This window comes from Equus caballus, chromosome 8 (genome assembly GCF_041296265.1).
Source record: "Equus caballus isolate H_3958 breed thoroughbred chromosome 8, TB-T2T, whole genome shotgun sequence".
NCBI classification, from domain to species: domain Eukaryota; kingdom Metazoa; phylum Chordata; class Mammalia; order Perissodactyla; family Equidae; genus Equus; species Equus caballus.
In genome coordinates, this window is record NC_091691.1 from 61,118,357 (window position 1) to 61,256,132 (window position 137,776).

General features: G+C 36.4%; 1 protein-coding gene and 1 long non-coding RNA gene across 7 annotated transcripts; both read right to left on the minus strand.

Moving 5' to 3' along the window:
* Positions 1 to 1,535: 1,535 nt before the first annotated feature.
* TRAPPC8 (trafficking protein particle complex subunit 8) lies at positions 1,536 to 84,447 on the minus strand. Of its 6 annotated transcripts, none has more exons than XM_023647612.2 (30): positions 83,687 to 84,359; positions 77,374 to 77,568; positions 67,816 to 67,905; positions 66,337 to 66,511; positions 64,122 to 64,275; positions 61,388 to 61,481; positions 60,485 to 60,741; positions 60,026 to 60,141; positions 59,176 to 59,326; positions 54,869 to 54,969; positions 51,762 to 51,867; positions 45,427 to 45,447; positions 44,407 to 44,538; positions 40,372 to 40,596; positions 39,311 to 39,419; positions 37,051 to 37,245; positions 36,498 to 36,628; positions 34,240 to 34,314; positions 33,622 to 33,748; positions 31,428 to 31,582; positions 25,368 to 25,810; positions 23,593 to 23,740; positions 22,310 to 22,406; positions 19,851 to 19,919; positions 19,702 to 19,760; positions 17,631 to 17,804; positions 14,398 to 14,499; positions 10,643 to 10,788; positions 3,512 to 3,601; positions 1,536 to 2,583 (listed from the first exon to the last, which is right to left on the minus strand). In XM_023647612.2, exons 1-30 carry the CDS (start codon positions 83,841 to 83,843, stop codon positions 2,349 to 2,351), a joined length of 4,329 nt encoding a protein of 1,442 aa, XP_023503380.2. In that variant the 5' UTR covers positions 83,844 to 84,359; the 3' UTR covers positions 1,536 to 2,348. The 6 variants fall into 6 exon arrangements, with proteins under 6 accessions (XP_023503380.2, XP_023503381.2, XP_023503379.2 ...); XM_023647613.2 differs by having other exon boundaries at positions 45,427 to 45,444; positions 60,485 to 60,744; positions 83,687 to 84,354; XM_023647611.2 differs by having other exon boundaries at positions 60,485 to 60,744; positions 83,687 to 84,354.
* A 15,915-nt stretch (positions 84,448 to 100,362) lies between these two features.
* LOC138925389 (uncharacterized) lies at positions 100,363 to 108,580 on the minus strand. The gene is made up of 3 exons (XR_011441469.1): positions 108,364 to 108,580; positions 106,319 to 106,455; positions 100,363 to 101,449 (listed from the first exon to the last, which is right to left on the minus strand). It is a non-coding gene; the product is annotated as an uncharacterized lncRNA (long non-coding RNA).
* Between the last annotated feature and the right edge of the window lie 29,196 nt (positions 108,581 to 137,776).

Below are 137,776 nucleotides of genomic sequence, written 5' to 3' on the forward strand. Positions count from 1 at the left end.
CTTTCTGGATTCCTGTCTTCCCATCTCCACTCTCTTACAAAGGCTCGCAGTAGATGCTTGAGATAGCTTGTTGGAATTTAGTGCTAAACTTGCCATTTACAGATAATTTGAAGTTAGTCGTATTCTCTGTCTTGTTACGCTAAAAATATGAGTTAGGTGTGGTTTCACTTGCTCTTCTTGTTGATTCATATACTTATTCGGAAAATGAACGGAAAGGTTTAGATTTAGGAAGACACCATTGTCCCAAGGGCCACCTGGAAGTGAACTCTCTGGTTTTATTTGTCTGAAATATCTTTGTTTCATCTCCATTCTTGAAATGCATTCTTCTGAGTTTAGAATTCTGGCTTAGCAGTTAGTTTCTTTCAATCCTTTGAAGATACCTTCTGCTTCCATTATTTTTGTTGAGAAGTCTGCTATCAGTTAAATTATTGCTACTATTCCAGTAAGTTTTGTTTTCAAGATTGTTTCCTCCTCGGGACGGGCCCTGTAGCGTAGTGCTTAGGTTTGACATGCTCCACTTTGGCAGCCCAGGTTTGCACATTCGGATCCCACATGCAGACCTACGCCACTCACTGGCCATGCCATGGAGGCGACCCACATACAACATGGAGGAAGACTGGCACAGATGTTAGCTCAGGGCAAATCTTCCTCAGAAAAAAAAATTGCTTCCTCTTTCATCTTTATTTTCTGGAAGTTTCACTATGATGAATCTGGATATCCATTTCTTTTTATTTATGTTGTTTGGGATTTACTGAACTACTTGAATCTGTAACTTGATGTCCATCCTAGAAAATTCTCAGATTCTCTTCAAATACTGCTTCTGTCCTATTATCTCTCTCCTCTTTCTAGGACTCCAAATAATCATACTTTCTCACGGAATCCAGTAGGTCTCTTACAGTTTTGCCTATTTCCCACCCTTTTTCTCCCCTTGCTTCAGTTTAGATTATTTCTCCTGACCGACACTTCTTGTCTTAAAGTCTGTCAAAGGTGAGGCTCTGCCTCTTAGCTGCTTCTTCCTAAGTGGAGAAGTCTCCCAAGGCAAAGTAGCTCCAAATGATGGCCTCCTCTCCCTGGACTCTCTTCTCCTGGATTTTGGCCAACTAAAATTGACTATACTGGTAACACTTTGTTTTTAGTAAGATATTTTTCTATTTTGTTGAGACCTTTTGCTTTTCTTCAGCAGGAAGACTAAATTATCTAGTCTGCCAAAACCAGCATCAGAGTCTGCTATGTGGTTATTAACAACAGGTTCAATGAACATTTATCTTCCTTTCTTCCAGGATATAAAAGGAGTATCCAAATTTGTAACTGGGCATCAGACATGACACATTTAAAGATAAAACTCATTTGCTCATGTATAACAAGGCCACCAAGGACTGTAGGACAAAGACTGTACTTCACTTTGGGAAAGAAAGATGATAAAGCTTTCACAGGAAATTAATCTGGTACTTGCTATAATAATATGATTAGCATTCACTTTAAATTAAGAATATATTAAGTCCTCAAAATTAAAAAAACAGCATCCAATAAAGCTATACAGTGAATAGCATGTCTTTATTCTATTTACAGTACATTTGTTATAAATATAATACATTTTTGAAAAGCTTATTTTTAATTAACTTGAGTAGATTTATATTTTAAACAGATCAACTCAATTGTTAAAGTTACATAATAAAGAATATGATAATTTAAATGACAAAAATCTCATATTGTGAAATAGTGCACTCTATGCTGAGATGACTGAAGGGAAAAAAAGGTCAAACTCCTTTCAAAACTATATTCAAAGCATCAGAAAAAAATTTTTTCTTTTTACAAAGTTATATATAAGTAATAGGACATCAGATACTGAAGTATGAAGACTCTATAACCAAAGTTCAAAACTGATTTCAGAGAATTGTGTGGAGCAAGACAGAAAAGTTTGTATTTAACACTCTATAGAACTTCACAGTAAAGCTGGAATTTAGAGACTAATGGCTTAACAGGAGTATTGCCAGCAAGGCCTTTCCTTCCTCAGAATTATCTAATTTTCATATAGCATCAGTAAGCTGTAACAGCAGACTCAGACACTGGTTTTAAGGTGGGACTTAATAAGGTGCGTGGACATGTTGAAATTCTGTAGTATGACATGTAAATTATTACCAGGGTTTAAAGAAATACAAAAAAAGAACATAAGTATTCTCAGTCCAACATGCTTTGTTTGCATCATCAACAAACTGACCAGTCAAAAATATTTTGCAGTGATCCGACACCAACCTCCATAACAAGTTAGGTATTTCAAATACTGCTGTAAAACCCAATCCGCAAAATAAAACTGATTCCTGTGGATTTCAGTACAAATTTGCAAGTGGTCACACATTAGTGATGATGATCAGGGCAGGCATGGAGTTCTGCTGACTTGTTTCAAACACTGTAACTTGGTCCGATAACTTGGCAAATACTCTAGGAGTTCCAAGGTTATAAACACCTGTATGGACAAAGCATGCTTTGAGCTGCAAACTGTGAATCTCCTGGCTTTTAAGCTGCAGTTTATATTGTGTTTGTCCAAGCCATGTAAATGATCCATGGATTTCCAATGCTTCTGGACTAAGGGAGAAGAAAAATGGTAAGTTGGAGGGTTTTTTCTTTGTAATTTTTTTCCCCAAGGTCCCTTAACAACATATCCCTTTCATCTAGTAATTCTATTTCTAGAAATTATTTTATCAAGCTCACTGTTTACTACTACTAATAATAATGGCAATAACTATTATTACTACTGCTTTAATAGCTAACATTTATTAACAGTTACTATGTTCTAGGCACAATGCTATGAGTGAATTCTCTCCTTTAATGCTCACAACAGCAGTTAGTAAATGATGAAACCTGATTTCAAACCTGAGCTTTTAGCCACTTGGTTACCCATACATAAAAATAAATGTGGATACAAGAATGCTTATAATATTGAAACTGTTTATAAGATTAAGAAATGGAAAGCAACCCAGTATCTATCAGTGAGGCATTAGTTAGTTAATTTATGATACACACAATCAAACAGAATGTGTCTGGATTTCAGAGAGCTGCCCCAGATTCTGTGTGGGGTGTTATACAGTAATAATTAGTATACAGTTCATACTACTTTTCTAAAAATCCCAAAATTTCTGAATTCCAAAAAGCATTTGGCTCTTACAGTATCAGATATGGGAGTAGAGACCTGCATTTTTTTGGTAAAGTATTACTTTATAATCAGGAAAAAAACTTAAAAAAAATACTTCTATCACAAACTTTTATAAAACTTTTTGTCTCTCGTCAAAATAATTTGCTGCTTTTGGAAACTGCTTTCCATTTTGTCACTATTATAATGCTAAGACAATCCTTTGTAACTCTTAAATTTCTATAATACCAAACAAAAAATTAGGCGTGCCTGAGTAAATTTCCTCCATCCATGCTTGGTAATGATTTGCATTATTTCAAAATATTAATTGCTCTCAAATCAATCCTAAACTATGACATAATCTTGCACTAAATAAATCTTTACCTCGTTGTTTTATGCCGAAGATCAACTATTACATCAACATCAGCCTTAGAACAATTGGAAAGTAAAAGAGTGACTGGTACTAAACAAAGGCTATGGAAGAAAAACAAACAAAAGAGGTTAGCTGTGTGTTTAAAAAAAAATTGTTGAAAATAACACTTAAGAATACCTAACAGAGCACAGGCTCTTTAAAAACAATAGATTCAAGTAAGGAAAAAAAACTGAGTTCTAAAATCACTCAAGACAAATTATTTGTGTAAATAAGAAGTAAAACATATTAATACAATGCCTGAATACCAAATATCAGAATATACACACCCACAAAGCCATTTTATTTCCATTTATTATAACTAATCTTAAAAAATAACTAAAGTGTTTCCAGGTGGTTACTTTACAAAATGAAAAACAAAATAATCTCAACTAAGAAAGATCAATGGATAAAAAATCATGACTTATTTTTAACAACAATTAACCTTGTTCTCTGTATGTTACTTGAAAATTGTTTAATTTTGAGAACTTGGCCTAGATTGACATTTGCATTTCTATCAAATTTGCATAAAAGTCATCATGTTTTAGAGAATATGAGAATTATTTCTATACAAGAAGTGATGAGGAAAGCCCTTTCAAGTAGACACATTTGTTCAGGTAACCTAGTTGCTGATATCACTTTATAAGTAATAAATTACTAAAGCACAGGAGAAACAACAGGCAATGACAGAAGAGGACATACGAACAGACTGGTGCAGATTGCAAATCAAGAACATAATAAATAACCTATAGACAAATGAAGCCTCATTACCTACTTTATTTATATTTTGCTCCATAAACACAAAGAACAAAGAGAGTAAAAAAGGAAAAATAATAACTTGATAAGCTTACACAAAATAACTTTAAAATTCTGCTCAGATAATATATTTTATGCTTTCAGAAATTTTATATACTCTTACTGAGAAATACTTTCTAAACAATACTGCAAATAACAGATTTCCCTAAACAAAAACTAAGATAATTTCAAAAACATAACCTCAGATTTTGCTGGTGTAATGCCCTTACCTCCCCCACAAACTTCTCACAAGGAAAGGAGGGCAACAAAGACTACTGAGTGAGTTTCCACTCCGAAGCACCTCATTAAGTTACATTCTGTAACCCAAGGCAAAACCTCAGGAACTTTCGCTATTCTGTTCCCACTGGATCCTCAAATGTCAAATTCTCCACGCCTTATCTAAATGCTTCTAGTAAAAGAAGAAATGTGAACACCTGAATGTTTCCTAGCCCAAACCAAACTCATTATCTTCATTCCTTCTCTTCTTCCACTCACTGTTTCAGCGAATAGCACCCCATCACCCCCAGTACACCTTAGGCACCATACTCTGTGATTTTTAATTGGGAATAGAGGCTACTGTCTCACTAGCCCCCATTCCCAATTTTCCGTTATTCTTCACAAATTCCTGTCAATTCTTTCTCCCACACATCTCTGGAACCTGGTTACTTCCCTCAATCTTCATTTTCCTTCTGCGTTCAAGTCATCAGGTTTACTCTAATAGCCTCTGAATTTGTGCCCCGATGCAATCCATTCCTTACACTGGGTGTTTCTCAGACCTGATCTGTTTCTCACATTTAAGCATGCACTAGAATCACTCGGAGGGCTGGTTTAAAAGGACTGCTGGCCCCACCCCCAAAGTTTCTGATTCAGTAGGTCTGGGGTGTGGTCCAAGACTTCACATTTCTAACAAGTTCTCAGATGACGCCAATGCTTCTGGTCTGGGACCACATTTTGAAAACCACTGCTTTATACAACAGTCTTTCTAAAATGCTAATCTGATGAGCCACAAACAGCCTAAAGACCAAACTGCTGACAACTCTTCCCCTACAACCAAAATTTGGCATTATTAAAGGCATAGGTTCTAGAGTCAGGCTGCTAGGGTTCCAACATCAGCTTAACAACTCTGTGCCTCAGTTTTCTCAACCGTAAACCAGGAACAATAATTGTACCTACCTCGGGTTTGTTGTGGTGATTAGGTAAGATCAAATATTCTAAGTGCTGAGAATGATGCCCAGCACATGTTCAAAACCTCCATAAACATTATCTAATATGACTTCTCATTTTGAAAAGCTACGACAGCTAAACCCCATCTATTTCACATGTTTGTCATCTCTGGTCACATACTCTTTCTCATATTCTCATTCCTCTACTGCTCTGTGTTCCACTGCCGTGACCAAACCTCCTACTGTCCCACTCCCCCCCCCCCCCATTTCCACATTACATTAAGAACACTCTTCTAGATCCTCAGTGTCTTCTCTTTAGATTTCTACATCTTACTTTAACTGAAATTTGGCTGAGCATACAGCTTCCTCTATAGCCCTCTCAACAACAGATGCTGCTTTTCTTCCCACATCTTCCACATGTCGATCAGAATGTATCGTTAATGTAGTCCTCAGTGCCACTTCTTGATGATTTCTTCCTCCTACCTCTTCTGTAAAGACACCCGTTTTTGTCATAAACTACTCCAAAGATTTTAATCGTTTTTTCTGTCCCCATACTGACAAACTAAAACCAGTGACAATAACTCAGTATAGCAGAGATTCTTTGGGTGTGGGGAAGGGATGGGTAATTTGAATTCTCTGAGGTAAAGATGAGGGAAACATCTGTTTCACCTCCCACCCCGCATTCATCTAACACATCTGTCAAGCAGAGGCATACCAGCTAGATGAGAAACACTAGGCTTCTCTTCCATATCATCTATTGGCTTAATTTATTAAAAGCTTTAGCATGAGTTTGCTTTCTTCCTTTCAATCCCGAGCCTTGTCATCATTCTGGACAACTTCACTGTCTAGGTAGACGACTCACTCCATACCTCAAATTCTTGACCTATCACCTCCATAACCACCAGTACTACTCAAAACTCAGCCATCTAATTTCCATAACCATACCGTGAATTTTTTTTAGTCACCTAAAATAGCTGCCTCTGTAATAATACTCAGTTACTCCATTCTCTGACCACTATCTCCCATCTCTCCAGCTCTCTCATTCAATTACGCTTCTGTTCTTTAGTTTCACAAGGATGCCCAATCACCTCTATTTCAGTGATTCTCAATCTTGGTTACCGTGGTCACTGTAATTATTGTTTAGCAGTTATTCACTCCCTTACCTTCCCATTGTGAGATTATGGACTGCCTTTGTTGATTATGAAGGTGAGGCTATTTGGCTAAGAAATATTAATATCTTCAAAGCAAACAAACCCTTAAATGTGCTACTGCAATAAGGCTCACTTTTTGTATCCAGAGATCTGCCATGAGAAGAACACATTCCAAGTAGCTGCTGCCCATTTGGACTGAGCCCAAAATATATGTGGTGCAGACATGAACCCAACCAACCCACAGCCTGGAGCAGAGCTTCAGCCAGATCGTGGTTGACCTAGAGATTCAGGAGCGTGAGATTAAATGCCTTGTAAACTACTAAATTCTGGAGTGGTTTCTTATGAAGCATTATTGTGGCAACAATGACTGATACAAATACACTCTGGTCCTCACATGCACATCTGAGGACATTTAAAAAATACAGATGCTTGGGTCCTACTTCCAGAGATTCTGATTTAATTGGCCTGAGTATCAGACAGAGCAATTTTCAAATTTTCCCAGGTGATTCCGATGTGCAGCCACAGTTGGAAAAAAGTACCTCATTTTATCCTTATCTAACCTGCTTATTTTCACATACTTCCATGCACAGTTTTGATGTGGTGATGCTTTACTTTAACCCACTACTCTAACTTGAGTTTGATCAAACCTGTCCTGCTCCACATCCTTCCCTGCACTGCCTAGGTTCTATGATGCTTTTTAACTCCAAAAGAATCACATGGAGAACTCCTAAATATCCTAGCTTCTAAGTACAGCCAACGTTTTGCCTGCTAAGATTAAAAAGAAGCACCATGGAATGTAAGATATTCAGGAAGTACATGAAGCAGGACAGGTTTGATAAACAGAGACAAAGTAGACTGTGGGTTAAAATGAAACATTATGGAATCAAAACTATGTAAAGTATGCGAAGTCAAGACAGGTTCAGTAGGGATAAAACATAAATTTTTTTCTCTCAACTTCGGCTGCACATTAGAAGCACCCGGAGAACTTTAGGAACTCAGGATGTCCACCCCCTGCCAATCAAATCAAAATCTCTGGCAGAAGGACTAAAGCATCTATATTTCTTAAATTTCCCCAGGTGATCCCCCTGTGCCCCTGTGTCTTGATGCCAGTTAAAGGCACACAGAATGAGTACTGAGCAACATTAAGACCTAGGCAAAGATTTAAAAACAAAAGTATTTAAAAAATAACTTAAAGGCTAAAATTTTAAAAAATCCGAAAACAGTAAGTGTTGACAAAGGTATAGAGCACAGGGAACTCCCATATACTGCCAGTGGGATGTACAAATTGACAAAACTACTTTGGAATACACACACAAAAAAGGCAAGCACACACATACTGAGATATATATATATATATATATATATATATATGAATATTCACAGTAGAATTCCAAATAGTTCAAATATGAAAATAATCCAAAAGTCCATCAACAGTGGAGTAGATAACCTAATTCTGGTACGTTCAAACATACTCATATGGCAATGAAAATTAATTCTACAGCTTCATGAAATGGTTGATGATTACTAACATAATATTAAACAAAAGAAGCCGGACATAAGAATAATATACTCTGTATAATTCCACTTATATAAAAAAAGTTCAAAAAAACCTCACATGAAAATCAAAATAGAAAGATGTATACTTAGTTGGAAAAATAATAAAGAGAACCACAGAAGTGATTACCAATATTGGGGGTGGACAGGGTAGTGACTGGGAGGGAGTACACACAGAGCTTCTGAGATGCTAGCAATATTCTACTTCTTGAAGAGAGGTGATTATCTGGGTGTTAGCTTTGTGAAAAAAATCACTGTAACCATACATTTTTGTTTTTGAGCACTTTGTGTTCTATTTCACAATGAAAGGGTTTAAAAATGGTTGGCACCATTTAAGTTACCTTTTAAATATTTCTTTTATTTTCTTATTTTTTTTTTAAAGATTTTATTTTTTCCTTTTTCTCCCCAAAGCCCCCCAGTACATAGTTGTATATTCTTCATTGTGGGTCCTTCTAGTTGTGGCATGTGGGACGCTGCCTCAGCGTGGCTTGATGAGCAGTACCATGTCTGCACCCAGGATTCGAACCAATGAAACACTGGGCCACCTGCAGCGGAGCACGCGAACTTAACTACTCGGCCATGGGGCCAGCCCCACCTTTTAAATATTTCTGACGCTAAGTCTCTGGGAAGGTCTTAATTTTGCCCAGCACTCTTTCTGTGTCCTTAGCCAGCTTCTTCTCACTCCTCTCAGTAGTTACTCTCAGATTTCACTTTTAAAAAATCCTCTACCTTTTATTCTCTTATCTCCTAGATGACTTTGAGGAGCTATAGGTTAGCTCCTACAGAACTCCCTAAAATGGAGGCACCCCATTTTAATGTGTAAACTTGTTAAAATTTCTCCCTACTTTCTTCTCTTCCTGTTTCAATAGTGAGGAGGCCCCTTCTTCATTTCAAAGCTAATCCTGTCACTGTTTGGTCTGTGTATCTTTCCATCTATTAAGGATTCTGTTACTCTCTACCTGAAGATTTCCTTCAAGACCATAATCATATCTACATCTTACCTAGTAAGAAAACAATAATATCAAACAGATATTCCCTGATGCCTGTTCATAGCCCAGCTTCTTGAAAGTGAGTTCTACACTAGTTCTCTCTTTTTTGGTGAGGAAGATTGGCACTGAGCTAACATCTATTTTGTATGGGGGACACTGCCACTGCATGGCTTGATGAGCGGTGTATAGGTCAGCACCCAGGATCTGAACCTGTGAATCCCAGGCCACTGAAGCAGAGCATGTGAACTTAACCACTATGCCACCGGCCCAGCCCTTAAACTAGTATCTTTACTTTCTTGCCTCCCTCTCCTCAACCTACTATGTGATGCTTCCACCCCCACTATATAGTAACATTCTTCTCAAAAATCATGAATGGCCTCTTTATTATCAGATCCAATGAATGCCTTTTTGGTCCATTTATTATTTGACCTTTCTGCAGCATTTTAAACTGTCAACTACTTCTCTCTCCTTGTACTGTTCTCACTCAACCTTTGAGATACCACTTTCTCCTCATTGTTCTCTTCTCCCTAATTCTTTGATTGCTATTTCTCAACCAGTCTTCTTCATGGACTCCTTTTGCCTTAGCTCTCTCTCAGACACCACTGTTCTGCAGGTCATTGCTCTCTTTTTGTTCTATGCCCCTACCCAGGATGCCTTCACCAAAACTTGTACCTTCAATTATCACTTACAGACTAGTTCTAAGAGACTTCTCTCCATCTTTTTTCTTTTTTTTCTTCTTCTCCCCAAAGTCCCCCAGTACATACTTGTATATTCTACTTGTAGGTCCTTCCAGTTCTACTAGGTGGGACACCACCTCAGCAAAGCTTGATGAGCGGCACTAGGTCTGTGCCTAGAATGTGAACTGGCAAAACCCTGGGCCACCGAAGCAGAGCATGCGAAATTAACCACACAGCCACGGGGCCAGCCTCTCCATCTTTTCTTATATTTGCAACCAGCAACTTTTTGAAGTGTCATCTGATTTAAGACTTCTTATTTTTAGAACCATAAGTTTATACAATCAAGCTATTTACCAAAATTATAAATATATCATTCCCCAGGAATTTTATCACTTAATAAATATTAAGTAAATGGTGCCATCTAAATTTGAACTGTGTGATGAGTCTATGTTGTAGTCATGGCTTAGGTTTAATTTCTATGTCTAAAACAAAAACAAAATGATATAATATTTTTTCCTTGTTTTTGACTTGATGATAAACTTGCTCATCACAAGGAAACTTTTGGCAACTGAGGTGGCTGAGACAACATCCAACTCTGACCACAGCAGTAACACATAGTAATTGTAGTAAAGGGTAAATTACTTAAGAGCAAATCTATAGACTCAATATTATTCTAAAGTTCTTCTTCAACATTTGAGTTAATCCCATCAGCAAAATAAATAAATACGTAAGTGTGTGTGTTTGGTAGAAAAATTTTAACAAAAATAAACCTCAAACCTTTTTTGATGAAATGGATGATTAAATGATTCTGGATAGTGAAGACTCATTTTAATAAGATTAGAAAGCTGCTCTACTGATGGTCTTGAGGAAACTGTAGTGTTTTCTGGCCTGAAAAATTTTAATAGTTCCATTTCTGGTGGCTCCTGAGAAGAGAAAAGGAAAAATATATGACAATGAAAACCTGTCTTGTTAAAATAAAGTATAGCCTACACAAACAAAAGAAGTTAAAACCAGCAGAGATAAACTAAAGCATGAACAACAGTTTTTCTGCTCTTATTTTAAACTAACAGTTGGCATCATATGCAATACAATCTAGGATAAAGAAACTAGAATCTGGAATCATTTATTCATTCCCTATTTTTTATGTTCTGGGATTAGACTTGAATTCCAGCAACTTCACATATTAGCTCTGTGATCTTGGATAAGTTATTTAACACTTAATTTAAGACTTAATTTCCTCATTCGTAAAAGGGGTTTATATGATTCCAAAAGTTGTTGTGGTTCTCACCTAGTAAAACCGCTTAGTATATACAGACATTCAATGGTAGAGCATCTGTTTTAATAGTTGAAGAACTAAAATGGCCTTAAAGTTTCCTTTTGAAAATAGATTGCTGAGTTTTATAGATTACAGTCCTTCAACTATATTAACTGAAGGTTAACAAGTATGTAAAAGTCTTAATATAGCTTAGTGTCAGGCACACCGTAAACATTTCAATAAATATCATTATGATCTAAATAAAAACAAAGAATAATGTCCCATTTCTATTATTATCTTCTTTCAAAGTTATCTTTTCTCCATCTTCCTTCACTATCCAGGAAAATTTTGGTTTTCAATTTCCTGCTAGCCTAGCTGGATTCCAATCTATACCAGAAATTGGCAACCTACAACCCATGGACCGAATCCAGCCTGCCTCCTGTTTTTGTAAAGAAAGTTTTATTGAAACATAGCCACACCCATTTGTTTACATACTGTCTATGGCTGCTTTTGGACTCCAACAAGAGAGATGAGTAATTACGACAAAGACCTTCTGGCCAGCAAAGCCTAAAATATTCACTACCTGGCTTTTCTCAGAAAAAGTTTGTTGACCCCTGATTTTACAGCTGCGAAAGCAAAAACTAAATTTTTAGGTTTTGACTTACAAATCAGAGAAAAGTGTCTAGAGGTTTACCCTGGAGGAGGGAAGACTTATGACTGGAAGAGAACTTCTGGGGTGCTTATTATGTTCTATTTCTTCATCTGGGTCCTGGTCGTATTGGAGTGTTCTTCAATTTGTGAAATTCAATGAACTACTCACTATTCTGTATTTATGTGACAAATAATAAAAAGCTCAAAAAATGTATTATTGTTTAAAACAGTCATGCACCACATAACAATGTTTTAGTCAACGAGAGACCGCATATACAATGGTGGTCCCATAAGATTAGTATCATAGAGCTGAAGTATGTAGTAGGTTATACCATCTAGGGTTGTGTAAGTATACTCTATGATGCTTGCACAACGATGAAATCACCTATAGACGCAGTTATCAGAATGTATCCCCTTCGTTAAGCAATGCAAGACTGCATATTCTAATCATCAAAGAAAACAAGTTATTGTTTGAGACTTCTAAATTATACCAAATAAATTTCTATATACCACCTATCAAGAGGAAAACACATGAACAATGCCACAAAAAGGATACCAAAAACCTGAAGCTAATTTACTGAGAGAATATTTAGAAGAGATTCCCTCTCTCTCAGCTTGAGAGTAGCAACAAGTATTTTCACAATCAGTGCTAGACAATTTGTACAGTAGTTTCACAATAAGGATTTGACTGTATCTTATGACAGTTCTGCTACAAGAGAGGTGGAGAGAGTGTAAAGTACCATTATCCTTGTTTTATAAGTGAGTAGTAGTAAGCCAAGGTCTGTCGTTATGCAAGTAGTTTGCACTACATCATCAATTTGAAAGTCTTTGGGCTCCGAATACATTATTCACAGTATGATGAAATTGCCCTATCTCTCAAGTTCAGCTAATCATATAAAGAGAACATAAAATATTTCAAAGGTGAGTATAGAGAAATAAAAATGATATGCCATACACAGTATGTAAAAAAGGAATATAACAAGAGTAAATTTTATAGAAATCAGCTTCATTTCCTAACTGCTAATCTTGCCATTGTTTGAGATATCTCAAATGATCAAGTTTATGACATTTACAACTAAAACTTGGAATTATTGTATTAGTCAAAGGGAGAAAAACAATTTTCTTAAAATAAGAAATAGATTTGGAGTTAAATTTGATATCTTCATTAAACCTAACAAAATATTACCAGTAGTTATCATCAAAACAAAAATTGATTCAAGTTATAGAATCACCAATGGATGCTAAAACTTGTGGACCTAACTTTGATGAGAAATCAGAGATTTACATAGTCCCAAAATTCTCTCTCCAAAAATTGCTTATTATTGTAAAAGGAAAAATAGTAACTTTCCTATGGAGAAACATGGCAGACACCATCTTAATCAAATAATCCATCACTGGTAATAGGAGAAATTAACATCATGTGCCTTCTGATGTAATAGATGGATATACCATGACTTATGGAGTATTTCTGCCAAAAATGTATAACCTTAATTTAATCATGAGGAAACACAAGAAAAATCCAAAGAGGTATTATTCTACATTAAAATAACTCGTCCATACTCTTCAAAAAGGTTAATGTCATAATTGACAAATAAAGACTCAGAAACTATTCCAGATTAAAGGAGACTAAAGAGACATGACAAGTAAATCCAATGGATGATCCTGGACTGTATCTTAGGAAAAAACAGTCATAAGGACATAATTCAGACCTTGATGACATTTGAATATGGACTATATATAAGAGCACTGCATCAATGTTAAACTTCCTGAATTTATAATGGTTTCTGTGATTATTTAAGAGATTGTCTTTATTCTTAGGATACTAAATGAAGTAGAGGGGCAGGATATCTGCAATTTATTTTGGTGTAACTACTTGAGAATGATTAAGAAAAAAATCAGTATGTATGTAAATAGAGAACGAATGATAAAGCAAATAAGGTAAAATGTTAATCACTGGTGAACTTGAGTGAAAGAAATAAGAGTCCTTTATACTATGCCTGCAGCTTTTCTGTAAGTTTGAAAATTACCTTAAAATAAAAGTTGTCAAAAATAATGGGGAAAAGCTTGAAAATTAAGATCTACTATTTATAAACACAATACAGGGTCACTGAATTAGTGGACTAAATATGCTTAGATTTTGCTCATATACACTATGAGAACTTCCTGGTATGATAAATAGTATTTTAGGAAAAACAAGAAAACACATGAAACAGTATACCAGCTGCTGCACAACTCCAGAGGCCATCCTTTGCAGTTTATGACATGCCCCCTAGAGCTCTGCAATCGTGTGGGCCTATCACAACAAAGAAGAAAATAAAGAGAATATGGTTCCCTTCCCCTCAAACAAATCAATTCTTTTTGTAACTATGAATTCTAGATTTAATATAGAATCTATCTTAGGAAACTCCAAGATCACAAATGCATGTTAATACTCTTTTAATGTGCTAATGAATTTCAAAATCAATTTATGTTTATTTCTAATTTTAACGTCTTCTACCACCAACCCTTAACTCAAATCCCAATATGAAAGACTGCACAAACCAGACAGCATCAAAAACGCAAAAACTAACCAAACAAAAAACCCCAGCGGTTCACAGGAAAGCCCCAAACCAAATTAAGTCATTACCTGTTTCTGGGGATATGAAAAGGCTTCTTTTCCTATAGTGCGAAGAATAACATGATGCTGACCTTCCAAAATAAGCTGCTTACTATCTTCCACCACGTACGCCTAAGAAATACAAAGCACAAAAACGTTGCCCTGCTTGGAAGTAACCTCAAAAGTAACCAATGCAATATTTGATGGGAGGCATAAATGTTATGGCTAATATCTATAAATTATCAACACTCATGGCTGTGCCAACACTTCTATCTTTAATTATCCATTCAATCAATAAAGTATCTGTCAAAATCTGTTTTGCCTCAATATAACACAGTTGGCCTAGATATTTGAGAGAAACATCTTGAAATCTTTTCCAATTTTCTCTAGGGTTCTTAAGAAACTAGTGCAACAGGAAGAGTACCATAACACAAGATTTTTTCTTTACTGGACTGCCAATATATAGTCAAAGGCTTTTTCTTATATTCTTGCTTCTGAATGCCCCAGTGTTTATCACATAGTAGAGCAAAATCAGTGAGTACAATCATAAATCCTCTAAGTGGAAATGTCATGTCTTTGGAGATCTTAAAATATAAGTACCTATGGTTTTAAAACAAGACTTTTTTCTTCCTATACAGTGAACTGATTTCATCTATATCAAAAAACTTATTCCAACATATAACTCTTCTCCCTCTTGACTGCTTCTGTCCTGAAGAAAAGATAATCTGTAAATAGCTCTCATATACTACTATTGTCATATTATGCAAACACAAAGGCTTAAATTTTTTTTGACAAGCCCAATTTTTTTACTATTAGATTCAACAGACATAAAACTACTCAGTCAAAATGCTATGAAAGTTTTTAAATGTTTATTTTCAATTTCTATACTTATCATGACTACTGACAGTTTGCCATCCACAGATCACACTTGGAGTACCGCCTGCACTAGGCATAGGATAGCCCAGGACCTGCTCAGCATCCATCCATGCACCACCCAGAAACGCAGGAGGAGTTAAACTCCTGATGGGGTGACCTTGAATCAAGAGAGGACGCTAGCTGACAGATAAGGTCCTGAGACACGTCATACATCTTTTTCAATGGTCTCAAGGGATTGAGCAAAAGTCACCCATAGCCAGGCATAATTTTATAAAGCATTCTCCTACCTGCATATAGGCTTAACTTTTTAAAACGAATCTTTATTTTTGGTTAAAATTGGTTAGGAGTTGTACTATGTTCCTTTTTCAACTATTTTTTCATAAAAATATTGTCTGAGCTCTTAGTTTTCTCTGGAATCATGTTTTATTAGCATCCTATGCTTCCTGTGCATCCCACTCCACAACTTAAATGACTTTTCAAGTTTTCTTTCATTCAAGGGGTTCTTTTTGCGTTATCTAGAGCCCTCACTTAAAGAAAAGCTATCAGTCACCTTCTCAAATGAGTAAACGATAAACTTATCCCAGATATTCCCCACTACCAAACTTAATATCCCATTCTGTAATCTATTAGAACTTCTGTTTTCTAGCCAAGGAGGATCACAAGCTCGGACAGTTTTCCTCTTCTTCATGTAATCAGTAATACTAGTAGTGGGCTTTTTGATGAGGGTAATTTTTTAAAAGATATTACTTTCTCCCCCAATGAAGGTCACTGGGCTCAACAATGAGTACAGAATACAGAATACATTACTCAAAATGTTGTCTCAGAAATATTATAAATTGTTACAGGGCAGGAATCTATGGACTGAGAGCCACAAATGCCAAAGGTATATTATACATTTAATTAATGGACGGTTAGTTTACATTAAGAAGCAATGCTACTTAGCCTGAAAATAGGATCCTCTTTATTCTAAGCTTCAAGAACATCTGATTTCAAGCTAATAATGTGTAAGCGATCTTTTTAACATTAAACACCTTCTAGAATCAACAAAACTCTAAGTTTGCTTCAGCGGTTTTACTGGAACTCATGCAAACCCAACTTGGTTTCAAAAAAGTTTATTATAAAAATGCGTGGTTTAGTAAAAAGAACACTCTAGAACATCCGAATCAATTTAAAATATATGTACTGATCATCTACTATGGGCATGTCTCTATGTTAGCTCTTACATACGATAACACAAAATCAAACATTTTCACATAGTTCAGGTGAATATCCTTGGGCAAGATTCTAAATTTCACTGTAGAATCATGTTTTTAAAAAAATAAATGATAAATGCATAAACTATAAAAGGGTGTACTGTGAAAAATAAACCTCCTCTGTATTATAGTTCAGTTAACTTTAGGGAAGACTAAACAATCTCATTCTGGTCTGCCATGTGTGGATCTTATTTGCATCCGACTATAAAAAAATATTAAAATATTTTCAAATAGTCTGGAAAAGCTGAACACAGACCAACAATTAGATAATTATTAAGAATTATTGTTAGGGGCCAGCCCCATGGCCAAGTGGTTAAGTTCACGCGCTCTGCTTCAGCGGCCCACGGTTTCACCAGTTCAGATCCTGGGTGCAGACATGGCACCATTCATCAGGCCATGCTGAGGCAGCATCCCACATAGCACAACCAGAGGCACTCACAACTAGAATATACAACTATGTACTGGGGAGCTTTGGGGACAAGAAGAAAGAAAAAGAAAAAGAAGATTGGCGACAGATGTTAGCTCAGGTGCCAATCTTTAAAAAAAAGAATTATTGTTCATTTGACTGCATGGGATACTAATACTGTGGGGTTATATTAAAGAATATAATATAAATTTCTGCTAGAAGTACTTACAGAAGCATTTACAGAGAAATATTATGTCATTATTAAAAATATACTACAGCAAAAAATAAAGGAAGGTAAAAATAAAACAAAGGAGGGGGCAAATGGAATAAATGAAATATGAATAGAAACAAAATTGTGCCTGTAGGAGCCTGAGTAAAGGGTACCCAGAGGTTCATGGTGCAATTTTTCCTTTTTCAGTACTTGAAACCTCCATAATAAAGAGTTTAATGATAATACCTGCTTTCATGGAGCTTATCATATCTACAATATTCTCAGTACCACTTACAAGTAACAGTAACACAGAGGAAAGTCATCTAATTTGACTGAATTCTTTCTTTGAACAAACAAAAAAAGTCATTATAGAACTGTTTAAAAGGTTATAAAACAATTTGAGTATGGAAATTGGAAAACAAGCAGAAAAAATGTAAACAGCAGCTCACATTTGTTCTTCAGCTTAAGAATCAAGTATCTATAAGCAAGGCTTGCTGAAATAATTAATAACACATACCTTCCATAATACGACAATATTCAAATCCACCTCATTGCACTTCTGAATTAATCTCACGGCATCCTCTACTGACTGTTTTTCTGTATGCAGAGACAGCTGGGCTTGTGGTTTCTTCAATTCAGAGGATAAACTTCGATAAAAGAAGTCTGCACATGGGCTTGCTGAACTTACGATCTGTTAAAAGAAAATTACCTGTCTACATCAATGTTTTCAATTAAATATACCCTACCAAAATTTGTATTTCTATAACTTATATATACCTAAAAGGCTTATTCAATAACTGTGAATTTGGTTTCACACAGGGAGGCCACTCTAAGACTTGAACACCTAAAATATTTGGTACAAATTACCCTGAATCTTAAAGCTTAAAGTGCAAAATCATTAATCTACACTGCCATGACATTAGCTTTGACTTTCCAAGTATCCAGGGAGGATGAATGAGTATCTCTAAGAAAATGAATAAAAAATTACTTGTTGAAAAGAAAGGTTTTTTTTACTATTAAAATAACCTAAGTATTTCTCATTCAAATACTTAGAACACTAGGCAATATCCAATAAAAGACAATGCAAATGGATTTATCATCATTAACATGGCTTTTATATTTAAAAGGAGAGAACAGGAGGAAAGAATTTTAAACACTCAGAACAGTAAGATTCCCCCTTAACTAATGAAACATCGTGTTTCATAGTAAAATCTCCACATTTATGATTTCCTGCATTATAGGCTATATTATATAGATGTTAAGCTTCAAGTTAATTACCAAACATTAACAAATATACACATTTTCCCCCTGAGAAGTGAAGTTTTTCTGATAAACCACTGTCCACATAGTTTTCTCACTAATCTGTAATGCATGATAAGTTCTATTTACTCAACCAGATTCATCAAAAGGGCAAATGTCTGTTTCTGCCTTCTTCGGTGCTCCCATACAAAATTATTAACAAATACAATAAAAATTACAACCTTAATATAATTTAAGGGTCCTGATGATATTTCTAGGGATTTTAAATTTTAAAAAGATATAAACAAAACAAACAACTGAAGTCCTGAAAGCTAAATTAAACCATTTAGGAAGCACAGTGTCTCCAAAAGTCATAACTGTTTTATTATTGGGCTTTTGGCGCTCTGGGAATTTCTAAATAGCTGTTTTGTCAAACGGCCAAAAGACAGTCACAAAGAGTGGGTCTGATGAAGGCAAATGAGGAGAAATACAAAAGTATAAGGATGTTTGGAATTATCAAGAAGAGCACAAAGAAAAAAATAATACCAGTAACAGCATACAACTATATGCAACTGTACACTCTTGGTAAGTATTTTTCAAAGCAGGTCTCCAGATCACTTCTTCAATCACGTGCAGGGCTGGATGAAAACGCATATTCCCAAACTCCGCTCAAGGCTTAACAAACCAGAGCTTTAGAGGTGGGGAGGCAAAGCTTCATCTTTACAAAATTCTCTAGGTCGAAAATAGGATCTGCAGACTGATAGCCTCAAGATCACCTGGAGCTTCAGCAATTTAGAACCTCAGGTCCCACCCAGTCCTACTGATGGAGAATTTGCATTTTAACAAGCTCCCCAGGTATCTCATATGCACACTTTTTGAAAGTTTGAAAATCACTGCTTTAGGTGATTCTCAAGTATAATTAAGTTAGCAGTATCACTGCCTTAGAATACATTTAAAATCCACAAAAGAGCTTATTATTTGGGTCTCAGAACCATACAATATACCAAAATCCAGAGGATTATCATCTCCATGTTCCACTGTGACCATTTTCCTCAAGAAACAGGTCCCCTCATATAATCCTGCTTCTTTTTTAATCCCAAGGACTATACTTATTTCATGTGATACTCTCAAACGAAAGCTAACTTTAAATAACTAATTAAAATGGTATAGTCCAAATAGCATTTTTGGTTAGCTTTGGGGCATGAAGGGAAGTTGCAAAACCCAAAGAAGTTCACATGTTCATCCACCAAAGAATCTGAGGATTACTAAAGCAATAGTTTCATCAAAATAGTCAGATATTCCAGAATTGTGACTTTTAAAATAAAATGCTCTTGTGCTTATTTGCATACCTGTTCATTTCCAAAGATGATATCTGCAAAGGTATATTTTTCTGAGGACTGTGTGGCAACTAAAAAACAGGGCAAAACAAACTAATCATATCACTGGCATGAAATATAAAATGACCATTTAAGAAAGTAAGAAAGTAAAATGAATTTACCTTCTTTTTCCTTACATCGTATTGCCTTGAAGCAAAACTTTCCCTTCTCCCTACTAGCAAGTTTGGCATCTAGGAAGAAAATTTCAAAGATCTTTCTCAGCTTATGACATGGGAAAACCTAATTCATTATTCAGAATTCCTCAAACAGGAAAATAATTCATAATTATAAATAATGTTTAATGAAAAAATCTTTGCTTTCATCTCAATGAAGCAAATCTCACTCAGCTCTTAAAGAGGATGAAATTCAATTTTCTTGAAATAGATACACACATACATATGAAATTACACATAAAGTTTGAAAGATCAGAACTTGGGAGCCAGGGAGTCCACAAGGCAGCCATTCTATCATTTCTTCATTTCCTTTCAGTATTTTTTCATATGTATGATTATATCAATACTATTACATGCACATACCTTGCTATGAGGCATTTTCCCACAATTGCAGACACTTAATAAATGCTATGATATTTTAATGACCACAAAATAATCAAGTTGTAGCTTAATGTACATTAAAGTTACACTGAATTTTTCCCTATTAAATATAATCTTGCAATAAATTTCTCTGAATATATAGACTTTCCAATATTTTGAATTAATTTCTTTGTATAAATTCCAAAAATAAGGATTCTTGTGAGGCTAAGGTAAGGGTTTAAACACTTTCGTATCTTTTGAAATATACTGTACAATTCTATCCAGAAAGAGCAAATATCATTTTGCCAGCTTCACTCCAAACTTACAAGCACTAGGCACTCTCATATTACTGGCCAGATGATAAATGACAGAAATATTCTGAAAAACAATTTGTCAAAATGTATCACAAAGGTGCACATTCTTTTGTTTGAATTTTATATAGGTATGTAAATAAATGGAAACCAGCCAGTCAGAATGTAGGAATGATTATAAACAGAAAAACCAAAGGAAACAAAATGGCAAAGGAAACAGAGAAACTTCCATATTCTAGTCTGTATGCTGGTATACTGTTTGAAATTTCGAAAGTGATCACATATTCAGGTACAGATTTTACCGGTGAATAAAAAAAGAACAAGAAAATGCAAATAGAAAAGAGATGAACTACAAAAATGGGAAGCAATGGATTAAGATAGGTAATTTGATTTACAGTCACATAAACTAATGAAAGCACAATTTAATGCTTAAAAAGTTAATTATAAGAAAGGCACCAAATGCTGGGAAAACTGGACAGACACATGCAAAAGAATGAAACTAGACCATTATCTTTCCCCATACACAAAAACAGACTCAAAATGGACCAAAGACTTGAAAGTATGACCTGAAACCATGAAACTTCTGGAAGAGAATATAAGCAGTACACTCTTTGACATCAGACTTCTTTCAAGTACCATGTCTACTCAGACAAGGGAAACAAAAGAAAAAATAAACAAGTGGGAGTTCATCAGACTAAAGTGGTTCTGGAAGGCAAAGGAAACCAAGATCAAAATGAAAAAACAACCCACCAACTGGGAGAAAATTTGCAAATCATATACCCGATAAAGGGTTAGTCTCCAGAATACATAAAGAACTCACACAAATGAACTAGAAAAAAAAAAACAACCCAATCAAAAAGTGGGCAGAAGATATGAACACACATTTTGCCAAAGAAGATATACAGATGGCCAATAGGCACATGAAAAGATGCTCAACATCACTAATTATCAGAGAAATGCAAATCAAAACTACAATGAGATGTCACCTTACACCTGTTAGAATGGCTATAATCACCAAGACAAAAAACAACAAATGTTGGAGAGGTTGTAGAGAAAAGGGAACCCTCATCCACCACTGGTGGGAATGCAAACTGGTGCAGCCACTATGGAAAAGAGTATGGAGATTTCTCAAAAAATTAAAAATAGAAATACCATATGATCCAGCTATCCCATTACTGGGTATGTACCCAAAGAATTTGAAATCAAAAGTTCAAAGAGACTTATACATCCCTATGTTCACTGCAGCATTATTCACAATAGCCAAGACAAAGAAGCAACCCAAGTGCCCATCAACTGATGACTGGATAAAGAAGATGTGGTATATATATAATGGCTCAGCCATAAAAAAAGGACGAAATCGTCCCATTTGCAACCATACAGATGAACCTTGAAGGCATCATGTTAAGCAAAATAAGCAAGACAGAGAAAGACAAACACCATAAGATTTCACTCATGTGTGGAATATAAACAAACTTACGGACAAAGAGAACAAACTAGTGGCTACCCGAGGAAGGGGAGTGGAGGGTGAGCACAAGGGGTGAAGGGGCACACTTACACGGTGTCTCACAAATATTAATGTACAACTGAAATCTCACTATGTTATAAGCTATTATGACCACAATAAAAAAAAAAAGAAAGAAAGAAACCAATAATCTTATGATATTCTGGTACTAATCTGAAAAAAATCATGCAATGAAAATATCAGAATTTATTATCAAGAAGGAAAAAGGCACAAACCTTTGTTTTCAGAAAGATTTACAGATTTCTGTAACTTCCAGTGTTTGCTACTACTTGATACTTGTACTATGTGGAATTCCTTAACACCTGCTTCACTCTATCAAAAAGAAATAAAAGAGTCGTTCAGGATTTAGGAGCACTAACTTGGAATATTCTAATGCAAACAATATTCAGACATTGCTACCAGTCAATACTGATTAACATAAGATGAAATTTTTATTTTGAAATAAGTTAACAATATGCATCTCAGAAAGTTTAAGTTACTTAAATCTCTCTTTAAATATTCTTAAAACAGAGAAGTCAACATTATATCCAAGAATTACGTTTAACTATTATGCACTCCCAGTGGCAAATTTTAAAATACTGAAAGGCATTCAGTATTAGAATCTATCATAATGACCTATTAGTAGTATTTAATAGATCAAAAATTATTTGGTGACAATTTTTAATCAAAACTATAGTATTTTATTTCTTTTAATCTTTCTGAGATATCTCGTTCCCATTAAGGCAAAAAACAGAATTCCAATATACAAACCACACAAAGTTATTTAAATTGCATATAATTTTTTATTCTCCTGAATTAGAGCTAATTTGCAATTATTAAAATTTTCTTACTCTTACAAATATTTTTTTTGCAGAACACCAAAGTATCACTACACTGACCCTAAATATCCTAAAAAGAATTGGTTTTACAAATTTATGAAGCTAAAAGAAAAGGACATTACAGAATAAGTAACACTTCAAATAGGTATCTGAACTGAATAAACCTGAAGCTAAGATCCTACTTTAATTATGAGATCCCATTCCCTTCCTCAAGAATACTCACTTCGATATTTAAGAGCATACAAACACGAATGAGAAAACGTTTGAAATGTCTGTATAAAGGAAATGGTATTGTCAGAAACACAGAAGGGAAGGGTCATCAAGTTAATACTGAATGTGAAAGCCTAACAGAACTTCATAAATTTAATTACATCAATAGATTCTCAATGTTGAGACTGAAAGAACTTTATGAGATCCCTTTTGGGTTGAACTCATGGAGCTATGTATCATATTAATATGCACCATATTAATGCTGCTGGATCCTTTTATTTGACGAGGGACTGAGGGATAAAATTACAAAGCTAATGGAGAATTAAGATGTTTTCACAGTCTATTCTATACGAACATTCTTAAATTCCTAGTTTATGCTGTCTTGTGAAGGACAAAAAAATCCATTACTAAAAACAAAGATGACACTTCAAATATAATTAAAAACAAAATTTAGTTTTAAATCGACTTACAGTATTAGTATTTTCCACATCCACAAAGACTAGCATATTGCCTCCTCTGCCCTCTTCATCTTCAAGAGAATTACTTCTGCAGACAGTGGCTCGTACATTCAAAGATCGGCTGGTACAAATTACTGCAGTGTGTCTTAATATTCTGTGACTAAAGAAGCAAAAACACGCTAATTTAATCTGAGAACCTCTCCCTGTGTTATGACTCTCTAATTCCAAATAAAGCTTTCAAAATCAGATCATTCTCAGGACCACTTATACTCTAAAAAAACAAAGACAAACACAATAAAATAAAATTATCTAGTTAGCCTAACTTCAGTTCAGTTCTTTCTTCTCAATTTGGACGGAAACTGTTAGTCCCCCCGACTCTGGGCACTCTCCCTGCTCATCAAATTCACCTGCATAACACACAAAAATAATCTTCAGAGTCATGTCCTGATTACACCTCTTCTCTGACAGTAGATCCAAGTTACTGAACGCCTACTAAGTAAGCACCAAACTTCCACCTGGCAATTAAGGCTCTCCACAAAAGAGCTTTACAATTCACTGTTTATTCCCCTTTACTTCTTTTATGCATGTTTTACACTGCGGCCAAACTAACTATATTCAGTTTCTATTTCTTGACTTGTAAATCTTCATTCACATATACAGTTACTCCGTGGAATACCCACTACTCTCTTGCTTATCCCCCTTGATATCCAAATTCTGAAATCTTTGCTTTCCTTGGAAGTTCATTTCACCACTACTACATTCCACAAAGCCTTCCCTGATTGCCTCGGCCAGAGTACTCTCCATCATCTTCTTAAGGAGAATTAACACTTATTGAGGACCAAAAAAGATTATAGGTCCTGTGCTTAGAAATATTAAATCATTTTGTCCTCACACTAAGTCTGACAAGATATTTTAAATATTCCATCAAATTTTAAAATGTAGCACAAGCACTCCTAATTTTATAAAAATAACAATGGCATTATCACATAAAATATTCTGTCACATAATACATAGGCTACAGATCCTTGTGTGAGTCAGTTAGGACTGATTTCTTCAGTGATCCGCATTGTAACACCACCCTAATCATCTGTTCTGCAAATACATACATTTTGGGGGGACAGGGGAGGGCACCAGGGAAAAGGAAAAGTAAAACAAAATAATTTTCTTTAAAAAGGATGATTTAGGGCTGGTCTCGTGGTGGCTAAGTTTGCATGCCCAATTCGGTGGCCCAGGGTTCATGGGTTTGGATCTCAGGTGCAGACCTACAAACTACTCATCAAGCCACACTGTGGCAGCATCCCACATACAAAACAGAGGAAGACTGGCACAGATGTTAGCTCAGCAACAATCTTCCTCAAGCTAAAAGAGAAAGATTGGCAACAGATGTTAGCTCAGGGCCATTCTTCCTCACCAAAAAGAGAAAAAAAAGGGATGACTGTAGGCAAGCTGTCTTCATAAACAAATGACACCCTGTTTTAATACATAGTACCTGTGAATTTCATTATTATGTGATGCCTTTGGCCACAGTACTTAGTTGTATCAAAGAATCATGAAGTTTATAGATAGAAGCACTAAAAAGATTAATGTAGCTTAATTTTTTCCAGTTTCGGCTACTTAGAACTTAGATTAGGGTCAACCTCAGACATAAATATCATACATCATACATAATTTGGAAGGGGGTAATTTTTTAATAAACAATGACATATGTTAATATCAAAATGTTTATTTGAATTTGTGCACATATATTAAACACAGAAGTTAAATCAAAAAAGTTTTATTACACTTACCGTATTTTAGGCTGCTTCTTAACACTTTCATAGTAAAACAAAAAATTAATTTCATGGACACCTTCTTCATCTGGTCCACGTAACCACATTGGTAGCTGAACTGAAGCTCCAGGGAGAAGCACAGTGTCAGGAAGGGGAACAGGAATCACCTCTGGCTGACTTCCTATGCCAATGCCAAAGTCTACAGAAGAAGCTGATGATATGAGTGCTGTACATACAGAGGTAGAATCTGTCACAACAGTCTTGTAAGCACTACAGTTCTCAGATGCTGAGGGACTTAGTGGTGTTAGAACAGCCGTGTTACCACCAAAAGTAAAGAACTCTGGACGTTTAGAAACAACCTTCAATCCAGTAAGAGGACATTTGCTGACATTGACAAATTCTACATATGCTTTTCGGATTTCTCCACAGAGGAGCCCTGTAGGAAAATGTATAAAGAACACCTGCATTGGAGGGAAAAAATATTATTATATTGTCTGTTAAAAATGCTGAAGTTCTAATCAATAACACTTTAAGATGCTGTATTTCTTTACTACAGGTTTGTAAGTTATTTTATTAATTCTCTCTGATATTGCCCTGAGTATGTGGCAATCAACAACTCCATTTTAAAAAAGAGGGGCAGGCCCAGTGGCATAGTGGTTAAGTTCACGTGCTCTGCTTTGGTGGGCCGGGGTTCACATGTTTGGATCCTGGGCGTGGACCTAGCACTGCTCATCAAGTCACGCTGTGGCAGCATCCCACAGAAAACAGAGGAAGACTGGCACAGATGTTAGCTCAGTGACAATCTTCCTCAAGCAAAAGAGCAGATTGGCAAGACATGTTAGCTCAGGGCCAATCTTCCTCACAAAAAAAAAAAAGAGAGAGAGAATGAGACAGAAACCAACGTTATTCTAACAGATTACAGTCAAGAATTAAAGGTAAAATGTCAATAACAAGAAGGCGGGGGCTGGTCCAGTGGAAAAGTGGTTAAGTTCGCGCACACTGCTTTGGCGGCCCGTAGTTCACTGGTTCAGATCCTGGGTGTGGACTTAATGCAGCACTCATCGAGCCATGCTCTGGCAGCATCCCACAAAGAACCAAAAGCACTTACAAGTAGAATATACAGCTATGCAATGGGGCTTTGAGAAGAAGAAGAAGAAAAAAGAAACGAAGATGGGCAACACAAGTTAGCTGAGGCCCAGTTGTCCCCACCCCCCCAAAAAAAAGCATAAAAAAAAATAAATAGAGGCTGGCCCAGCGGCATAGAGGTTAAGTTCACAGACTCTGCTTCAGCAGCCTGGGGTTCGTGGGTTTGAATTCTGGGCGTGGACCTACACACCACCCATCAAGGCATGCTGTGGCAGCGTCCCATATACAAAGTAGAGGAAGACGGCACAAATGTTAGCTCAGGGGCCATCTTCCTCAAGCAAAAAGAGGAAGATTAGTAACAGATGTTAGCTCAGGGCCAATCTTCCTCACCAAAAAATAAATACACAAGTAAATAAATAACAAGAGGGCTATCGGCAAACTTTCACAACTGTGTAGATATGGACAAGAGAAATTACAAGTAATTTAACATGGCTCTATGAATTAAATGATTATCAACCAAAAAGCTCTTATTGTCAACTTAAAAAGTAGGTCAACTATTTATTTATACATTATTAAAACGAAAAGATATACCATAGGTCTTAAAAGGTAAGAACATAGAGATCCATGATTCCATATCCATAATTTTTTTTCATATCCATAATTTTAAAACCCCCAAAACTCTAAACATCCTCAGGCTTTTAGTAACAAACACAGGAGCAAAACCTGACTTGATTAATGGAGGCTTTTTATAAGCATTCGCATTTAGTGTGATATTCATATGGTTCACTCAAGCAATATTAATGTGTTTGATTATCAGGTGCTGCAAAACCCAACAGGAGGTACATAAACATTAGATACACACACATATATCTGCACAACCAATTTCTAAAAATTGACTTCCAACACACATCTGGCCTCAGGATTTCAGATAAGGGATTGTACTATGGGACCCACTACTTTAGTACAGTGGGACCTGTACTGCAGAAATATGGGCTAACAAAATCATCCAGTAACTTACTTGCATTTAAAAGATACTCAAGTGTAAATGTCAGAAGTACACTGACAGAATCTAAGAAAGGAGGACTATAAAGGTAACAAGAATGAGGAAAACTGTTCTAATAAAGTTACAGCTGGCAATCCCAAAGGAGTTATGAAAATCCAGTGGAAATACCTGTGTCTTTTAATCTAAGTTTGAATTGGACTTCAATATGGCCATGTTCTTAAGGAATCAGATAAAATTTGGGGACATCAGAAGCTTTAAAAATGGATATGAGAAAACAAGGGATTAATGTAGAAATCTCTTGTAATGTAGAAATAGATTAAGAAGATAGGAAAAAATAAACTAGGCATAGCATTCTACTATGCCCACCTTCTTCTTATCAAGAGTAACTATTTGCTCCCAAACTTGTTTAAATAAATTAAGTATTATATAAACTACTTCCATCTATACCTGAAAGTATAGCTTTCATATGTAAATACAATCTAGACCTATATTGTACTTAGACTACTTGACAATTTTCTTTAGATTCTCACTCAGAAGAAACCAAAACTGGAAACTTAAAATGAAAATTTATGTATGTGGTTGAATGCATGAAAGACATTATGAAACTCACATGAGAAAACCCATACCAACACAAAGAACTCACAGAAAAAGCCTCTGACCTAAATCATCCCCCTAAAATAGTGAATAAATGTACATTTGTATGTTTTAAACTAAAATTAAACTCAATTGTCTAGGGTATGGATCTATTGTGTTTTTTTGTTATTCACTTCACAAGCTTTTTTATCTAATCAACCAAATACCAGTTATTATTATTATGTAGAATAAGGTGTCTTCTGCTCTGAAATACTCTCTTCAAGGAGTACTACATCTATAATAATATAATTAAAAAAAACACTAAGCTATGCAAGAAGCAAAGTTAAGTACAGAACTAAGAATATCAAAACCAAGATGAACGTAAATTGAAGGACCGTTGAGTTAAATGAAATCTAAAGTCAAATATCATCTGGTTCAACTTTCCTCATTTTGTAAGTGAAGAAACTTTCCCAGGTCAGATAATTAGAGAGCGGTCTTAGACAGAAGCCTAAAAGTAAAGCTCTATCCCTAATGACTTGTGACTTGAGAAGCACTGCACTTGAAAACCACAGGGATACTTAGCAGTCTTAATAACTGAAGAACACTTACATGATGTGGTACAATGAAACTTATAAGCTAGCAGAATCTATAAAAACTGAGTATTTTGCTGTCCTCTGATTTATCTCAACAATTTTAACCAGAGGATCAGAATCTTTCCTTTTGCAAGTAAGTTCTAGCAAATTGTTACATATTTAATTCCAAGCAAAGTGTTTATTAGGTAGTGACTTCTAAACTACAATGGTAAATAGCCTTAAAGTAACATTTGGATCTCAACTCATTTCAATTCATCTTCAGACTTAGAACTCCTAGCTATAGGAACACAATCCTAATAAAAATCCAATGCATTATTGTGGGAACTTGCGAAATTTGGACAAAAAATGGTGTAAGTATAAGAAGGGAAAAAAAATTTAAAATTATGAGAACTTGGCTTGCCAGATAAAAAAAGATGATATAAAGCAAGAGCACAGTATTGGCACAGAAAGAGATGAGGAAATATTATCAAGCAGAATAAGTGTCACCCAGAAAACAAAACAGGGGTATGGGTACTTTCAGGATATGGGTCTATTAGAAAGATGGCATAATGAGTTGCCAATATTCAATTAACAGTGACTGGGACTAGAAACAAATAAGAGTTTGATCCCTATCCCTTGACATTCAGAAGAGCACACTCCCTTGGATTTACAAAAAAAAACAAGAGACAGTAAAAAATAAAACTATGGCAGCCAGGCCCATGGCCGAGTGGTTAAGTTCGCACGCTCCGCTTCAGCGGCCCCGGGTTTCGCCGGTTCAGATCCTGGTCGCGGACATGGCACCACTCGTCAGGCCATGCTGAGGCAGTGTCCCACATAGGACAACCAGAGGCACTCACAACTAGAATATGCAACTATGTACTGGGGGGCTTTGGGGAGAAGAAGAAAGGAAAAAAACAAAAGAAGACTGGCAACAGATGTTAGCTCAGGTGCCAATCTTTAAAAAAATAAAAAATAAAACTGAAAGTTTTAACTAGGGAAGTCTCTGTAAGTAAACATAAAACGTAGAAGCAACAAAGTAAAGGACTATCAGATATGACTTCATAAACGTTAGAAACCTTAACATGGTGAAAGACACCAAGTTGAAGTTAAAATATATGCAAAATACTTATCAAGCAGAAACTAGCACTGAAGTCAGTCTATGTCTAAGTCTTTTAATTGCCCCCCACAACCCTTTAAATGCAACATAATTAAGCAAGTGTAAAACTTGGACAGAACATATGCAGCTCAGCAATACCCTCCCCTTACACACACATCACTATTTTCATGAGCATGTTACCTACCCCACCACTATAGGATTAGTACCCATCAAAAGTATCCAATGAGAAAAGGCGAAATAACACCCCATTAAAAGTGTATCAATAGGCAATCATATGGACATATGCGGAAAAAAAATCACATGGACCAAAAAAAAATATGAAGACTGGCCAATCTTATCGATCATCAGAGAAATGTTATTTTTCACCAATCTCATTTGCAAAAGTTCAAAAAAAATAAAACCATATAATATCCAGTCTGGCACAGGTGTGAGGTAAGGGGCACATTCACTCTGAAAAAGAGTGCAACTACTACAGCCTTGCTGATGGTAATTCAGTAGTATATTGCAAAACTTTAAATTTATATATCCTTTGACCCAGCAATTCCATTTCTAAAATCTATTCTAAACTAGAACATGGATAAAATACACAAGGATATTTACTGCAGAACTGTCAGTAATGATGAAAAACTAGAACCACACTCTTCAATACATAAATAATTAAAATACATTACAGTCTATCTAAATAAAGAAATACCACATATAGCTGTTAAAAAAGAATTTTTACCAAATGAAAACAAAGACCAAGTTATGTTGTTAAAGACAAAAAGCAAGTCACAGTATAAAATGTGCAGTATGATCCCATTTATAATTACTAAAACTATACATAAGTATACAATGAAAGGTCTGAAAAGAGAAGCATCAATTTGGTATCACTGGCACTTTTTGAAGGTAAATGGTTAAGCTTATGTAACTCCTCTACGAGAGAAACTTGAGGATGCAGGAGAAAGGAACTCCTTCCAGTGTTCACGCTTATACTACATGACTCTGCCATTGGTCCGCCTCTCAGGTAGACACCTGATCCAAGGCAGGCCAGATGTCTCTCCCAGAAACTTAAAATTTGTACTCAAGTGACACAAAGAGTGGAAGTTGCTAGACTAAGATCATAGCAAAAACAATGCTTTCTAAAGGCTTATAAGCATTTGCTGCTAAATTCCCTGGAGTGCCAAGTCCTTATTCTTCTTTGACACTTACTACTCTATAAAATTTTAGTTTCCATAAGATATTCCAATATCCTTCAACTAATTTTCTCTTTTTTGACTCACACTACCTAGCATCAGTTTCTATCTTTTTCAACTAAAAGACATTTAACTCATATGGCATCAAAGTAGGATGGGGCGGGAAATAAAGAAGGTGAAGGGAGTATTGCTTTTTACTCATATACTTATCTATATTGCTTAAATTTTTCACAAGCATTAATTCTCCTATTATTTTTATATCTTACCAAAAAAGAGCCACTGATTTTAAGGATAACCAAAGTATTCTTTTAGAAGTGTTCTCCTAATTTCCATTAATATTTTGAGAGTTATATTTTCTAACATGGCTGTGACTTAATGCCAATTTGCATGATTACCTTATGTTTGTCAATTAGACCTACCTAATCCTAGCTTAATAATAATTTAAAAGTGTGGTTCAGTGTAGTATCAATAACCTCAAAGTCTAAAATTAACTTAAAATATCATCTGACCTTATAAATTATTACATCCATGAAATTTTAAAAAGTGAAATACCTCCAATAGTGGCATTTCCTCAGTGATTATGGGATCTAAACGTCGATCTGGACCATATTTAATAGATGTTTTCTCTTCTTTTGTGTTGTTAAGCCGAGGACCTTGAATTTCTAAATCCTGTCTCCCTCGGACTGACATACTCAAGAAATGTTTTCCTGGAATAAAAAACAATCAGTGCCCTAAAATAATTTGGTATGTTAATTGACATCAATTTAGCTTGAATATATGCACACTATACATTTCAGATTATTTCTAAAAAATTCTAGACTATTGATTAGCATGGGTAATCAAAGAATTAAGCATATTTTATTTTCATGTTTAACCACATCTGCTGTACGCTGCTTAATTTCTCATTTTATCAGGATTTACTTACTTTACAGAAAGACTACACATCACTAAATAGGAAGTTCTTTGAAACCTATATTTAAGCATAATGACTATTAACCAAAAAGATCTATCTGAGAGAACATCTATGTTGGGACCAACGATTTGATTCAGGCTACAAGAAAAGATCTACTTTCAAAGGAAAAAAAACAAAACATTGAACAGATCAATTTTTCATTTTTACTCATATTCAAATATATATACTAATTCGAATTATTTCTGGATTATAAATAACTACATCTTCTCAATAGATTGCACAAAGAAAAATATAGTATAGGCAGCTTTTCAAAATTAAACTCATTTAAAATTCATGTGAGATTTTTCCTAAAAGCTTCCATGCAGTGCATGTAGGTGTGAAAAAAGCTAGAGTACATAACTCTCTTTTCTGCAGGACTGCTTAGAATTTAATGTGCTGAAGTTAACTGTGATACTCCCAGACCAGAAATAGAACGTAGTAGTTCCCATACTTCGTTTGACCTAGATCCCTATTAGCATTTTACATAATAAACTACAGTAAAACTTGATGAAAATTCTGTTTACAAGATGCAATTTATTTTAGTAGTTAATTCAGAGTCTCCTCCTACTAACATCATAAAATAACATATAAATTATTATATTAATACATATATGTGGTACCTTAAATGAAGCAGTTAGCTATATTTTATTGACAACCATAACTTTGTGGTCCTAAGATTAAGATCCTAAGTATGTACAAGTGGAACAGGAAAGGCGCTTCAGAAAGTTTTTAAAGCCCAGTTAACTTACTTAAAATAAGCAATAAATTAGCAAGATTATTTATAAATGAACCTTGTCTGGTACTTGTCAACCAAGAATTACAAATATTGTACTAAAATGCAGAATATCATATTCAATTTCAGTATAAATTTTTCAGTTATAATTTTTGAATTCTTATGGATTCATCCTACTTCTATTTACTTTTAAAAAAAAATTTGTATTGAATCATGCTAGATACGCAGGCAACTACAAATATTCAACTGAAGGTTAAAAGGACCAAAAAACTTTCCAAGTGTTCCCAAAAGATTTCCCAATATTAATAATCAGCTTTTGTAAATGCTAAATTCAAGTGTGTCAATGACTATTAGTTAGAAAAATAAGACATCTACTAAAATGAACAGGTGGAAGCAAGAGAGTAAACTCTCTCCTTAGCAGCTTGTCAACTTAAATAACTACATATAACAATCACAAGATAATAGTAGATCTAGAAGGGTTCCATGAACTTAAAGAAAAAAAAAGTAAGCTATGTTAAACATATATCTTGTAGTTTTACTCTTCAAAAGTTTGTAAAATGTATCAAGTAGGGTACCAAGAAGAGCAGCTTCACACTAAAATCCTACTCTCTTTACAGAATACATGACAGAATTCAAGAGGCTTAATATCCAATGATGTGAAAACACTGGTCTTTAATTTCCTCTATGTCTATAAAAAGACAATAGTCAAAAAATAGAATAGCCTAAGATGGTTTCTGTACTGGCATCAGACATAATCACTGGTTAGAATATATTTGGTTAGAATTTAATAAATTTGAATCAATAAGAGTAAAGAAAAATACACAGGGTACAACCTAAGAATTATCAAAAGAAAACACATTAGAAGGGAACAAAGTTGTTTATTTTTGAAGGAATGGCAGAATTTAAAATAATCCAAATTATTCGTCCTTCCATCTGACTAAATGCCTTTACTAAAGATATATTAAACCTATTTTAAAAATACCTCATTTTCATTCATTTTATTCTACAGAGATTTAATTAAGTATTAGTTTTCTAACTGTTTATCAGTGCTATAGCTTTACCTGTGTGACATCCAGGAAGAGCACCAATGCCATCTACTGCCATGGAGCCCTGAATAGTGCCAAGATTATAAACAACTCCCAGAATATGCAGCTCCCCTATGTGATGGGGAAAGAGCTTTAGTCTTGCCTGTGGAGACATTTAAGTCACTCTTATTATCTGCTTTCACAGTATCTTAAATAGTGCAATACCTAAACTCTGTAATGTTGCAGATACATAAACTCATGACCTAAACTTTTTAATTGTTAATTAATTTCTCTTATTGGAAAGCATTTTCTTCAAAAGAAAATCTCTAAATTCAACAATTATAGGCCTGGGTCCTTACCAATAATTTTAATAAAAATAAAACTATTCTGGTCAACCAAATATAGTATGAAATTACCACACTGACTCCAAGAAAAAAGCAAAAACTTTTCACCAGGCTTCTTAGGAAATTAACAAACCAAACACCACTGCAAAACCTACTTTTCCCATCAATTTCCTCCTGTGCGATTCCAGTTTCCTAATCTTCCCAATCTTAATTTTTAAGAAAATTAGAATATAAAACAAATTGAATAAACTGATTTTCAAATTTGTTTTCATCTTACTTTTAGAAAGGCTTAAGACAGAAAAATAATTACCACTTTCGATTCTTCACTATTAATTACGAATTCTGAAATAACTTCAGTTCCAATCTTTTCTGGTTCATCTGTTACCTGAAAAATAAATTACTTTGTAAATTACAGATTCTAATAAATAATGTATCAGATTATTAATATTCTTATATATCAATACTTATGAACAATAACAATAATTATAGTTAGTACTTACACGGCTCTTACTATATGCTAAGCAATATGCAAAGTGTTTTATTTTCACCCCTGGAGTAGAGCCATGCAGTAGTAGGCACTTGATATATTTTCATTTCATTTAGTCTTAACTCAATTGAGGAGGATAAGTGACCTACTCAAAGTTGTAGCCACCAAAAGGATAAAACCTCAGGAAATAAAGTTTAGCTGCTGACTGTCAACAATGGCCAAAACGGGCCATCTAATTTAATCTTGCACTAAGAACAAATTTCTCCATCTTTTACTCTGACCAGCCTCTTTTCCCAAATTGGCTAATTACACATAGAAACAGTAATGGTAGCCTAAGAAGGATGCATAAAAGACTGGTGGACAAAGGCAGTGGGAGAGAGCAAAAAAGGCCTTCTTTCCTCCAAATCAACGCCATCTGTAAAAGACTACAGTCTTTGGTCATCAAAGCCAAGCTAACTGGCTCACACTGGGGGTAAACTTGATCCTCTAAACACTTTTTTACTTTTACCATAAAATTAGTTATTTGACACAAGAAATAAAAATTACATTTCCCTAAATTCCAGTTCAGCATCTTAGTCCATTACCAATAGAAGCTCATGAAGAAATCCAAAGAGTTTGAGATTTTTAGAAAAAATTTCATCATACACAATGAAAATTTTCACTTAACTTTAATAAACCTCCTTTAAAATCTAATATATTGAAGAAATATACTTAAAAAACTAGCAAATCTTTAAAAACTTTTCCAAAAGTGAATGATTCATATTCTTCTAATTTGTATTCCAGGCATCCAAAAATCATTGGAAAAATTACCAAGGTTGCTAAAACTCAAGTCAGAATAGAGCCTAGGGAATCTCAATCTTTCAAATTATTCACAATGAGTATAAATAATTACAAAATGTTCTCAATGGATTTAACCAGCAAGATTTTAAATAAGGCAATCTTTAAAAAATCAAAACACTTCAAGAGAAATAGTTTAAAGTTAGTACAACAGACATCTTTCAAGTTCACAGATCAGCACAAAAATATTGGGATAGTTCCCAGTTCAAAAATAATTTTTACCACATTATTAAAGTATACAGCAAGGTAGTATAAAGAACTAAAAGTTATATAATAGATATTGGTGAATAAACTAATAACTAACCAGGCAAAAAAATGTACTTGTCTAAGATATTTGTTACAATCAGCTGGGGAACAAAAATTAGTTGTTCAAGTCATTCCTGCTTCAAAAATAATAGTCTTAGATCTTACTATAGACATGGATAAGAAAAGAAAAAAAGTACGTATGAAGAATATGAACAGACAATTCACAAAAGAAATACAAATACAAGAACTTAAACTTCACTAGAAATCAATGAGATGGAAAAGAAAATGCATTTTTTTGAACCCATCAAATGAACAAGATTTTTTTAATAAATAAGAATGCTTAATCTTGCAAAGATGAGATACTCAACCCCATATGCTGCCAGGGAAAAGCTACTAGTATACACTTTTGGGAAACCAATAAAGTATTAAAATATTTATTCCCTAGAATGTTGTAACTTCATGCCTAGGAATCTTTCCTACAGAAATAATCAGAATAAAAAACTACACACCCAAATTTTCACCACTGACTTATCATGATAGTAAACAAATAGAAACTTCCAAAACAACTACCAATGGAAAGACAGTAGAATAGCTTATAGATCATCCATATGATGTAATATTATGCAAAAATGAAATATGAAGATACTTTAATATCAAAATACACATATAAACACAGAATAAAAAAAGCAAGATACACAATTGAGAGAATCCCATATATGAGGAAAAGCATACAAATGGAAATGACTGGAAAAACATACAGAAAGTGTTAAAGTGGTTATTTCTAAATACCGAGAAGACAGTTTTACTTTTATTCCTTATGTTCTTCTGTATTCTCAATTTTTCAACAATAAGTATGTATCATACTGTTTATAATTAGGGAAAATAAGCATAAAAAGAGTAAGGATAGCTCACTGAACAGAAGAAGTTGAAATGTTATTATAGCATCTGTTAGGCTATTACCGAAACATGCTTATTACAAATACCTTTTAATAACTTACTAGTTCTTTAACTTCTTCATTATCCTTTCCACTGAAATCTTTAGGTTGAAACTTCCAGAGCAATGACAAATCAGTCAACAAAAGTGGAACCTTCAAAGGGTTTCTAAAAGCCACTTCTACTGTTATGGGTTCTATAAAAGAAAGGCCTAAATTAGTAACTTTAATAAACCCTGAACATCATCCTACACTTCAATTCCTTGAACACACCTTGCTTTCATAGCTCTGCATTTCTGCCTAGACGATCTTTTACCACCTTGTAAATGTCCATTTATTCAGGATTCAGTTTTAAAATTAACTTCTCTAGAGATTTTCCCAATTTCTCTGTAGTAAAGAATGTCATTCTCTCTTCTATATTCTAAGAGCACATTGCATATACCTGTATTAGAGCCCCCATTGCTTGGTTTTATAAATGCAGCTCATTAAATTATGAGTTCCTAATTTACTTTTGTATCCTCAGCTTTCAGTGATTTCTGGCACACAGAAATTTATCTTGAATCTGCTGTAAGTAAAACAAATAAAAGAAAAAACATGAACAAAAAGTCAAGTATTTCACCTTCTACAACTGCAAGGGGAAATCTTGAATTATCTGAATAACTGTTCAAACAGTATTGCGTGGGATGGAAATTGGATGGAATTACTCCTTTGTTAACCACGGCTACAACTTGTTCCTCAAGTTCTCGCCACTGCTGAGAGGATTCAGAGTCATATTCTTGATCAAGACTTATATGAGTAGCTGCTTGCTTTTCACCTAAAAACAGGTGTCAAAATTAAATACACATTTATTAATACCTGACCTCAAATGAAACATATTTTAAATAAAAATCTAAAGTATCCAAATATATATACATATACACTTGCTCTTGCCTATTTCCAATTATATGAGAGAAAAAGATCATCTTATTAACCCTTGTCTAACTGGAAGTTGCTTATAATATTGATGCTCTTTTCCTCCTCATTCTGAAAGAATGTATTTTCCCCAGTCTTCCACAATTTTATATGAAATACTGCAAACATATGGAAAAAGCATGGAGAATAACAAATACTTGTGTATTTAAATTTAATGTTAACTTTTGCTAAATGATCCCAAATATTTTTTTTTAAAGATTTTATTTTTTTCCTTTTTCTCCCCAAAGCCCCCCGGTACACAGTTGTATATTCTTCGTTGTGGGTCCTTCTAGTTGTGGCATGTGGGACACTGCCTCAGCATGGTTTACATGAGCAGTGCCATGTCCACACCCAGGATTCGAACCAACGAAACACTGAGCCACCTGCACCGGAGTGCACAAACTTAACCACTCGGCCACGGGGCCAGCCCCCCAAATATTTTTTATAAAATAAATGTCACAGTTGGTATCCTCTATGTAACCCTCCCCAATCCTACTGCTCTCCTTCATCTCCACTGGCACCACTTCTCCCCAGAGCTATTCCGAAGTTAAAGTATAGTGTTCTCATCCGTATTTTTTTTACTTTACCACATAGGAATGTACACATACAATGCACAGAATTAGTTTGTATGTTTGAAATTTATATAAATGAAATTATATTTGACGTATCATTCTGTAACTTTCTTCATTCAACATTATGAGTATTATCCATAGTGAAACATGCAGAACTAGTTCACTCATGTCCTATAGCAGAAATCCATTACATGAATATACAAAAATTTATCAATTCATTCCCTCCTATGGTTTCACTTTTTTTGCTATTAAAAATAATACTGCTATAAACATTCTGATATTTTTTTTTTTTTTTGACTGAGGAAGATTCACCCTGAACTAACATCTGTGTCAATCTTCCTCTTTTTTGTATGTGGGTCACCACCACAGCATGGCCACCAAGTGGTGTAGGTCTGCACCTGGGAACTGAACCTGGGCTGCAGGAGCAGAGTGCGCCAAACTTAACCACTAGGCCACAGGGCCAGCCTTAAGTATTTTTAATAAAATACTAAATTAGATCTCAAGGAGAAACACATTAAGCTCAAATATAAAAGTGCTTAGAATTACAAAGTTTACTTTAACATGCATCAAGAGCCTTAAAATAGTTATACTTTTGGCCCAGTACTGTCATTCTAAGGCTCAATCCTAAGGAAATAATCCTTTTAAAAAGTCTTACAGTAAGAACAGTAGAATATTGGCAATACTTCTCTGCTTCTGTGTACATGTGAAATTTCAGTAATAAAAAGACAACAAATTTTATCCACAAAGACGTCCATCACAACATAATTTTATATAAGCAAAAAGATGGAAAACAGTCTAACTGTATAACCAGTTAATATTAAAATACTTTATATGCACTGAATGAAATATCTTACAGCCATTAAAAATGCTTAACAGGGGGGCCAGCCCCGTAGCCGAGTGGTTAAGTTCTCACACTCCGCTTTGGTAGCCCAGGGTTTCACTGGTTCGGATCCTGGGTGCAGACATGGCACCACTCATCAAGCCATGCTGAGGCAGTGTCCCACTTGCCACAACTAGAAGGACCCACAACTAAAAATATACAACTATGTACCAGGGGGCTTTGGAGAGAACAAGGGAAAATAAAATTTAAAAAAAAAAATGTTTATCAAGATTCTGTAATAACATGAACATTCTTTATATTATGAGAGAAAAGACATTATAATTACAGCTAGTTTGTTGTTATTGTTTTTGGTCTTTAAGGTTGGAAGGAAAAACACTGAAGTAGTGGTTATCTTCAGGTGACATGGTATAAAGTTGCTTATTTTCAAATTTTCTTTAATAACCAAACATTATTTTTTAAATGGAGAAAGAAAAACAAAGTAAAAAAAATAGTCACTAGGTAACAACTTTACTAACCATCTGCTGGTCGTCTGTCGTGGCCAAAGAAAACCCGTGTTGCTGAACTGTTAATATATGGTAAAGGAAGCTGCGGTAAAGGACCATCTGGTGATAGCTGACTTACATTCTAGGAGAAACACAGAAGTAAAAGAAGAATTTTTGAGAAAACTCCATTTTTTGCCTATTTGCTTCTTCATTTTTTAATACACAAGGTATCAAAAAACGTTAAGCTAGAATATTAAGATAAAGAATTACTAAGTTTTACTTAATACATCAGAGTATAAAATTTCACAACTGGGAAGAACTTTACATCTCCTTTATTCTGGCCCAAGAGAATCTTCCTAAGCATACTCTGCTACTTAGCTCTCTTTGAATGCTAAACTTCAAACATCACTTTGGAGTGCATTTTGCTTCCTGTGACTCACTACAGCACCTGATCTGCCAAAATTCTAACACATACGATTTCAAATCAATACAGTTATAAAAGGGTACTTATTTTCTGCATGACAGATACAATAGTCACTATTCATAGGCTTTGAGGAAAAAATGACTTTTCATTTTTCCATAAAACAATGCTTTTTATTTTCTATCCTCTTGATTAATGAAATATTTTTTCCTTCCATTAATTTTTCTGGGTTACACTAGAATAATCTGTCTATTTCCCCCAGATCTGTACCTCCTTACCTTTCAAAGGGAAAAGAGAGAATGTACTTTTTCCAAAGGATGGTAAAAGGACTCTATATGTTATAAAATCAGTTATGATTCAAAAAAAACATAATGAAGAAACAGTCCAGAAAGCTTGTGGCATCTTTTCTTTTTTTAAGATTCCAAGAACAAACCACAAACCAAGTATTTATTAGAATATTAAAATTCTCTTTTAAAGAACTGTGGAAGGGCAATGCAAATCAGATCAATGACCAAAAAGCCTAGCCGGCCACATTTTATTATGACAGATAATTACATATATTCCAACAAAACCATTTTATTAGACTCCTACTAGATAGTACTCAACATGCTTTTTGCTGAAAATGCTGATTTAAATATAATTTTAGTATCTACTCCTGAAAATAAGTATTTACCTTGTAAACATAAAGATATTCTCTGAGAAAGGCCCCTTGTTGAGCAGCAGATTGTTTACTTTCATTGATTAATATATGCCTAAAAGCAGACACAGCATTGTCCAGCTGCCTAAGAGTATAGGACTGGCGCCCAATAGTGAAGTTGATGTGATCCTCTGCAAGAGACCAGCCTTTTCCTTTGTAAACTTGCATGGCTTGACAATAGCAGCGTAAAGCATGCTTTTTCTGTAAGAAAATAAAACAGTATTACAATCCACATTTCTCTTGGACTGGAAAAAATAAATATACACACACACAAGTAACTTGTACCTAGTTTTTCCTCTAGCAGAAACTAGAATGATGAGGAAAATGAAATTAACGTTTACGAAAACTCCTTTGCAAGTATTACTAAAAATCAAGAAGTCCTAAAGAAAGGCAAGCAGCTGCTTTATAATAATGACTTCTCGAAAAACCATCTGGGAGATTCCAAAGCAGTAGTATACGGAGTCATGGACTACTCAGAGGCTTGGTTGTTACTTGTAACTAAGAGCTATCTTATGAAGTCTCAATTTTGTTGTGGTCATCCCTCTTTATATCACTGCATTAGGCTGAATGGAAATACTCTGTATGTGCTAAAACCGCATATGTGAGTGTACAGTGTATGTGTGTATATATATTTATATTATGTATACACATTTTTAAACTACTATTTTGTTCGGTAGTGACAGAGTTTGGAATTCTTTTCTTTTGCCCATTCCTGCATCCTGCCACACTCATGAGTCGACTTTTGGCATTAATTACATAACACTGCCACCCCCTGAACCCAGACAACCTCCATTTCAAAAATGGGATTTGGAGGGGCCAGCCCCATGGAGTAACAGTTAAGGTCACAAGCTCCACTTTGGCAGCCTCGGGTTTGCCGGTTCAGGTCCTGGGCATGGACCTATGCATCACTCATCAAGCCATGCTGTGGCAGGTGTCCTACATTTCAAGTAAAGGAAGACGAGCAAGGATGTTAACTCAGGGTCAATCTTCTTCAGCAAAAAGAGGAGGATTGGTGGTGGATGTTAGTTCAGGGCTATTCCTCCTCACCAAAAAAAAACAAAGGGCGGAGGAATTTGGTACCAAGGACGAGGCTTCTCTTCATTAAACCTTTTGCTTCAGAGTATACTCTTGTACCCCCTTCCCTCTCCAGGCCAGATTACACACTTTGTATCATGTATAGCCAAAATTGTTCGTTTTTTTAAGAAATGTTTTCTTAATAAAGATATAATGAAAGCAAATCAAAATCATGTGCCACCTGACAGCACGCAATAAGAACAACACACAGGTTCCCTTTTGTGATAATCCTACAAAGATACCTGATTTGAATCTCATCATGAGAAAACATCAGACAAACCTAAATTGAGGGACACTTTATAAAATAAAGGTCTGTAATCCTCAAAAGTGTCCAGGTCATAAAAGTGAAAGAATCCTTCTGAACAGATTCTTCTGCTATAAAGGACATTTATGGGACAACTGTCCAAACCTCAATGGGGTCTGAGGATTGGATAGTAGTACCGTATTAGTACTAAGTTCTTTATTCTCATTGTTGTATAATGGTTATACAGGAGAAAAGTTCTTGTTTCTATGAACTAGGAAATACGTCCTAGGTATTTGGGGGTAATGGGGCACGGGGTGACAAATTAACTCTCAAATAACTCAGGTAAGCAAAAGTTTCTGAACCGTACTTGTAACTTTTCTGTAAGTGTGAGATTGTTTTGAAATAATTTTTAAGTGATGTTCCTTTAAAAAAAAAACCCTAATCTTCATATTGCATTTAGTAAGGGAACATAGATACTGAGTTAAAAACTGAGAGATACAGAAAAACAAGTGAATGTGTCTAAGTATCGAGTTCAAGTGAATTTTTGAGCATTTCTTAGAAAAGCATCTAAAGAGATTTAAAAGGTAACAAAGATTTAAAGTTTGTCCTTTAAAGAAATAATAGAAAGACTATCCAGGATATACTGGACACAAACACATATACCTTCTCCAGCACTTCCTTAAATTTTTTTTTACTTATTTTAATCTTTTATAATGCTAGTTCTCTTTTTTAAATGCCTTTTACTTACTGATATTTTTAATGAAAAAAATTGAACTATAAAAATTTCTGGGGACTAGATAAGCAATTCAGCATGAATTCTCAATCAATGAGGACTGAGAAATGGCAGTACTATACATGTAATCTACTCTATTGTCCTCACTCATCCCTGCCAATACATGCACCTGGTTTTTAATGGAAATGTCATGAAAAGTTGGTGCTTCTCAGAAACAACTTGGCCTCAATCAGAATTGTGTGAGCTCCAAGTGCCCTACTCTTCCAAGGAAGATAGATATTCTTGACCAGCTTCAACAGGACATGTATTTGCTTTTCTAATCTGCATTTCTAGTCAAGTTTTCAGGATTCTACATACTGTCTGAGAAAGACTTCCTGAGCTCAGGGAATATAGAGAGTGTGCAAGAAATAGCAAAACCAGCTATACTGGAATCATTAACTCTATGAGATAACCACATTTAAAGGGATGATAATTAGGCCAGCTAGCAAATGTACCTCAACCTACCAGAAATGTAGCATTTTTAACTTGCTATGCATTTCCTAGAAGCAATATGCCCTATAATTTCAGAAGGTAAATACAAGCAGCTGTTTCCAGTTCCCATGACATCATCATTCTCACAAATGAAACCATTCACAAAAGTGGACAAAGCTGTGGGGAAAGGATGACATTTTTAATAAGAGACAATAGACCATTCCTAATGGGGTATATAATTTTCCTTCTAAGCAAAGGAAACCAAATGCTTAAAACATTTTGTAAATTTTTTAATAGAACACTTTTAAGCAAAGATAAAAATGGGACATGTTTCAGATGCATCTGCACTTACTATGAAGAAGGGCTGTGAAAAATGATGGCTACAGTTTTTAATTTTTTTCCCCACTTTAGAGCCTGCGAAATTCTAATTCATGGGTACATCAGTTATTATAAAAACATTTAATTTTATAAATATTTTTATAGCTTTATATTTAATATAAAGCAAGTTCACATATTTTGTAACTTGCCAGTTTCCAGAAACAGAGAGAGGAACTCAATCTTGAAATGTTAGTTTTTAAAATTATAGCATTTTTACATGAAATTGAGAGTAATTTTTGGACACTTTATTTCTTTGTACCTTTGAAATAACACATAATTTAAAACACTGGCAAGATTTGGTTAGCACAGACTTTGAGAAATTTAAATATGTTCATAAAAATTCATATTAACTGAATAAAAAAAATACTCCCCCTACTAGTAGACAAAAAGCTCCTTTAGAGATAGGACATGTTGGTTTTATGAGTGCATGCTCAGCTCCTAGCACAGCCCCTGGAATACAGAGATGACTGTTCAATCCACACTTCTGTGTGCACATAGAGTAAACCACCATCTCACTGCTGCTACCACTCTGCCTCCAGCAAAGCGCCAACTAACGTTTAAAGGGACAGCCAGGGCTGGAGAAATCTCTCTAAATTAATAAACATCTCTCAAACCAACTGATTCCAGGAACAAGAGACAGAAGACCTCTACTCATTAAATAATAAGTACATAGCATCATAAGACACTCTGAGAGACCAGAGAAGACCAGAGCTGAAAGAGCAAGAGTTCAACCACTGTCAAGAATAGTTAAAATTGCATTCAGTGTATCTGGCCTTTCATATATATGATTTGGTTTAACCTGACAAAAATTTGGGCAAAATTCCAAATTTTATAAATAAAAAAACTGAGGCTCAGAGAAGTAACCTGTCCAAAGTCAAGCTGTGGGTAAAAGATCAAGATTTGAACTCAGATTTGTCTAAATCCAAATCTCATGCCCTTACCAAAATAACACTTTATCTGGGAAGAAAATTTATTCCCATTTTTAGGATTAACTGTAAATCATAAAAAATTGACAAATGACATACATTTATAAAATAAATAAATTATAAGAAATAAAAATTAAATAATTTGTTATAACAAATTATTTTCTTTTTAAAGAAAATGCACTCACCTGCCCTGCTTTACTAAACCGATGGCCTGCCAGTATCATATGAAATGCATATTTTCTAACCATGGGACTCTTCATGTTTATAAAGCAATGTGCCGCCTGTTCCAAAAGAAGTGCACTTCGAAGATCAGAATCCTATTGAAGGTTTAAAAGAAAAGAAGGTTAGTTTCACAAAATTTAAAGTGAAAAGATAATTGGTGGAAAAACATCTACTTTCTTAAAATAATACATAATCATAGTCAAGGTTTAACTTAAGAGAATCTGAGGATAGAGATCAAGAGGCAAGCCAATCCTGATGATTCTTTCTTCCAATAAGAACAAATTTTTTTTAAATCCTTCAAAAAATTCTCTAGCATGAAATATTTACTTTTGCTTTTCATAAAGCCAAACATCTGCTTATGATACGCACCATGTAATAAATCTCTGAAGAAATGTAATCTGTTTTCAAATGGCAAAAAAGTACAAAAACTGGGAATTTAATACAGGTATACTTATTAAAGATAAACCAGAAAATAGAGCACCAAAAAAAAATAAGATTTACACCAATCTAATTGCTTCTGGAAATTGATCTGTGACATCCAATAACATATTTCCATCCATCCAAGACAAAAGGAAAGATAAAACAAACTGTGTAGAGTATGAAATAATCCAATCTACTACTTTATCCTCTATAAAGCTTTATTGTATTTAAAAAGAATTCTCAATTTTTGCTATAATTTAAGAGGGCCAAAATAACTGCTCTTCATTAACAAGTTCAGAAGGCTTCCCTTTCAAGGATTATAACCTGCTATTAGTAAATGGTAGAACTCAAATTAGTTTCCACTTCAACCAACTCTTACAACAGTGTCTACAAAAAACACATACTGCATTTACATCCTCATCCATAAGGACAACCTTTCAACTGAAAGAGCCACCATCATTTTACAAATAACTGAGAAAGTACTGAAGGTTGCTGATCAAGTATCAACAACATTTTCACCAAAACTTTCTCTAGGTTTTCAGCTATTCTCAAGCTGAACTTACCATGCCCTTCCATGTGTTCTGCTGCCATTATTTTCCCCACGGAAAGTTGAAAACAGAAAACATTGACTTTAAATGCAATAATTTCAACAAATTATAGTTACATCAAAAACCGTTCATAGACCACTGATTATTATAACTATCTCTACAGCAATCATAAAATTCTATTAGAGCGGAAAAGGATCTGACGAAACAATCTAGAAAGCATTCAGTAAATGGCAGGTATTATTACCTATTTCAACCCCCTCATGACAAAAACTAAATGATCAAATGATTTTCCTAGTAAGATCCAAAAGCTGGTTAGTGGAAAAATCAGGAACATATAATTGGCAAGTGGTTCTTAACCAAGGGTTTGTATAAGAATTACTTGGGAGAGTTAGGGAGCTTATTTTTTATTTTATAGAAAATGTTTTGTTTTTAAAAAATTACTAATATAGATTCTTTTCTTTTTCAAGAATAAATGCTTGAAGGAAAAAAGTGAACATCCGGCGCCAGCCGGGTGGCATAGTAAAGTTCACACACTCCACTTCGGCAGCGTGGGGTTCACAGGTTCGGATCCCAGGCACAGACCTACACATTACTTGTCAAGCCACACTGTGGCTGCATCCCACAAAAAATAGAGGAAGACTAGCACAGATGTTAGCTCACCAACAATCTTCCTCAGGAGGGGCCGGCCCGGTGGCGCAGCTGTTAAGTTCACATGTTCCACTTCTTGGCCGCCCGGGGTTTGCCAGTTCGGATCCTGGGTGCGGACATGGCACCGCTTGGTAAAAGCCATGCTGTGGTAGGCCTCCCACATATAAAGTAGAGGAAGACGGGCACGAATGTTAGCTCAGGGCCAGGCTTCCTCAGCAAAAAAGAGGAGGACTTGCAGTAGTTAGCTCAGGGCTAATTTTCCTCAAAAAAAAAAAAAAAAACCAATCTTCCTCAAGCAAAAAGAGGTACACTGGCAACAGATGTTAGCTCAGGGCCAATCTTCCTCACACAAAAAAACTGAACATCTTTCTTTCTCATTCCATGTCTCATATGATTTGCAAGAAGTAACTATTGTTACAAGCTTAGTATTAGTGTGTGTCATTTCTGTCTCTCCATATTTTATATATATGTCATATTTGTGCTTATATACTAAATACATTTTTAAAAAATACACATACTTTTTCATACACAAATTGTATCATATAGAGCATTCTTTACCTTGCTTTTTTAACTTAATATCATGGACATCTTTCCAAGGCATCTACATCTCTCATTTCTTTTGAAGCTACAGTGTATTCTTAATATAATTTATTAAGAGTCTCCAATTGATTAATTCTGCTTCATACTTTTGTGACTACAAAAAAAGTTTCAATAAACACCTTTGTAAAAACATTTTGAGTAATTATACAAAGATTTATATTAGACACATTTCTGGAAGTAGAATCACTTCTACTTCCAGAGTTAATGAAAGCTATGCATATACTTCAAATTCTAATCAATATAGCCAAACTACTACAAAAAAAGTAGTAGCAATACAAATTGTCATCAACAGGGAATGAAAGTGGATGTTTTCCACTTTACTCAGCCAAAAATCATTTTCAAGAATTTTTACCTCTTTAATGAAAAAAAAATGACATTTTGTTCCTCAACATACATTTCCTTAATAGTAAGGCTGTTAAACTTTCATACGTTTAAGGGTCTTTGTACTTTTTCTGTGAATTGCCTGTTTATATCCTTTTGTGAATGGGTTTTTGTGATTATCTGGTTTGTAAGAGCCCTTTGTACACTTAATCAATATTAGGCCTTTGTCATACATTTGCAAATAGTATTTCCCAGTTTTTGACATGAAAGAGTTTATTCTTTAGTCCTCAAGCATACCATCTTAGCCCTTATGGCTTCAAGATATTGCATCAAACTAAAAAAGGATGTTATCATTCCTAGATTTTAAAAAACCCTACATTTCTTCTAGGTTTTTTGGGGTTTGTTTTTTCATATTATAACTTAATCAAGCTATAATTATATTATCATGTAATGAATAAGATAAGGAATCCAACCCCAAACAACTAGTTAGATGTCACATATCATTCAGCAAATAACGTAACACTCCCCATGAATTTTAAAGGACATCTAATCATATGTAGTAGTTAAATTCTCATTCTATTTCACTAGTCTGTCTATTCTTATCACCGTAAACAGTTTTAATTTCTGTAGCCTTATGATACATTTCAATATCAAGAGCAGGTAATTATAATTACTTCTATTTTGGAATTTTATTTGGGCTTCTCAATAGAGTTTCAGTTTTTTTCTTTAAGTCCTATAAATTTCTTAAGTTTATTGCTAGCACACACATGCACATATATACAGTATAAAAACATATTTATTTCTTTAATTACCTATGAAACGTCATTAAACTGCAACACTTGGACAGGCATCAATCCTGGACATTCTCTCTCCCTCTCTCTCTCTTTTTTTTTTTTGGTGAGGAAGATTGGCCCTGGGCTAACATCTGTTGCCAATCCTCCTCTTTTTGCTTGAGGAAGATTGTCACTGAGGTAATATCTGTGCCAATCTTCCTATATTTTGTACGTGGGATGCCACCAGAGCATATCTTGATAAGCAGTGCAAAGGTCCACGCCCGGGATCTGAACCCGTGAACTCCACGTCACCAAAGTGGAGCACACGAACTTAACCAATATGCCACTGGGCCAGCCCCAATCCAGGACATTCTTATTAAGATAAGGAATATAGCCTGGATATCTTTGATGGTGCATAAATGATTCTAATGTACAATCCAGCTGAGAAGCAGCAGAGCAAACCCTCAGCATTCTCAAAGTTAACACTCAAGGACTGAATAATTCAGGAGAGATCTGGAAGTCCATGGCATATATTAATTTAGCTGAAGCAAAATTCGACTCTTGCATCCAGCTGTTTGAGAAAGCATCAATTTGCAGAGCTGAACACCCTACATTCATATCTCACTGCAACTTTGCTCTTCATTAGTCCCTGTCTCTTATAGTGACACCTAAAGTAGAAAAAGCATTGCTTTGAAACAAAAAAATGGCCCTGAAAAGAAGACTGACAACTCCCATCAGTGTTGATGGAAGAAAAATGAAAGAATTTCACAAAGTGATAGTTTTATCCAGAAAGCAGAGGCTTTGAATGAGTTGAAGAATAAAATTTTATTTTAGTGGTAGTTCATATCTATGATACGATAAGCCTATTATATATGCTCTGTATGGAACTAAGGAAAAAAACCTGTGATACCACTTCAACAAGAACTCTAGCCTATGAACTTTGCCCACAACCAAGATATAATTTTAACAAAAGCTGAAAAGGCAACATTAACTTAAAATATGAGGATAAAAATAGGGGGAAAAAATCATCTGAAGAAAGGGCTTCAATAAACACTCCCATAAAAACACAGTTGCACAAGCTTAACTGAATCAAAGCTCAAGGACAGCTCCAAGAGTTTTTCTTTGCATAATTGTGAAGTTAACAGGAAAGGTGCTATCAGCTGATCAATTTACCACAGAAACAGTTCCTCCCAAGCTGGAGAAACGTACAAAAACTGCTACTATTACTATCCTTGAGAAACTGATTTATTGTATTGAAATGCAGTAACAGACAAAATGGGCTACAAGACGAGAATAAATGTCCAACACAGAAACACAGACACAGGTACAGGAAAAGCATCATGTCTTAAGCACCAAAGGCAAACATACTATAATGTGGTGGGAAATGTGGCACGTTTTTTTTTTTTTTTTAAGATTTTATTTTTTCCCTTTTTCTCCCCAAAGCCCCCCAGTACATAGTTGTATATTCTTCGTTGTGGGTCCTTCTAGTTGTGGCATGTGGGACGCTGCCTCAGCATGGTTTGATGAGCAGTGCCATGTCCGCACCCAGGATTCAAACCAACGAAACACTGGGCCGCCTGAGCGGAGTGTGCGAACTTAACCACTCAGCCATGGGGCAAGCCCCCAATGTGGCATGTTTTATCGTTAAGCTAGGTTTGCTCTGTCATGTTGAGAACCCCAGGGGCTAACACAAGAATAAGATCCACTCGCTCATAAACTTGCAGTCCAAAAAATAAAGTCAAAGCACAACTCTATTTCCTCAGGCCTCACAGGTGTCTTTTGCTATGAGACAGGAAAACCTAGGAAAAACAATTCATGAATGCCAACAGTATGTAACTCAGTTCCCTATCCTCAAGATGAGTGCATTTTTCACAATATTACACAGCCTTTCTAGTTAACAAAATACATAAATATAATCATTCGTTAAAATTTAACATAGATTTATACACATTATGCCTAGTAGTCTTAGCTTTCACGTTATCTCAAAGAAATATCTGAAAGGTACAGCAGAAAAGGCCATTTCTTGGGAAATGTACCACCACTAGCCCCTGCCGTCTCACCCCAAAGCAACAAACGATAATAAGTTTCCTAGAATTTCATGATAAAATAAATCATCCAGGTTCGGGGGGAAAAAAGTGAAAACAAAGAGTTGTAATGAAAGAGAACAATGACAGAAAATAACAAGGTTACAATGCAGACAGAAGAATTTGCTCTAAAGAAATTCTATTCAAGCTCCTAAACCATAAATTCCTTTTATATTCACTGATAATCTCTAGGTGGAAAAACAGAGCAATATATTCAAACCCAAGTTAAGATTATTTATTATAATACAGAACATCAACATACTCAGGAGCCTATATTCATCTATACCAAATAGTTTATGTCTGGCAATTGCTCATACTGGTCAGTGTCGAGGCAGTATGCATTATAAAACATTTTTCAAACCATCCCTTAGCTTAGTTAACTATCTCCTACAGAAGCCTTTTTAGAATAATCAATGGTTCAGATCAAAAAACATTTATAAATCATATACCATGTGCCAAGCCTAGCATTAGGCTTGTTAAGACTTGTCACGTCTTACAGCATATAAGAGAGGGCAGGACAGAGACACTTAGGACAACCTAGGGTACTGCAGATGACTACCTGAAGGATATGACTGACACCAGGATCAGTAAATTAACTGAAGAAAGAGGAAAAAGGGCCACAGTCCAGGAAAAGAACATGAAAAACGTGAAGCAGGACAGAAGGAGGGGTTTAAAAAAAAAAAGAGAGAGATAAGTAAAAAGTTGGAGATATAAAAAGAAAACTGTTTAAGAAGTTAAAAAAAATCCCCCTACTTGTGTTACTGACCGGATAGGAAAATATGGGAGCATCTCAAGCAGTTTCTGCCTTGAGCAAATGAGCAGCTAGCTGATTACAACATAATTTAAGATCACATTCAGATCTCATAATGTAAGAAAGTTTGTTACTTGTTTTTTTCTTTCTTTCTCCCCAAAGGCCCCCAGTACATGGTTGTATACTCTAATTGTAGGTCCTTCTGGCTCTATGTGGGATGCCGCCTCAGCATGGCTTGATGAGCAGTGCTGGGTCCATGCCCGGGATCTGAATGGGCAAAACCCCAGGCTGCCCAAGTGCAGCAAGCAAACTTAACTAGCAGGCCACGCAGCCAGCCCCCATGTAAGTTAGCTATTGATATGTGGATTAAAGGTGCACTGGAAACACCGAAGTAGATAAATCTAAGACAGTTGGCTATACAAACCTAAAGCTCAGGAGAAGTTAAGGCTGGAGACAATTTGAGAGTGAAAATCATGACTGTGAACAGATGACCCAAAATAATGTGTACAGTAAAAAAGTACAGTGACCAAAGCATTAAAACCTTAGGGTACAGTAACATTTAAGGGGCAAACAAAGGAGACGTTTGATTTTGTTCTTTTGTTCTTGAGCATTCATCTAAAAAAATTTGTCTTTAACCATACTTACAAAATTACTACCATTCTTTACAAGTCTGAGTCAATGCAACTTAATAATGTCTGTTGTAAACCTTCAAGGGCAACTATAAGTGAATTACTTTTTCTCCCTTTTGAAATATTCATAATACAGATTTTTTAAATGCTTAAGATGATTTTTTTAATAAGTTCAAACTAGTGAAAATAAGATTAAAACTTCCTGAGTGATTACTCTTTAAGTATCAATTTTATATAAGGAATGATGCACATGCATGTTGCTTTAAATATTGTTATGCTTAAGTCAAAACCTAATTCACAGAAGATGCACAATACATGTTTGTGGTTAATAATAATATAGGCTTAAAATCTGTAAATAAAATAAATTCAGTTTATAAAATACTGCATTTAAAATTAATTCAACAAATTACTAAAATAGCCATGTTATAAATTTCCAAAGGGAAATTCTCCTCTAATTTTATGTTTTGAACACTCAAGAAAAAAGAAATTCTTAAAAAATTATGAAACAATACTAGTTAAGGCAAATACTACACAGTTTCAGTACCTCACTGGTCAACCGTATTAGGAGAGCTGCAGCCTCTGAGTATTTGCCTTGGCTTTTTAATATTTCAGCACTAAGCAATACACATCTTTCAGCCAATACCATATTCCTAAAGAAAAAAGAGTGTAATTAGCACTACAATAATATCTTAGTACGTCATAGTAACCATGCATTCAACCAAAGTTTCCAATTCTAGTTTTCGAGTAAAAAGAAATCCATGTCCTTATTTTCCACTTAATAAAAGGTTAAATAAAAAAACTCCAAAGAATTCTCATAACTCATCAAAACTTTTATCATAATTTTGCAGTAAGAATACAAAGCAAAGTTACATTTCCTGTATGTAAAAAGCTAGAACCTAACTGGTATCTCTAAACCAGCAGCTAGTTAACAAATAAAACTTGCTTTCAACAGGAAGGGATATAAACATTTCACCCATATTTCTTTCTCCTTCCTCACTACAAACTCTGTGTTTCATACTGGCTACTTTTAGAACTATTTGGGTGTTTTCCCTCTGGTACTATCACTGAGGTGTTTCAGCCGGATATGGCATGGGGCCAGTATTGCCGGATTCATTCCTGAGCAAAATCCTCTTTGTAAAAACACACAATTAGTTGATTTTTCTTTGTAGACTACTACCATCAATAATCTAGAATTGAATTATTCATTCTTAAAAATAATAAAAATAAATGAAAACATTCTTACTGTGAAATTACAAGCTGGAATCCTTTTTGGGAAATAGCAGCCAAGTTTTTCTTTTTACCGTGTATCCTTATATCAAAAAAATACCACTTGATTTTAAAATTACAACAAAAGACTACTAACTTGAAGGCCATTCTAAACAGTGCTATTTTTAAAATACAATTTACTACTTTCAAAAATTATTGCAGTAATCTGCCATAAACTTTCTATAAGTTACGATTGTTCTTAGAGGGTTAGTATTTACGAATTTCTAAGAATGTCTGATGAACACAAAAGATTAACTCCTAGTTGCCAGAACCTACTCACATATACTCAGTTCTTAAAGTTTTCTTTAGTAAACTTTATAAACTCTCTTAAATCTTAACACTATTGTTTTACTTATTTATGTTTGATTCCTTACCTATTTCCCCATGGGTCAGTCATTAAATCACAAGGCTACCAAGCCCAGGATGTTATTAACTTGTTTATTCAAGCAACATTTAAAAAACTCATTTGTGCCAGGCAGTGAAGTGCTAAGGATCCAAGTATTTCTATGACACAATCCCTACCTAAAAGGAGAAACTGATATGAAACAGAAAATGACCAGGGTATGACTGACCTTCACTATGATCTGGGGAGAGACAGGAGGGAAGGGATAGATTCATAAAAGAAAAGAAATTTAACAAAATCTTTTAAGGATAAATAGGATCCCCTCAGTTAAAAAGTGGAGCCTGGCATTCTAAGAGGGCATTGCAAAAGTAATATTTATTTCCTGTATTTTAAGAAAATTTATTTATATTTTAGTACTTCTGAGATCAGGGAGCTTCTTAAAATTGATATGGATAAGTAATGTTTCTACTTTATCCCAAAATATCTATTAAATTGATGGTACATCTTACCAACTTAGAATGAAGATTATAAGGTAAATGCATGACAGTAAGTGTGTATTTAGAAAAAGCACATAGTCTGTTTTGGACAGGAGGACAAAGACGGATTGCCAAGGCTTATTTGGCTACCTGGGTCACTAGGTGTCATCCCTTTTCTTTTGCATCATTCTATGTGCATCTCTCCCAAAACTCTTTGAGTTTCATGAAAACAAGGAAAATCTTCTCAAAGACAGAATGCTCAAACTTCTTAAAACTCCTTTACTACTCTGGCTTCCTTGATACCCCACGCACATAGTTTTTATAGTTTTTCCAGCTTTCAAATCTCTCCTTTTCAGAATCCTTCAAGGGTTCCTCTTTCACAGGAGGCTGTTATCTCCTGCCAGAATCTCCAAATACATTCTCAAGTAGATTATATAAAGTAGAAGAGGTAGGATTTGACACTGGCTCCCCCATTTATTAGCTGCATGCCTTTGGGCAAGTTAAACTCTGAAGTTTCCATCTCCTCATCTGTAAAATGGGGATAATAATAGTATCCACCATTTCATAGGCCTATGGTAAAGATTAAGTGAGTTTGTGAAATACTTTCGCACAGTCGTAAATGCTGAGCACTCAATAAATGTTAATTATTAACATCAGTGTTGTGTTGTAAACACATTGCTACGACTGCTATTTCTACTTCAAGAATACTATGAGACAAATTGCCTGTATATCTGTCTTCCAACCCATCCATTCTACACAGAAAAGTCAGATTAATCTTTCTGAAAAGTAACTTTCATTACGTCAAGGCTCTACTCAAATATTCAGTAACTCCCCATTTACCACTACATAAATCTTAACCACAAATTAAAAATACAGTAGTGAGAGTTAGGTTCCCCACACTGATTTTTCTCAAAACACCTTTCCATATACATAAACCCTCTAACCTAGCCAGGACTCTATTCCCTTTCACCAGTAATGCTACATCCAAAATATTATTCCTGCCAAATCATCATTCCCGAAACATTTTCACAGCTATGAAATTCCAGCCACCTTTCTTTCAAGGTCTGTCCTCAAACACTCCATGACGCCTGCTTGGACCGCTTCTGGACCAGACCACAGTCTCCTCACAGGTGCTGAGTTCTAACTCCCAGGAGTTCCACCAGAACTCACTGTGTGTACAAAAGACTTCTCCTTTGCTTCCCTGGACTACGATTTAGCCCCTTGTGTTTTGCCTATTTCACAAGGAAAGTTCAAAATTACTAACTCTTGGCTTAACAGTAGTTAAGGTTAGAGATGGCCCCAAAATAAAAACCACCCTCAATATAACATATAACCTCAACCTTACCTAAAACAAATTCCTAACCACAAACCCAAACACAATAGGAAAGGAAAGGAGGACATAAAAAGACTAATTTTGTAAGATCACCTCACCTTGTCTCTGACTATATTAACTTGATTTGCGAGCTTATCTAAAGTATGAAAAACATAGAACCATTTAATCTAATAACAATATGAATGTCAAAAGTACCTCTAAATGGACAGGACATAAATATTCTAGTCACCTACTTGCAGATATCCCTGTATGTCTGGATTGCTGTATCCATGTAATGTGCAGGATACGGCCTAGGTGCTCCTGGCTGAAGAAAAGCTGATACTGCTGCCATTTCCTAGAGGAAAAGACATTATTTATACGATTTCAAAAGGAGAAATATTCTTGTAGTTTAGCACTCAGAAGCCTAAAAACTGGAATGAAGTTTGCTGGGGTATTTTATATAAGCACATGTATAAAAATGCATGTATAGCCTAATGTGGACTTGAAACATACATTTACAGGCTTTTAGTTTTAAAATTCTCTAGTTAAATTCCAAAGTCCATCATTCAATATTTAAATGAGATTTTCAAGAAGACCTAGTAAACACTTTCAGTTACAGTATATAACTACCAAGTGAGCCTGGCTTAAGATTTCTGCTACCATCTCCTCCCTGTTCTTCCATATTCCTCAATGAGTAGAGAATAAAACAATGATAGGATCATACAGAGAGAGACAAAATAAAGTACATCTCTTTCCAATTTATTGGCTTCCAAATTTGAAAACAAAGGTCACAACAGCTTGCAGTATAAATATTTTCAGCTATTTACACACTCTACAGTTTATATCCTATATCATACAGAGGGCACAAAGACCATTTCTTAGATCTATATTACAGTCAATTTTCTAGGCCTTCTAATTTCATTTTAAAACCCATTCTATTGTTAATAATTCAAATAATATACAATGGTGTTAAAGGATTTAGAAATGAAGATGAAAATACAGGTTTTGGCTTCTTAGTAAAATATCCTATTATATCCATACTTGTAGTCTCACTTAGACAAAGTTTTAATAAAAATTTAACTAGAAATAGTTGAAACTTTCATAAATGGGGGTGGGGGAATTGTTAACGCCAATCCACTTTCAGGACGAATAAACATATTTCTCTGCAACATTTTTTAAAATAGAAAAAAAAAATACAGAAATAATTCTAATTATGTAAAAACTGGGATACTACCTGACAGACTAAAAGTTCCATGATAATATAAACCATATGTTTCAGAATACTTCTGCATCCTGAGTACTCAGCACAGTGTCTGCTCCAAAATTTATTGAATAAACTGAATGAAAATACATCATATTCACGTAATGAAATATTCTACAGCTCTGAAACATCATGTATTCTTAACTATTCATATTTTAAGTAATACACATAATGAATATATATAGGTTCTATATTGTACAAAAAGTATCTAATGTACATTGAATTACTGAATAATATTGTACAAAAAATACATTATATTTACTAAATGTATATACAATCAATAAAAGTGAACTAGGAAAAAATCCTGTAAGAAAAATATGCCCCAAATTCCAAGTTATTTTCCAATTTAACTCTACAAGAAATATCAATATACACATAAATTGACAATTTCTACAGATACAGTAAGAACGTTCAGAATGATCACCCCAAGTGACTGCACAATCTTCGGTAATCATTAAATCATTTCTTACAATCTACAATGGATTACTACATTTTACGAAGATTTTCATTAAGAACTGGAGTAATCTACCTAATCTTCAGTTAGTGTGCTGTTGAGTCTATTACAACTCCTAGCAACCTTGTGTACGGCAGAGAGGAATCCTTCTTAGTCTTTTTGTGCCATCCTCTCATCTTCCGGCACTCTATCAGACAATGGAAGTTCCACTGAAACCTGTCCACGATGGGTGACCCTGCTAGTATCTGAAATACTAGTGGCATAGCTTTCAGCATTATAGCAACATACACTCACCACAGTATGACAAGTGACAGACAGGTGGTGTGGTTCCCTGACTGGGAAACGAACCCCAGCTGCAGCTGCAGCAGTGAGAGCACCAAATCTTAACCGCTAGACCACCAGAGCAAATTAAACTACAAAAAAATTTGTATTTCTCCAAAAGTCCCTATTACTGGTTTTTCTATGACATATATTTTAACTTTCTAGTTATCAGAACTAAATATCTTCTATAATTTTCATCTAAAAAGGCAGACAATATAGTCTGTTCTACAACACATTTTGACCGTATTAATTAGCTAATATGTGAATGGTACATAGGAAAGTGGTATCAGTACAAATAAATCTGTATTCATTTATAAACAATTTTTCTTAGGCAAGGGCATCAAAAATAGCAGAAACAGAATTATAACCTTCAGCAGGAAAGGAAAAAGCCCTGAGCTTAGTCAGCTGTTGTACAAGCAGGAACTTTTTTCACCTGTATGTTAAGAAAATAAAAAATGAATGCCTACACTTTGGTGTGTGTAGACTCTCTCTCCAGAGAAGTGCACCTCCAGCCTTGCACAGCTCTTGGCTCAAGGCAGGTTGCACTTCCTTCCACACTCACCTCCATGGTAACTCCACTCGTTAAGAGCTCCTCCTGCCCATGCCTATCCCCAGCCAGTATTTACATACTGGCTTTATGTATTTTTTTATTCCTTGAGGTAAATACTAGTCATGCTGAGCTGCCTCACTAGACTATACAGATCATCTCCCAAGGTACAGAAACTTTTATGCTCTGGTTACAAAGATACATAGGTTTTAAGAGGACTATCCCAACTCTATTTTTCTCCAATGCCTATCATTTTTAGGGCTGCTTTTATAGACTACAAGGATTTTCAGGTATGCATATATTATGTTATAGTAGATAAGCCCTTCTTCTCAGTGCTAAACTACTTTCTCTCATATAGCTGCTACTAATGCCTCCACCTAAATGGTTTAAATGCAGTATTTATCAGACTGTATATAAAAATGAAAAAGCTTAAGTAACATAAAATCAGAAATGCTTTGCTATACATTTATAAGATTTCACCTATTTGCAAATTTTCAATTTGCAGGCACACTGTGTAATTTTTTTTTTTTTTTTAAAGACTGGCACCTAAGCTAACAACTGTCGTCAATCTTTTTTTTTTCTTCTTCTTCTTCTCCCCAAAGCCCCCCAGTACACAGTTGTATATTCTAGTTGTGAGTGCCTCTGGTTGTGCTATGTGGGACGCCACCTCAGCATGGCCCAATGAGCGGTGCCATATCCGCACCAGGGATCCGAACTGGCAAAATCCTGGGCAGCTGAAGCATAACACGTGAACTTAACCACCTGGCCACGGGGCCAGCCCCTATGTATAATTTTATAATTATAAATTTATACCTATGTTATAAGGTATTAATGAAATAACATTAAGCACTTGTAGTTTCACATTAACTTATATTAGATGACTATAATAAAAGACCAGAGAATGTCTAGCCAAGGACAATTCATATAATTTTTCAAACACTTCTACTCATGAAGATAACATATTTTCAGTTCCTGAACAAAGTTTTTTAAAAGTTAGCTGACTTTTTTCATTAAAAATATTATAGAAATAAAAAGGAACAGTAATATAATTTTCCTATTTTAGCTTTACATTTTTAAGTTAACTATTTTAGTTTTATATATACACACTATTAAAATAAATGAAAACAGATGAGTTTAAACAAGTGTCTACATGATAATTAGCAATAAAGTATCTAGAGTTCTTATATATTTTATTCTTTACACTTGTTTATATGCATACATGTTTTTAAAAGGACTAAGAAGAAAGTAACAGTGCTAGTTTTACTCTCTTCTAAGTAGAGACAGCACATTACAAATATATTTATGACAACTTTTCAAACACATTAAAAGGTTATAAGGCAGTAAAGTACAGAAAATCCTTCTGAAACACCTAGGTTTACCTATTAATTACAAAAACTAACATAGCCAATGCCTACCGATAGCGTACATACATATACAAGGCAGTGTGCTAGGCACTTTAAATGCCTATACCTTATACAATCCTACTGCCATTAGGATTCACATTTTACAGATAAGAAAACTGAGGACTAGAGATGTTCAATAACTTGCTGAAGACGACAGTCTGTCTCACACCAAAGTACATCTTCTTAACCAACAGACAGTCTTCCAACAGAAGAAACATTTCAAGCAACCTAAAATCATTTTTCAAGAGGTCTAAAAGCATCTTCTAAAGAAAAAAACTTTATACTGTGAATATAATAAAGAGTGAAATTCAAATTAAATTTTGAAAATGGACACAGAAATTAGAAGGTACTAATCAAAACTAAGAAATCAACCCTCATACATGACCATGTTTGAATGCACTAGTTTAAGAAAAATCCATCAGCTCAACATAAACTAATTCAAAACCTATAAAGCATTGTATGGTATTTGAGTACCACTTTATCCCTAAGTATTTTGTTCACCATTTCATAAACAGACATTTCTAAATCATTTACAGTAGCAAAAATAAGAAATTATAATAATGTAGAATACCAACCAAGGCACCAGCTGCATAAAGCATTGCTTGATCATTAAGAAAATCTTTCTTTGCAGTATGATAGCAACTGTAAGCCAAATCATAATGCTGCACCAAAAAACATAAGTCAGCCATTTTCCTGATTTGAAGCTCTGGTGCCTCTGGTGGATACCTGTAAATACAAAATAAGGAAGTAATTTATAACTTATAACCCCTAAACCATTAAATATTATGAAATGTCTAACAAGCTGTTCGGCTGTCCAGAACATGAGGAAAACTGATCCTGTTTTACAAGAATTCTACCTCCAAGGAGAGAGTATCATTTCTCAAAGATATCTGGGAACAGTTACATCTTATTTACATAATTTATAGCCCTGTACTGAGAACTTCTCAACAGTAGGCAAGCATTTTCTCCATGGTCAAATTATGAAGGAAATAGTTAATTCCAGGTGACTCACTTTTATATACAACCAGGAAAAAAAAATCCAAAATGAATTTTATTTTCCCTTAAAATAGGATTTTATATTAAACAAAATTTTCTAAACATATGCCATGTCTTAGAATCACTAGACCACACTATTTTAATGGAGAAGAGTTATTAACAAATACTTAATCTAACTCTTATCTTTTGACAAACAGACTCAAAGTAAAGTGATTTTCCCACTTATCTTGCTCATTTTTAGATATCCAATTACTTACAGGGTTTTTTAATTTAATATAATTTGCTTACAGTCATTGTTTTTATCTACCTGAGTTTTGACCAATATAAAATTAAGAAACTAAAGAAATAGTCATTTTCTGCAGAACATCATAGGGTCAAACACTAATCAGAGTTAAACACAGAAAAAAAAAACGAAAATATTTTACTCACAACAATCCAGATGTATTTTTCAGCTCATTAATGCTCTTTTCTGGAACTTTACTGCCACTAAACCATTTTTTAGTTGCAGAAAATAGAGATCGACTCAAACCTTTTCTTGATATTAGCTACGAAAAAAGATTAAATATGTGGACAAATATGAGAATATTTTTTTCTTACATAAAAAAAATTCTAAACAGCTAAAAAGCTTTAAGAGTGAGCAAATGTTCATGTTAACAACATTGATTTAAAGAAAACTGTCCAATACACTGACAAAATCTCTAGTGAAAATATAAGCCTCTTCTAGCATTTAGCAGAATTTCATCACTGAGAGTAGTGTCAATAAATCCTAATATTGGTCTATTATAAAAAGAAAAACTCCAAATACTTTAAATAACTTATACTACTATACTCTCAAGTTTACTATTTATTGAAATTTTAAAAATAGTAATCCAAAAGATTAAATCTTACCTGATCATTTAATTGCCGAATTGTTTTCTCTATATGTGGTAAAAGGCCTCGAAATGTGAACTCTTGTATAAACTGTCGAATTCTATCATGATCAGTAAGGGTTAAACATGCACCATGAATAATTCCAGTATTTGCTTTCTTTGTTTCATGTAACGATGAAGCAGATTTTACATGATCTGGGCCATCAATGCTGTTAGAAGGGTCACCGGATGGGTCCAATTGAAGTGGGTGAGCTCTAAAGTTATTTGGTAAGCCATCTACTGAAAAACAGATCTTTCTTTTACTCTCAGAATGCAACAGAAAATTGTGATATTACTACCATACTGCTAAAGAAAAAGGGAAGAAATATTGGAACCTTTAACTTTCTGTGTATCCTAGAAGTATAAGATATAATAACACTAACAGCTTCCCCCCGAAAATCACAGGGCTTGGGTTAATACTTGTTACACATAACAGAAATTTATAAATTCATGTAAACAAATGAAGAAAAATACAGTGTTAAAATAATATAAAGAATTACTTTTAAATAGCACAACTAAGCAACAAGAAAAATTACAACAAAAAAATTTTAGAGCTATCACTACCAAAACTATAATTTAAAATACAGAAATAAAGCTCTCAAAAGCATGTGAATTTGGGGAATAATTAATGTGGCACATCATATCTTCCCTTGCTTTCCACAAAAATTTAAGGAAATCTGATTTATTACTCATAAATTTTTAAATGTCAAAAAACATCAGACTCAAATGACTCAAATAAAATCTTCAGAGGAAAAGCTAACCTGCCCACTATCTTTTTTCATTATGAAAATTTCCCCCATCTTTTATCTATAAAGATTAGCATGCTTTCACAACAGTGCACATTTCCAATCAAAAGAGAAACTTAGAGAAAATATATCAAGACCTTTGACTTCGTTATCTAATCCATCCAATGAAAGCAAGTTACTATCAGAATTCTTATTTGAAGTTATCGTACAATGGCCATCTTCATATGATTCCTATCAAAATAAAATAAAAGAGCATTAACAGTTATATTTAATCATGTTTAAGACACCACCAAATCCATCAACAACTATGGTTGCTCTGCTAACTGTAAGCCTCATTTATTTGCTACGACTCCTCTCTCCCATTTCTCCAAATTCTTAAATTCTTCCATGTACCTTTTCTATCACTCCAATCCACACCTATTATATTCTTAAATCCCCTTTCACATTCAATCTACTATCCTAATTCTTCTGAATTCAAATGATCTCTTTTACAGTTTATCTGTTTATATGTGATCTGTATATGTCTATGTGAATACTTGTATATGCACCTAAGAAAGGAATAATAGCAAGAGAGATGGACTATTAGACTCAAGCAGGGGAAAACGAGGGATGGTATGGAATCTCCTGGGTCATGGACACAGTGTTAATAGGCTGGAGTCATTCTGAATACATAAAAGTGTTTTGGAAAAATATCCAATGCAATGTTTATTTGTACAAAAGTACTGGTTTCTCAGCCAACAAGAAAAACTTAAAATAAAAATACTCAGACTAATATCGGTAAACATGAGGTATTATTTGGAGAGCCATACTTTGAGAGAAATACATAAACTAGAACTTAATAAGAGGAAAGCAATCAGGACAAGAAACAGTCTGAAACCACCATTTAAGGAAAAGTTGATGGGACCAGCCTGGTGGCGCAGCGGTTAAGTGCACACATTCCACTTCTCAGTGGCCCGGGGTTCGCTGGTTCGGATCCGAGGTGCAGACATGGCACCACTTGGCAAAAACCCATGCTGTGGTAGGCGTCCCACATATAAAATAGAGGAAGATGGGCAAGGATGTTAGCTTAGAGGCCAGTCTTCCTCAGCAAAAAGAGGAGGATTGGCAGTAGTTAGCTCAGGGCTAATCTTCCCCCCCCCCAAAAAAAAAAAAGAAAAGAAAAAATTGGAAAAACTGAGTATATTTAGCCTGGAAAAACATCAAAGGGGACACGGGAGCTAACCTTCTGTATTTTGAAAGCTATCTTAAATGGAAAACTGATATGATCCCCACAGGACTGATCAACTTGGGTTGTTCAGACATGGAATGGGTCACCTGAGAAAATAGTGAGCACTGTCACTAGATGAGGTCATTCAGAGGTTTAAAGGAAATTAAACCATTAAAAGAGAGGCTTAATTTGATAACCTTTAACCTATCCTCCAATCCTAGGTTTCCAGGATTCTAAGCTATAGAATTTCTGATACCTCTGTCTTCTGTTAAAAGTCCTCAAACTGGACAATCTGACTTACGTGGCCCTTCCCAACCTTAGATGGCTGGACTCTAAACTGAATACATCAATACCATTCCTATTCTAAGTGTGACTCTGAAAGACCATTTTAAAAAATAAAGTTCCTTCACATCCAGCTGGTTCTTTTTTTCTCAGACACTTTTCTCTAGCATTATCTTTAAAAAGGTCAGCAATTATCTCAGTATTAAAATGAGTAAAATATCAGTATACCACTGTATCTGGACAGTATTAAAATGAGTAAAATATCAGTATACCACTGTATCTGGATAAAAATTCCATATATGACAGAAATAAAGCAACTAAATTATTAAACAATATTTATATTAGAATATCAAATATTACATAAACTTTATTATAATTGACATTTTTTTTAAAAATCACATAAAGAGTACATAATGTAGTTTAATTGTACAAAATATAAATAAATTTTCTATTTACTTAAGAAGTCCTCCTTCTAAGATCTGATCGGTGGTTACCAGGGAAAAGGGGGGGTGGGGGGAGGGTACGGAGGGGGAAGTGGTGTACCCACAACATGACTAACAAAAAAGTACAACTGAAATCTCACAAGGTTGTAATCTATCATAACATTAATAAAAAAAAAAAAAAAATAGACTAACTAAACTCTCCAAAAAAAAAGAAGTCCTCCTTCTAAACAAGAAACAGTCAACTCTTAATTATCTGAACTAAGCATAGGAACTTGGCATTCAGGTACTACCAAGTCACATACAATTCTATCTTAAAAATTTGACAGTGTGAAACCTTACATTCACCCACTTCGGCCAACAGACAACAATTAACAGTCGTCTAGAATTCCAGATTAAGAAAAGAGTAGATTAGGAAGAAATACTACTTCCTCAAAATTCAGAAGGAAAAGAAATCAGAGGAAAGTTAGGGAAAAAAGCCCACCCACCTAAAAAGTATGAGCTCCAAAAGGTGGCCATAAGAACAGCATGGTGAAAATGAAGGAAGGCAACCCCAGAGCATGTGGATAATAAAGAATTGACTGTAAGCATTCATAACAAATATACAAGTCAAAAGTCCTATTCTCTACATGTCTACCCAATCTAATTCAATTCTTCTTGTGTAATTTACTTTTCTTTCATCTTTTAAGAAAAAGATAATTAACAGTGATATTATATACGTGAAAGGAATATACATAAGGGATTAACTTAGAAACAGCTTTTGCACCACTGATTTAAGAGCTCACATCCTGACGGATCAAAACTAGCCAGATACCACAAAATAAATATTAGTAATTTTACTAGTTAAACCAAGACATAAAAAATTCTACAGTGACACCATTATGTCATAAAACTGAAACACAGCTTTTGCGGTTTGCTTCATTGTTTTTTTTTTACATATACCTGGTTTTGAATACTATTTTTCTGGAGATACTGACTCCAAGGATCTGGTATCTGTTCATCTGATGCTCGATTAGATGTTCGAGAATTAATTTTAAGTAAATAGCAACCCTGAGTTCCATATTTCTGTTTCATTTCTTCATAAATTGACTCAGCTCTAAAAAAAATGGAAAAAAGTTTGTAATAAATGAGGAGATCTTAGAAAATGATAAATATTAAAATAACACAAAAACAATGCAAAAATAGTCCCCAAAAGGCAGAACAGAAAATTAGAGAGAGAATAATAAAAAAATTAAAGATCGTGATCCTAACTGAACTTTAGCTAGCTTAGATATCACCTTAAAGCAGTTACCAAAGTATGCTTCCTGGAATAAAATGTGGAAGGTACTCCTATGTTATTCAAAGAGAAAGTTCTGAGGGTCAGACTAGTTTGGGGAACTACAGTAAACAAAGCCAAACAGTTTCTTTGCGGCAGACCATCAGGAAGCCTTCCATTCGCTGACGTGCACTATGAATTTCTAAAGAGTTGTTTCAAACTTAGAGATCAGGAACTCCTTCAACTATGAGAACTAGTCTTCAGGAAATACGACTTTGGGAAATACTGTCTTAGAGAACAGACACTTATCGAAAAACGTTAACTGCTAAAACAGAATGCACCCCAAAACTTACAAAACATCTTTCATTGCCATAGTTTACCGTTCCCTTAGCTGTCTCCAAAGGAATACAGTTCAAAGGAATAACAGGAGGGAGAAAACTCAAGAAAAGCAGCCAAGGTATTCATTACATAAAAATCCACCCGTTTTTCTTGCAAAATTTATAATAGCTAGATCCATGAGCTATATCTCAGATGCAACAAGAAGCATATTGATTTCCTTTAAGTTAACTCAACTTGCTAGTTGGTGGAAGATAAGCTAATTCCAATAATAAGACAACATTCTAATGAAAAATGAAATTTTGATACATAAGCTAACCCAGTTTAAAAAACAGGTAGTTTTTTAGTCAATCAGCCATCTGGTGCCAAAAAACACATGGAAAATCTTATATCATATTCAAATGTACATGCAAATATTACACAACTAACAAGCCTAGCAAACAAATCATATTACACACTATAAAATTAAGGTTGGATATGTAAAATAGTTATAAATTTGTATAAACACAGATATAAGTATATATATATGTATATATACTCTAGAATAATAAACTAAACTGCTCACTTTACCAATGTTTCTGCTAAACATAAGAACCACTGATCTAATACTTGAATTACCACTTAAATATCCCAGTTACAACCATTCAATACGGAAAATATACACAAAATTTAACTGATAGAAACTAAGTTTAATAGCTAGTTCAAATTATTTCTATTTATATAGTACACTTTATCCAACAGGGTGCAGACTGTTTATGATTTCAAAAAATCCTAAAGATTAGTAATCCTCAGAATAATTCTTTGGTTTTATAGAGGAGAATGTATTAAAAAATGATGATCTGTGCTCAGAACAAGAGTAAGAAATGATTACTTAATTGCACACCCTAAATAGCATTATCAAAACAAGAGTTTGAAACAAAAGATTAATTTGATCCACATCTTGAAGCAAAATTCAAAATAAACTCCAAAGCCATAAACATAAAATTGCTTTTAATGTTATCTTATTTTTCAAAAACTTATTCTATTTTTAAATATAAGTAATTCACTTATCCCAAAGATAAGAGGTCTACAGCAAATCACTAATAAGAAATATTAAAGGGTTGAACATAAAGAAATGTTTGGATGTTTTCTGAGAATGTGAAAAATATCAAGGCTAAAAATAAAAAGTGACAAGAGAGCGAAGAGTGAAAAAGAAGTGCCTACGAGCAACAGCCAGGAAGTGAAAAGTTAGAGAAAAACTAGGAAGAAGAAAAGACAAAAAATGAGAAATAATTTTATATAAAGTGAGAAATAACAGCAAAGGCCTAGAGGTGTAAAATAGTAAGCACTTTTGTACAAAAATTGTAGTAATAAAGATATATATTTAAAGGAAAGTTTGGGGAAGCATATGAAATCTAATATAAAATGACTTAGGTGTTGAATATAACTGGAATAAAAAATACAGTTAAACGTTTTATTAATAAATTTTTACACTCTTGGATGAAAAATATATCTAAAATTTAAACAAGCCATGTCCAAATTAATGTTAAATCATTTAATGGGAAACCATTTTAAAATAAAGCTTACCTCTGTTCATCTCCTGCACTTACATCATGTAAAAGTACATAATATTTAAGTGTATTTGGGATAAACCACTTGGGGTAAGAATAGTCACTGTTGTGCTGAATTCGATGCTGTTCTTGCGACAACTTTGAAAACTGTTCCACAGGTTCAGCTTCACTAGAGGATGCTACCAACATACCTTGTAAACCGTATTATTAAGGTAATTACCACTTATCACTCAATGATAAATACTATCCTATTAAAACAAACTTTAGGAAGATATTTTCTGAGCTAAAAAAAAATCTGATTGCATAGGTTTTCACCACAAGCACAAAATACTATCTCCAACACATCTAAGTAATTCAAGGTTTTAAATCTTAAAGATTTTTTGCTGACAGTTTTTCAGGTCATTTACATATACAATAAGGAAATCCATAAAAATAAAAATGGACAATACCAAAATTGTACAATTATCAACATAATGAACAATTCTGCTGAGTACTGCTCCTCTCCATTCTATCTCACTGCAGTTTCATACTCTATCTTATCTCTTAACTTTTCTCTGCAACCTCATTAAGAAAACTAAAAAACCACAACTGTCAAAGAAGGTTAATAGCTATAAAACAGGTTACTAAAAAGATAGAAAACTGTCTTTAAATATGAGCTTTTGCATAAGCAATCAATTTTGACTGCAATCAGCAAAAGCAGTTAAAAGTGACAGTTTACATTTTCTCTTTCTAAAATGGCTTAAAAACTTATTAAGCATGAAATCTCTAAGGTGGGGGATAAAGAAAAACAATAAGCAAACCCTCAGTATTCCTATTTTCTCTTTTTTTTTAAAAGGTTTTTTTTTCTTTCTGCTTTTTCTCCCCCAACTCTCCCAGTATGCAGTATTATATTTTAGTTGTGGGTCCTTCTAGTTGTGGCATGTGGGACGCCATCTCAGTGTGGTGTGACGAAATGGTGCCACGTCTGCGCCCAGGATCCAAACCAGCAAAACCCTGGGCCGCCACAGCTGAGCACAGGAACTTAACCACTCCGCCATGGGGCCAGCCCCAGTATTCTTATTTTCTAATCAAAATTAATTTATTACATCAGTCCTGTATCTGAGACACCATTTAACAAAAATAATAACAAAAACTTGAAATAGCAACAATAAAAAATAATTTTTCCATTCTCTACATCCTCTCAACAATTTTGCCTTTATATAACTATTTCTGAGATTAATAATTTCCAAAACATTTGATTTTTTTCATTGTGGTCATAATAGTTCACAACATTGTGAAATTTCAGTTGTATATTATTCATCAGACTCCATATAAATGTGCTCCTTCACCCCTTGTGTCCACTCCCCAACCCCTGATAACCACTAAGCTCTTCTCTTTGTCCATAAGTTTATCTTCCACAAATGAGTGAAATGAAAAGGTGTTTGTCCTTCTCTGTCTGGCTTATTTTCCTTACCAAAGCATTTGATTTTAAGAGAACATTAAGGTCAAAGGATACATGCTAAATAGTGGTTCAGAAATTCATGATCTGATGCTGGCATTGACTGAAGAAAGGTCTCTCTATAGGACTCAAACCATGGAGTAGTAGCTAAAATTAACAACATAAAAAAACAGTTAAAATTCCTCAATAGAATCAGTTTACAACAGACAAAATTTCAAGTCCGTATTCCTAAAAGTCTTAAAAAATAATTTCTAGCTACAAACAAGCATTTTTCACTCATGCTTAAAGATATGTAACAAGCATGTTTCACCTGTGCTTTAATATATATATGTGATACGTGTGACACATAAAGCCATACGAATACATTCATACACAGGAGTATATATATTTGCAAAAATAGAATTGACATTCTCAAACCTACACAATGATCCCACAACTTACTCATTAATGCTTTAAGTATTAATTACGTGAGCGAAAGGATTTTAGAACTGAAGTTTTGTGCCCCTGCCACTAGTCATGTCGTCATAACTAGCTCCTTTTCATAAATGATATCATTTCAGAACAGTGGTTCTCAACTAAGAGTGATTCTGACCCCCAGGAAACAGCTGGCAATGTCTGGAGATACTTTGGGTTGTCACAACTAGAGGTGGGGAGGAGGGTCCTACTGACATCTAGGAAAAGATGTCAGGAATGATGCAAAACATCCCACAAGGAACAGAACAAGACAGCCTCCCACAACAAATTATCTGGCTCAATGTCAGTAGTGCTGAGGCTGACAAACCCTACTTCATAACTTGATTACTTGAATATGACAGTAACAAAACCTCTTTAAATAGAACTTCAAAGCATACTTACCTTATAATCAAATACACAGAACTGTATTTTCACTTCTTGTATACAGGTATATAAAGTGATTCTTAAAATGTCAAATCTCTCTTGCTCCATGCTAAGTATTTTACATTACAACTATTCTAACTTTTTTTTATTTGGACTTAGTCATTTCACTAGGTGTAAGCAGAGTACCTAATTCAGTTTTACTAAAAGAACACTACATTCTTAGTGACCTATGCTGATTATGAAACTTTATGTACTTTTTGTTTTCATCTTAATCACTGAAAACAGAGCAAATATATTTTCTGTTTACATTATATTACTACATTAAACGACTGGGAAAGTTGAAGAAAAAAAGCTATTCATCTTGACCAATAGTGTATCTAACCTGTTGCCATATATACAAAAAATTTTAATTCCAACAAATGTCTTATGAGAATAACCCATATATCATTTACGAGGGATACCACCGTAACAATTTCACATTCATTGTTACAGAATAGGAAACACACTCCCACAAATATCATCTTTATGAAAAATGGCAAAAATTGAAGGATGAATGACACAGACTAGACTGTTAGAATAACAAAATCAATTTTCTTACCAACCATTAAATATATCCCCCCAAATCAGTTAAAATTGGTCTCTGCCTAGAAAATTAATGTATATTTTCATTTAGTACAATGACAAGAAAAGAAAGATAACGAAAAAAAGATAGATAATGAAAACTTTGGTTAAATAGGAAGGAACCTCCACAGATATGGGGAAATGACTTTGTCAACTTTAATTATTTTTCTATTTACTTCATTGCTTCCATGCTGCTTAAATTTAACAAATAACAGCTAAGTTGTAGACATATGAAAAGGGGTTTGTTTCACGGTGGGCTGGAGAGTTCTGAATAAATAAATTAGATCTTCCAAAACAGCTATTCACTGCAACACTATCTTTAATAAAAGACTAGGAAACCCACATGTCCATCAGGAGGGGACTAGTTAAATAAACTATGGTACATCTATTAAATGGTTGCACCATGCAGCTCTAAGAGAAAGGGGGAACTCTCCATATATTACTATGAAGTGCTCTCCGGGATTTGTTGTTAAGTGAAAAAAGGCAACAACAGAAAAGTATGCATTTTTGTATAAGAAAGGGAAGAAAATATGAAGAGGCACATCTGTATTTGTGTATGGTGTCAAAGAGAAACAATAGAAGGATAAATCTAATAAATTTCATTATATATAAGGGAGAGAAGGGAGGTGAAAGGGGAGGGGGAATGGACAGAAGCTAGACCTCTGTGAATGTACCTTGTTCTATAGCTTTGACTTTGGAACTAAATAAATGTCTGCATAACTAAAAATAAAATTAAATCAAAAGGAAAAAGCAAGTACACACACGTACAAGTTCTTAAAGTGAAATAATACTTTCTAAATACTGGTGCAAGAAGACCCTGGGTACTGAACTAAGGATACATATGAGGAGCCAAGGAAAGATTTAAAAACATACTATATGGCAGAAGTGGGTTTTATCCTTCAGGTAGGTCACATTTAGGTTGACAGGGTAAGTTTTCCCTGCAGCCACCTGTTTTCCTTGAGAGGTTAATTAAGAACTCCTCTTTCAGTTTTTTTATATGCCAATAAATCAAGGGCATCCTTCTACTTTTTTGCTTTTTCAAATGACACTTTTGCAGAAAGTGGAAAAAGTGATAGTTTTTAAATTTTTTATGTGAACAAAGACTTTAACATTTATTAACAACTCTCGCCCCTTAAAATTCTCTTATACTGGGACCGGCCTGGTGGCACAGAGGTTAAGTTCACATGTTCCACTTTTTGGTGGCCCGAGGTTCACCCATTCAGATCCCGGGTGTGGACATGGCACCACTTGGCAAAAGCCATGCTGTGGTAGGCATCCCACATATAAAGTAGAGGAAGATGGGCACTGATGTTAGCTCAGGGTCAGTCTTCCTCAGCAAAAAGAAGAGGATTGGCAGTAGTAAGCTCAGGGCTAATCTTCCTCAAAAAAAAAAAACCTCATACTTACTTTGGGATGAAATCAGTATTTTGCTCATACCGCTTTCCATCTCTACAGGTTCTCTGTTCAGAATTGAAACTGGAACCATGTTACCCTACCAGTTAAAGCTTCTCTAGGCAGAATGTACTTTGTCTTGGTTACGAAGGGTAAGGAAGGCAGCTAAAAGCTGAAAAATGACATAATGCTCTATCCTCCACTCACACTCACAAAATGCAGCATTCTTTCCCCGTCTCTTCTTTGTTTCCTTCTCAGTGCCAGTAACTTGGGACACAGAGTTATTAGTGTTCCCAATCCACATCTCACAAGGGCTGCCAGTAGTGAGCTAGACCTCAAGCAACTCTGATCCTCATCCTATTGAAACTAAATATATTTAGTAACTCCAAATCTGCAAGTTAAAAAGACTGAATATCCTAAACATAGACATCACCTGTAAATCACATATTTTCCCTTCTTAATCATTCATAAAAGGCGAAAGTGCCAGAAAATCACTATTCAGACTAAACAAAAAAGCACTAAGAAATACTAACAAATTCTACATAATGTTGGCACTTATGACTATGTAACTTTAGATAAACAGGAATAGATATACCAAAACTTAATATATTTTCAAAATGTAAATATTGCAGTAAGGGAAAAGAACTAAATAATTAAATGTTGTATAATTATTTAATTCAGAAAATGCATAGCCTCAAGGTAAAAAATATTTACCAATAAACACTGTGATTATCAGAAAATATGGTTTAATTTAGAGGATCTTAGAATACAAAAACTACAACAAACTAAAACCAGAACTCTTATATGAAATATACGAGCATTTTGCAAATTATAAAAGATCTTAAATAATATTAAGAGCTAAGAAATATTAACCTTGTATTTTAACAATACCTTTGAGAACTATTATTAAGGAAACTCTTTTTCTTCAAGATTGGCACCTGAGCTAACATCTGTTGCTAATCTTCTTTTGTTTTTTCTTCTGCCCCCCAAAAATATATTCTAGTTGTAGGTCCTTCTGGTTGTGCTATGTGGGACACCGCCTCAGCATGGCCTGATGCCATATCTGCACCTGGGATATGAACAACCCAAACTACAGGCCACCGAAGAGGAGCGTGCAAACTTAACCACTCGGCCAGGGGCCAGCCCAGGAAACTATTTCTCATCAAATGTTTTCAGAAAAATCAGCAAAAATCAAAGTATTCTAAAGAGATGAGAATCATGATTACTTATTCCCAATTTTTTAATTTCTCAGACACCAGAGTGGAAGATATTTAAAAAAATAAATTGTTCTCTTTTGAAACTATATTCCTTTTAACCCTCAGTATATCAGGAAAAAAGTCATGGTCACTTACCATCTGAATCTAACCGACCCTTAATATTTCACTGTATTTTTAATTCACTTTACAAATTATTTACAGAATTAGGAATAAAGGCATAGTAAAAACCTTTTTAGAAATTTTAGTAAGAATTTAAACAGAGCAAACTTAAATTGTATTCCACATTTTCCTGGTTTTAAAGATACTTGCCTCAATTAGGCAACACTCCTTGAGTGAAACTAACTGTTCATCAACTGTCATGAATGAACCTGGAACACATCTGTCATGTAAATACTGACTCCAGATTCAAATATATCTCTAGTAAGTTCTAGTTTATCATTACTTCTGGTTCTTCTTGCACTTGCATACTCAAGGTACATTTCAGAAAAATTTGATGGTTCAGAATTTTTCTAGAAAGAAAAAGGTCATCTTATTTGCTCCATCATTGCAAAACACTTTGATTTTTTTAGACTTCTAAATAGCAAATAGAATGATTAATCCTATGAATTTTTCATTTCTACATCATCTAATTCCTTCTAATCATCTTCATACACATATCTGCCTTTAGCATTTGCCCACTTACAAACTGTATCAAGCAAATTTTGTTACAAAAATATCATAAAGGATGAAAGAGTACTGTCACATGTCCTTTAACCAAATGGGATGGTCTAACTTCTTGTCTCAAAATATTGTGTGAAGTCCCTCCTGTTAAATTACTAATCAGCTGGACGAAAATTCTATATTTCCTTTTTGTTCTCAGAAATACACTGCTCACTCAACAATTCTTGAGAGTGAGAAAATTCATATTGGATACTGTCACCTGAAGACTCTCAGGCTGGGACTTCTGTATATGATCAATTTCACCACTGTCATAGAGTCTCGAGCTAAGCCGTCCAATAAGGTAGGTAGCCCATTAGAGTCTAGAGCTAAGCTGTCCAATAAGGTAGGTAGCCACCAGCCATATGTTGGCATTTGAAATGTGGTTGTCTGAATTGAGATGTGCTGTAAGCGTAAAACACACATAAGATTTCAAAGACAGTACAAAAAAAAAGAATAAAATTTTCCATTGATTACATGTTGAAATGACAATATTTTGTAAACACTAAGTTAAATAAAGAATAGTATTAAAATTAATTTTACCTGTTTCTTTTAACATTCTTTACTGTAGCTACAGAAGACTGAAAAATTATTTTAAGTAGCTCACATATTCCTACCAGACAGTGCTAGTCTAGAATGCTGTTTCACTGCATTCATCTTCTGATTTGTCTAACAATTGTGAAAATTTGTGTCTTTCATGGACAATTTTCTTTTCTTTGCCAATATGAAATAAAAATGAAAAATTCTTGTGGCTGGCCTCGTGGAGCAGCGGTTAAGTTCACACGTTCCACTTTGGGAGCCTGGGGTCCGTCAGTTCGGATCCCGGGTGTGGACAAGGCACCACTTGTCAAGCCATGTTGTGGTAGGAGTCCCACATATAAAGTAGAGGAAGATGGGCACGGATGTTAGCTCAGGGCCAGTCTTCCTCAGCAAAAAGAGGAGGATTGGCAGCAGATGTTAGCTCAGGGCTAATCATCCTCAAAAGAAAAAAAAAGAAAAATTCTCAATTTTCAACCATGTTCAATGAAAGAAAAAAATGAAGACAAAGGTGATGACTACAAAGATGGTGTCTCCAGACTTCTTTTATACCTTCTTGAAAGAAGATGCAATAATTTGGGCAATACAAAATTGAAAATTTAAGGATGATGTGATAGTGATGACTTAGTTCACTACTGCATCATCCTTCTAGACAACTTCATCATGCTTCCACTTTCTTATACGTAGTTCAGAGTAATTGACAATTGATAAATAATTCCTAGGACGATGACAAACAGCAAAATACTTCAAAAACCTGGAAAAATAAGAACACTAAGTTCCTATCTTGCACTACCACATTTTGAAGAATCGTCACTCTTTTTTAAGTGATGATGTTAGAAAAAAGATAAGAACATTAGAGGAACAACTCAGGAAGTTCCACATCCAACTGACAGTATTTCCAGGGAAAACATTAACAAAGAAACAATACAAGAAAATTTCCCAGGACTAAAGAGGGTGTGTGACCAGATAATCCAAAGAGGCGGCTCAATACGAGTGAAAAAGGAGTCAAATCAGGCCCAACATGAAATTTCAAAATAGCAGGGATAAAGAGCTTCTAAAAGTTTCCAATGGTTGGAGGAAATGAGAGGATATGTAACTTAATGGCATCTAGCTTCTTTATAGCAATACTAGAAGCTGGAAGAAAGTGGAACAATTCTTAGGGAAATTATTTCTAATAATAATACATATAGTCAAACCATCAATCAAATAGAAAAGATAAGAACATTTTCAGATATTCATTTCTCCAAAATTTTACCTGCCAAGTAACCTCTCTCAGGAAGCTACCGGAAATGTCCTTCATCAAATCAAGGAAATACACAAAAAAAGATATGAATGAGAGGGTACAGATAAGGGAAGGAAATCCCCTGAATGAGGGCTGTCGAGCAGTCGTTGGAGAGTAACTCCAGTGATGCTCACCATAACTACTCCAGTCCACGATGAAATAGAACAATGTTTTGCAACTTTTATTCCTTATTTCTCTCACGAGCCTTTTTAGGCATTTCTTTTCTAATTGGTCCTCCTCCCCTAAAAATACTTTTAAGATCAGAGATATACTGTTTATTTTTTTATGTACCATGGTCCTTTGGAGAGCCACAAACCATTGTAATAACTAAGAATTTTGCACTGTCCCAAGAACCAAATTCTCTCCCCACTGAGGGATGATATTGAGAATGCATGGAGTAGAAAGAGAAGATTGCAGGAAGGAGATCCTGATAAACGGATTATCTCATAAATTTATGCCAAGTGGAAAATCTTACTGAGAGGCTACTGGATGTTTGAGAGACCAGCCAAAGATACAAAGAACTCTAGCAAGTTGGGTTTTTTTTGCAAAGGAAGATTCACCCTGAGCTAAGAGCCAGTGCCAATCTTCCTCTTTTTTTCTTTTTTTATGTGAGCTGCCACCACAACATGGCCACTAACAGATGAGTGGTGTAGGCCGGCACCCAGGATCCACACCCAGCTGCCAAAGTAGAGCAGGCCAAATTTAATCAGTGATCCACCACGGCTGGCCCTCAACAAGTCATTCTAAAAAGGCAATTACTAAATCCTGAAAAAACAAAACGCTGTATAAAAAAGAACTCAAAGCCCAATATTTGGCTCAGCAGTGAAGAAGTGAACAATATTTAGCCATAACACTGTAAACAGTGAATATTAACCTAAAATTATGAAAACTACATTAGGGAAATGGGGAAAGGAGGAAAGGGAGCAATTAAGCTAAATCTCCATCAATTATAATGAGAAATCAATAAAAAAAATTTTAAGTCCATTAAGCCACATACAGACATATAAAAATATTACTTAGAAACACAAAATAAATACCAGAGGAAACCACTAAAAGAACTGCTCCCTGGTGGGGCAGCAGTGCAGGGAAGAGATTACTGTTGTTTTTTCCTTGAAGTCTTTTTAGCATCACGTCTCTGTGCACATATCATTTTGATAAATTAAATCCTTTTAGAGTAAAAGGTATTATGGGTTTTGGAGGTTAGAAAGATATTCACAGCATAAAGATAGATATTTTTATTTGTTGTTTTTTTTTTTTTGAGGAAGATTAGGCCTGAGCTAACATCTGTTGCCAATCCTCCTCTTTTTGCTGAGGAAGACTGGCCCTGAGCTAACATCCGTGCCCATCTTCCTCTACTTTATATGTGGGATGCCTATCACAGCATTTCCCAAGTGATGCCATGTCCACACCCAGGATCCAAACCGGCAAACCCCAGGCCGCCAAAGCAGAACATGCAAACTTAATCACTGCACCACTGGGCCAGACCTGTGTTTTTTAAATATAATACTTAATCCCTGTCTGTATTCCCTTAGCATTTTGGCATATCAGATATGCCATATCTCTATTACAATGTATTGTAATTATAAGGTATTGTCTCCCCATCAGATTATGAACTTATATAGCATGTCTTATTCATCTCTACATCTCAATGCAAAGCATACAGTAGGAAATCAGTAAATATTTTTTGCATGAATAACAAAAATGTTAAAGACCCTATAAAATAGAATCACAAGATTAAAAGTATAGAAGAGGGCTTAAGAAAGAATTTAGCCAAATTCTGTTGTTTTAAGAGAACAAAACTGAGTCTGAATAAGTAACTTATTCAAGTTATTCAATTAACTAATGGCTATGACTGTAGAAAAACTTGGAGGCTTTGGTATTTGATTCATTGTCCTTCACATTTAAACACGAATTTTCTATTGATGACAGTAGTAGTTCAAATTTCATCACTTTCTCCCAGAAAGATCTCAATTTTGCCTCTTGTTGACAATATCTTATGCCTAGAACTGCACAAAATATGAATCCTGAAATTCAGATTCTTTTGATTCATAAAGACAATCATAATATTTGAAACTTAAAATCATCAAGTTATCTTATCTTGCTGGAATTAAAATTAATCACACACAAAGAAAAAAATTATGAACATTTAAACAAAATAAATCTACAAATATTTCTAACTACACAATTACAAACAACTAACTTTGTGACCTAAAACATACCAGTTAAGTCCTCTTTGTATGTTTAGGAAAATGTTTAAATATGCAATTAGGTGGTGTTACAATAACAGATTATAAATTACACTGACCTAAAAAGATTATTTTATTAGGCTGCTGAAACATCCTAACCAGATGATGTACTTTTATTCTTTCCCCTCTAAAAATATATACCATATCCCTCCATTAATTAAGTCTTTTTTCATATTGGAAAAGAGTCACACCAAATACTACTAACTCACTTTACATATTAATATATAATTTCACCCACCAATCTATGAAAACATTTACCATTCAAATCAGAAGCACTCAGAAAACAGCAAATATTTATTCATATATTATAAACATTTCCTCCACTTAACACTAAGACGAGATAAAAAAATACAATAAACGTAATGCTTTTTATAATATTACTTATGTCACAAAATAATGTTTTTTTATCTACTGTTAGTTCTCTCATTCAAGAAATATTTATCATGCATATGTTGTAGGCATTACTTTAGGTACTGGGAATAAAATAAAGAGCCAAAGTTCTGCCCTCATGGAGCTTGTACTAACTTTATAATTAGAACTACAAAAACATTTTCATTATGAAAAAATAAAATGAAATCATGTAATTCATAGTTATTTGAATGGCTGCCTACTTACTTGATTGTAAAAGTCCTCAAAAGCAAGAACTATTTGTTTCAACATCATATTCCCAGGTTCTAGCACTCAGCAAGCACTTAAGTGTTTGTTGAGTGACTTCCAAGTTACAGATTTATTTTTCCTAACAAAAGAAAACTTCATTTAAAAGATAATAATAAACCTCATTACATACCACTGATGTTGAGGTCATAATCTCCCGCCGTAATCACATTAGCTACTAATCCTTCTGCAGGCTGACTGCCAGAAACAACATCATTCAAAAGCTTCCGAATGGCTCCAGGCTGAGGTGGTTGGGTGATAATGTTGCTTACTGCTATCTTCAAATTTTTAATTACGTGAAGCTGATTATTAGGATCTCTCATATGAACTTTAACAAAAAAAAGGAAAAAAACTGGAAATTAATTCACAATACACAACTCAACTATAACAACAACAATTAAAAAATGGCTTAATAGATTACAAACAAAAAGGATGCTCAAATCAGAAACCAGAAATTCCAAGTGGAACAGTCTTCCAGAAATACAACTGACTGACATTACCTTATACACCAAAAGGGCTAGCTAGAAAATCTAACCTCCCATAATGCTTACTGCTCACAACTTCCCTATGTAAGTTCTTTTCTTCCTCCTGTGTTTGAAGTTGCCAGGGACCAACCATCATCCATATCAAATCTCTAATTTTCACCTCACCCCAAGGTTGGTCCAGGGCAGCGTGAAGTATGTGGTATCGACAGTGAAAATAGTAAAAAGGAAGAAAGAGGAATTAAACGCCGCATGCTCGCTTCCTCTGCTTCCCCTACAGCGCTGCCTGCATTCTCAGTCCCTCCCTATTCCACTACCATAAAAATCAACACTCAGGGGCCAGCCCTGTGGCAGAATGGTTAAGTTTGCGCGCTCCGCTTTGGCAGCCCAGGGTTTCACCAGTTCGGACCCTGAGCATGGATATGGCACCGCTCCTTAGGCCATGCGAGGCAGCATCTCACATAGCACAACCAGAGGCACACACAACTAGAATGTACAACTACGTACTAGGGGGCTTTGGGGATAAGAAGAAGAAAAAAAGAAGATTTGCAACAGATGTTAGCTCAGATGCCAATCTTTAAAAAAAAATTAAAAAATCAATGCCCACTCTGGTGTAGGATGTTGGTAGTGCGGGAGGCTGTGTGCATGTTGGAATAGAAAGTATAGGAGAACTCTCTGTACTTTCTGCTCAATGTTGTTGTGAACCTAAAACTGCTCTAAAAATTAAAGTCAATTAAAAAAAGATCACTGCCCAGATCCCTTCTCCCAACCCAATACCTCCTACCTTCATCCTGCCATAGGCCTTGCCTCAGCGTATGGGATTCATAACCAGTGATTCAGAGCTTCAGGCCAGGGAATAGGTTCTCAGGCAATGGTAGCAAGAAGACAGTGCCCACAGCGCATATTTTTTCATATAAATATAATCATAAGAAATGCAAGCATATTTTATCATATAATCAGACAGGATGATTAGTTTTCATAGTAGTATTAGAAGCAGTCCATTATATTGATTAAGGACCCAACTTCTGGAGTCAGACTTTATTTTAAATCCCAACCTGCCACTTATTAACTGGGTTATCCTCAACAACTTTTAAACTTCTTTGTGCTTCAATTTCCTCATCTATAACATGTCATTAATACCTATTTCACAGGGTTATTTTAAGGATTTAGGTGAGACGTTAGATGACACAGTAAGTGTAAAGCACAGAGCACCATGCCTGACACATACATAACTATTTAGTTAAGAGCTTGAGAAGTGGTGGAGGCAGCAGAGGCAACATACTCTGCTTCAAGTACATCATGGATCATCGTATACAAGAGGAAACTTTGGAAAACTGGCTTTGGGTACCTAGTCTTAAAAAAATGACACTTTTTTCCCAATGGAAAATACTTTATTCCAAACTTTTAAGTTCAGGCCTGCCCATATTTTAAATAAAGTTACATCCGTAAAAATGGTCTTACTAAATTTTCTGTGAGTTCTCTGTTGATTTCTAAATTTTTAATTAAAAAACATAAGACAAAAATCTTTCTAAAATACTAAGGGCCAGCCCAGTGACACAGCAGTTAAGTTTGCGCGCTCCGCTTTGGTAACCTGGGGTTCACTGGTTCAGATCCTGGGCACAGACCTACCAACCGCTTATCAACCCATGCTGTGGCAGGCGTCCCACATATAAAGTAGAGGAAGATGGGCACAGATGTTAGCTCACGGCCAATCTTCCTCAGCAAAAAGAGGAGGATTGGTGGTGGATGTTAGCTCAGGGATAATCTTCCTCCAAAAATTAAAAAAAAAAAACTTTTTAAAGTAGTACATATGACATGAATATGTGCACTTGTAATATAAATATCTGTACAGAAAGTATACACGCAAATTCCATTATAATGGTTGTCTATGATAAAGGAAGGAAATGGGACTAAGAAAGGTAGAAAGGTGATTTCAACTGTACCTATATTTGATTTCTTTTTAAAGAAAAGGAAAAGATACCAAAGCAAATATGACAAGAAGGGTAATATTTGTTGGTTCTGGGTAGTGGGGAGATAGATATTTCTTGTATTCTGTGCATTCTTCTGTAATTGTTTGTTTTCTAACTTAAATAAACACACACAGGCCTCTCCCTAATTAAATTTTCCAGCTGGTCTAACTATGAAACCAAAAAACATGAAAATACTACGGTGCATTTCTGTTATTTTTAGGAACACTGTACAAGTATTTTCCTTAAAGTTGATCCACAATTGTCAAATAACGTAAATACCCATGTGTGTAATAAACTTCTCTCAAAATTTTAAATTGGCTAATTACCTTTAGGTATTCATAAGTGTTAACAAGAAAAAAAATTCTGGTTTTGCCCTATATTCAGAGTGGGTTTATCAGTTATTAGGTAGTCCTACTAATAATTCAGAAATAAGTTAATAGGTGTTAATAGGTGTAGCAGGAAGCCTCTGAAATGGCCCCCTATAATCCCAATACTTCCCAGTAGAGATACTCTTGTGTAGGTCCCTCCCACATCCCAGGGTTGGTACACGTGACCAAGAGAACACAGCAAAAGCAATGATATTTCACTTCTGAGATAAGGTTATAAAACGTACAGCTTTCATCTTGGGTTGTCACTCTGATCACTCCCTCCAGGAGAAGGTAACTGCCATGCCATGGGGATACTCGGGGAGCCTGTGGAGATGCCCACATGGCACAGAACTGAGGTCCCAGGCTAACATCCAGCGAGGATTTGAGACTTGCCAACAACTATATGAGCGAGCCTGGAAGCGGTTCCTCCAGCCCCAGATGACTGGAGCCCCTGCTGACAGCTCCACTAAAACCTCAAGAAAGACCTGAGCCAGAACCATCCAGCTAAGCCACTCCCAGATTCCTCAGAAACTGAGAGATAATAAATGCTTCTGTTTTAAGGTGCTAAGTTTTGGGGTAATTTATTAAACAACAATATCTAATAATACACTGGAGTATCACAAAACCAACCCAAAAAAGAGGAATGCAAGAGCTAAGAATGATTAAAAGAAACGCTCTGAAATCACACAAAAAAAATTCAAAAGCTTCATAACTAATTATATTAAGATTTCATTAAGATTACAGCATCACAAAAGGTGACTCCATATATCATATAACATCTCAATTTCAAAATAAAATTCAGCTCTACCATCTTACTTTTATAAATACTTTTTTAAAATAATTATATATATATACACACACACACCCCATCTAAACATTATCTCCTGAATACTGTATTATGAAGTAACATTTCCCTGTATGTGCTGCTCCATGTAATACTGGTTCCTCAAGATAGTTAACAGTTATTTCTGAAAAATCGATCCCATGTTCAAATAAACTGGGGAAATATGGATTAAGTTTTTAATAGGTCTCTTTATAACCAGTCCTCCCACAGCCTTTAATGTGCTAAAGGACACTGTAATTCTCACAAACACATGCTATATTAAGCAAACGTATTTGACCACAAATTCTTTTTTTTTTTTTCCTGCTTTATGTCCCCAAATCCCCCCTGGTACATAGTTGTATATCCTAGTTGCAGGTCCTTCTAGTTGTGGCATATGGGATGCCGCCTCAACGAGGCCTGACGAGCGGTGCCATGTCCATGCCCAGGATCCGAACCCTGGGCCGCCGCAGCGGAGTGCGTGAACTTAACCACTCGGCCATGGGGCCGGCCCCCAAAAATTCTTTTTTAGGGAGCATATAACACATCTGATGTTCTATGGTATATATTTTGAAAAATAAAATAATGGTATCTTATATTTTTACCTAAAAGACAAAACTTCATTGTATAAAGAAAACCTCAATTGCTTATAACCTGCACAACTCTAATCTCCCAAAATTCTATACCCATGCTCAAGAATCTATGACTGCCATACATTTACCATTAGATATGAAATCCAAAAATCCCTTTCCTAGAATTCAAGATCCTTCCTTATCGAGGCATCTTCTCTCTCTATCCTGTACTCCGATAGCAATAGTTTCCTCACTGTTCCCCAACCTCAATCATAATTTATACCTGTTGCTCATACCTTTCTAACTTCATCCCCCTCCTCAACAGAGAACTCTTGTCCTCATCCTTTCCACCAACTCTTTATCCATGAAAGCCCAATTCAGTATACTCCTTCCCTAAATCTTCCACAGTCTACAAAAGGAAATCAGAATTCTGATTCGAGCTTCTATTCACTGCACTGTCCAATACTAGAGGCAGCCACGTGTCTATTGAGCACGTGAAGTATGTCTAGTCCAAATGGAGAGGTAATCTAAGTGTAAAATGCACACCAAATTTCAGACTTAGCAATAAAAAAATGTGAAATCTCTCATTAAGATTTTTTATATAGATTACATGTTGAAATGATAACTTTTTGGAAATACTTGTTAAATAAGATATATGAAAACTAATTTCATCTATTTTTTACTTTTTCATTAAAATGTGACTACTAAATAATTTAAAATTATATATGTGACACATTATATTTCTACCCAATAGCACAGCTCTCTAGCGTGAATAAGTAACTCTAAATATCGCCAAGAGATAAGACGACTTGATTAAGAACACCCTGTCTTGAGTCACATTGCCCATTTTTAAATCTTTCCCACATGTAAACTGTGGACAGTGAACATCACTATGCATCAATGTTCTCAGATTTAAAATGGTGTTAACTATCTCTATTTCACAGGATTCAATGAGGACTAAAAAAGAAAAGCTACATAAAGCAGGTATCAGGTATTAGCATTACTATTATTAACACAGCAGGGAAGAACACAGATCAAAATCAAACTGGCTCTCAAGTGCTTTTTTTTTTTAAAGTTTTAAGAATGGAAGGCTTTTTGTTGTTCCTCTTAACGAACCACAATACCAGAGGAGCTGAGACTGATGGCTAAGATACAGGCTGAAGAAAATCCAAGAGTTCCCAAACTTTGTTTTTTTGGACAGCTCCCTCTCTCCTTTAAACACAAAAGTGTAATGGAGCTAATTCTCCCCCAAAGAATACACACCTGTGGCATATAAATACATAAATTTATGGCACAGCACTATTTTTTTGTGGAGAAATCATCATAACCAAATAAAGATCAGTCATTCGCTTGACACAGCTTTACTATAGAACTTTTCATTTTATACAGAACTTAAGAACATTACCTATTCTTCACTATGTGGTGTTTGCAAAGTAGGTAAAGATACTGCTTAAACCACACTTGGAGTTTTACTACGCTTATTTTTCCGTAATAAAGAACATAAAGCTGGAGAAGACAGGCAGCTCCTCAACAAAAGACACATTTCTCCCGTTGATTAAACTTTTACCTGAAAAACCAAATTTTAGGACTTTTCTATGCCTATAAATCTAACTTCAACTATCTAGATGAACCACAACTTGTCCTTCCCTGTCCATCAGCCAAAAGGCTGTTGCAAGTTTTATTATTTTATAATACTTTTTATCTTCTTGAGAGGTTAAGTAAAACACTGTATACCTAAGAAAACAGTTACATTTTCATAAAATAACTAAACAGAAACTTAGAAATGGATGGGCTTCACTGCTAGAATGTAATATTCGAGACAATTTTGAAAGCCCAGTTTAACACCCGAGGAAGATGATCCGTCTTCTTTACTAAGACCTCATCGGTCCAAGAGGCAGCATCTTCCTAATTCCCTCCCTATGGCTATTCAGAACATTCCCAACACCCTTCTCTGGGGCTCACGTTTTTCGTTACACTAATTACCTAGTGGCCCGGCTTGTCCGGAGAATAAAAGTACCTAGAGAAACTGGAGGTAGGACCGCGCTGTCTTGACAACCTCACTCAAGGCCCCTCGTCCAGACGCCACCGTAGACACCGTGGGGCCCTAACCCCAGACGCCACTCCACCGGCTCCGGGATGTAAACATCGCCCTTCCCTTCCCTGCCCGCCCCCCAACTTCCTTCTCCCGGCCCGGCTTTGCGGGAGCTCAGTGAAAAAGGGAGGAGACCACATACCCTCGGAAGTGAGGCGAGAGAAGGGCTTAAGCAACTCCGCGAAGCTAAGGTGATTGAGACGAGTGAGCCGCTCGGCTTCGTCGCTGCACAGCGCAGCGACACAGGGGACGAAGGAGTCCGGGATTAGCTCCTGCACTGATTGTACACACTGGGCCATCGCCGCGGCAAGGCGGCGGCGGCGCCCGCCCTCCGGCCCACTCTCAGAGGCCGAGCCCGCGGCTGCAGCAGCTACTGCCGCCGCCCGCCGGCCTGGCCCGGCCGGGCGGGGCCCCGCGCTGAAGCCTCGAGACCAATAGAAGGAACAGACGCCGCCGCCTCGGCTCCCGGAGCACACACCGCTGACCCCTCCCCGTCACCGCAGCTCCTCAGCGCTCGCCCCGGCGTCCTCGCATGCCACCCTGATAGGTGGAGGCGCCGACAATCGCCAGTTAATCCTCTCGGCGGCAAAACCTTGGTCACTGCCTGACCGGAACCGCCATATTGAGGCCGAACCCTGACCCACCGGCAGTACCAGTCCCGGCAGCCCCCGCGCTCGCCCCTCACGTGACCGTGTTTAAGGAGGCGATAGGGGCGGGGGAAAGAGAGCCGAGGACAGGGAAGCCAGAAGCGACGGTGGCCGGTCAGGAGGCAGACGCCGGAAGTGGTGCGCGGGTGGGCCCCTACTGGGCGGGGCGGGGGGGAGGGGGCAGGGCTACGAGCTTGGTGGGCGGAGCCAAGCGGAGAGGCACGCGACTTGAGGCGTGGTTCTCACGCACGTATTTGGCAAAGCCTCGCGAGGTGCGAAGCGCTATGGGGCAGGCGCGCTTTCGTGATGGGTGCTGTCACAGTGGTGGAGGTGTACGCTCGCCTTCCACGCCTACGCGGCTTGTTTGGAGCCCTAGAGGCTCTCCTTGGAAACGCTGGGCAAATGAGGTGGCTGTTCGCGCGGCTTCCTGCCCGCTCGGCCCGCCCTTCCCACAACGCTCGCAGTGGAGCGGCCAAGGCCACCTGCTCACCGGAGAGTGTGCGGCCCTGCCGGTGCTTGGAGGTTTCGCTGGAGCTGGCCTGAACAGGCCGTGTGTCATTTGAACACAACCACGCTTTTAGAAACAGACTGCCACGAATGTGGATTCAACCAGTGAGCAGAAATGTGTGCTGTTGTGGGTGCTGCCACTACCATGAGTGCAAGGGAAAACTCCTCCGCTACTGCATTCTTTCTTGGTCGCAGGGAAAGGGTGTGTGCAAACGTCCGAGTCGTTTGTCCGCAGCCGCTTCCTTTTCTACATTCTGATAGGGTGTTTACTTCATAGTGATGGATGTGCGGAGAAGCCAGTAATTATGTACCGAACTGGCTTTCTTTCCTAGCTTTCATTTACATACCTTTTTCCTCTAAATGAGTAGAACTGAATGAAAGGAACTTTACTGTATTCTCACTCAATTGTTTGAATTCCTTCTGAATTACATGTCAAAAATATAAGACAAGTAAAAATGCAACGCTGGTGGTTGCATTTTTCGTGGTTTTATGGTGCCTTGATTTGGAAGAAACTTCCCCAACATCAGTATTCCAAATTGTCGGGTAGTTTGGCATCCTGAGGTTTCTACCATGGTAAGAGTTTATGACAGGTGAGAGGTATGCCTTTCTCCTGCAAATTGAGAAATGGGAGGTAGGAAAGGACTCTAGGACATAATGACATGACGGCTTAGACACAGATCAATTTAGAAAAGATAACACGTGTAAGCTGGGGACCTGGAAATTTATTTCCTTAAAACCATGTGTGCCTGAGTATCCCTTGGAAATTCTTCTTGTATCGCCTTTTGAATTCCTCTGATCTCAATCCCTTACCCATTATAATGTGAGAATCTCATACAACTGAGTATGACTCAAGTTATAAGATATATTCTTTGATACAGGACTTGTACTCCTCAATGCAAGCATACTATTTTATCTAGTACTGAACTCAAAATAAAAGTTTTAAAAGGCTATTTTTTACACTGAAGGTAAAACCAGCTGTATTAGACTCTTTGAAAAGGACTTTGAAGAGTAATTTAGCCTAAATGGATTTTTTGAGATATAATGCACATACCATAAAATTCACCCCTTTAAAGTGTACATTTGGGTGGTTTTCAGTATATTCAGAGGTTGCACAACCATTACTCCTATCTAATTCCAGAATATTTTCATCACCCCCAAAAGAAGCCTGGGACCCATTAGCAGTCACTCTCCACTCCTAGGCCCCTCTAGGCCCTGGAAATCACTAATTTACTTTCTGTCTTTATAGATTTACCTATTCCTGACATTTCATGTAAATGGAATCATACAGTATGTGATCTTTTGTGTCTGACTTCTTTAACTTAGAATAATGTGTTCAAGGTTCATTCATGTAGCATGAATCAGTACTTCATTCCTTTTTGTGGCTGAGCCTAAATGGATTTTTGTCTAATGCATTGAATTTAGAGTCTAACACTACAACCACACACAGTGTTTCCAGTGCGTGGCTTCACTGAAAAAAAATCTATTTCTTGCTAATCTCGTCTACCTAAGGGATTCATCTGGGATAGGTTGTCCTCACCTAAAGGTTAAAGTTGAGTCACTGCCACATTTGCTTTCCAGGCTGCAGGAGTGGGAAGAAGAGAATGTAAATGCACATGACTAATGGTTTAAGATCAAACTGTAGAAATGACATTCAACAATTTCACTCACATCCCTCTGGTGCCAATGAGTCTTGTGGTGACACCTCACTCCAAAGGAGACTGGAAAACATAGGCTCAAGGGTTCTGTTGCTAAATGAAGAGGAGGAGAATGAGTATGAGATGACAGTCAAAGGTCTCTACCACACTTTATTAGGAATATGGTACCCATATATTTGCATGGAGTCTAAATATCACAATTCTTTCATTTCTCTGACTCCTCTGGACACTGGTCCTTTTTGCATCACATGCCCTCTGAACCAGGCACTGTGTCCAGGAAAAATGAGGTGCTATGATTGGCCAGGCCTTGGCCATATGCCCACCCTCAAGGCCAAGAGGACAGAGTCTATCACTAGAAGAGAGGAAGCTTGTTGGACAAAATAATAACAATAACACAAGCAACTCAGGACCTCTTTTCCAAGCACTAAAGATGAGACCCACCTTCCTTCTCTCTCCCAAATCAAAGAATCCCATAAAACTTATGCTATGCCAATAGGCTTTATATTTTGATATGCTGGGTTATCAAACACTTATGGATTGTTTTATTTTGTATGTATGATATTGCCCGTCTCTTCTGATGGCTGGTGTGGTCAAGTTTAAAGAACACAGACACTGAAGTCAGAGAGGCCTGGGTTCAGAGGCAGTTCTACCACTTGTGAATAAAAATAATATCACCATTGCTGTTCACCAGCTATCAAGCACAGCTATCAAGCTTTACATACATTGTCTACTACATCTGCTTGTCATGCAAACCCTGAGAAGCACGTGTCACCAATTTGCAGATGTAGAAGCTGAAGCACGAAGCAGTTAATTAACTTACCCAAAGACAGTCAGCACTGGAGCCAGAAACAGAACGAGCTCAGTTTTTAACCCTACAGACTTGATCACTAGGATAAATTACTTTTCCGTATGTTTTCTTGCTTGGAAAGGACCTACAGAAATTTTAGTGTGCAATAGTATATACCGTTTTAGCAAGAAATCTGTGACCTTTGACGAGTTATCTTTTCTGAGCCTTGAATTCTTTATCTGTAAGCTTAGAAAGTTGGGAGTAGGTTCCTTGTATTAAATCCAAGGTGAAGATCTGAGAGTCTATTATTCTTTCCACTATTATTAAATTTCACTGTGTTAACAATAGATGGTGCTATTGAGTATTGGCTTTAAAAATCAATAAAAACAGTTCTAATTCCTGAGTACAGACATAGTCCTCACAGAGGAGATAAATCTATAAATCAAAGCATTGGAGGTCAGGGAATGCTCAGAAAATCTGTACGTTAAAAGTTTCTTAAGCTTAAAGTTTTATGTTGTGCTACTTTAAAACACTAAAAAAAAGAGAAAGATTTAAATATATTATCCACGTTGGCCCACACTTTTTATTTTATTTACTGTACTAGATGTTTTAAAACGATTTATTAGCATTAAATTTCTGACTAAAACAGATGGTGTCTATTTATCAATTATTTTAAGGATGATTTGTAACCACAATTTTGCACTCTAAGGCTCATAATTCTATTTTATACTTATTATAGGTATTTATGCTCCATATAAATCCTCCTCTAATTTAATCTGAAGCAAGTAAAAATCCTCTATAAATATTCTTCTCCTTTATGCTTCTAAGATGGGGATAAAATTAGCGTTTGGTTTTAAATTATACATAAATACTTCTAAAAACTGGATTTGGATATGAAAAATGTAGACATTGGGGGAGAGGGATATTGAACATCTCAACTCAAAACAATTCTATAGAGGTTTAATCCTTAAGCTAAAAATAAACACACAGTTACCTGCCATATAGTAGATTGATAGCACAGACCCATGATTTTCTATTTAGGAAAAACTACAGTATCATTTTACATGTGAGGAAACAGTCATAGAGAGGTAATATAATTTTCCCAAGGTTATATGCCTAGTTAGGTACACAGCTAGTAAAAGCTTCCCAGTTTCCTGACTTCCACTTTTCATTATACTTCTTAAGTTCACATATTAACTAAAATTTTTTTTTATTTATTTGTCCCTCTTTATTTCAGAAATGATTTAGGTCAACAGATATTGTTTTAATGAGTACTTTTTAATAAATGCTTTTAATTTCTAACACATCAAAATGATTTGTTTACATAAAAATTAAAGGAATAGTTACAGCTACTAAGCAGTCCCCAAAAGCTGTGTACTTTTTTAGCTAACTTGCTATGCAAGTTAAAGAATATATGCAGTTTGAAAGAGGTTAAAGAAGACCTAAACATATGGAATGATATCTTATGTTCATGGATCAGAAGACTTAATATTATTAAGATGGCAATACTCTCCAAATTGATCTACAAATTCATATCAAAATTCCAGCAGACTTCTCGGTAGAAATTAACAAGCTGATCTTAAATATATCTCAAAGTTCAAGGGACCCAAAATAGCCAAAACAATCTTTAAAAAGAACAAAGTTGGATACTCACACTAATTACAAACTTACTACAGAGCCACCATAACCAAGACAGTGTGGTGCTGCCATAAGGACAGATGTATAGTTCAATGGAATAGAATTGAGAGTTGCAAAATAAACCATCACGTTTAAGGGCAATTGATTTTTGGAAGGGTGCCAAGACAATTAGAGGAGGAAAAAGATTCTTTTCAACAAATGGTGCTGGATCAACAGGTTATCTACATGCAAAAGAGTGAAGTTGGGCTCCTACCTCACACCATATATAAAAATTAGCTCAGATTTAGTCAAAGACCTAAATGTAAGAGCAAAAACTATAAAACTCTTAGAAGAAAACATAGGCATAAATCTTTATGACTTGGAATCAGGAGATGGTTTCTCAGATATATCAGCAAAAGCACAAGCAACAGTAACAATAAGAGATAAAGTGAACATCATCAAATTTTAAAAACTGGACTTCAAAAGTCACCATTAAGAAAATGAAAACACAATCCACAAGATGGAAGATGGGAGAAAATTTTTGCAAATTATATATGATCTGATAAAAATCTAATGAGTGTAAATACTGCCAAAAACTGCATTTGGATATCAAAAATGTATATCTATAAGGGTAAATAATCAAGTATTTATAAAGAACTATTATGACTCAATAATGAAAAAGACAACTGAATCAAAAATGGGCAAAGTTTAGTTAACATTTGTCACCATACAGTTACAAATTTTTTGATGTGTTTGATGAGAACTTTTAAGATCTACTCTCTTAGAAACTTAGACTTTGTGGTGATCATTTCACAACATATACAGATAACAAATCATTATCTTGTACACCTGAAACTAACATTCTTATAGGTCAATTATGCCTCAATTTAAAAATAAACAAAAACAAAAAAATTCTTAACTAGATGAAGATTATGTAACAAAAATCCATAATATTATACGTAATGGTGAAAAGTAAGAATTTCTCCTTTTAAAGTTGGAATGAAACAAGAATGTCCATTATCACTACATCTATTCAATACTTTAGCTTCCTACAAAAACATCTAGAGAAGAAAAAGAAAATTTATAGGATTTGGAAAGGAAGAAACACAACTATACTTATTTAGAAATGATATAATGGGCTAAATATACAATGTACCTTCATCATATTTATGTGGGTGTACATCTTCTCTTCAATTGTCCCCCCCAAAAGCAGAAGGCAGAACTCATATTTCAGCTTCTCTTACAGCTAAGACATCATCATTGGACTAGGGTTTTGTCAGCTAGACATATACGTGGAAGAATCCTATCTGAAAGTGCATTATGTGAGGAGACATGTTTTTGGAGAGCTTTAATTTATGCTCTCATTGGTAGTGGCAGAGGCACCATAAAGATGTCAATTCCACCAAAATTAATCCAGAGGTTCAGTGCAATTCCAATCAAAATACCCACAAAAGTTTTATGGAATTTGACAAACTGATCCTAAAATCCATGTTTAAGAGCAAAATTCTAAAAAGTGTTAAGATAATTTTGAAGATCAATAAAAAGATAGATTGACACTACTAGCAAGCAAGACGTACTAAAGTTACAATACAGTTCTTAAAAGACAGGGGTAGATAAATAGGCCGATAGAATAACTAGAGAGCTGTGGGATAGGCAAACTTGAAATATGAACAAAGCAATGCAGAAAGGACAGATTACTCAATAAACGGTGCTTTAATAATTGGTTGTCTCTATGGAATATAAATCCAATTAGTTTTCTATGTCACAACATACAAAAACTCAGGTAAGGTAGAATAAAGATACAAATCATAGTAGCAAACACTTACTTGATGTTTATTATGTACCTGGTACGGTTTTAATCAGTTTACACATGCGAATTCATTCAGTCCTCATAACAGTCCCTGTGAAGTAGGCACTATTAATATCATTCCCATTTTATAGATGAGGCGACTGAGGTGAAAAAGATGAATTAAATTGCCCCAGGCCACAGAGTCAGTAAGTAGAAAAGCTGTGATCTGAACTCATGTCATCTGCCTCTTGAGTCCCTGTTTTAAATTACTACACTATATTACCTCCCTTTCACAAAGAAAGTAGGTATAGATTCCCTAAACAAGATTCAAAACGTGCAAACCATAACAGAAAAGACTGATAATTGAACTTTGTTAAATTTAAAATCTTCTTTTCACCAAAAGACCACAGAGACAGTGAAAATACATGCTACAAACGTAAAGATATATATCTACACTAAAGAACTCCAGTAATTGATAAGAAAAAAAGCAAACAATGCAGTTGAAAAATAAGCAGATGACAAAAGTCATTTCACAAAAGAGGAAACTTGAATGGCCAATAAACATTTAAATATTCTCAAAGTCAAAAACAATGGGCAAAGGATATGAAAAGATGATTCTCCAAAAAAAGATGTACAAATAGGCAATAAACACGTGAAAAAGTGTTCAACATCATTAACCATAAGGGAAATGCAAATCAAAACTGTAATAAAATACCGCTTCACACCCACTAGGATGGCTATAATCAAAAAGCTAAAGAATAACAAATGTGACAAGGATGTGGAGAAATTTAAACCTTCATCTTCTGCTGGCAGGAATGTAAAGTGGTGCAGCTGGTTTGGAAAACAGCTTGTTTAAAGAGAGTACCTCAAACTGTTAAACGTAGAGTCACCATATGATCCAGCAATTTTACTCCTAAGAGAAACAAAAATATGTCCACCCAAAAACTTGTACATGAATGTTCATAACAGTGTTATTCACAATAGCCAAAAAGTGGAAACAATCCAAACGTTCATCAGCTAATGAATGAATACATAACATGTGGCACATCCACCCAATAGAATATTCTTTGCAATAACAAGAACTGAAGTATTGATATAGGCTACAACAGAGATGAACCTTGAAAACATGCTAAGTGAAAGAAGCCAGTCACAAAGAACCACATGTGATTCCATTTATATGAAATATCCAGCATAGGTACATCAATAGAGACAGGAAATAGATACGTGGTTGCCCTGAGCTGGGGGGCAGTGGGAGGCCAGGAGGAGTGGGAGAGTTGGAGGTTATGGCTAAGGGGTCCTAGATTTCTTTTTACGGTAATGAAAATATTCTAAAATGATTGTGATGATGATGCACAACTCTGTGAATGTGTTAAATCCATTGAATTGTATAATTTAAATGGGTGAATTGTACAGTATGTGAATTATATCTCAATAAAGCTATTACCAAAAAAATTACAACTGCAATGTTTTGTAATTTAAAAAAAAATCAGAGATGAGGAAAACCATTATGATTCGTGTTATAATGTTTGATAACCGCAAAACAATAAGTGGCGAGAAAACCTAGTCATGGTTCTTCCACTGCCTGGTTGTAAGACCTTGAAACTAGTCATTTAACCTTTCTGATCTCAAGAATAACCATCTGTAGATGAAGGATTGTATGAATGCTAATAACTCAGGATTCTAAACAATGGTTCTTAACTTTCAGGATCACAGATCTCTTTGAAAAGTTGATAAACATCAGAGACATTCTGGTGAAAATCAGGAGCAGGACAATGTTAATTACTATTAATATTTAATTTTATCCTGAAAATTTGGGATAATGAAATAAAAATAAGAAGTATAAATATCAGAAAAGAAAAAACAGATTTTTTTTTTTTTGAGGAAGATTAGCCCTGAGCTAACATCCACCACCAATCCTCCTCTCTTTGCTGAGGAAGAGTGATCCTGAGCTAACATCCATGCCCATCCTCCTCTACTCTATGTGTGGGACACTTGCCACAGCATGGCTTGATAAGCAGTGCATAGGTCCACCCCGGGACCCAAACCAGTGAACACCGGGCCACTAAAGTGGAGGATGAGAATTTAGCTGCTACACAACCAGGCCAGCCCAATAGATTATTATGTACTCAGAAATTTATTGAAAAAACTATAAGAATTAATAAAAGTGTTCAATAAAGGATCCTAAATTCATAAAATCAATAGCAACAAACAAGAATAACACAATTAAAAAATATGTTAAACAAATATCACATGCAAATCCATACTCCTGGATTAGAAGATTATATGAATCAATGAAAATTTCAACAACCATGTATGACTAAATCAAAACAAAACAAACAAAACCCCTCAAATATCCCTGATAAAATGCTGTGATAGCAGATAGGATCACAGCTAATGGTCACTTAATTCCATCTAAGCGTGACTTTAGATGCATCTTACAAAAATGGATATGTTTGGTTTTCGTTTTCATTCAGTTTAAAATACTTTCCAATTTCCCTTTACTATTTCTTTTTGTACCTATAGGTTATTTAGAAGTGTGTTATTTATATTTCAAATATCTTATATTTTTCAGATGTTTCTATTAATTTATAATTTAACTTTGTTGTGGTCAGAACATACTTCATATGATTGAATACTTTTAAATTTATTGAGAGTTGGTTTAAGGCTCAGAATATGGTCTATCTTGGTAAATGTTCTGTGCACACTTGAAAAAAAGGATGTATTCTGCTATTATTGGAAGGACGTTCTCTAGATGTTTAATTGGGTTATATCAGTTGATAGTGTTCTTCGAGTCCTCCGTATCTTTATCTTGTATCCTTGTGTCTATCTCTATTTGTTTCTTAAGACTTCTGTAACAAAACTGGCACAAACTGAGTGGCTTAAAACAACAGAAATTTCTCTCTCACAGTCTGGAGTCTAAAAGTCGAAAATCACAGTGTCCTCAGGGCCATGGTCCCTCAGAAGGCTCTCGGGAGAACCCTCCTCCCTCTTCTAGCTCGTGGGGGATATCGACCATCCTTGGTGTTCCTTGGTTTGTGGCAACTCCAGTCTCTGCCTCTGTGTTCACGTGGCCTTCTTTCCTGTGTCTCTGTGTCTTCAAATCTCTCTCCTTGTGTGGACATCAGTAATTGGATTTAGGGCCCACCCTAATCTAATATGATCTGATCTTAACTTGATTACATCTGCAAAGACTCTATTTCTAAATAAGGTCACATTCACAGGTCTGGAGGCTAGGATTCAGTATATTTCTTTGGTGGACACAATTCAACCCGCAACACTATCTTTATATATATTTTTATATCTATCCTCTCAGAAGGATAAATCTTTCCATATGTTTAGACTTAAAGTGGATTTTTGGTGTACTTCTTCTATTAGTTAATGAGAGCGAAGTATAAAAACCACTGACTAATGTACAACTGAAATTTCACAAGGATGTAAACTATCATAATCTTAATAAAAAGTGAAAAAAAACCTCTGACTATAATTGTAGATTTATCTTTTTCTCATTTCAGTTCTGTCAGTTTTTGCTTCATGTAATTCGATGCTCTTTATCAGGTACATTAACATTTATTACCATTAAGTCCTCTTGATAAACTGACTCCTTTAGTTAAAAATGGCCACTATAACTGCTCCTATTCAGCATAACACTGGAGGCCCTACCTAGCATAAATAATGCAAGACAAAGAAATTTAGAGTTTATGGATCAGAAAGAAAAAGAAAGAAATCTCTCATTATTGTCAGATGATATTCTACATAGAACATTTCTTTTGTTTTATTGTCACGGAAAAATTATTTACAACAACAGAAAAAGAATTCTACAAGTTTGCTATATAAAAGATCAATATACAAAAAATCTATTGTGCTATTACATGTCAGCAGCAGATAATTAGAAAACGGATATTTTAAAAGATACATTTTTCAATAGCAGTAAAATATTTGAGATTACCGAAATATATATACATATATTTATATATGTATATAAGTACAAATAACTTTTTAAACTTGAAAGTTTTAAAGAAAGTTTTTTGGAGCTGGCTTGTGGAGAAAACTAAAAAACTTTATTGAACTAAGGAATTTAAAAGAATACTTATATAAATAGAGAAATATACTTTGTTCACAGACTCAACACTATAGAGATGACAGTTCTTCCAAAATTAACCTATAAATTTAATTGTAAGGTTAAGAATATCAGGAATCACAAATGAAGAAATGGGTAAATTTTACTACTTCAAAACTTAAAGCTGTTATTTGGCAAACAAAAAAAAAACCATCATAAAATTCAGAAAACAAACAGAATGAAAGATCTATCATAAATATAACAAAAAGCAAATAGTTTCCCATAGAATGTCTTCAGAGGAAGATTGTCCCTGAGCTATCAGCTGTGCCAATCTTCCTCTATTTTGTATGTGGGATGCTGCCACAGCAAGACTTGAGCAGTGTGTAGGTCCACACCTGGGATCCAAACCTACGAACCCCAGGCTTCTGAAGCAGAGCTTGTGATTCCAGCCACTACACCACTGGGCCAGCCCCTATAGGAACTCTTTATATGAGAAACATATTTGCTTTTTGTTCTGTTTATGATAAATCTTTCCTTCTTTTTGTTCTTAGCCTCACTTTAGAGCTTCATTTTACCTCAGTTAATTGCTCTTTCAACCTCTGGTCTTGCCTAGCTCCAATTCCATTCTCCAGAGTGAACTCTCTAAAATGCATATCAAAACATGTTACTCATAAAAATTCCATGTTCCATAAAAATTTTCAATGATCCCCATAGCCCAAATTCCTAGGATGACGTATTAGGATATATCTTGACTTGGCCCTTGTCCTCCTCCCAGTATCTAGTCCATCAAATGCAAAAATTTAGCCATATTTCTTAAATCTCTCTCTATCAACTCCCCGTAATTAGGATACATTTTCCTTAAGGCTTTAGTTACAGAAAAGTTGAAACTCGCCCAAAATAATTCAAGCACAATGCAGGAGTAAGTAAATTGTTACAGTATAGACTTTTCACAGGCTCCAAGGGCAGGAACTGAAATACAACTGGCCTTGATGCAAACAGAAATAGACATGCTAGAGCCAAAAGTCCTTCCTGGGTGAGCATTCTTATTGTCCTTTTCATCTCAGCCACGTTCCCTTATGAAGTCCATGGTTTTTCCTAAGCTTCTCTTTTTCTCCTTCTCCTTCTCCTTTCTCCTTCCTCCTTCTGCTCATCTTTCTATTCCTCTTCCTCTTCCTTTTCTTCCCTCTTCTTCTTCCTTTTCTTCCTCTTCCTCCTTCTCTCATTTCTCTTCTCCTTCTCCTCCTCCTCCTGCTGCTCCTGCTTCTTCTTCTTCTTTTTCTTCTCCGCCTCCACTTCTTCATCCTTCTCTTTCTTATACACACACACGCACACAACTCACATTTCTCTCTTTATTCATTTTGCACTGTACTTAATATGGTTATCCAAACCCCAATTCTACATGATGTAATAAACTATTCACTTTGTTTCCCTGGTTCAAATTATTAAGACAGATAAAAGGACTAGTTGTTTTTAGGTGTCCTTCCTTGCTGTAATTATGTACTATAAAAAGTATTACAGGAAGGGCAGGCAATGAAACCTATACAAAACTTCCCTTTAATCCCACCACCACTTCTACATCATCTTCTTTTCACCTGGCTAATCCTCATTCTTTCAACATTCAGCTCAAATTCAACCTTCTCAGGAGGTAGAATTCTCTGATCCTCAAGTCTAGCAATAAGATGTCCCTCTACATGTCTCACAGCATACCTTCATATAGTGTCTATCTCACTGTAATATATTCATTTGTTTTCTCATCTGTTCCCCCATCTAAATGTTCAGGTTTTTGAGAGTAGGTGCACAGAAGCACTCATTTCATCACCCACGTAAGATAGATGAGTGAAGGATATTACATAAGAAATCATAGAAATTTTGCTTGGTGCCTCTGTAAGTTAATGTCCCACTTTTGAAAAGCAATTTGGTGGCATGTATCAAGAGCTACGAAAGGGTTCATAGTCTTTCATTAATTGATTCCACTGTGGAGAATTCATTTCATCCAACAAATATTTATTGACTGCTTTTCATATGGTAGGCGCTGCTCTAAAATCTAGGGTTTGGAACAAGGGCAACAAAGACCTGCCGTAGTCATAGCATGACTGTTAGACTTTTGAAACCATGTGGGCTGCTCTCCATGGTTCTGAAACATACTTGCACATCAAGACACATCTAGTTCATAATATCTCCTTGTAATCTTTCCCCAGAGTTGTGAAGCAGAGTAGGGAAGAGAGGGTACTAAGAGAGAAACGTAGAAGACAGAGGAAGAGAGATCATCACAAAGACATAGCCACTTAGAGATTCAGGCAGAAAAAGAAGATTGATTTTGGATTATTTTTAATTAGTTTCAGATACGAAGTTCCACAGCAAAGGAAACAACCAATAGAGTGAAAAGGCAATATATGGGATGAGAGAAAATATCTACAAACCATGTATCTGATAAAGGGTTAATCTCCAAAATATATAAGAAACTTCCACAACTCAATAGCAAAGAAACTAATAACTAATAAAATGGGGGGCCGGCTCCGTGGCCGAGTGGTTAAGTTCACACGCTCCGCTGCAGTGGCCCAGGGCTCGGATCCTGGGTGCGGACATGGCGCTGCTCGTCAGGCCACGTTGAGGCGGCATCCCACATCCCACAACTAGAAGGACCTGCAACTAAGATATACAACTGTGTACGGGGGGGTTGGGGAGATAGAGCAGAAAAAAAAAAAAAAAAGATTGGCAACAGTTGTTAGCCCAGGTGCCAATCTTTAAAAAAAATAACTAATAAAATGGGCTAAGGACTTGAATAGACATTTCTCCAAAAAAACAAAAGTGATCAACAGGCATATGAAAAAAATGCTCAACATCACAAATCATCAGGAAAATGCATTTCAAAACCACAATGAGATAATACCTCATACTTGTCAGGATGGCTATTATCAGAAAAACTGAAGACAATTGTTGGTAAGGATATAAAGAAATTGGAACCCTTGTACATTTTTGGTGGGAATGCAAAATAGTGCAAATACTATAGAAAACAGTATGGAAGTTCCTCAAAAAAAATTGAAAATAGAATACCATATGACCAATAATCCCACTTCTGGGAATTTATTTAAAAGAATTAAAATAAAAATCTCACAGAAATATTAGAACTCCAGTATTCACCACAAAACTATTCACAATAGCCAAGATGTGGAAACAACCTAAATGTCCATTGACAGATGAATAGATAAAGAAAATGTCGCATATACATACAATGGAATATGATTCAGCCTTAAAAAGAAAGAAACTCTGCAATGTGCAAAAATATGGATGAACCTTGAGGGCATCATGCCCAGCGAAACAAGTCAATCACAGAAAGACAAACACTGCGTGATTCCACTTACAGGAGCATCTAAAAATTCATAGAATCAAAGGTAGTTGACAGGCTGAGGGGAGGAGGAAATGGGGAGTTGCTAATCAACGGCATGAAGTTTCAGTCAAGCAAAATGAATACACTTTACAGATAGCTGCACGACATTGTACATATAGTCATCAATAATATATTGTACACTTAAAATTTTAAGAGGTTAGATCTCATGTTGTGTCCTTTAAAACAAAATTTAATTCAACTTAATTTAAAAACAAAATAAAAATAAAGTTATTTGCCTAATAATATAATCTCAAAATATATAAATCTAGAAGTAGATGAATTAAAAGAAAAAATGGACAAACCTTTTTAATAATTGATAAAACAAGCAGAAAAAGATGAAGACAATAAGGATATTTAATATTTGAATAACACAATTAGCAAAATTGACCTAGTTGTTACACAAAATATAGTACATCCAACAACTGCAGGATACACCTTATTTTCAAATGCACGTGGAACCATTATTCAAAAAAATTGTTTTTTAAAGATTGGCACCTGAGCTAACATCTGCTGCCAATATTCTTTCTTTTTTTTCCTTCCTCTTCTCTCCAAAGATCCCCAGTACACAGTTGTATATTCTAGTGGTAGGTCCTTCTGGTTGTGCCATGTGGGACACCACCTCAGCATGGTTTGATGAGTGGTGCCATGTCCGCACCTAGGATCCCAACTGGCAAAACACTGGGCTGCCGAAGCAGAGCGCATGAACTTAACCACTTGGCCATCAGGCCGGCCCTGGAATAATTATTCAAATAAATCATATGGTAGGCCATAATTTAAGACTAACCAAATGTCAAAGATTATAATCACAGAGAATATGTTCTCTGACTACAAAAAAAGTAACTAGAAAATCCACAAATACATGGAAAGTAAGCACCATACTTCTAAATAACTCTTGGCCAAGTAAGAAATCAGAATGAATTTAGAAAAATTCTGAACTGGATACCAGTGAAAATATATTATTTCAAAGTTATGGGACTCAGCTAAGGTAATGCTTAGAGGGAAATTTATGGATTTAAATACATATTTATGAATAAAGATAAAGCTGAAAGTCAACTATTTATGCATCCACCTAAAAAAGCTAAAAGAAAATTAGCAAATTGAATCTAAAGAAAGTAAGAAGAAGATGGGGCCAGCCCGGTGGCGCAGCGGTTAAGTTCGCACATTCTGCTTCAGCGGCCTGGGGGTCGCTGGTTCTGATCCTGGGGGCAGACATGGTGCCGCTTGGCAAAGCCGTGCTGTGATAGGCGTCCAACATATAAAGTAGAGGAAGATGGGCACGGATGTTAGGTCAGGGCCAGTCTTCCTCAGCAAAAAAGAGGAGGATTGGCAGTGGATGTTAGCTCCAGGATAGTCTTCCTCAAAAAAAAAAAAGTAAGAAGAAGGAAATAATACAGATAAAATCAGAAATCAAAGAAACAGAGAACAAATTTACAATAAATAGAGATAATTTAACAAAGCAAAATGTTTATTTGAAATTTTTAATAAAATTAATCTTTAGCAAGATTTAACAAGAAAAAGGTAGAAAGTACAAATACAGGCATAAAAAAAGGACAAAAAGGTGCTGGAGACATTAAAAGAATAAGAGAAGGAACTACTGTATGTCAAAACAGTTGAATATTTAGATGAAGCTAACAAACCCCTTGCAGAATGGAAACCAAAAGAAATAGAATATGTGAATAATACTATACTATTAAAGAAATTTCATCTGGAATTTTAAAAAATTCTTACAAAGCAAACTCTCATCCCAAGTGGCATCATCAGTAAATTCTATAAAAAATGTAAAAAAGAAATGTATCTTAAACTCTTCCAGATATGTGACAAGGAGGGAACACTTCCCAAGTCGTTTTACCTAGCCACCATAACATTCATACCAAAACCTGACAAGTATAATACAAAAACAGGAAAATTATAGTTCACTATAAGCGATGTCCACTATCACAACTTTCATTCAACATTTTACTTGATGTCCTAGCTAGGCAATTAAGCAAGAAAGAGAAATAAAACCCACAAAGAAAAGAAGTCAATAAATAAAATTATCATTATTCACAGATGACATAACTGAGTACACGAAAATTTGAGAGAATCTTGGATCAGCCTCTAGAACCAATAAGTGAATTTAGCAAGGTCACTAGGTGGAAGGTCAATATATAAAAAAATCGCTTGTATTTCCATACACGAGAAAAAAAAATTAGATAATAAAGTGTTAAAGCAATATAACTTCTAATAATAGCAGAAGACATCAAATACTTGAGGAAAAAAAATCAGTGAAAGATATGCAAGACCTATACTCAGAAAACAACAAAACATCACTGAGAAAATTAATCAAATAAATCAAGGTGTGTGTCATCTTCATGGACTTGAGGACTCAATGTTTTTTTTTTGTTGTTTTTTTTTTTTTTTTTAAGATTTTATTTTTTCCTTTTTCTCCCCAAAGCCCCCCAGTACATAGTTGTATATTTCTCGTTGTGGGTTCCTCTAGTTGTGGTATGTGGGACGCTGCCTCAGCGTGGTTTGATGAGCAGTGCCATGTCCGCGCCCAGGATTCGAACCAACGAAACACTGGGCCGCCTGCAGCAGAGCGCGCGAACTTAACCACTCGGCCACGGGGCCAGCCCCCGAGGACTCAATGTTTTAAAGATGACTATTCTTCCCATATCGAAGAAAATTTTTTTGTGGAAATTGAAAATTTAGTGAAATTGATTCTAAAATTTATATCAAAATATAAAGGGCTAAGAATAACAAGTTTAATATTGAAGAAAAAGGACAAAGTTGAGAACTTATACTACTGGATATCAAAACATTTTTAAATAAAGGTATAAAAGCAGTGTGACATTGATTCAAGTGTTGACAAATGGATCAGTGGAAGAGAATACAAAGTTAAAATACAGACACCAAAAATCTATGCCAGGTGCTCATAGACTTAAATGTGAAAGAAAAGAAAGCTTTTTAAGTATAACATAGGAGAACATGCCTAAGACTTTAGGATATGCAAAGATTTCCTAAACATAACACAAGACACATAATGGAAGAGATTGCTAAATTGGACTTGACTAAAATTGAAATTTCTATTTAACGAATATACTATTAAGAGAGGGAAAACGCAAGTCACGGAATAGGAGACAATATTTGCTATATATATATATATATATCACCAAAAAACTTGTATCCAGAATATATTTGGAACTTCTACAAACCAATAAGAAAAAACAGACAATGCAGTTTTTAAACAGTCAAATGATTTGAACTGGTGCTTCACAAAAGAGGACATCCAAATGTCCAATAAGCGTATGAAAGGGTGTTCCACATCATTTGTTACCCACCGTAATGGCTAGAGTTACACCATTGCCAATAGTCGGTGTTGGCAAGGATGTAGAGAAACGGCAACTCTCATATTCTGCTATTGGGAGTTCCAGTTGATTCAGTGCCATTGGCTTCTGCTTCTCTTTACACTTGGAATCCTGAGAATGAAATAAATCCATTACTGGTTTGCTTGCCTAAACCATAACTCTCTCAGAAACATAAACAAGTCACATCTCAGTTATCTAATAGAACTGAACATACTTTTATGGACCCAGCAATTCCACTCGAATATGTATTTAACACATACCCATATATGTCCCAAAAAATTGGTACAAGAAACTTCATAGCAGTTTATTGATACTAGCTCTAAACTGGAAAAACTCAAAATGACTATTGACAATAGAATGGATAAATTGGGGTATATTCATATAATAGGATACTATACAAAAAGAACGAACTAATGCTACATGTACAAAGACATACTATATGTTTCCATGTATATGAAATAAAAGACAAGCAAAACTAAACTATAATGACAGATGCTAAAATAGTGGTTAACTTTGACAGAGAAATATTGACTAGAAAGGGGCATGAGATAGGCTTCTATGGTGTTGGTAATTGTTCTGGGGAGAGAGAACATAAATGTACTCATTTATAAAACTTCAGTGATCAGTAAACCTAAATTTGTATACTTTCTTGGATATTTTATACTTTAATTTTTAAAATTTACTCCGAAAAACCATCTCAAGGTGACACAGATTTTTTTCCTATGTTTTTTTCTTAGAAGTTTTATTATTTTTGGCTTTTGTATTTAGATTTACTATCCATTTCAAGTCAATTTTGTAAGTGGTTCCAAACAGGTCAACATTAATTTTTTTTCATACAAATATCAAGATTACAGCATCATTTCCTAAAAGGAGTTTCCTTTCCATTGAATTGTCTTGTCACCTTTGTAGAAAATCAATGTACCTTATATCTGAAGGTCATTTCTGGATTCTTTATTCTATTCCATTGACCTATGTCTGTCCTTGTGTTAGTACTGTCCCGTCTTGATTACATAGCTTTATACTAAGTCTTGAAATCAGGCCCTTTAAGCCTCCAAGTTTCTTCTTGTTTTAACATTACTTTGTCTCATAGCACCTATCAATAAATATTTCTTTTTTTTTTCCTTTTTCTCCCCAAAGCCCCCTGGTACATAGTTGTATATTCTTCGTTGTGGGTCCTTCTAGCTGTGGCATGTGGGATGCTGCCTCAGCGTGGTTTGATGAGTAGTGCCATGTCCACGCCCAGGATTCGAACCAACGAAACACTGGGCCGCCTGCAGCGGAGAGCACGAACTTAACCACTCGGCCACGGGGCCAGGCCCAATAAATATCTCTTGAATGAACATAAGAAAAATTATTTGGCTACTCTAGGTCACTTGCATTTTAAAATAAACTTTAGAATCAGCTCATGAATTTCTACAAAAATAACCCGACTACATGATGACTGAGATTGTGTTGCATCTATAGATCATTTTGGGTAGAACTGAGATCCTAACAATATCATTTACAATCTTGTGAAATTTCAGTTGTACATTATTATTTGTCAGTCGTGTTGTAGGTACACCACTTCACCCTTTGTGCCCACCCCCCACGCTCCCCTCTTTCTCCTGGTAGCCACTAATCTGTTCTCTTTGTCTACATGTTTAAATTCCTCGTATGAGTGGAATCATACAGAGATTGTCCTTCTCTACCTGGCTTATTTCACTTAACATAATTCCCTCAAGGTCCATCCATGGTGTTGTGAATGGGACGATTTTGTCTTTTTTTATGGCTGAGTACTATTCCATTGTGTATATATATATATATATGCACCATATCTTCTTTATCCAATCATCAGTTGGTGGGCACTTAGGTTGCTTCCACATCTTGGCTATTGTAAATAATGCTGCAATGAACATAGGGGTGCATGGGACCTTTGGAATTGCTGACTTCAAGCTCTTTGGATAGATTCCCAGTACTGGGATGGCTGGGTCATATGGTATTTCTATTTTTAATTTTTTGAGAAATCTCCATACTATTTTCCATAGTGGCTGCACCAGTTTGCATTCCCACCAGCAGTATATGAGGGTTCCTTTTTCTCCACAACCTCTCCAACAATTGTTGCTTTTTGTTTCGGTTATTTTTGCCATTCTAATGGGTGTAAGGTGATATCTTAGTGTAGTTTTGACTTGCATTTCCCTGATGATCAGTGATGATGAACATCTTTTCATGTGCCTATTGGCCATCTGTATATCTTCTTTGAAGAAATGTCTGTTCATCAGCTATTAATTTTTAGAACAAGGTTTCTGCTCCATTTTCCTTCTCTTCTCTTTCTGGAGTACCTATAATCCTTATGGTGCATTTCCTAATTGATTTGGCTATTTCTCTGACAATGGGGTGGGAGTCAAGGGCTGTGTATTCTGAGCCTGCTACAGTTCCTGGCTTGCTGGCTCATAGCCACTTCTTTTCTCTGTGTGCAGGCTATCTGGCTAACTGGCTTAGGTGAAGCACTGCTCAGGGGGAGGGGCACTTTCTCTTGCCTGCATGATCCTGGGGCATTCTTCCTCTGCCTTTGCTGTCTGCTCTCCTGGAGTGTTAGCTTGAGGAAGACACTCCTGCAGTAACTTAGTTAGCTCTCTGTCATGCTTTCCCATGGGCTGTGAGGGAACTTGGAGAGTGAAAGTGTTCCTGTGCAGGGCCACCATTCCCCCTTTTCCTCTCGGAGCTGCTGATGGTCCAGAGCCAAGGGTCCTTGCCGTTGGGGGAAGGAGAGGAGATTCCCTTACCTCCTTCCACTTCCTTTGAGGGGTCCAGCACCTCCACCTTCAAGCATAAGGTTGTGTGAGTCTTTCAGATGTCTTCTGTGTTGTGTGAATGTCTTCTGTTGGTATATAAATATCCTTTGCATTGTATCTTGAGGGGAGAGTCTAAGGGGAGAGCTCACTCCATCATGATTCTGACATCACTCCCTATGCTAACCTTTTTACTAACATAATTAGTGAATAATGTAAAGTCAGCTTTTATATTTATTAATTTCTTCTATTGTTTGATACTTCCTATTACCTTGATTTCTGCTCTTAGCTTTATTTCCTGCTTTCTACATTTTTGGGATTAACTTTGCTCTTCTTTTTCAAAGCTTTTTAAAATGGAACCTTAGATTGTTGATCCTAGACTTCTCTTCTATTTAATACAAGAATTTAAAGCTATAAATCTTTCTCTGAGCACTACCTTAATGTATCACTCAAAATTGATATCTTGTCTTTTCATTGTCATTGAGTTTAAAATATTTTCCAATTGACCCCTGTTATTTCTTATTTGACCTGTGGATTACTTAAAAGTTTGTTGTTTAACTTCTAAACATTTTAGGTTTTTAAAATATTATGGACTGAATGTTTGTGTCCCCCTCCCATTCATATATTGAAGCCCTAACCTCCCATGTAGCTGTATCTGAAGATGAGGCCTTTAAGGAAAAAATTAAGGTTGAATAAGGTCATAAGGATGGGGACCTGATCCAATAGGATTAGTGTCCTTATAAGAATAAACAGCAGAGAGCATTCTCTCTCTCCTCACACACCCACTGAGGGAGGACAGTGTGAGGATATAGCAAGAAGGTGCCTGTCTGCAGGCCAGGAAGACAACTGTCACCAGAAACCAAATTTGCTGGTACCTTGATGTTAGACTTCCAACCCCAAGAATTGTAAGCATATAAATTTCTGTTACTTAATCCACCTAGTCTGTGGTATTTTGTTGTAGCAAATAAGATTATTTGTGATTTAATTTAATTCTGTTATTGTCAGATAACATATTCTACATGATTATGATTTTTTCATTAGAATTTTTTTGAGGGGGGGGCGGGTGGGTAAGGAAGATTGGCCCTGAGCTAACATCTGTGCCAGTTTTCCTCTATTTTGTATGTGGGATGCCACCACAGTATGACTTGATAAGTGGTGTGTAGGTCCACACCCAGGATCCTAACCTGTGAACTCTGGGCTGCTGAAGTGGAGCACACAAACTTAACCTCTATGCCACTGGGTCAGCTCCTAGATATTTTTTTAATGAGTCAACATTCATGAGTCAACATGAATTTGAAAAGAAACTTAAAATTTGATAGTTGCAATTAGAGAGAACAATTCCGAAGTTATTAGGAGTCATGTTTTGTCAATATCAATTAAGGTAGTTGGTAGTTTGCTCACATCAACAATGGTGACAAATATTAAGAGGTTTCTAATATTTTCAGGTAGGGGCAAATAATAATTGATTTTGCTCTAGCTATTTCATTTCTATGAATTAAGAACTCACTTAGGGGCCAGCCTGTGGCCGAGTGGTTAAGTTCATGCTCTCCGCTTCAGTGGCTGGATCCTGGGCACAGACATGGCACTGCTTGTCAGGCCATGCTGAGGCAGCATCCCACATATCAAAACTGGAAGGACCCACAACTGGAAATGTACAGCTATGCACTGGGGGGACTTTGGGAAGAAAAAAGGAAAATAAAATCTTAAAAAAAAAAAAAAAAGAACTCCCTTAATTAGTTTCATATTGATTGGTGATTCTTGTGTTTATATTTTAGGCAAAACCCAAGTCAGGCACATTGGAAAATTAGGTCCTTTCTGACACTTCATGTCTGAACCTTTTTTCTCCTCCTAGACAAGCATTTAGAAATCAATATGCTAGCCCTGCTTTCTGCTGATGGGTAGTAGTGACACTGCAAATATGGGTTTTGGCTAATAGCAGCTTAAAGTAAACATCTTAATAATGGCAATACTTTGTTTTTTAATTGAAGTATAATTGGCATACAATAGCCTATTAGGTTCAGGTATACATCATAGTGATTTGATATTTATATACATTATGAAATGATCACCACAATAAGTCTAGTTACCCTCTGTCAAAATACAAAGTTATTACAATATTATTGACTATAGTCCCTATGCTGGAAGTTTGTACCTCTTAATATCTAATAATGGCAATACTTTTAAAACATAAAAATTAAATAGAAGGGCAGACCCTGTGGCCAAGTGCTTAAGTTTGCATGCTCCACTTCAGTGGCCCAAGGTTTCGCTGGTTTGGATCCTCGGCACAGACGTAGCACAACTCATCAGGCCATGCTGAGGTGGCATCCCACATAGCACAACCAGAAGGACCTACAACAAGAACATACAACTATGTGCCAGGGGGATTTGGGGAGAAGAGGAAGAGAAAAAAGAAAAAAAGAAGATTGGCTACAGATGTTAGCTCAGGAGCCAATCTAAAAAAAAAAATAGAAGTTATGCCATAACCGTGAAATGACAGAAGCTAGGGTTCTTATTTTGGGGCAAAACACTTTCACAGCACTTTCTATTATCTATGTTTAGGATCAACACTGACTATCTCTGGGTAGAAAATTGAGACAATTATTTGGATAATTTAGTCCTTTTCACTCACTTTTCCTGCTGATCCCCAAGTTTCCAAAACAAAGCAAACAAAATAAAACAAAGAACAAGGAATTTAGTCATAGTTATTTGAATAGTTTAGACCAAAAGGGGTCATTTGGTTTGAATTATATGGTTTTCTTTCCCCAGTTAATCATTCTACCTTGCCTATGTATAGACACTGTCTTAAGGTTGCTGGTGTGGAAAAGCAAATGAGTAGATTTTCCAGAAGGTGAGATGACTCAGCTCACTTTATTTAAACTCACCTTGGGCTTTAACTTACCTTGCATTTAAAGCCATGTTTATAAAAACACCAAAGACTGTGAAAGTATTAATAGTACCTGTGATCCAAAATTGGCTCTGGGTATTTATTTACTTTTGTTAAGGATTATGGTTTACATGTTTCAGCAATTCTCTAGGATTATCAGAAGACAAAATCCTTGATATAGTCTTTCTTTTTCACGTCTCAGGCAAGTCCCTTAATCTACACATACCTGAATTCTCTCATTTTTACAGGTACCTAAGGTCTCTCATTTTTTTTAATGAAATTCTTTCATTTAAAATATCTAAACATTATTATATTTGTTTGTCTATTGATATGAAATTCCAAAACAGTAACAAGTATAATTTCTTAAAAGGTGTAGAATCTAAAATTCTTCCCTAATATTCCAAAATATATAAGTTTAAGAAAAATTTTGCTTGAATTCTTAGAACTCCAAGTAGACATCCTTGAAAAATGATAACTACCACTTACAACAACATTTACCAAAGGCTCAGCACTTTTTGGAGTGTTCTACACATATTAGTTCATTGAAAATATACAACAATTCTAAGAAGTGTGTCCTTACTTCACAGCTGAAGAAACCAAGGCACAGAGAAATTAACTGACTCACACAAGAAACCCCACATAGTATGTGGTAGAGTCAGAATTTAAACGCTGATAGTCAGGCTTTGACTCCCTCCTCTTATTTATTGTATGCCGTACCCCTTCTGTTGCCATGACTCTTTATAATGTCATATCTTGTATTTTGACTTTCTCCTCTATAAATACTTGCTAAATGGATCTGAATGGAATTCTTAATACTGTATTTAAGAAATAATAGTATTGGCGTTTTCTGAGAAAGACCACAGGGAATGAAGAATGTTAATTTGAAAAATAATACTCAGCATTTCTACTTTAGTTTGAGGAATCTCTGGCACAAGCCCTAAAACCGTATGGACATAAAGTTTACTAGAATAAACTAGAATAAATGTACAAATTGCAGCCGGGACCTGCCATTCATGCTTTCAAGCAATTGAGTCAATGCCCTGGCCAAATTTTCCTCCAGACAGTATTCTGCACCACAAAACTAACTGTAATCCTCCAAACTACACATTGGGCCAGAATGTGAAGTTGGGGACATGGTCTCTCTATTAGCTGCTGCAAAAACAAAATACAGAGATCATCACTGATACCCACTAAATTCACTGGCCTTACAAAGACATTTGATAGCCTGAATTTGGCAGCCATTAAGCAGGTTTGGGACTCTCAAAATTTCAAGAATATTTTAAAGTTTCTACAATGTTATATTTGGCCCCATAAAATGTGAAAGAACTTTGAAAAATATAAGATAGTATTCAAATATAAAGCAGTATTATTACCATCATCAGAATCTGTAGGCTTCTCTATTCTTCAACACCAGTGGATTGAAATCTGAGAGTATGCAATTCTCCTTTCATCCATCTAAGTGCCCTTCTGGAAAGGAAAGGAGATCCTGCTCTTTCCACAGTCTCCTTGCATGCATCTGTGCACGGTCTCAACTGTTGGGCTGACTGCTGTAACCGCTGCTTGCAGTGGCACCGCCAGTTCTTCCTCTCCCCTTGTACGGGACTCCACCCTCCTATCACGTATTTCCTTCCTCACTCTCCTCACCCTCCTTACCCCACAGGCATTCATTGACTTTGTCCTGTCACCCATACCCCCATCCCTCATTCAAAGCAATGCATCCATGAGTGATACTTTACAGAGTCACTCTACCCACACACAGGACGTTATACACAAGGGGATACGATTTTCATCCTACTTCTGAAAGTCAGACAGCACTTCCCAGGATAATTCTCTGAAAATTGATAACAGGGTTTCTTCCAGAAAATTGCAGGGCGAGTTGAGCTCAATCTATTTTAGGAAAATACTCTTGAAGTTTCAATTTTTAAAAAGTTGAAAGGCTACATTTCTGGCTCTGCAAGTTACATTTATCTTCAAATTATGTCCCTGAGGTCATAATATATTTTATACTACTTATGCTTGGAAATATAGATCAGAAATATGAATGAGATCAGGCAGAACTTTCCAGTCAGTTTAGAACTGTGAGTAACATGGTTCCAAAAAAGACCTAGGTTGGGTATCAAATTGTATCAGCTAAAGCTTTTCAAATGTATTGTAGAATTGTACAATGTGGCCTAATTCCTTCATCGGATTCTGGGTCTCACATTGACCAAAGTGCAAGAAGAAACATACAATCTAATATTCAAAACAGAATTAAAAGCTACAATATTGTAGCCAAGTGATCATCGAGCCTCTACTTGGTTATCTCTGATGACCAAGTACCACAGCAAAGATCTAATTTACAGGTTAGGTTGTGAAATGTATCTCCTCGTGACTTCTACCCTTTGTCTGGGTTTTGCTTTCTAGAGCAATATACAGTAAGAATGCCACCTCCTGTCACATATTTGAAGAGAGCTTGCTAGCTATCGTGTGCCCTTATAATCTGCTCTCCTCTAGTCTAAAAATACACAACCTCTTTAGCAGTTGTTTATGCGCAGTTTTAAGTTCCCTCTCCATTTTTCCCTCACTTCTCTGAGAATACTTTCATTTGTCTATGTTCCTCTAAAAATGCAGTGCTTAGAGTTGAACACAGTGTTCCAGATGTGATCTGACCAGTACAAGCACAATGCAACTATTATCTTCCATCATCTGGAGAGTGTACTTTTCTTTAAGGTCATTTAACAAATAGGAATTTTTTTAAAAACAAGTTTTACGGGGACTGCCATGTATGTAGCAGTCACTCCAAAAGTACATCTGAATGTTGTTAAATGAAAAGTCAGCATGCTCTTCTGGTTTGTTTTTTTCTTTTTCTTTGCATGTATGTGTACTTCTAAGAAAACATGCAGAACATATGTTTAAAGGTTTATAGGACATTCAATTTTGTATCTACCTTCTCAGAGTATTTGATATTTAGTCTTAACACAAATATTCTACCCTTTTTAAGGAATAGTTACATTAGCATCAGTAATCACTTTCATTTGACTCAATTTTTATATCAATCTATCAGCTGCTCAGAAGTCATTCTTGACTGAACAGAATTCCACTGGATAGGACTTATTCAGAGCATGAATATAATACGGACCTTGACCAGCTATTTTCTGTGGTGGTGGCACTTATTGATATCATGGTTCTTCTCCAAAGGGACAAAGCACTATGTTATATTGGAAAGCATCCCAAACAGGAAACTGGCATGATCTATTTTCTAACGTAAATATGAGTCATATTTTTTTTTTTGAGCAGAGTAGATGTTTCTGTGAAATGAAGAAATGTTTTCTGTAGTAATGACAATGAGCGGGTAAAAGAATGCCCTCGTCAAAATGCAATGGGCCAAGACCAGACAGAGTTAGGAATTACCATTTTGTCCAGGTGGTTGCTGGCAACAGGACATAAAAATTATTTGTTCACCATCATAGTTTCAGTAGTTGATACCATGCTTGGCAAAGAGAAGACCCTCAAAAAAACTTGGAAAGTCAAGAAAGGAGGAAGGGAGGAAAAGCTGGAGGGAAGAAGTTTCCAGATTATCGTAAAGAATCAAGAACTCAGGATTAAAGATCCAGATATCGGTGCAGGATGGGATCTCTGAAATCAGTGTCCAAGCTCCTCATTTTAGAGATGGTAACCGGAGACATGGAAGAGTTAAGTAACTAGTCCAAACTTACAATACATATCTCAGTCTAGTTAAATACTGTATCATTCTAGATGTTAAGACTGTTAGCTATTAATTCAGAGCTCCTTATATAATACTAGTGGAGCTGCAGAAAGAATTATCGAGGGAAGGCCCTGAGATCTCACATGCTGGCCCCAAATTAGTTACCTTAGCATGCCCTGATTGGAGGAAGCTTGAGAAGAGGTCTTAACCACAGGCCTGGAAGAAACCCTGAGATTTAAATGAGTGATCAAACGCAAGACATGGTGGAGCAATTTGATCCTGAGTAGTAGACTGAGACTGAGCAAATCGACATACGCTGTTATTTCCTTCCTGTCGGTGGCCTGCACTTCTCTCCATGCACACACCATAGTCCCCTCTTTGTAATAATCTGAAGTAGATCACACTTGGAGACAGGAGTTAGCACTCTCCAAGATGACAACTGCCAGTAGAAATCCGAGGCCAAGACAGCATAGATGAAAGTGTGCTTCACCCAACCCCAGTACTGGAGGATGTTAGTAGATGTTATGTGTGGAATACAGAAAAAATTTCTATAGCCAATCTTTGGAAATGTTTAGTTAAATAAATTTCATCTTTATTTTTTAAAGGTTGGCCCTGAGCTAAAATCTGTTGCCAATCTTTTTTTTTTCCCTTCTTCTTCTCCTCAAAGCCTCCAGTACATGGTTGTTTATTCTAGTTGTAGGTCCTTCTAGTTCTGCTATGTGGGATGCCACCTCAGCGTGGCTTGATGAGCGGTGCTAGGTCCACGCCCAGGATCCAAGTTGGGAAAACCCTGGTCCTCTGAAGCAGAGTGCTCAAACTTAACCACTTGGCCACAGGGCCAGTCCCTAAACAGATTTCTTCACTGCAAGACTTTACAGGGCTTTTAGTATACTAACATGAGTTTTGATTCTCCAAAAGGCAAATTGGTTCTCAGACTTTGTCAAACTTATCTGACCATTGTTAAATTGGTTAAACAAGGAGGCCATTAGACTGGTGGCTCTAATGCCACGTTGGCCTACTAAGCAAACCAAAATGTAAGCCTGTAAATGCCTCAAGTTAGGAAATCAAAACCTAAAGATAACCAGTCACAGACAGCGACCTATGCTTTAAGCTATAGCCAATCAAAAATTTCTTTTCTTTGCTTCCATACGTTCTCTATATAGGTCTTTCCTCTGCTCCTGTCCTCTGACTGCTCTTAACCGCTTCCAATTTGGCACCGCTCCATCCACTTGATTTTTTTTCGGTTATTTTATTGAGGTCATGTTTGTTTATAATATTGTATAACTTCAGGTGTACATTATTATGTATCAGTTTCCGCATCGTGCTTACCACCAATAGTCTCTCTTATCCTTTACCATACATATGATCCCCTTCACCTCTTTTGCCCACCCCCGCACCACTTTCCCCTATGGTAATTACTAATCTGTTCTCTTTATCCATGTGTTGTTTATCTTCCACAGATGAGAGAAATCATATGGTGTTTGTCCTTCTCTGTCTGGCTTATTTCACTTAACATAATAACTCAAGGTCCATCTATGTTGTTGCAAATGTGACGACTTTGCCTTTTTTGTGGCTGAGTAGTATTCCATTGTGTGTGTGTGTGTGTGTGTGTACACGCATCACATCTTCTTTATCCATTCATCAGTTGATGGGCACGTGGGTTGCTTCCACGTCTCAGCTATTGTGGATAATGCTGCAATGAACATTGGGGTGCATAAATCTCTTTGGATTATTGATTTTGTGTTCTTTGGTTAAATACCCAATAGTAGGATAGCTGGATCATATGGTATTTCTATTTTTAGTTTTTTGAGAAATCTCCATACTGTTTTCCATAGTGGCTGCACCAGTTTGCCTTCTCACCAGCAGTGTATGAGGGTTCCCTTTTCTCCACATCCTCTCCAACATTAGCTATATTTTATCTTGGTAATTATAACCTTTCTGAGAGGTGTAAGGTGCTATCTTGTTGTAGTTTTGATTTGCATTTCCCTAACAATTAGTGAAGTTGAACATCTTTTCATGTGCTTTTTGGCCATCTGTATATCTTCTTTGGAAAAATGTCTGTTCATATCTTCTGCCCATTGTTTGATTGGGTTGTTTTGTTGTTGTTGTTGAGTTGTATGAGTTCGTTATATATTTTGAGAAAATATTTTCTTGAGTTGGTGGGTTGTCATTTTGTTTTGTTCCTGGTTTCTTTTGCCTTGCAGAAGCTCTTTGGTCTGATGTAGTCCTATTTGTTTATTTTTTCTTTTGTTCTCCATGCCTGAGTAGACATGGTATTCAAAAAGATGCTGTTAAGACTGATGTTAAAGAGTGTACTGCCTGTATTTTCTTCTGGGAGTTTTATGGTTTCAGGTCTTACATTCAAGTCTTTGGTCCATTTTGAGTTAATTTTTGTGTATGGCGAAAGATCATGGTCTACTTTCATTCTTTTTCATGTGGCTGTCCAGTTTTCCCAACACCATTTATTGAAGAGACTTTCCTTTCTCCATTGTATATTCTTGGCTCCTTTGTGAAAGATTTAGCTGTCTGTAGATCTGTGGTTTTATTTCTGGGGTTTCAGTGCTGTTCCATTGATCTGTGTGTCTGTTTTTGTACCAGTACCATAACCATACTGTTTTGATTACTATAGCTTTGTAGTATATTTTGAAGTCAGGGATTGTGATGTCTCCAGCTTTATTCTTTTTTCTCAGGATTGCTTTGGCTATTCATGGTCTTTTGTTGTTCCATATAAATTTTAGGATTCTTTGTTCTATTTCTATGAAAAACATAATTGGGATTCTGATTGGGATTGCATTGAATTTGTAGATCGCTTTAGGTCATATGGGCACTTTAACTATGTTTATTCTTCCAATCCATGAGCATGGAATATCTTTCCATTTCTTTATGTCTTCTTCAATTTCTTTCAATAATGTCTCGTAGTTTTCAGTATATAGGTCTTTCAACTCCTTGGTTAAATTTATTCCTAGATATTTTATTCTTTTCATTGCAATTGTAGACAGGATTCTACTCTTGACTTCTTTTTCTAATAGTTTGTTATTATAGTATAGAAATGCAACCGATTTTTGTAAGTTGATTTTGTACTCTACAACTTTGCTGTAGTTGTTGATTATTTCTAGTAGTTTTCAGGTGGATACTTTAGGGTTTTCTATATAGAGAGAATCACGTCATCCACAAACAGCAAGAGATTCACTTCTTCCTTGCCAATTTGAATCCCTTTCATTTATTTTTCTTGCCTGATTGCTCTGGCCAAAACCTCCAGTACTGTGTTGAATAGAAGGGCCCCTTGTCTTTTTCCTGTCCTCAGAGGGATGGCTTTCAGTTTTTCACCATTAAGTATGATGTTGGCTGTGGGTTTGTCATATATGGCTTTTATTATATTGAGGTACTTTCCTTCTATACCCATTTTATTGAGAGCCAACTGATTTTTGCTAAAACAAACTCTTCAAATTTTTAATATGCCTCAGTTTATTTTTTAGCACCATAAAGCTCTTACATTTTCTCAAGATTGACAAGACTTATTTTCCCAAGGAATACACTTGGGGACAACAGTTTTCAAATTTATTTTTGCATTGACTTCAGTTAGGGATATATTTCATATTAGAAACCAGTATACATATACTTGTAAATGTAAAACTGAAACAAATGTTTCATAAAACCATATTTATCTTTTCTATGTGTGCTGCACCTGTTTTCTATTCCGCTTTTCTCTCCTTCTAATGTATGCTGGAATTTTAAAACCACTAAATTGATTTCACAATCTACCCATGGGTCACAACCTACATTTGAAAAACACGGCTTTTGCAAACACTGGTGTGTGATTTAGCAATCTCTCCTCCTCAGTATCCCTTTAATCTTCCTTTTACCTGTGAACTGTGCAATATTATTGACTGAACCTAAGATCTGAACCTAAGACTGAACCTAGGATGAATCCAAATAATAGAGTGGAGTTAAATAGTCCTCAGGTATTTTGTTGCTGTTATATTGGAGCATACCTTCATGGAAGCATAGTTGAGAAAGCCTGGAAACAGAGCACTCAAAGTAAGCAAAGAGATCTCAGTATCTTTGCAAGACACTTTTGACTCATGAAGTGAAAGACAGGGAACCACAACTATGTTATATTCCAACATAGTGGATATGCTGTTAACAAGAATGAGGTACTGATTTGCAACAATCTGTAAGATCAATTGTTCAATGAATAAAGCGAGATCTACAATGTTGTGTAAAGTATGCTCCCATTTGTGTACAGAAGGGGGGTTATTTATACATTTCTATACTTGGTATGCGTGGGGTATCTCTGGAGTATAAACTGACCACAGTGTTCTGTCATTGGTTGGGGTTACTGTGAAAGGGACATTTCTTTTTCACCGTGTATCTTTTTACACTGTTTTAATTTTTCACCATAAACATATAGTACTTTTTCAAAAATAATAATATGCTACGGATGGATAAATAAGCATATTTTATGAGAGGTGGGAAAATCTGAAAAACTAAGAGACTTCCAGGGTTTGGTTTTATAAGTCACTGCTAGTGATGATATCATCACAAGTAAAAGAAAAGCTCTAGGCTCAAATCTTGAAGATGTATGTATATGCTGTAATGATTGTTAGACATTTTGCTTCTTTTGTTGGACTCTTGACTTTATTAACAAGAATGATCTCTGCCTAGAATGCCCATTCTCTGTTCCACCGCTTCTCCAAATATGGCATTTTGGAAAAAAAAAAAATACAGGAAGAAGGCTCCAAATATGTTTTCTCAGGATGATGCAGGTTTTCCATTTTACCTGCAATGGAGTATAAGCACAAGCGGCAGAGATAAAAGGAGAAATTGAACAAGAGGAATACCCTGAGTAGGGCAGGGCTCCAAAAGGAGAAAGCAAAAAGGAGGCTATTGGCACCTTGGGTAAATCAAGAGGGATAGCTGCAGAGGTTTTCAAATTTAATATCCATAAGAATCGTCAGAGGGGCTGATTAAAAACGTAGCCTCCTGGGTCGTGCAGAGCTTCTGATACAGTGGGTCTTAGGAGTCTTACAATAAATAAATTCTCTTCCCCAAAGCTTCTGGGAGAAGGCTCAAGTAAAGCGAAGAGTGACAATCCCCTTGAGAAACATACACACACAAAAAACAAGAAAAAACCAAGATCATTTCTGCTATACGTATCGCTGACACTAGGACTGCTTCTATAAGGAAAAGATCTGCTCTTCTCCTTAAGTTTTTAACCTCTAAAGCAGATTTCCTTAAGTAAGTTAAAATATGTGAAGAACAATGCCTGGCATAAAATATTGGTTTAGTAAGTGTAAGCTATTATTATGATTTTTTTTTTTTAGAATACACAAAAAAATGGTTCTGTAGCTGAACCAACTGTACAAATGACGCAGGGATGGGTTGAGACATCTAACGTTATGAGAAATATTTCTTTATAACTTAGAGTTTGGGGTCTGAGAATGCTAGTTTTCTGGACAGTAAGCCAAGTAAATGCTTGAGAGGCTCTACACTATCCAAAGAGCTTTTTGAACTAATTGTGCAGTCCTCTTTAAAGCAGTTGTGAAAAAAATGTCCAATTGAAACTTGTATCTAAATTGTCATCAATGACACATCACAAACAACAACATTATTAACAGTACAGCTTCACAGACATGTAAATGTACCAGTGACTCCTTTCCTTACTTCGTCTCCACAGATTGTTTTCAATTTTATTTTGTTTTGGTTTGCAAAGTTGATGAATACCCAGGCACTGATCCCAGTTCGGGTTTCAACTTTGTTCTAAATGCTTGAGTAATGTCCCAGATTCTGTCTCTTTTTTAAAGTAACAGCCTTTCAGCCTAAAGTGAGTCACTCCTCCAACAGATGTGAGTTTCTAGGTTGGCAAAGCCTGTGGACCCGTTCAGCAATCCTAGTGTTAATACCTCCTTGAGAGTTTCCAAACTTGGGGAATCACGTAGGTAACATCCTGTTATATCAACCCCCCTCCACTCTCCAGACAAAAGAGTTCATTCAATAAATACTCCACACCTGGTATTTTAGAAGACAGCAAAAAAAAAGGAGGCCTTCAAAGTGTTTAGTGCCATTCAAACTGACCCGGCATCTTTCAGGGTCCTTCTCTTCCTTGAGTGCTGGCCATAGATGCCTTGTAAAAAAATGTAGGCATCTTCCTCTTTATAGCACCCCTTTCAAGAGGTTGTCTAGTTTCAGCTTTGTTTAAAGCTAGTGAAGAAGGACTCACTACCTGTCAAGGCAGCCCATTCTATTTTTAAGAAACTTAGTATTTAGAAGGCTTTTGCTTGGGTTCCTTCTAAATGTGTCCATTGGTGCCTACCCAGATTCATGCGCCCTTTGAAGAAAAGCAGAGTGAGCGCACCTCTCACGCAGGTGGCAGCTTCTCAGCTTTATGAAGACAGCCCTGATACCCCATTCTACTCTCTTTGTCTTTTCTCTGGCTCCTGAAAGAGGTGAGAGGGAATTATGCTTTGGGATTTACTATAAATGTGAATCTAGTTGTATTTAAGCTCCTTTATACGTAGAGACTCAACAATAAAAAAAATCTCTAGAAGCCATCGAGAGTTAGAATGTACTTGCAACCTACTGGGAAATTTTCCCTGCAAGAGACATGTATAAAATTTATCCTTTTTCAGTAGGTATACTTGGGTGGTATATCATTTTTAGTGTGATTCTCTTGCTTTTCTAATAATATGTGTGTATAAATATATATATAATTTTTAAATGAAATAAAAACAACTTGTAGAGGCTGAAATTTTGACTGAATGGGGGCAGATAACAAGTTCTGTGGAATTCATAATTCTTTCTTGAGTGGCTCGCCAGGTTTTGAGTTTCTTGAAGGCTAGGACTGTCTTATTCTTGGTATCACCAGTGCCGTATAATCATGCACAAAGTTGGCGTCAAAAAATGCTTGTTCAATTCAGTTTACCTGAATTTCCAGGAGTGGAGAGATCACCAAAGAGAGAGACAGACTAGAGAAAGGGGACTGAACTTGCTTCAAGGAAGATTTTTTTAACTGGAGTTTTCTAATCTTGTCCTCCTACTTACCAGAAATACCCTCAAGGAGAGGAAGTTATACTGATAGCCCTTGGCAAATGATGTCTAGGGGTGCCCTCCCCCTTAAAAGCTCTGCCTTTTGAAGTGTCAGTATTCTGATAACCCAAAAGCAAAGACATCCTATGTGTCATAATTGACATTCTTTCCTTTCAAGTCAACGAGCATCTTTAACACCGCCCTCTAGCAAAAGCGTTTTTAATTAAAGGAGTTATTATACAGATAGGCAGAGATATCTGGGGAAGTGTTTTGTTGTCAAGTGGTGCCTAAAACTAGGAGTCAGAGAAAGTCCATGACTCTGCAGAGAGATTGAGAGACCCCCAGGAGGAAAGCTGGGGTGGGAGGGAAGCTGCTTGGGAGTCACGCCAAGGCGATGCTGTGGTTTGCTGGAACTCCCAAAAGCATTTTGACCCAGTGACCTACTTGGTGCAGGGCTAGGAGTACTGTAGATTACAGACAGTGCTAGTGGAATTGACGGAGTCCTGTACACCCAAGGCACCCTGTGTCTGTGGGCCGTTACTTGAGGACTACGGGTACTTTAACCAGATAATTAGATTAACAGCAGCACTTGCCCTATCACAGGAAGCATGGCTATTTTCTCAGAGTAAAACAAGCACTAATCTTGGAACTTGGCCAAACTCACTCCCCTAGGAAGTGGGTAGGAGAGTCAACTCAGCTGACAACAGAAGTCCAGCCAGGAGGGCAAAGGGTAATGCCCTCACGTAAGGCAATCAGCATGTGAGAGATCTGTTGCTTGGTGGCGACCTCCACTCACCAATCAGCCTGGGCTCCAGGGACAGTCTCTTGGTCCTCAAGGAGAGGACAGACAAAATGCAAGGCAAAGCTCTGGTACCAGGAGAAGTATGGATAGTTGGCCTGGAACAGCACTGTGTGTCTTGATATAAGTTTAAATAACATCCCCTTTCATCCGCAACAGGACAATAAATTATGTCATTCTTGGTATAGAATGCTTGGAAGGATACCAATTTTTGCAACAGGAACCAAGGCAGAAGTCATCTTTATAAATTGAGGCAAAAGGGCTTGAAATGGGAACTGTGGCCCGGGACCACTTGGAGGGGGTAAGCAGGCTGCCCTTGAAGTTACTGGGACTCTCAGAGTCAGTACCAGCCACATCCACGTTATAATAGCAACAAGAGTCTGCATCCTTATTCACAATGACCCCGGCATCCTTCAAAATGCGGGGGGGAGATATACTCTTCCTCTCATGTTTCTGCTGTCAGCCTCATAGTTGAGAATGACGGCTATTTACTTTGCATATTAAAGTAGTGTTAACTATGCTTGAAGAAGAGAAAGTTCTGCACTAGCTATTCTTTCCAAATGAGTGGGCAAGACACTGTGCTACCCAATAATCTATTTGGAAAGTTAAACAGTTCTGAGTTTTAAACAGAAGTCTAAGACAGCAGCAGAAGTCTTAGCACTAGTGCTTGGTTAATAGTCAAACCAATTGTGTTAGCTGTGATTTTTATGACAGTTAAGAAAAAGAGTAACCATTTCAAGTTGGGAGGATCACAGAAAATTTATGAAGGAAATGGGATGTTTGGTCCTGAAGGACTTCCCATTTATTAAGTATATATACTTGTCAGACATTTCCATGTATGGAGTCTGCTTTCTCAGAACAACCCTATGAAATGGGAATTAGTATCTACAGTCTACGAACGAGGAAACTGAGGTTCAGAGGTTTAAGTAACTTGTCCTAAGTCACTCAGCCAGGAAGCAGTACAGGGGGCTTGAACACTTATGTATCTGTAAAGGAAAAAACACGCTCCTCCCGCGTGTCTCCCCTACTCTCAAAACTCTGTGACAGTATTACCTCACTTCTGACGCCAGATGTGTGAGTTTTCCACATACCAAGAAATCCTGGGACACCAGCTGGACGTCCCACAATTTTACTCATTTCTGCCACGATCTACCTGGAGATAGCAGCAGAACCCACAGGTTAAGGGTTGTCAAATGACAAAATAAAACAATTTAGTAATGCACTGTGTTCTTTATTTAAGGGAAGACAATCCATGGATGGGAGAGTCCAGTGCTCACAAGCGGTGGCGCGCTCTTCCTGAGGGACGTCTGGGCAAGAGCGAGTTTTACAGAATGTTAGAAGGGGCAACATGGACACAGGGCATGATTGGCTAGGAGGCTGGGGATTTCCTTGTAAGGCTAGCAGGTCAGTCAGGAAATAAGGAAAAAGTATTTGGCTTAAGTTGATTGGCTGAGGCTGCATATCTGACCTTATTTAGAATGAGAAGTAATTACAGATTCTTGGCGCCTGGGGATTGGCTGGCTGGATATACTGCAATTCCGGTCTAGTGGAGCATTTACAGCAACATGAATGTTATCTAAATTTTGATTTGCTGATGTGACACCCTGGGAGGAACAGCTCCATCTTGGGCCTAGAAATTAATTTCAACAGGGCTCTGTCCCACAAGATGGCCCCCCACCCCCCAATTCATATGCCAATCGCAAGTGCAGGCAGTCACCTGTCCTTCAACTGACCAATTGTAAACTGGATGTTCCCACAACCCCCTTCCTCAGGTTCGATTAATTTGCCAGAGCAGCTCACAGAACTCAGGAAAACAGTTTCCTTACTAGACTACTGGTTTATTATAAAAGGATATAACTCAGGAACTGCCAGAAGGAAGAGATGCATAAGGCAAGGTATGTGGGAAGGGAGACGAAGCCTCCATTCCCTCTCCAGGCACTCCACTCTCCCAGCACTTCCACATGTTGACAAACCCAGAAGCTCTCCGAACCCTGTCCTTTTGGGTTTTTATGAAGGCCTCATTACATAGGCATCACTGATGAAATCATTGGCTATTGGTGATTGAGTCAACTTCCAGCACCTCTTTCCTTCCTGGAGGTAGGGGGAGTAAGACTGAAGGGTCCATTTGCCTAATCCTGGTTGTTTCCCCTGGCAACCAGCCCCCATGCTTAGAGGCTTTCCAAAAGTCACCACAGTAATATCAACTCAGGTGTGTTTGAAAGGGGCTTGTTATGAATGACGACATTCCTGTCATCTTTTAGGCTCTGGAGCTCTTTCAGGAACCAAAAAGACCAAACACTGTAACAGAAGATGCTCTCAGTGTGCTTCTCACTTAGGAAATTCCAACAGTTTTAGGAGCTCTGTGAACAGAAACGGGGAAGAAAACCAAATATATATTTCCTATTATAAACCACAATATCACTGTAGCTTACTTCAAAGTTTCTATTTTTTCCACCAGGAGGATCACAAAATTCAGTCAGAGGCCTCTAGCCAGGTTGAACAGTGTGAACAAGTGCAGAGAGAGCTAACAACGGAAGAGATGTTTGGAGTTCTGCAAGCAGCCCGATTGGACAGGAGTAGAGATACCAGGAAAGTGGAGGAGTGGCATTCCACAAAAGAAGTTCAGTACGGAATACTTAAAAGACCTTTAAAAAGTAAGGATTTGGGGCTGGCCCTGTGGCCAAGTGGTTAAGTTCACACACTCAGCTTCAGTGGCCCAGGGTTTCACTGGTTCGGATCCTGGGCGCACACATGGCACCGCTCATCAGGCCATGCTGAGGTGGCATCCCGCATAGAAGAACCAGAATGACCCACAACTAGAATAAACAACTATGTACTGGGGGACTTTTGGGAGAAGAAGAAAAAAAAGAAGAAGATTGGCAATAGATGTTAGCTCAGGTGCCAATCTTTAAAAAAAAAAAAAGTAAGGACTTTGTAAAAAGGTCTTAAGTAGCAATCCAAAGAGAAATGGGAACTATTCATGTTTGGGCGTGGCCCTCCATGCCTGGAGCCCAGGATGGGGCATGGAGCTCAGGTCCTACATTGTCTACTCATGTTGCAAGGGCCAGGGCAAGGGATCTGCTATCAAAAGAGAAAACAGCCTAAAACTAGAAGGGACAGATAAACTGCAAACTCAAAAAGCAAACAAGAGACACTAGTGTCATGTGTTGCCAAGAAAAGCGACCTTAGAGTCAGTTGAGTCAAATCTTGGCTCTCCCGCTCATTATATGCACGACCTTTGCTGGTCACTTCACATCTCTCAGATGCCGTTTACTCCTTTGTGAAATGTACCTGCTTTATGGTAGACTTTGTGGTTGACTCCCCCAAGTTCTTTTCACCTCAGCTGATCCATCTAAGCCAAGCACGAGAATCCCATTCTCTTTGCTAACAGTTGGGCCAGGGGTGGCTAAGGAGACATGAAGAAGGATGCTATGCACTTAATGATGTCCCCACAAAATTCATACGTTGAAATGTGATGGTATTTGTATTTGGAGAAGGGGCCTTTGGGAGGTAATTAGGATTAGATGAGGTCCTGAGGCAGGGCCCTCGTGATAGGATTAGTGCCCTTATTAGAAGAAACACCAGAGAGCTAGTGCTTGCTCTCTTTCCCTTTCTCTTTCTCTTTCTTTCCCTCTCTGCCACATGAGGACACAGAAAGGAGGAGGTAGCAGCCCACAAGTCAGGAAGAGAGGACTCACCAGAACCTGACCATGGTGGCACTCTGATCTTGGACTTCCAGCCTCCAGACTGTGAGAAAATAGATTTCTTTTGTGTACGCCGCCCAGGTTATGGTGTTTAGTTATGGCAGCCCAAGATGACTGGTACAAAGGACTTAATGGAGGTTTCTGGGAAGGCTTTTCCTTGCTCTGCTAGAGGAACCACAGAAAGTCTCTTTCCCACTTTGTACATCAAAAAGCACATAAATAGCCCCAACTGCCACCAGCATCCATTCCATAGCACCAGGGAAATCAGCTTCAGGACACGGCTGGCATATAGAATTAAACAGAATTGCAGAGAAATGGAACCAGAACCCTGATCAAACCATGCCTGAAGTCAAACTACTTTTGCATTTCCTGTACTGAGCCAGTACAATTTTTTATTGCTTAAACAAGCTTGAGTCAGGTTTCTGTTACTTGCAGATTATAGCAACCTAGTCTTATTATGAGGATAAAATCAAATAACGAAAGTAAAGACCTTACTCCAGTGCATGGTACATATAAATGATAACTATTATTATTTCAGGGAGGCAACTAAGTTGTAAGTGACTCAATGTAGTGGACATGACTGGGAGATCTATCTGGATATAGAAAATTTCCTATCAGTGAGTAAGGGTTATGGTGAGCAGAACAAGTTTCTGAAAAAGAAAAAAAGACTGAAATAATCAGAGGTCGAGAATTGACCTGGGATATGCTCCTGGTGAACCAGATTTAGATTCTGGTTGATAGCAAAGAACTTAGCAGAAGAAACAAAACAGAACAGACCTAACTATTGAGATCTGCAGTCTCCTTCCTCATTTCCATTTTTCAGTCAGTGGTTTTCCTACGGTCCGAGCAAATCAAACAGCCAACGCTGCTTTAGAAACTTCCTTAAGTTCTTTCTTCGCTCTCATCAGAGTTCCCATTATTAGTTTCTCTGGAATGCACTCTCTTATATAATAAACTCACTTCTCCTGTTTAAATGTTTATACTACTTAAGTAAAAAGTAGTAAAATTAAAAGAGCTCATTTAGTTCTTATTCAGTTGTACTTTTCTTTAGACTCGAATGGCTTAATTACATATTTAAAGCAAAGCAATAAAAACATCTGAAAATTATTCTAAAACCACATTGTTTACTTGATGGTGAACAGTTTCTAAACAAAACCGGCGTAGCCAGGAAGATAGTTGCTCTAGGCCACTGGACAGCTTTTCCTTGAATTGTTGTAGCTGGTAATTAAGCTGGTATACATGGTATGATTGTTAGTGTTTTCTATTTTTATCAGTTGCTCTTCTAAATTCTGAAAACTATTCAGTCCTTGAACTACTTAGGGAATCATTTCCCTGTTTTTAAGAAGCATTTAAACAGCTTAAATTAGCTACTATGATCCTAAAGCAAAAATTAAGGAGATGTGCGAAGATATTCATTGCAGCGTTATTTATAATAGTGAAAAAGAAAATAACCAAATGTCCAATAATAGGGGATTGGTTAAATTAATTATGGTATACTGCATAAAATGCCATTAAAATACACAGTAAAATTATATAAATTCTGAGGTGTACAAATACATGACAATATGAGCCAACAAAAATATTTTATATAATCATATTTATTGAGATGGAAAGAGCTCCTATCAGTGGTAGTAGAAGAGACAGTGGTGCCTATGCAAACGATAGGGGTACCAGGTAAACAACTCGGTGTTACGCAGAGAGTCGGGGCAGCCCTGCAGCGGCACCCAGCGCAGTGGGAAGGAATCTGATGGAGGAGTTACCGTGAAGCAGTGATAGTGCCCAATGGGAATAGACTCTTCTGCAAGCACGTGTGGGATCCCTCACGATAACCCCAGAAATACTTACGGGCAAAGTGGAAGGGAGGAGAAGTCCTGCATCTGCGATTGTGGGGCTGAGAACTACTGAAATTTAATTGAGGATTGGTAATACGTTTCCATGTCCTCTAAAACAGAGAAGGCCTTGGAAAACTGGCTCATTTTTACTTTTCCCATAAAGAATAGTTTTCACTATATAAACGTAGATGACATATTTACATACCTTAAGCAAATTGCTTTCAACCACTTTCAAATAACTGAGAAGACTTCGTTTGTTCATAAAGTTATGTTGACATTAATATTAATAATGCAATTTCTCAAGAACTTCCTATATTCCTGCGTTTTATGCTAGGTATGTAGATAGAGATGAGAGAAGTAGAAGTTTCATTTCAGCTAGAGCTCATTTTAAAATTATCAGAAAATGTGGAGTAACTGTGAGTGACTAGTTACAAGGAACTTCCAATTGCCATTTAACAAACTTTCATCGTGCTCCTACAATGTTCGAGAACTTATGCTAGAGGTTAGGTCTACAGTGCTGAATGGGATAGGGTCCCTAACTGGGTAGACAGACAAGACAATCCATTACTGTGTTTTTAGTTAACCGTTGACATTTATGATTTCAAAACCAGAACATCTAAGGTAAAATGAACAATGAACCATCATAATAATAGCAAGACAAGTAAGGCCAAATAAATCGACTTGCTAATTGTTCTTCTCTGCTGCTTACATAACCCCCTCTTAATCCTTCACCTCAACTGTATTCTAGACTAGATCATCTCCCTTAAGCAACTCTTTAGGCTGAAAGTACAATTTGGGATTCTTGAGTGTGATTGGAGGAGATTAGCCTCCAAAATTTTCAAAATCCTTTAGTGCTTTATATATCTTGCCTGTTCAATGAGCTGATCCAGTTGAATTACTATTGGGGCAATGTATGGATCACTCCTCAGCATGAACTACTTCATTTCCCATTGTATAGAACCCAAATGGTTGAGAAACTGATGACATCTATGGGGATATGTCCCAACCTGATAAACGGACCCCCTTCCCCAATTATTACTTCAAGATCCCAGGCCGAAGCTATTTAAACCATTCTTATTTTGAGAATGGATATGACTTAATTCAGGCCAGTAAGGGAAGTTTGTTGAGGATTTTTTGATAGTATCCTCACTTTGAACATCTTATGACCATTCAATCCCCAAGTCATCCCCATGACCTGGAAAGCCTACCATCAAGAAATAGGTTGCTTAACAGATGTAGCCCTTAGGAGAGGATTCTGTGTTGATGCTCACCCCAGATACAGCCCAAGAGGACACTGGATAAAAGAGATCATCCCAGAGGACAGAACTAGGGCTCATAAGCACGATAGAAAGGGGTCCGCTCAGAGGCACAGCCTCAGAACGCCAACATGGTTAACCGAGGACCTCACTCCTCTGCATGGCAGCGAGCTCTTGCTATTCCTGTGCAACACTATATGATATGTGTTTGGAACCATATGTTGTTGCTCAGCCTCCCATTTTCCAATTTTTTAATCAGTTATCTTGTTCATTGCATACCCGGATGCTGGGGGGGAGGTGGTGATTTATCATTCAGACATAGGCCCCTTGAGGAGCTCTAGCTAGAATTGATAAAGATAACAACACAACACACAGATTGCTGAACTTGACACTGATACCACAATTGAGTGACTTTGTGTTGACTCCTGGCTGAATGCAGCTCATATAAGTGGGGTCATGTATGAAGATAGATGTAATGGACGCTGCAGTGCACCACCCAGATCTCCCATCCGCGACCACGGCACTCATCACTCCCGCCAGCTGCCAGGAGTGATGTCTGCTAGTGGCTCACAGCCAAGTCCCACCCTAGAAATCCTCCTGCCTCCGAATCATACCTGTTCTCAGGGGAAGCCTGCATCCAACTTTACTCACGGGGAGGCAGGGATGTGGAGTGAGGGGTGGTATAAAAGCCTCAAGGAAGGACAACTCCCTGCCCACCTCTCCCCATGGCTCTGTTACAACCGCATCACAGTTCACCCTCTCTCTCTGCCCAGTCCCAATCTCACTCGTAGTGGTTGATCCCAAGAGGACCACCCAGTAACCTTCCTGCACCTAAATTCCCATCTCAGAGTCTATTTCCTGGGAATTCAACCTATGATAATGATAATAACGTTAGGAAATGCTTAGAGAAGGCTTATTATGTACCAGCCACTCTTTGAAGTGCTTCACATATATTAGTTCACTTGATTCTCACAACCCTATGTGGTATGTGCCGTTACTAACCCTATCTTATAGATGAAGCAAATGAGGCACAGAGAGGTTGAGAAAGCTATCCAAGTCGCACAGCTGGTAAGTGCCAAAGCTGGGATCTAAGCCTAGGCATTTTGTTTTGAGAGTTCTTGCTCTTAACTGTGCTGCCTCTCAAACATTTGGATAGTACTTACTATGTGCCAACCACCTCCACACCCTGTACCACTGCTGAGAAATTCAAGGCCAAGAAAAATATCAAGTTGCTACAGAAAGCAGATGCAGCCCAGATGGAGCTTCCTGGCTCCTCTCTGGCCTCTCTGGCTGTCTCACAAGGGGCAGTCATCAGCCATATTGAGGTCACTGGGGAGCAAATGCTCCTTGGGGAAAACCAAAGACTCCAGTGCTTTCTTTAAGCAAAAAATATGACAGAGGCAACTGCTTCTGAGGACAAAAAGACTCGGAGGAAAACCAATAATCTGAAAAATCTCAGTCAGTCTGGTTCCACAGCAGCCAGTGCTGTTCATACTCTATCCACTGTTTCTCAGCAAGGAGGAGGAAGGGGCATGTGTAAGGATGCTAGTGAGCCCGAAGCGGGGACTAGAGCAGACTCCATCATCTGTTCCACCCCTGCTCTAGAGGGGCAGCCATGTTCTTCAGGAAAGTGAGCCTGCTGAATCTTTATCCTGCCTTTCAGATGTTAGTTCAGGAACTCAGGCCTCGCCTCAGTACATGACGTTGCTCTGGCCACAGGAATTGTAGCAAGAATTAAGGGCCATGAAAATGCATCGGGCACATTAGGGAAGTTTCCTTGAACCCCTAGATGGCAGTTATCTCACCACTTGGCTAAGAAGGAGGCGGGCATGGAGGAGGCAAGGTAAAAGGAAAAGGTGCTGCTTCTCCTGGCTCAGGCCAGCCCAGGAGCCTGCACTTCCTCTTGGCTTGTAGCTGCACGAGCTAGTAAGTCCGCTCACCAGTTAAGTCGAGGGGATTAAGTTGGATTGTCTTTGCTTGCAGCTGGAGGCAGGGCCATCTCCAGATTTCATTCATACCATCTCCCCTCCAGACCTGTCGACATTCTTATGAGACAGACAATTGGGAAAAAGCTGGAAACATTGATTTTTTATAAATTATTAGTTCAGATTCTTTTGTTTGCAAGTGACAAGAGCCATCTTTAGCTATCTTAAGCAAAACAGAGAACTTTTTTTGAAAATTGAGACATTTCACAGAAATGGAAGACAGAGTCCCAGCTGGGCCTCAGGAACAAGCCGAAGCCTGAAATACTGTTGGGAATCCAAGGTCTTCCTCATTCTCCAGCTCTCTCCAGTGCCTTTGTCTTACTGCTAAAGGCTTTCTCTATTCTGCAGTCCACGGTGAACCACGACTATACACAGCTTCCGAATTTTACATGCTACAGCTAGTGCGGAGAGAAACTGATTCATTTTCTCTCCCTCCCTCCCTTTCTCCCTCCTTCTCTATCTTTTGAAATCTCTCTGCCTAAATTTCAAAATGTCTGTGGCACAGACTTCTCAACCCAGCTTGGGTCGGGTAGCTATCCTTGAACTAACAAACAAAGGCCAGTACTGGGGGAAGGGTTCTGGGTGCAAAGTCACTTCTAGGAAAGTGGTGACTCTTGCTGAACCGAAAGGATAGAGTGGGTGTGGAGAACAATAAACAGAAAAGGATTTCCCAGCAATATTCGTCTGAACGAGCATGAAAGGGAATACAAGAAAAAGAAAGCAGTATTACCAGGGTTATGGCATTATTTATGAGGTTATTCTTTTCAATTTTGTACTTTAGAATAGAAAATATAGTGCAACAGTTAAGAACTGAAACTTCGGTGTCGTACAGACCCATGTCAACATTCCAGCTCCACCACTAACAAGCTGCATCGCCTCGTGCAGGTTATTTCACTTCACTGGGGATAATGACACTGGTCCGAGAGCTAAGTATGAAATGAGTTAACCTATGTAAGACACTTCGCACTTTACCAGCACGTAGTAAGTGCTTTATAAGGAGTAGTAATGTTATTTATGAATTTTCTTTAACTGGTTAAAATACCATTTTGATACAAATAAAAAGTGGAAAAGGGGGAAAATTTCTGCTGCTTTGTCTGGACCAAATCGCAATTCACTGGCACCATGAGAAATAGTCTGTGCTAGGGGCTGTGGGTGAGACAGAGCCAGGCGGTTTCCTCTCCCATGGAGGTCAGTGGTTCAGGAGACATTGCTGCTCTGCATCGCTGTATCGATTAACTGAGAAAGAATTTTTCCCACAGAGGATCTGACAATAGCAGAACCATTAGCAGCATCTCGTTGAGAGCCATCTGGCATTGATTTTTCCACTGCTTCCTGAAGGAGGACTCTCCAGAGCCTTAAAGTGAAGGAGTCAATGACTCTTCTCTTACCTCTGCAACTGCTGACCTAGAATCGTCTGATGTTCCTATATTCACTTTACACAGTGTCAAGCTAGAAAGAGGGCACCACAAAGCCCTTGAAAGGCCATTATTTCTGAATTCAGCCTTATATGTAGCAGGGGCATAGTGGTTCAGTTTAAAATTTTTGTTTAGTTTTTAATTCCTGTAAGTTTTATGTTTAGGGTGGAATTAACCCATAATTAACGTTCACTTTATATTACTCTACCATAAAAACTTTTCCATTTAAAGTCTGCTTGTCCTTTGTATTACTGCTACTACACAGATCACTATTAATAACTTCAGTTTATGGTCAACTTTTTGGATATTCATTCTCATTTGGCAATCTAGTTCCGGACGATTCTCTGAAACAAATCTAATAAAGTAGTATTGCCACTAAATTGTTTGAGTGTTAGTTTATGGATTATGATTAGCGATTATAAATATAAAGAAATAATTCTAATTGTAAATATAAGGAATACTTATAAGTATCATACAATATTTAATTATAAATATAAGGAAATAAAAAATAGCAATTGTCAGGGCCGGCCTGGTGGCACAGTGGTTAAGTTAGCATGTTACGCTTTGGCGGCCCGGGGTTCGCCAGTTTGGATCCCGGGTGCGGACATGGCACCACTTGGCAAGCCATGCTGTGGTAGGCGTCCCACATATAAAGTAGAGGAAGGTGGGCACGGATGGTAGCTCAGGGCCAGGCTTCTTCAGCAAAAAGAGAAGGATTGGCGGCAGATGTTAGCTCAGGGCTAATCTTCCTCAAAAAAAAAAACAAAACAAAAACAAAGCAGTTGTAAATATAAGCAAACTTAGAGCACTTGTTTTTCTTCAGGTAGAATCATCTTCAATTAGGCTCATATGTCAAAAAAAATTAATAGCTTCAAATTCAACAAACTATATTTCTGTGTTTCTGATCACAAAGTTGCTCACTACACACATGTTAGCATGCTAATAGTAACCAGTTTAATATAGTGGAAAGGAAGCTGGTTTTATATTGAGATCAATAGAAGAAGAAAACAGGCCAATGGAATTCATTAGAGCTGTATACTTCCACGAAAAACAATTGTGGCATATTCATAACATGCTAGGTCCAATCGCCTGGTGCTTTGAAGAAAGATTTATGGATTTAAGTTAATTCTTTTTGTGTGATCTTTTATATACTCTTGGATATTGTGCTTTTAATAAATTTTTATTGCCAGTGATGATATGTTGTTTTGGCATACTGCACTGAAGTTGGAGAAATGCTATACTTCTAACAATTCCAGTTAAAGTTTTAAAATTAATAAGCTTAATTCCAGTATTCATTGATCCATAACATCTCTTCCTTCAACATCTGTTGCCAGTTGTAAGGGGCCAGAGAGTGACCCACCCAGACATCACCCCACCTAACCTGGCAGGGCACCAGCTGTGAGAAGGCTTTGTGTACCAAGCACGGCATCTGGACTGTTGCCTCACAGCATGTCATCATCTCACCTGGCCCGTGGCTATGCACCTACTTTTGTCCACGGCCCATAATTCCCACACAGACCATGTCTCTCCACCCTGTCCCACTTTTCCTAGGGCTTATACAAAGGATCAAAAGACCAAACATAAAAAGGGGGGAAAAAGAGGAACACAAACACTGCACAAAACATATTTGTTCTAGCACTTTCTTACAGGCAAGTGTTTACTTCAACATCTGAGGATACCACCCTCTTCTACATGATGCAACTGATTTTGATATAATGTCAAAAAATGACACTGACAACTCTTACCTCTATGCTGTTCTTTTAAGAGGAGAAGTTGCTCTTTTAGCCTGAGGCACAGAACAATAGCTCTTACTACTAAGCTTCCTAGAAATTTCTTCATAAAATCCATTCACTCGTTATTGTTGCCACTCCAGATCATTGGAATTTAACCTTTACCATAATTTCTCTGGGTTTATTTTTCAATTGACCTACATTTCATGTTGTGAGGGCATAGGCTAGAAATAAATTGTGTATTAGGCCTATTTATATGCTTGAGTTTTCCATTTGTGAAATTGGAATAATAAAGTTTATATCTGCTTTATTCCAGGGACATCTTTAATACTATAAAGATTTTTGTGTGTGTGTGAGGAAAATTGGCCCTGAGCTAACATTCATTGCCAGTCTTCCTCTTCTTGCTGAGGAAGATTAGCCCAGAGCTAACATCTGTGCCCATCTTCCTCTATTTTATTTGGGATGCCTCCACAGCATGGCTTGATGAGCAGTGCTAGGTCTGCGCCCGGGATCCAAACCTGCAAACCCTGGGCCGCCAAAGCAGAGCATGCGAACTTAACCACTACACCACCAGGTTGGCCCCTATAAAGCTATTTTAAGTTACCTACGTTGTGCTTTAAAAAAATCAAGTCTGCCTGTTTTCACCATATCCTATATTATTTTCTGGATGTGGGAATTCAGAGTGCTAAACTTTGAACACACTAAAGGAAACAAGGAGCATAAACAGAACAGACTCAATCCTACATCTATATCTGATGGTATAGTGAAAAAAAATTGGTACTGTGGACCTGTGTGCTTGCATAGTGGTCGGAAGCGTAAACTTAGGAGGCTGAAATATGCGGCATCAAACTCTGGCTCTACCACATAGGAATTGTTTGACTTTGGGCAAGTTATTCTCTGAGTCTAAATTCTGAAAAGGGGATAAGAAAGAAGTGGGCTGTCATAAACATTCAACTATACAAACACAAATGCATGTATATGTAGATATACATGGTTTCATTGTTATAACACTGATACATACACACACCTCCATATACAGCCTTGGCATTAAACATTGTGCATGACCCATAGTAATCAATTAAAATAGTATCTGTTGTTATTTTGATTATTATCTGCTAGCTTAAAGAAGCCTTCCATAATGTGGGCATGTATACATACACTCATATATATCAATAAAATATATTTTCACCCCCCTAGATGAAAAGACATAATTTATCTATATTATTTGCTTATAATAGCAGCACAGAAAGCAATCATACCTTTTTGGAATTAAAGCCTGAAGCATTGACACTCTTCTGTGATAAAAGGTAGCTAGTTGTGTAGGTAATAGAAGAAAGTCCAATTGTGGATGTTGTGCAAAATCACAAAAAGATCTTATATTCGTGTGCAATTAATCATAGACTACTTAGTTACATTGCTTCTAATTTTGTTTTAAACTGCTGTTTAAATCATTTATTGTTACTTATCTTTTCATCATTTGTGGTCCTTTCTTCCCAAATAGATTACATCTCATAAATAGGTCAGCGTTTTTCAAGTTTAGTGACTTAAGTCTTCTTTCAAACGTGTCAATTTAAAATGTTGAAGGATGCAACGTGAATTCTTTCACCTCATTGGGAATCAGTTTACTTATCTTCAAAATGAGAGAACTGGGTCACATGCCCTCTATAATCCTTTCCCATTCTAGGCATGCCATGATTTCATGTTCATTGAAGTAGAACACCCCAAATGTGGGATTTGGTTCAGACATTACTTACTTGTGCTGCCCACTGAAAGTTAGAGAAATGTTTCATGGAGTTATTCCTGGAGTAAGAGAGCATGCTTTCAGGATAGGCTTTGTGCCTGTCCACAGACGCAGTAAATGGCAATAGTCAGAATAACATGGGTATAGCTGCCCACAACATGCTATCTGGGAGCCCTAGCAACAAACAGCAGTGAGATCGGCTAGCTGGAAAACCAAGGACAGTATTCACGTTTGAAAAACCAATTATGCTGAAACAAGGGCAGAAGACCCAGGTCCTTGAATGGCTTACCCCAGTGAACTCATAAGTCCTGCAGACTTCATTTGTGGTGAATGAAGCCGACCGTCATTTGTGATGAAGTCCGTCCTTTAAGAAGAAGCGCCTCATTTTATCATCAAATGACACTTCAGATTGTGGAGGTGTGCTGAACACTATTCAAGATCACATCTCAGACGTTTGTATTCCTGTAGAATACTGTGAATCTTTATTACTCTTGATAGGTTTATAGATAGGATTTTTTAAAAATTGTTTTTGTAGATTCAGAAATATGTATGTTTCAGTGCCAGGGTATTTACCAGTGTAATGTCATCCAGTATCAAGGAAGCACAGCCAAGGTTGTGGACAGATTACGTTAGGATGAATGTAAGTAACTTTATCCTGGCATTTGACATCTCTGCTGTTGTCAAAAAGTAACCTGAGAGATCCGTTGCTCACCTCTCATGTGGAACGGTATTTCTCAAAGAATGGTCCATTGACCCTTGCATCAGAACCAGCTGGGGGACTGTTAAAAATGCAGCTTCCATAGCTCACTCCGGGCTCATTGAATTAAAACATCTTAGAATGAGGCCATTTTAATAAGCTCCTCAGGTGATCCTGATGCTAGATAAAGTTTGACAACCCTTGACATAAACAGAATGACTTGTCAAAATTGAAGGTATGGCAGTGTCAATCTTCTACCTAAACTCTTAATTGGCTCCACCAAAGCCAGAGAAATAAGTTGAAAATATTTCTCGTGTCAAACATAGCTTGCACAACCTCATCTCTGCCTAGGCCTCCAGTCTTCTCTCACCTCACTGCCTGCGGCGTGCTTAAAATTCCAGCAACAAGGAACTGTTTCTAGACTCTCCAAACAAAGCATGCTGCTTCTTGCTTCTTTATCTGTACTCACAAGTCCCCTATCTCCAGAATGCTCTGCCTTTCTTTCTTTCATTTCAGGATCCCTCTATCCAGAATGTTCTTTCTTTCCCATCCCCTTCATTACATTTCCCTCGGCAAAGTCAGCACCAATACCCTTTCTCTTTGTAGATCTCTATCATTGGGTCTCATCATATTGAATTATAAATGTAATGCTATTTTCCTGTCCATCTTACCTACTAGGCCATGAAAGGCGATGTGAACACAGGATAAATACATCAGTGAGTTTGGTTGCAAGCAACAGAACTCAACTCTGAATAAATTAATCAAGAAAAGGAAGTATTGTAAGATGCTGCATAGCTAGGAGATAAAAAGGAAGTGTATCAATTATGCTTAGGAAGGACAGACACTGCAGATCACAGTAACAGGAATTCTTACTCGTGTCAGGGGAGGGCACTGAGGGATAAAAAGTAGACACTCTGATTGGCAGCCCCACCAAAGTCACGTGGGATGAGGAAAGGACAATTTGTCCAAAGAAAGAATGTGTAGTGCTATTACTGAAGAAGGTGAGGAGACGCTGGGCAAAGCAACAACTATCCCCTCTGTGGCGTCTTGCTTCTGATTGTGCCCTCAACGTCAAGTGACGAGCCTACATAGAAGGGCCTCATTGGATGTTTGCCAAATGAATGAAGTCAGAGAGAACTAACACTTACTTAACACCATCTGTGCGGCAAGGAGCAAGGGTTTCAATGTTATTGTATTCAACGTCTCACAACAGTTCTACAAGTAGACATTATCTATGTTTTCCAAATGAGGAAACTAAGACCAATGAAGTAACTCGCCAAGGGCACTCAGTTAGCAAGAGAAGGAGCTAGGATCTGAACATGTACTGCACTGCCCTCCCTCAGGGAGAAATACATAATGGTTCTTCTCCATAAGAAGTATATCTTATATTGATTTTTGTTTTCTTCGACGACATCCTTTTTTCAATAACATCCCTGTTTAGTTAGCAGCGGCTTAGAGATACCTCCATATTATCCCACAGAAAACCAGTATTGCCTAGTGGTTAAGTTCATAGGCATTTAGGGCCAGATTTCTTGAGTTGGATTCCCAGCTCTGCTTGCCATAAAGGTGATCTGAGGCAAGTTGTTAACCTATTTGCACCTCTGTTTCTCTGGAAAATCAGGATTACAATATAGGTACCCATGTCATAAGTCTATCATGAGGATTAAATTAGTAACTCATATAAAGCACTTCGACTAATACCTAATACATAATTAAGTGCTATAAAATTTTTCTTGTCCTTTTCTTTTTTTGGTGAGGAAGATTTGCCCTGAGCTAACATCTGTTGCCAATCTTCTTTTTTGCATATGGGTCACTGCCACAGCATGGCCACAAGTAGTGTAGGTCTGCACCCACGAACCAAACCCAGGCTACCAAAGCAGAGCTCATTGAACTTAACCACTAGGCCACCTGGGCTGGCCCCATGCTTGTTCTTTTTAATTAATGCATTGCCTTCCACAGTGTGCATGTGCCATAATATATTTAATCGCTCCCCTGTGAATGGAAATTTTATTGGTTGCATATTTTTGGGATGATAGACAATGCTTCAAGGAACATTCCTGTTTATGCCTCCTTGCACACATGTTTGTGCACACATTGCTTCAAGGATTAGAATTATTGAGTTAAAAAAAGGTATATGTATGTTAAAATTATTAATTTTTATCTATTGCAGTGCATACATAGAGTACAAATGTCAAAACGTGCAAAAAATCATACATTAAAATTCTTTCTTCCCACTCCTGTTCCCCCAAAATTACTTCCACTCCCTCAAGGCAACCACACTCACTCATTTCTTATGTATTTTTCCAAGGATATTAATATGCATATGTACCAGTACATACAAATTTGTATATATACATATGTACATATATGTATGTATGTATGCACGCATACAGGCGTTTTAAAAATATGAATGATAGTATACAATATATACAGTTGTGCTCCTAGAGCTCTTTCCAATTAGTAACATATGTTGGAGAGCTTTCTCTGAGGATAGTTATAGAGTTGCCTTTCTTTTTTTAAATATTGGCACCTGAGCTAACAAGTGTTGCCAATCTTTTTTTTTCTTGCTGCTTTTTCTCCCCAAATCTCCCCAGTACATAGTTGTATATTATAGTTGTGGGTCCTTCTAGGTGTGGCACATGGGACACCACCTCAGCATGGCCTGACGAGTGGCGCCATGTCCATGCCTGGGATCCGAACCAGCAAAACCTGGGGCCGCCACAGCAGAATGCGCGAACTTAACCACTCAGCCACAGGGCTGGCCCCACCTTTCTTTTTAATGACTGCATAGTATTCCCTTGTAAAGATGTACCATAATGTATTTAATCAGTCTTTTATTGGTGGATATTTAAAACATTTCTAATATTTTGCTATTACAAACAATACTATAATAAATATGCATGTCATTTCACCTACGTGCATTTTTTAAATGAAATACTGAAAATGGGCATAAAATGGTGAGCTGGACATTTTTTAATGTTGCTCTATCATTTGTTAAGTACATTTACTATACTTTAAATACATCTCCTTATTATGGACATTTAAGTTTCCACTAAGTGTTTTGTTTGAAAAATAAATTTCAAAGAATATAAGGATGTCTTTCTCACACCTTCAACACTACTTGAAATTATAAATTCATTTCTTTTCATTGCCTCTACAAGGAATTAAATAAGTAAAATATTTTTTTCTGGCAGTAGTGCTCTCCTTTTGGTTTACTGAGAGAACCATTAGCCTTCTTGATACTGAGATGTTGATTATATGGCTCTCAAATTTTCTTTATACTAATCCATAGTTTTGATGCACTTTAGGGCCTAGAGTCTGGATTATAAATTTATTCTCTGATACTACCATCATCATCATCGTCGTCATCTTTATAAGTTCATTAAATGAGCCTTATAAATAATATCAGATGCTTATTTTCATCTATCCTCCCAGGTCCCATTTTCCTGCCTTATTTTATTTAATTTTGTCTTATTCTTTTCTAAGATTCTTAGTGCTTCTCATCTCTACACAAGTGCCTTAGTGAAAAGCACATGGATTTTAAAATAAAAGATCCAGAATGAAAACATGGTTCTGCCACTTATTTGCTATATGACCTTTGCTCTGAGCCTATAAAACGGTAACAATAAGGGCCAGCCTCAGTGTCCAAGTGGTTAGGTTTGGCACACTCCACTTCAGCAGCCCAGGTTTGGTTCCCAGGTGCAGACCTATACCACTCGTCTGTCAGTGGCCACACTGTGGCAGCAGCTCACATGCAAAAAGAGGAAGATTGGCAACAGATGTTAGCTCAGGGTGAATCTTCCTCAGCAAAAAAATAAATAAATAAATAAAATGAGAACAATAATATCCACCTTGTGAGATTAGTATGGAATTGATATTTAAGTATTCTTACATATATAAGGATAAATATATGTACCACCACCTGCATGCCAGGTACTTTACATCTTTTATCTCTAACTCTTAGAGCAGCCACAAGCAGAATAAATAGGAAGGCAAATACAGCAGGCTATGAGAGAATCAAGAAGATAATATGAGCTGGATGTGGTCTTCAAATTAAAACCTGGAATTTGAGTTGGAAGAAGTTGAGAGTGGTGGGTATTGGCAGGAAGTATTCAGACAGAGCAAAAAAAGCATATGTAAAGGCTCTGAGGTTAGAAAGAACTTAGTACACTCAGGGAACTGAAAGATGTAGAAAAATTTAGGACCATGCAGAATAAGAGAGTGAAAGCAGATAGGCCAAAAATAGTTGTTTTGGGAGACCCTATTGTTGGTTTATCCAATCACCTTATCTCCTTCCTTCTTGGTAAAAGAACCCCTAACTGTATTGCCAGATAACTGAAGTGCCAACCCCTATGGGATAAATTAGGAATATAAGCCAATCAGAGTACTCTCATTGCCTTTTGCTGGTGACCAGTTTAAGAATGGTCATGGGGTCCAATTTGGACCAATAAGATGTAAGAGGAAGTCTTCAGAAGAAGGCCTTTAGGAAATATTTCCCTACCATTTAAAAGGACAGAGAGCTAGAAGGAGGAAACCCTACCTTTCCTTTCTGTTTTTGGAGATTGTTGTGTGTAGAAGTAATTATTGGAGTAGTTCCTGCCATCTTTCTGCCATCAGCAAGACATTTCTGACACATCGGGGATAGCAAGGGGCTGAGACCTTGAGGACATTATTGAACTGCTGAGCCAACTCTGTAACCTCTTACCTCTGGACTAATTTACCATATTAGATAATAAATGTCCCTATTGATAAAGGCACTTTCAGTTGAATTTCTATTCCCTGTCGCCAAAGGTATCTTAACTGATTATAGTTATTGAAGGAATAAAATCATCCAGGGCTTTGTGGATCATGTTAAGGATTTGGAATCTAATCCTAAGGGTCATAGAGAGCCATTAAAGTGTTCTGAGCATGAGATG

What these genes read in the sequence shown, in the direction of transcription:
- TRAPPC8 (XM_023647611.2), bottom strand. Translation starts at nt 83,843, where the DNA reads ATGGCCCAGTGTGTACAATCAGTGCAGGAGCTAATCCCGGACTCCTTC. An exon ending in TTATGACCTCAACATCAGTG is followed by an intron (nt 67,906 to 77,373) that starts GTATGTAATGAG and finishes TGTTAATTTTAG; the next exon opens with CTACTACTCCATGGTTTGAG. An exon ending in TAATACGGTTGACCAGTGAG is followed by an intron (nt 45,448 to 51,761) that starts GTACTGAAACTG and finishes AAATAATGGCAG; the next exon opens with CAGAACACATGGAAGGGCAT.